Here is a 138,045-nt window from a genome sequence, read left to right on the forward strand (position 1 = left end):
TCTAGCTGCAGTGTGCGGGCTTCTGATCATGGTGCAGAGTGCGGGCTCACAGGCTTAGCTGCCACGAGGCATGTGGCATCTCTCCTGACCAGGGATTCAACCTGTGTGTCCCCGGCATCGGCAGGCAGATTCCGAACCACTGGACCACCTGGGAAGTTCCAGGAACCACTATTGCTTGCTGTCCTCCTCCATCCACGCCCATTGTTCGGAGCAGGAAACGGAAGCTTGGGAAATGTTAACTGCTAGCCCAAGGTCATCTAGCTGTGACTGCAGCCGAGCCAGGACAGCACCCGGCAAAGCTCTGCTCTGGGCCACTGAGCCACCCCACCTTGCTGCCACATAGGTGGAGAAAAAGAACCAGGAAGGCTCCGTGAACTCACCAGATGGAGTTGCCCAGAAGGAGGACGGGGCCCTGGGGGTCACACTGAGAGTAGGGGTGATGTTGAAAGGAGGGCACTCATTGATAAAGTCAGGACTCATCTAGTCTGTGTCCGTGTCCTGCCGCTTCTTCCACGTGACCTCCCAGGTCTCCACCCAGGGAACCCTCCTTCTGGGGCCGGGCGGTAGGGGTGGGGATCCATCCCTCAGCCAATTTGCTTGAGCTCCTGGGTGTCCCTTGGGGCTGCAGATCCACCTACGGCCACCAGAGGGCGGGCCAGCTCTGTGCCAAGTCCCGGGGACACAGCGCCCCGCAGAGAGCCCTGCCAGGTGTCCAGACCGGAATTAGATGAGCCCTTTCACTTTGCCCCGAGGGCCATCAGCCTGGGCTTCCCCAGTGCTCAGTGAGCAGAGTCCACCTGCAAGGCGGGAGACCCGGGTTTCATCCCAGGGTGGGGAAGACCCCCTGGAGGAGGAAAATGGCAACGCACTCCAGTATTCTTGCCTGAAAAATCCCATGGACAGAGGATCCTGGTGGGCTACTCATCCAAAAGGTCGCGAAGAGGTAGACAGCACTGAGCAACTAAGCAAGCGTACCCACATCAGCTTCCATCCCTTAGATCCCCAAACCTATAACTGCAGAAGTTCAGTTCCATCCAACAGGGTGTCTGATTCTACTGAGATAAAGACTTAAGGATCACCATCCAAACAGTAATGACAACAGCTGCCACCGCTGACAGTCGCAGAACCTCGTTTCACTAAGCTCTTTCTCATACCTTGACTTGCGGGAGACTTACTGGTAAGCTGAAGCATAACTGTGAGTGGTATAATCCCATTGTACAGATGAGGAAACTGAGGCCCCAGAAAAAGGAAGGCATTCTCTTTGGGTCACCTAGAGGGCTCTGGTCTTCCGGAAGAGCTGTTTCCAATTTTCTGCCTGTCTGTAGGACAGGCTGGGGGTTGGGGGGGCGGCCGAAGGGAGGGGAGGAACAAGAGGTGGGAAAGCTATCCTGGGAAGATGGTATTTCCTGTAAATTGAGACCCCCCCCCCCCATCGCCCACCCACGCGCCATTCATCCACCCGACCTGTTCATTGAGCACCTGCTGGGGACGCAGAGATGGATGTGGCGAATTTCCTGCCCTCAAATAGCTGGCGGTCTAGTAGGGGAAAGTAGTGAGTCAGCAGATAATTATAGGCAACCGACGCCTGGATAGTGGGATACGTGAGCACAGGGAATGTTCGCCGACTGGGACACACCCAAGTTCGAGGTATCTCTCTGGGCTCCCAGGCCGGGATCATTGGCAGGGGCGCCCCCCTTCCTGCAAGTCATCCTGGGATGGGAGCTCCCCTCCCAGCTCTGGGACCTGCCAGTGTCGGGGGTCCGGGGTCCCCCCCCAACCACCCCCTCTCCAAGAGCGCCAGCCCCGGGACCGATGACAGCGCACACCTGAGTCAGCCCGCCGCCCACCCGCCCCTCTGCGTCTGTCTCCGCCTCGTGTGATATTTCGCTCCCGGGAGCCAGCCCCACCGCGCTCCGGAGGCAGCCCGGCAAACAAACCCAGCGACAGATTGTGCCGCGGCTCATTCCGGGGAAGGCCGCCAAATCCCACCCTGCTTCCCCCAACACTCCCTCCCCGCCGCCCCCTGCGGGCCCCCCTCCCGGGCGCGGGCGCTCCGCGGAGTGGGCCCCGGGAAGCGCAGGGACCCTGCTTTCTAGAGATGGGGGAGGGGGGGACAGGGGCCCCGGGGCCGTCCCTCTGCATTCCCACCCCACCCGAAGGCTGAGTCGCGGGGAGAGGGCATTTAGATGCTGGCAGCCGGGGAAGGGCAGGCAATGGAGCCGACTGGGGGGCGCCCGAGCGCCGAGGGGCAAGAGGGCTGGGAGCCCGCGACTGAACCCGGGTGGAAAGGGAGCTGAGAGACACGAGACCCAGAGATGGAGAGACAGGGGGTCACGAGGACCGGAGGCGAGCGACAGACACACGGACAGAAAGGCGGACGCGGAAAGGGAGCGAGAGGGAAAGGAGACCGGGAGGGTGGGAGGGGACGGAGACCGGGCCGTGAAATGTGAGTAAGAGTCGGGGGAGAAAGGAGAGGAATCGGACGCGAACGAGGGACGCGTGAGACTACGGACGGACCGACAGTGAATGGAAAGATGAGATCAGCATTTATAGAGCGCCGACTGTATGCCAGGCGCTAAGCTGTTCTTCTGGCCCGGGAGGGAGAGGAGGAGCCCGACAGAGCGCCGAGGGCATCTGTCGCTTTGCTCGCGGGCGGTGCCATCCGAGACGCCTGCGGGTCCTGCGCCGCCCGCCCCGGTCGTCGAACGCGCCGCACTCACATTCCCAGCCCGACCTGGGGCCCCGAAACGGCGACCCCGAGGGCCCCCCACCCGTCCCGTGCCGGGGCGCTCCCGAGCTCCGGGTGCCCTTCTCCCTGGAGCAGGTGAAGGCCGGGGTGAATCCCACCGCCGCCTTTATGAGAAAACGCTTCGGTGTCGGCCCCGCAGGGATCGCCCCGAACGAGGCCATGAGGGGCGCGAAGGGGTCCAGAAGAGGTCGGAATGCACCCCTCTGGAGAAGGAAGTCCGGGCGAGGGTTCCACCGCCCTCGTGGAGGAGACCGCGCGCACCCGAACTTGCCCCCGCTTGCGAGGGCATCAAGGGGTGTACACACGCCAGGACACACACACACCCCGGCCACCCCGGCCACAAGCTCGCCGGCCCCAGGCTCCCCATTCGCGCGGACCCGCGAGCGGGGGAACACCCGGCGGCTCATCGGTTCGCCCACTCAGGTGCCCGGGCCACCCCCCCCCGCCCCGCCCGTAAGAAAGGTCACGTGCCAGCCCTGTCACACCTGCACAAGCATCCTGGCTCGCGCGCGCTCACGTGGCCCGGAGCTTGCACCCACAAATTCTTGCTGACACGGTTCTTACACACAGGGCTCGGGGTCTGGGAACAGAAGCGAAGGGGAATCTCGGAGTTCTCCCAGAGGGAGGAGCGTCCGAGGCCTGCGCTTAGGGGCCCCGGGCTGAGCAAGACGGGGGGAGGTGACCCAGGAGCCCTTCGGGGGAGTTGGGTGCGGGCGGGAACTGGGCGAGTTCACGGGTTTCCCGAACACGACCGCACCCCCTCAGGCGGGGATTCCTCCACCAGCGGGGTGCTCGAACACAGCCCTCCGGGCCCCCCAGACAAGGGAGGGGGCCGGACTGCCGGGGGCCGGGAGCCGCTCCGCCTCTTGGCGGGCAGGCAAGGGTTAAGCCGGCGAGCCGGGAGGCGAGGGCGGAGCCAGTGAGCGCGGGGAGGAGGCGGTGGGAAGAGCCGCCTCGCCGTCCGCACTCTCTCTCGGCGAGCGGCCGGGGCGCGCGGACCGACGGACTGACGGACGGGCCCGCGCGCAGCCTGCGCTCCTGGGGGCGCGGGCCCCGGGCGTCGACGGCCAGCCCTAGCCCTCCGCGCCCAGCCGCGCCCCGCCGCGCCCCGTCGGAGCCGATGGCTGCTCCCGAGGCTCGCAGCCCGGGGGGCGCGGGGTAGAGCGCCGCGGCCCGGCCACGCCGCGCGGGGCCCTCCCGGAGCCCCGCGGGGTCCCCCGCCGTCCGTCCGGCGGGCTCGGGGAGCCCGTGGAGGCGCCCTCCCCACGCCGCCCCCTCCTCCGAGCGTCGCGACAAGATGCTGCCCGGGCTCGGGAGCCTGCTGCCAGGTAGGGACCCACGCGGGCGGAGGGGAGCCGGGCGCCCCGGCCCCCAGGGCGCGCGGGTGGGGCCGCCGTGCGGGTGGGGGGCGGCCTGGCGGGGTGGGGGGGAGCACGCAGCCCCGGGCCCCGCCCCCGGAGCCCGCCGGGCTGGGCCGGAGGCTCCTGAGCGAGGGGGCACCCGGGCCGGGGGCGGGGGGACGCTCCAGTCCCGCCGTCCCGGCCCTACCTGCTCCGGGCTATGCTGAGCACTCCAGGCGGCCGGGCAGCGCCGACTCAGCAACTTCTGGCTCCCGGTGCCTCAGCACTTTCCCGTCGCCAGGGGGACGGGGGTGAGGGCAGGGCGCTGTCTGGGAGGGGCGGGGGAGACCCCAGTGGCCCTCCCCGGTAGGAAAGCGCGGCGCGGGGGGGGGGGGGGGCGCTAGAAAGGGCCTCTCTCCACGGACAGGTGTGGCCGACCGACCAGGGTGTGGGCCAGGGACCGGGGGCTGGGCTGGGCTGGGAGGGGGCTGGCAGCGAGGGTCAGGCAAGCAGCAGCCAGAGATGGAGAGGGGTCCGCGGAGGGCGGCAGGGAGGGGGCGGATGAAAGGTTAGACGGGAAAGCTGGGAGGGAAAGGGGACCCCGGTGAGGACGGGGGGGGTGGGGCGGGGAGATGGGAGGCCGGGTCAGGGGCGAGGGGGGCAGACCGCTAGGGTCCGGGCCCGGCTCCTGGGGGTGGGAGGGACGAGAAGGCGCTGAGGACTGCGATCTCGGGATGCTGAGGGCGCGGGGAGTGAGCAGACAGCCCGCGAGCGGAGGAGGACGGGGCGGTGGACGGAGGTGCGGGGCCAGGGACAGGGACAGGGACCCGTGAGCTCCAGGCTTGGGTTTGGGAAGGCAGAGAGGAGAGAGGGGTCGGGGCTGATCAAGACGGGGCCGAGGGCTAGGAAGGGCCGAAAGGAAGGAGGCAGAGGAAGAGGAGAGAGAGACAAAGAGAGTTCTGGTGAGCACGTCCACGTGGGGAGCCCTCCATTTCCAAAGCGCCTGCCCGTCACACCGCTCCTCGCAGGGAGTGGCCGGCGGGCCAGCCCCCCCCGCCCCGGGCTCTGCGCTGCGGGCTGGGGGGGAGGCAGCTGTGAGGGGGATTTGGGGAAGACACGGGCGTGGGGTGGCAGCCTCCAGGGGTGGGCGCCCTGGCTGACCGCACGCTGCCATTTATATCTCTGGGCCCCTCTGGCCGTCGGAGGAGGAGGAGCCTGCCGTCTCCGCCACCACCGTGGCTGCTTATTTCGGGGTGTTACATTCTGGCAGAGTGAGAAGCTGTTTGCGGCGGCTCTAAACCTCCGTCACCCGCGCCAGTGCGTCCTGGGCCCTGCGTCACGCCATTGCCTCCCACCTCCTCTGCCCCTACCCCCTCAACATCTGCCCGCAGGCCCCAGCCCTTCCCCGCCTTTTTGGGTGTCAGAACCCCAGGCCTGGACTCCCTCCCCAGGGAGCATTTTCCCTGGGGCCACTCTTCCCTGCCTCCTCCTCCAGCTTCTTCTCTTGCAGCGATCTCTGGACCAAAAGGTGACTCCTGGGCTGAGAACTTTGGGAGCCTTGAGGCCCCAGGGCGATCGGCCCCGCGGTGAATGGATCATTTCTGGCTCTGGGCCCCTCTGCCTTCCTGGATCGGTGCCATGTCCCGATCTCTCTCTGTTCCCTCCCGGGTCAGTTCTGGCCGCATCTTCTGGACACAGGGCCTCTCTTCCCGCCTCCTGGATGGGGTGTCACCTCGGACAACCAGAGCCTGGAGCCCAGGGAGCTAAAGTTGCAGAAAGCCCGGGTTCCCCCCTCGCCTCAACCCTGGACAGGCAAACAGAACCGGCATCACTGCTGGCCCAGCCTTGTGCACCTGGGCTCAGTTTCCATCCTTGCTTTCCCCCAAGCCCAGCAACTCTCACACACAGGGTGGCTTCCGTGGCTGACGTGGGGTCTCCCAGAGAAAGGTCAGAGAGTCCCTTTAGACAGGGACTTGTCCCATCCAGGTTCCTCCTTGTACCAGCTGCACGACCCGAGGCAACTAATTTCACACTTGAGAGCCTCCCTGTCCTCACTTGCAAATGAGGGGCCGGAATCTTGATCTCACGGGGGTGATGCTATGTTGATTCTGTGCACAAAGATGTGTCCAAATGCGGTGGCTGGCACACAGTAGGTATTCAGTCACAGATGGTTTCTGCCCATCACTGCTCCACACTCCCCTGCAACTTGAGCATCACCTACCTACTGACTTCAGTGAAAAAGAAAAAAGAAAAGACAGGATGACATGAGCAGAGAGGATGGGAGGAGCTGTTGGAATGGGCTTTCCTTGGCCCAGGTAGTGGTAGGGGCGTCAGATGGAGCCTTGGAGAAAGGGGCTGAAGACAGACTGAGATTCGGGTGAGGGCCTAGGCCGCTTACTGATGGCGTGGCCACTGAGATAAGGGTCAGCCCCTGATGGCTGACGAGGTGTCCGCCATTCCTGCTCTGAGATTCTGTGCCTCTCGCCCCTGTGGTCACCAGGGATGCACGAGATGGGGCCTGGAGTGGACCTGTGGTCCTCGGGGAAGAAGGCGGGGCCTGAGGGGCGGGGATGGAGTGCTGGTGGGGAGAGGCAGGGGGCAGGGAGGGGGGTGGTGATCCGGAGACCCCAGGCAGGGGCTGCAGGGAGCAGAGGGGGGAGAAAGGCACCGCTCACCAGGCCCCGGGGGCAGAGAAGCCCAGAGCCCCTCAGCCTCCCCTGCGCCTGGCTTCCAGTGTGAGCCGCAGCCTGAATTATGGATGAGGCTCCTTGGGTTTCAGCTGCCTTGCATGCCGGCGGCCAGGGCCAGAAATGGCAACAGAGTCACTGTTAGGCGGCAGCTGTCACAGGGGCCCCCTGCCCAGGGCCCTGCATCAGAGAGGCCGCGGGGGCACCACTAGACCACGGGGAGGTGGGCCAGAATGATGGGGGTGTCGGGGGCCGGCAGGGGGGCAGGGAAATGTGGGCTAGAGGGTCTGATAGGGGCCCTGCCGAGCCCCCTGCCCCACCCCAGGCTGGAGGAGACCCTGGTGCCCTGGGGACTGGCTCTGACTCTGGAGCACTCTGGAACCAACCCCAGGTCCATCTCTCCTGGGGGTTCTCTGCTCTCTGTGTCCCCCTGTTCTCTGGGGGTTCTCCTGTTCCCTCTGCCTCTCCTGGGGGAACAGTCAACCAGGAGGCTGGGGAAAGAGCTCCATAATCCTGGGGGGACAGGGGGTGGGGTGGGGTGGCTGGCTGGCAGCTTTCTGAACACACACGCTGAGAAGTGTTGGATCAGCCGCAGGATTAAGAGCTCAGAGAGGGATTTGGCTTTCTCTGGTGTTGAGTCCTTGGGGAAGGGAGCCTGAGGGGGACCCCACCAGGAAGGAACGGCCCTGACTGGCCACAGGGACCCTCCACTCCAGTGCTCGCCCCACTCTGCTGTGTGACCTTGGCTGAGTCACTCGGCCTCTCAGATCCCCGGCCAGCAGGTCAGCAGAAACAGAACCCGGATGAGCCTGGAGGGCTGCCCAGCTCTGAGTGCCACTGTCCTGGGCCCCAAAGCTCAGCCCTCCTGAAACCCCCGGGGCTCCCACCCCTGCCTGGTGGGGCTGAGGGGTGAGAGACGCGCCCCTGCAGCCCACGTGGCTCCCAGAAACCCCGGGAGGAGAGAGTGATCGTGAAACGCCGCTCGGGGGAGGGGTGAGAAGGGCCAGCAGCTCGGAGGCGGTGTGAACGAATGGAACAGCGGCGGCTGTGTCACTGAGTATTACATCACACCCGGCCCACACACGCACGGGGCCCGGCACTCACACACTCAGGGGGCTGCGGGCACACGCCTGCACGCTCGTGGGGGGCCGGGCGCCGGGGACAACCGCGCCTTTGCTGTCTTCCAGGGAGGAGGCTTCGCCAAGCATTCCTGACATCCACTCCACACACACGGCCTGTGTGCCGCCTTGGGGTGTGCGCCGTCCCCATGTGTGCTGTGTGCACTCCGTGTGTGTGTGCTGTGTGTGCGTGCCATGTGCCATCCTGTGTGTGTGCACTCCGTGTGTGTGTGCCATGTGTGCACGTCGTGTGCCACGCCATGTGTGTGCCATGTGTGCGCACCGTGTGCCACGCCATGTGTGTGCCACCCCATGTGTGTGTGCTGAGTGCCACCCCGTGTGTGCCGTGTGCCACTCCGTGTGTGTGTGTGTGCCAAGTGCCACGCCGTGTGTGTGCCATGTGCCACGCCATGTACCGTGTGCCACCCCGTGTGTGTGCCGTGTGCCACACCGTGTGTGCCGTGTGCCACTCCGTGTGTGTGTGTGTGCCAAGTGCCACGCCATGTGTGTGCCATGTGCCACGCCATGTACCGTGTGCCACCCCGTGTGTGTGCCATGTGCCACACCGTGTGTGCCGTGTGCCATGCAGTGTGTGTGTGCCGTGTGCCATGCCGTGTGCGTGCTGTGTGCCACCCCGTGTGTGTGCCGTGTGCCATGCCGTGTGTGTGTGCCGTGTGCCACCCCGTGTGTGCGCCGTGTGCCACCCCATGTGTGTGTGCACCGTGTGCCACCCCATGTGCATGCCATGCGCCACCCCATGTGCCTGCCATGTGCCACGCTGTGTGTGTGTGTGCCTTGTGCACTCCATGTGGGCGCCATGTGCCACCCCGGACCCAGGAGTGCTACATGTACAGAGCACCTGGCTCACAGACGCATTCATGCCTCTGACACCGGGGGTCACCGGAAGGCAGGGACCCCCTCAGGCTCTCCCCCGCACCCCAGGGCCCAGGATCTCAGATCCTTGCGTCCAAGGGAGCGGGTCTTCAGCCTTCCCAGGCCTAGCACACTGCCTGGAGCAGAGGGTGCCCTTTCCCTGTGTGCCCAGATGATAAGCACCTGGCCTTTGGGGGCTGCAAAACCTGCTGGAAGAAAATCCCGAGTCGTCGGGAAGCCAGGATCAAGGGTAGAGGTCAAGGTGGCCCAGAACTTCCTCAGCTGCAGTGAGGGTCAGAAGGCCAGGGTCAGGAAGGGAGAGGGGCCCACTGCCCTGCTGGTGCTCGGGGGGCGTGGGGGTCCAGACGTGACTCTTTAGCCCCCAAGCCCCTGGGTCTGCCTCTCCATCTGAATCATAGCCAAGCTTCAAGAGTTACTTTGAAAAAAAAATAACAGTTTTTTTTAAGTGACTTTGAAGGAGAAAAGCCTGGGGTGTAAAGTGAGGTTCCTGGACTGTACCCCTCGGGGCGGTGATTCTGCCCAGGCAGGGCCCAGAAGCGGCTTTCCTTCCGGGACACCCCTTCCCCACTCTCCTGCAGGTTGCTGCTGGCCACAGGGAGAGACCCCCTGCCCCTGGTCCGTGAGAGCCCTTCCAGGGTGGAGAGGTGAGGGAGGAGGCCTGCGGTCACCAGGGGGCCAGAGGTCGTTAGACTCACAGAGGGTCTCGGTTTAGCTCCACCTGTTCCCAAATGGGGTCAGTTTTTCTTCCCAAGTGATACTGGCAATGATGTCTGGAGACCTTCCGGTTCTCGTAAGGGGGAGGAGTGTCACACATCTAATGCGGAGAGGACGGGGTGCTGCTAAAGCCCCATATAGCCGCTGTCCCCAGCCTTTTTGGCACCAGGGACGGTTTCATGGAAGACGGTTCTTACACGGACCAGGAGAGGGGGTGGTCTGGGGATGATCCAAGCATGTTAGGTTTGTCGTGCACTTAATTTCTGCTATTGTTACATCAGCTCCACCTCAGAACATCAGGCATCAGGTCCCGGGTGGGGACCCCTGCTGTACAGAACGTCATATGGGACTGCCCTCCACCCCCCACCCCCCGGACCACATAGCAGTATGGTCAACACTTGACATTTGGGCCGTTCTTGACAACCGGCCCAAGACCAGAGTCACCGTCAGACCCATCCCAGTGAAAACAGGAAGGAAAGTAGACCGCCACTCATCAGACAACTTTCAACCTATCAGTGTCCTCTGGGCTTTGATCTTAACGTACCAGGAGCCTCCAAAAGTGGAAGTGGCCAGGGCCTCCTGCAACTCTTGCACCCCGAATCCCAGCCTCCCCCAACCTAGGAAGGCAAGGCTCTTGGCCCAGGTGCGGTTAGGGGTAGGTGGGGGGTGGGGCGGGCCTGCGGCTGGCACACCCTGCCCCCGCACCCCACCCCACCCCACGGCAGCCTGCCCAGCGCCCCCCGTCTGCCCGCAGGTCCCCTTCGGGGTAGGTGGGTGGGGTCTGCTAAGCCCCCGGCAGCCCCCCCAGCGCCCGTCTGCCCGCAGGTCCCCCGGCCTGCGTCCTGCTGCTTCTTCTGGCCGCGGCCCCCGCCGCCGCCCGCTGCCCCATGCTCTGCACCTGCTACCCGGCGCCGCCCACCGTGAGCTGCCAGGCCAACAACTTCTCAGCGGTGCCGCGGGCCCTGCCGCCCGGCACGCAGCGCCTCTTCCTGCAGAACAACCTCATCAGCGCGCTTCGGCCCGGCTCCTTCGGGCCCAGCCTGCTCACCCTGTGGCTCTTCTCCAACAACCTCTCGGCCATCTACCCGGGCACCTTCCGCCACCTGCAGGCGCTCGAGGAGCTGGACCTGGGCGACAACCGGCACCTGCGCTCCCTGGAGCCTGACACCTTCCAGGGCCTGGAGCGGCTGCAGTCCCTGCACCTCTACCGCTGCCAGCTCAGCAGCCTGCCCGGCACCATCTTCCGCGGCCTGGTCAGCCTGCAGTACCTCTACCTCCAGGAGAACAGCCTGCTCCACCTACAGGTGAGCGCCGGCGCGCGCGGACACGAACACAGGCGTCCCCTCCTGCTCGCCTCTCTCCCCTGGACCCTCCCTACCTCGCGCCCGGCGCCTCCATTGCTCAGCATCTCCGTGTCTCACCCCTTCCCTCTGTGTCCCGGCCCCACCCTCCATCTCTCACCCCTTCCCTCCGTGTCTCACCCCCTCCCTCTGTGTCCTGGCCCTTCCCCCCGTGTCTCACCCCCACCCTCCGTGTCCTGGCCCCTCCCTCCGTGTCCTGGCCCCTCCCCCCGTGTCTGGCCCCCTCCCCCACACGTCTCGCCCCCTCCCTCCGTTTCTAAGCCCCTCCCCCGTGTCTAAGCCCCTCCCCCGTGTCTAAGCCCCTCCCTCCGTGTCCTGGCCCCTCCCCCCGTGTCTCACCCCTCCCTCCGTGTCCCGGCCCCTCCCTCTGTTTCTAAGCCCCTCCCTCCATTTCTCAGCATCTCCCTCCCTTCTGAAGGCTTCTGCTCCTCCCCTTGGTCCAGGGCTTTCCTTTGTCCCTTCCATCTTTCCCTGCTCCCCTACTCCCCCGTCTGACTCGCTGTCTGTCTGTGTCTCCCTCGCGGCCCCTCTCCATCTTGCTCACTGACTCTCCTCCCCCGTCTGTCTGCCTCTGCCTCTTCTGTCTGTCTCCCTTCACGCGCCCACTCCACGCACACCCCCCGCAAGTCTGTCTGGGTGGAGGTGTGTGTCTCTTCCCGTGATCTCTCCTTTCCCCCTTGCCTCCGGGAGACTCTGCCTTTTCGCGAGCAGTGCAGCCTGGAGGGGCATCGTGGCGGCTTTTCTCGCCCACCCGCACGCCCTCCCACGCCACGGGCAGGGGGACACGGAGGGCGGCGCCACTGCAGCTGGCACGCCGCAGGAGGCTCCTGCTCACTGGGTGCCAAGGCCAGGGGAAACCCTACCCGTCCTGGATCCCATCCCCCCAAACCTACTGTCTCAGCGCAATGGGAGGAGACAAGAAAGGGTAATGAGCTGTGAAGTTGCTGGGAAATGGATGCTCAGAAAAAGGGAGGAATAACAGTAATTGTTATTTATTATTATTATTATTGATCTAAATATTGTTCCCTGTTGTTCTTATGCTGACTGTCTGACAGTCAAGTCCTCCCACTGTTTCCCCAGGAAGCAATAACAGACCCTCCAAACCATCTAAGGAGAAAAGCCTCCCCTTTCAGTTTCAGGCCTCTGCATTTCCAACTGCAGCCCTCTCCCCACACCCACCTGGACGGCCCTTCTCCCTCTCCACCCCGGGCTGGGGCCTGACTGCTCAGCACTGTGCAGCATTTGATGCTGATAACGACAGTAACGATAGCAATAATAATCCAGCACTTACTGAGCACCCAGTAAGTGCTTGCTGGTGAAAAAAGGGCAGCGAGCAAAACGGAGGAGACCCCTGCCTTTGTGGAGAGCATTCTAGGGGTGGGGAGAGACGGGAAGTACAATAGTGCGCTGGAAACTATGTTGTGTTTTGTTCTCACTGCCTGTACTGTGCTTAGTTGCTTGGTCGTGTCTAACTCTTTGTGACCTCATGGACTGTAGCCCGCCAGACTCCTCTGTCCGTGGGAGTCTCCAGGCAAGAATACTGGAGTGGGTTGCCATGCCCTCCTCCAGGGAATATTCCCAGCCCAGGGACTGAACCCAGGTCTCCTGCACTGCAAGCATATTTATTGCATAATTACTGATAGTAATAGCCCACTAGTCTTCAGCCTAGTGGCTCAGTGGTAAAGAAAGCACCTGCCATTGCGGAAGACGTGGGTTCGATCCCTGGGTCGGGAGGATCCACTGGAAAAGGAAATGACAACCTACCCCAGTATTCTTGCCTGGGAAATCCTGTGGACAGAGGAGCCTGGCGGGCTACAGTCCATGGGGTCACAAAGAGTTGGATAGGACTTAGTGGCTAAACAACAAGCCATTAGCGGGCACACTAAGTGTCGGGTGCTGTGCTAAGGACTTTACAGGTATCAACCCTGTCATTTACAAGTGTGTGACATTTATAACCTCCCTGAGCCTCAGTTTTCCCATCTGTAAAATTGGAGTAGTCATAGCATCCATCTCCTAGGGATTTTAGAAGCGTTAAGTGCATGAATAATTTGTAAAGCACTTAAGATAGTGCTTGGCATACGGTAAGCATGCTATAAATGCTTGTTACGATACTATTTTAAAAAGAGAAACCCGCCTCATTGAATACTGGTCTCCATGAAATGGCTCATCTTGGGCCCTATCCTGAAGATATGGGTCAACTTCAAGGATTCTGCTGAGACCAGGGGTGGGTGCCGGAACACTCCTTTTTTTCCCTTCCTAACTTGGCTTTTCACGGTTTCCAAAGTGTGCGCAGTCACTTCATCTCATTTCTGCAGCCCTGTTGGGGGATTGTTCACACCTCCTTACAGATAAGGCAGCTGAGACCGAGGGTCCCAAAGACTTTGTCCCAAAGTCTTGTGAACACTGTCCCTGTGCCTGGGGACTTGCGTGATCTCAGCATCACAGGCCTCACAGCAAACGGGGAGCAGGGGCACAGAATGACGTTTCTGAGGCTGCACCACCAGGAAGACCCGGCAGCGCTTGAACCCTTGTGATCTGGTGACATTTCAGGCTGTTTTCATCACTCAGAACTCTCCATGGGGATCTGACCAGGTGTGGGGGGGTGGCACTCATAAGAACAGCAGAGTGGGCTTATTTCTGAAAGCGCATGCTTTAGAATCTGCCAGACCAAAGTTCAAATCCTGGCTCACGTGTGACTTTGGACAAATTACTCAACCTTTGTCCACGTCCATTTCCTCTCTGGCAATCATGATAGTACTTAATCATATCAATACTGATCTAAGAAGTTTTATAAGTATTAAAATGTAGGGAATTCCTTGGCAAGTCCAGTGCTTAACACTTAACACTACCCTTCAAAGGGCACAGGTTCGATCCTTGCTCAGGGAACTAAGATCCCGTGTGCCACGTGCCACAGCCAAATAAGAGAAAATAAAATTTAGCACAGGGCCACATCAATAAATAGGCACTATAATTTTTATTGCTGCTAATTATTACGTGCGACAACCACTATTACTGAGACCCTGACCTCCTTATCAACATATATCGGTTATGCCATGCAGGCTTTTAAAATTATCAAATCTTTGAATGATAAAATCTTTTTAACGATTAAAAAGAGCCATCCAGTTGCACTCCAGTAGGTTAGGGAATCTAGGGTCAGCAGACCTGAGTGCGCATCCTTGCTCTGTTTTTTTCTGACTTGATTTCAGCAAGTTGGTGCCCCCCCACTCTGAACCTCAGTTTTCCCAACTTTAAGATGGGACTAGTAAAAAGAATACCTTCCATCAACAGCTGTAACGAGTCAATGAACTCATATTTGTGAAGTCCTGTGCTGAATCAGTTTGATCATCACGGCCTGACCCGCCATCACGAATGGCAGCCGAGGCTGGGGGTCAGGAATGACCTGGGCAGGGGGCACCTTGAGGGGTGCTGGGCTCTTCTGAAATGGGGCGTGCCGGTTCTGTACGCCCCTGGCCTGAATGGCACGGGCGTCATGGGAAGGAAACGCCTGGCTCTTCACAGAAGGGAAGGAGGCAGCCTCTGCCTGTGAGCGGCCGGGAGAGACTAGCCCAGGAGATGCCACAGGCAGATAGGGTGCACTCGCGGGGGTGAGGTCCCCAGGGTGCAGGCGTGACCCGCGATGGTGCCAGGCCACCCGGGAGGGGCGCCCTGGTGGAGGGAAGAGGACCCCAGCAGCTCAGGAGGAGGGCGGTGGAGCTGGAAACGGGTCGGGGGTTCTCCCAGATGCCCCGCCCTGGGGCAAGCACCTTCCTCACAGCTAACTCACTGAGCACACGCCAGGCTGCGTCCTAGGTTCCAGGGTGTCAGACGTGACCAAGGACAGGGTCCCTGCTCTCCTGCAGCACCATTCCTACTGGAGAGGAACTGCATGATAGAGACACCGACCCTGTTTTGAATCCTTGGAGCAGCCTGCGTGGCACAAAAGAGCGGTGTTTCCATCAGGCAGATCTCATTTGCCCTGTGGCTTTGGGCAAGTTAACCGCTCTGAGCCTCAACGGACCCATCCGTGAAATAGGGACAATGCCCTAAACCCCAGGAGTCTGTCTGAGGATTAAAGAGGATGCTGCTTGAAAAGGGCTCCGCGTGCCCAGTCCACTGAAGTGAAGTGAAAGTCAGTCAGTCAGTCCAACTCTTTGTGACCCCACGGACTATACAGTCCGTGGAATTCTCCAGGCCAGAATACTGGAATGGGTAGCCTATTCCTTCTCCAGGGGGTCTTCCCAACCCAGGGATCGAACTGGGGTCTCCCGCATTGCAGGTGGATTCTTTACTCGCTGAGCCATCAGGGAAGCCCTATCCAGAGTAAGCATCGTTCCCCCCATTCAATGGCTAAGGACACCGAGGCTCGGAGAAGTTAAGGCGTCCCGTCCCAAGGCCACTGAACGCATGAGCAGCACAGCCTAGAATCACTCCAGGTCTGTCTCAGTGCAGAGGGCAGCTGTTCGGAGGCCTGGCTCCAGAGTTCACGTCCGCACGTCACTTCCTATTGGGTATTGCACCCTAGGCCAGTCACTTGCCTTTCTCCGAGCCTCCCTCCCCTAATCTCTGAAAGGGGGAGGATAATATTTTCTGCCTCACAGGGCTGTGAGGATCCGGTTACTACATGGGATCTGTGTAGCACAGAGCCTGGCACATGGTAAGCGCTCGGTTACTCAGCTGCTGACGCAAATGATGATGATACCCGGGGTAGATGGGTGAAGCCGTCCGTGGGGGTGCCTGGCACAGAGCAGACACTCAGCGCAGCTTTGTTGAATGAATGAGGTACATTCCAGCACTCTCTTGCTCATTAATATCAGATGAGGATGGATCTTAATGATCAATGACCTCAAGTTCCTTGTTTCACCGATGGGGGTAAAAAAAAAAAAAGAACTGAGGCTCAGAGAGGTGCCTGCAGTTGCCCAAGGTCACACAGCCCAGCAGCTGATTGGAGGCTGGAGCGGGGAGAGGCAAGGTTAAGAACAGGATGCTGACCGGGGAAGGGGGCAGGGACGCTGCGCTGAGATTCCAAATAGATGCAGAGAGCTGTGAACCGGCCGGGGTGGGGCGGGGGGGAGGGGGATGTTGTGAGGGAAATGTGGTTTTTCCGAAGTGGAAGAGGATGACTTTAGCAGCTGCTCTCTGCCCAGAGGGAGGGTGGTGGGGGAGGGCGAGGGCTGTGAAAGTCAAGAGCTTATTAATGCACAGAGAACCGTTTTCAGAGCGGGGAGGGGGAGGGCTGTATCTGAGAGCTGCAGCCTAGAAGTGGCAGTGGGATTTGGCAACAGCTTGGATGGGGTGGGGGTGGGGGGTGGACCCCCCCCCCCCACCCCCGCCCAGGCTGGGTCTCAGAAAGGGCAGGGGCAGGACTTTCGGGGGAGAAAGACAAACTGGATTCAGGGAATTCTGTAGTGGAAAACTGGGGCTGCGGGTCAAGGGTGCCTGAGGTCTCTGGGGTCGCCCTTCCGGACCTCCGGAAGCCTCCGAAGTGCCCATCACCTCCGCCCTCTGTACCCCTCCCTCCCATATCATTCCTTGGACCCGGCATCTCTGGGTGCATCTTACTCTTGCTGCCACTCCATTAAAAAGAGAAATGCTCATTAGGTGTTTGAGTGGAAGGCATTCAGCCCCCGCCCTGGGAGAGCCGAGAAGAGAAGGACAAGGACGCCAGGGCCCGCTGGACCAGACTCGAGGCCCCTGGAGGGAGACCTGAGCGGGGCGGGGGGCGGGGCGGCGGCAGGGAGCCTCAAGGTGGAGGGGGGCGGATCTCGGTGCGGCGAGAGGAGGGTTCTTGGCAGCCGCGGTTCCTGTATCGGAGAGGGCGGAAGCCAGATGGGAGGGGGCGAGACAACGCGGGAGCACAGGAAGGTGGAGGCGGGGGGGCGGGGAGTGGTGGGTGTTGGGAGTCAGCGCGCGCCCCCCGCCCGAGAGCCTGAGACCGGGCGCCCTGGGTGGGGGGTGCTGGGGGGTCGTCTCAGGGGTAGAGCCACTGCCAGGAACCGGGAATCCAGGGGGAGCTGGCTTGAGGGCGGAGGGTGCTCCTGTCCCCCAGAACCAGATCCCTTGTGTCTGCGAACCACAGTGGTGTCTTCCACAAGGTGGGGGGGACCTCAGGACTGGGCCTCTGGCCGCTTCTCTGGCGAGCCCTTCATCTGCCTGGGTATCAGTGCTCTCCTCTGTAAAAAAAACGGTAGGTTGGGCTGGTGCACCCAGAAGCAGTCACTCCCTAACCAGGTTGCCCATCACCAATACCTTGGTGAACTGGCTAAAATACAGAGCCCGGGCCCTTGCTGGCTCCCCTCCGAGGAGCCCACCCACCCCACCCTTCCCCTCCCAGAACCACAGTTCAGGGCCCGTCCAGCACTAATACGATCCGATTCAGAGACTCCTCAGCCTTGGGCAGGGGGCACAGCCCCTGTCCCTGTGGGGTGGAGCTGACACGGTCCTCTTAATGTCCCAGCCTAGTAGCAGAACCTCCAGGCTCCAGGAAGGTCCTCTGTTAAAGGACAGGGAATGGAACCTAATTGTAACTAAGACCCTACTGTCATAATGCTGTTCTTGTTTAATAGCTAAAGTCATACCCAGCAAGACCCCATGGACTGTAACCCACCAGGCTGGGATTCTCCAGGCAAGAATACTTGAAGGGCTGCCATTTCCTTCTCCAGGGGATCTTCCTGACCCAGGGATCGAACCCTTGTCTTCTGAGTTGGCAGGTGGATTCTTTATTACTGACCATATAGGAAGCCCCCATTCATAATAACCATCATTTATTGATGGTGGTCTGTGTGCCGACTGGGTACCACATGGTTACCGGATCTCATGTCACCCTCTCCCCCCAAAGTCTGCTGAAAGAGTTCTCTCGAGTTATACACACTGAGGAAACAGGCTAAATAACTTGCAGAAGGTAACGCAGCTGCAAAGAGGGCAAAGCTGCATTTAAACCCTGACTTTACCCATCTCATCCCCACGTGGATTGTCTTTTTTAAGGCTCAGAACAAACCCAGGAGGAGGTACACTCACCCCATTTTACGGATGAGGAGACAGATCGCTGGGCAAGTTCACAATAATGGCTAACTCAGGCAATGCCCACCCCATATATTAATACCTGTTGTTTCATTTAACCACATCTTACAGATGAAGCACTGAGTCACAGGGATACCAAGTGACTTGCTCAAGGGTCAGTTAATAGTAGGGCCAGGATTTGGAGTCAGGAAGTCAGTAAGATGTGCAGATGAAATGAAACGGGAAATGCTCAACCAAATCATAAGCTCTCGGCTCCAAGTGTGGCCCTCCCACCTGCAGCGTCTGCGTCACCTGGGAACTCGTGAAGACATGCAGCATCTCAGCGCTCGGGCCCCAGACCTGCTGAATCGGAAACTGGGGGGCGGGGCAGGGCTCCGGGATCAGCAGGGGGTTATGATGCACCCCAAAGTTCTAAGAACTACACTGCTTTCCCCGCACAAGTAGGTTAGAGGAGGCAGGATTCGAACCCAGGACTCTAGAAGGCGGACCCCTTCCTGGTCTGCCACGCTGCTCCCCGCCCTTCCCTAACGCCCTGCGAGGCCGTCTCATCTGTCTCATCTGTCTTCTCCCCCATGCCCGCCCCAGGATGACCTGTTCGCGGACCTGGCCAACCTGAGCCACCTCTTCCTGCACGGGAACCGCCTGCGGCTGCTCACGGAGCACGTGTTCCGCGGCCTGGGCAGCCTGGACCGGCTGCTGCTGCACGGGAACCGGCTGCAGGGCGTGCACCGCGCGGCCTTCCGCGGCCTCGGCCGCCTCACCATCCTCTACCTGTTCAACAACAGCCTGGCCTCGCTGCCCGGCGAGGCGCTGGCCGACCTGCCGGCTCTCGAGTTCCTGCGGCTCAACGCCAACCCCTGGGCGTGCGACTGCCGCGCGCGGCCGCTCTGGGCCTGGTTCCAGCGCGCGCGCGTGTCCAGCTCCGACGTGACGTGCGCCTCGCCACCCGAGCGCCGGGGCCGCGACCTGCGCGCGCTCCGCGAGGCCGACTTCCAGGCCTGCCCGCCTGCCGCGCCCACGCGGCCCGGGGGCCGCGCGCGCGCCAACAGCTCCTCCAACCACCTGTACGGGGTGGCCGAGGTCGGGGCGCCGCCGGCCGACCCCTCCACCCTCTACCGCGACCTGCCCGCCGAGGACGCGCGGGGGCGCCCGGGTGGCGACGCGCCCACCGAGGACGACTACTGGGGCGGCTACGGCGGCGAGGACCGGCGGGGCGAGCAGACGTGCCCCGGCGCCGCCTGCCAGGCGCCCCCGGACTCCCGCGGCCCCGCGCGCGCGCCCGGGCTCGCCGCCCCGCTGCTTTGCCTGTTGATCCTGGCGCCCCACCACCTCTGACCGCGGTGCTGAGACTGAAGCGGCCGGCGTCTCCCCGGCCCCCCCATCCCCGCCCCTCATCCTCCGTCTCCAGTCCCCACCGCGGGCTGGCGGCCTGCCTTCTCCTCCCAGCGCCTCGCATCCCCAGGGATCCGGCCACCTCTCCCCGCCTCCCGGGCCGCCGGCTGTTGGCAGCCCCCGAAGCGCACATCTGGTGGCCCAGCCACCCGAAGACATGGCCGGGGTTTTCTCCCCGTCTCCGGCCGTCAACCCGAGCCCATCCCGAGGCTGAGTGGGCACCCCGGGCCGCCGCGGACCCCGTCCCCCAGCGCCTATGGTGGACTCGAGAGGAGCTTTGTCTGCGGAGCAGCACCCACCAGCAGAGCCGTCTTAAGCTCTGGGAAGGACGCCACTCCCCGGAGCCCTTTGGAGGGACGTCAGGCCAGCCCCAGGCCTCTGCTTAATCCTCGCCCCCCGCCTCAACTTCCTGACACTGGAGAAATACTTTTCTCCTAAGTCTACCCTGGACACTTCTGAGGGTGCCTGGAGAGAACGTTCCTCTCCACCATGGCCCCTGCGTGGTGAAGATCAACAGACATTGTTTTGGGGGGGGGAAAGTTTATTAAAAAATTCTATTATTTTATCTCCTGTAAAGTTTATTGGCTCAGGATCTCCAAAGTGGGAGAAGGGCTTAGAACCATCACGCTTTCAGGAGCCGGGAGAGTTAGATAGCAAGCGAGAGCCACTCCATAGCATCCAAGTGCTTCCTGCCGTTGCCCCTTCAAGAAGAAACTGAAGGCGGAGGAAGGAGGGGGGTGACTGTGGAGTCCCCGGCAGGTCAGGGAAATCCGAGAGCCAGGAGTATGCTGACCACACCTCGCCTCCTCATCTGTCCAGGAGAAGCGGCTGCGGCCGACCCTGGATTGTCTGTGCCGGAGGAGCCAGGCCTGGGGAAGGCCTCCAGCCTGGCTAATGGTTCTCTCCCAGGTCCTGTTCCTTCAGGAAGGAAAAAGCAGCATCTCTCACTTTCCCCTGCAAAGAGGAGTGATAACATGGGCAGCGATGGCCACAGCCAGCCCAAACATGGCTTTGGGTAAACCTGAAAAAGACACCTCTTCCTTAGGGCAACACAGCTTCAGACCGCAGCAAACACTTTAGCAAACAGCAAAAGGCTGGAGTTCAGCTCACACTCGGCCCTTGTGCAGTGTGCAACCTGCACAGCTGGACACAGCAACCCTGTAGACCAATGGGTTCTTCCCGTTGGCTCCTGTGAGGCAGAAGACATCAGGGAGGAATCCGATCAGAGAAGCAGTTCTCCAAGCGGGTTAGTGGAGAAGCCGAGGGATTTTGGTGATCAGAGGGATGAAAATCCCAAGTGGGGGTGTCTTGCTCACTTGAGGTATGATGAGAAGCTTCATCTTTCCAGTGTGTGGAGGAGAGAGGCTATGGAAAGGGGAGAGCCTTGGCTGAGAAGGACTTGGGTGAGTCTCGTCTGCCAGAAGCAACTGGGGGAGACTTGGATGGTTTAAATTTAGGGTTAAGAGTGTAACTTGGAAGCTGGGGGATGAAAAGAGGATACTGTGGTGCCAGGGCTTAAGGATGCTGAGGGCTGTGGCCTTGGCCAGGGGTCCCAGAAGGCTGGTGGAGAGCGGAGGATGGAACGGGAAAGAGTTACTGTCTGTGGCCTGAAGCAGGCAGACTTTGGATAAAGGTGTGAGGTTGGGGTGCAATGGAGAGTGCTGAGTCTGGGGTCTCACAGGGGCGCCTGTCATACTGGCTTTGAGGAGGCTGATGAGTGGACTTAGGGGGCCAGCCTGCAAGAGCTCTGAAGGAAGAGGGACCGCTGGGGCCTGGGCAGGAAGGGGGAGGGGGAGGATGCTGGTAAATCAGAAGCAGGCTGTCCAGGTCACAGAATTATCATCGTGAAATATTCATGGGCCTTTGGTCCAGATGCTATTTCAGAACGGTGAAAGCGAGGGGGGGCTGTGAGCCTCGGGAGGAAGCCGACAGCAAGGCCACTTTCCCCCACCCCTGCCCCCACCCGCCCAGACAGACCCACAGATACCCATTACGTGCACACCCACGCTCACACGCTCTCTCACACACACTCGCACCAAAGGAGAGCAAGAGAGAGCACATGCAGGCACGCCAACACCCACGGGTCCCACAAACAGGCAGATGCACCCCAAATACCAACGGGTGTGCACAGCCACTCCCGTGAGTCCCTGCACAGAGACCACCCCGAGATCTCACACACCCAGACCCCAGCCTCCTCAGACAACCCAGATGGATAAGCCTGAGCCACATACCCTGAGACCGGAGGGCCTTGCAAGGCCATCTAGTCCACCCCCCAGGGATGCTCCGAGGGCGCAGTGCAGGCCCACTCAGAGAGGGGAGGGGGTTTGTGCAAGACTGCCCGGCCCCGAGAGGAACCTCCTGGATGCCCCCCACCGAGTGCCCACCGCCCCCCCCCCCAGCCCATGTTCTCTGGCTGCCCAACACCAGTGGCGGTGAGCTCCTCCGTTTCTTCCTTGAATCTCCCATCAGCTCACCCACCCAGTCCCCCCGCGGCCCCCGCCCAGCCCTTCCTTCCCATTCCTCCCCACCCCAGCTCCCTGCCTGATGCATCTCCCCATTACCTCATGCTTAGAATGTGGAAGAAAATAGCAGTAACCTCCTCTCCCGATTTCCTGCATTCGATCTCTTGCTGCCTCCCACTCTGCTGGCCCATGTTGGCCAGATCCATCAGACCAGAACTCGCATTATGCCATTCTGTTACTCAGGCACGTACCACGGGCTCCCTGTTCCCCTGCAAGTTAAAGATAAAACGTCTTAGCAAAGCCTTGGAGGCCCTGCAGCGTCCGGTCCTCGCTTTCTATCTTTTTCTCTCCTGCCCTCCCCCCACCCCCCCACCACATCGTCACTCCAGCTGGAAAGATTGCACCATGTGGGCCCTCCATTACCATGAATGTGAACTCCATAAATCCACTTTGCACCTCTCCCCTAAAGTTCGTCAGTCTTCCCCAGACGTGGGACCCTTGCCCCCTGCCTCAGATAACAGAGTCCAGAGCCCCTCCCCAAGGCCGAAGCTCCATCTTGCTGACCTTAGCCCTAGGGTTCTGTTCTCCTCCTTCAAAGCTGCTGGGAGAGGCTCAGGCTAGGGCTGGCTCCCACGAGGTGGCTGCCCCTTACCGGCCACCGTGGGTATCACAGTCAGGCGCAGGAACCCTAACCTGAGCGTGAGCATCTCTCTGCCTGGGGAGAGGCAGAGAAGGACACCAGATGACAAGGTCCATAAGCCCTTAAACCTCTAAGGTTCTTACACTCAGAGTGGGGGGAGGGCTGTCAGCCCTGCTTTTTGAGCTGCTGACTCCCGATGTTAGCTCCCAAATCCATGAGAGAACCCCTCTCCTATGAAAGGCAAAGACTTGCGGGGTGAGGGTGGGAGGAGGCTCCCAGAACCCTGTGGAAGTGGCATTTGCCCGTCAGGCTCTGAGAGGCCGCCAGGCGGGGGACAGTCCAGGTGGTAGGCCCAAGGTCCAGCTGGGGTCAGGTTTCTAGATGAATTTTTAATGCTTCCAGCCAGACCTATCAGATGTTCCCTTTTCATCTCTCCTGTCCCCACGGCCCCCGGGGGTGGGACAGGCAGGGCAGGCCTGGGGCACCTCCCGGCAGCCTCCTGAGAAAGGCTCTGGGAGACGTAGGGGTGTGAATGACCGAGTTACTTTCCCACTTGCGCCGTGACCTTGAGCAAGTCACTTAACCTCTCTGAGCATCCCTCGTATGGATTTGCATTTACAACCTGGGGGCGACAGCGCCTGCCTAAAGGGAGCTGTCGTGGGGAGTAAGTGCAAGGCCCTTGAAGGTCACCCATCTGTTTGCTGTTATCTTTCTCCAAGCCCTGCCCGCCTCCTCCGGTTTTTCTTTCAGTCCCAGGGGTGCTTTTGCCTCTTTCTTGGGGAGACGGGGACTCAGGCTCTGCCATTCCCTCCTAAGACCCAAACGGCCCATCCCAGGAGCCTTTGGCTTTCCTAGAAACTTCAGATGAGGTGGGGAAAGGGAAGGGAGATAGTGAGGCAAGGCTGGTGGCCTGACTGAGGGCGACACCCTGCTGCAGCAGAGGGCCCCAGCACAGAGAGAGGAAGGCTAAGGAAGGCCCAGCTCAGAGAGGGAGCAGCAGACACAGACTCTCTGCTTCCTCCTTCCTCCTCCCTCTCTGCGTCCGTCCTTCCTGGCACCTTCTTGTGCCCTGGAAGCCAAGGAGACCACACCGAGCAGGGGGGAGGGCAGGACCCTGCGGGGAAGTTGGGAGTGGCCGTTGAGGAAGGCTTGTGCAGGCTTCCCAGTCCTTGCCCAGTGTTTCTGAAACTGAAGGTGTTTCCCATCTGATTCCGGTGGGAAACAGCTAAGACGCAGGTTCCCAAGCCCCTCAGACCCACTGGACCAGTTTCTCCCTGAGCCCTGGAATCTGCATTTTAGCACGTGGGGGTGGGTTAGGAAGGTCTCTGAAGAAGGAGAAACAGCTCCCCGGAGGTGGGGTGGTCCCGAGGGGGGCAGACAGGAGAAAGCAAAGTGAGAAAAATTAGATCCTGGTGGAAGCCACGGGCAGGACTCTTGCGTGGACAGGGTGATGCCGCAGATGGGGGCGGAGAAGCATGCAGGAGACAGGCGGGGCGGGGCCGCGGCGAGGGTCGCGCCCGAGGTAAGCCGCCGGCGGGGACAGTCACTTGCACGCTGCCGCCCCCTTCGCGGGGAATCTGAGACCCCGACCGGAGATTGAGAGAGCCGCGTTCTTCTGGGGCGCAGGGTCGGGGGGCGGCCTCCTCTGCAGAAACCCGCGGGCCTCCGCGGCGGTCCCCATCACTGCCCTAGCGGGAGGGCGCCTCGGATTCCTCGCCCTCCAACCCCCACCCTGTGCCCTGCCCAGCCCCAACCCCAGCTCATCTGCGTGACGTTCCAATTAGCACGTTTTCCCCCAAAAGTCTCGCCCCGCGTCCCTCAGCCCCCTCGCCCCTCGGAGCGGGGGTGGGGACCCCCATTAACCCTTGCTTCCCGGCGGCCTAGACGCCGCCCGCTCTGGGGGTCCGGGGGTGAGGGGCGCGCCCCCGGGGGGACGGCGGGGTTTGCAGGGGGGGGGTTCAGGGGGGAGAAAGGGCAGGCACTTGCCCGCCCCCTCTTTCTGGGAAGAGGTGGGGAGGGGCGCTTCTCCCGGGAGACTTGGGGCGTCGAAATCCCGAGTTCCTCAGCCCCCGGCCCCCGCAGCCTCCTCCTCCCCGCCACGTACCCTCTCCCCCCCTCCCAGCCATCTGTTCCATTCGGCGGCGCCGCGACAAACAGGCTCCAGCTCGCGGCCGCCCCCGCCAGCCCCCTCCCCAAGCGCCCCCGCCCGGGGGACGCGGGGCGAGAAGACACCCCGCCCCAAGGAGGCCGAGATCCCCGCCTGAGTCCCCCACCCGAGCCCATGCCCTCTGGGCATGGGCGGGGGCGCGGTCGAGACCCCTCCTTCAGCCTCGAGGGTCGCTGGCTCCGTGGTAGGGGGGCACGGGGCTATCTTAGGGGAGGGGTCTGGAGATGCGACCCAGGAGAGGCGGACGAGCCGGCAGGGACTGTCGAGGGAGGGTGTGGGGTCCCCCGTGGCTCCCCCAACCCCGTCCCAGCCGCAGCCACGCAGCGCCGCCTGCGGAGCGCAGAGTCCGGGGCGCACAGCCGGGCTCCCTCCGCTCGCGCCTCTCCCGTTCATGTTTTGTGATCCGCTTCCACCGGACCGGACGGAAAGTCAAGGTCCCCGGGCACAGAGTGCAGCGAGACCCGGGCAAAGGCCACTGGGAGCCCGTCCAACCCGTTGGAGGATGCGGTCCAAATCTGGTTTCCTACTTTGGGAAAAAGACACCGTGGGAAGCCAGGAGCCTGGGCTGCGAGCAGCCAGGGATGCGCCGTGTGGCTTAGCCACGTCTCCAGATCCCGCTGGACATCCGTCAAATGGGGGAGTCGGTCTACTGAATCAGCTTCTAAAGAGAAGTGCAGACAAAGGGAGGGCTCCTCTGTGCTACTGTCCTCCAGGGCCATTATTTCGGGGTTCTCCTAGGTTTGGGGGGAGTAGGGTGGTACATAAGGCCTTTGTGGTTCCTCCCCGCCCTGAGAGGGCAGCAGAGAGCTGGGCTGACAATCTCAGAGCTTCCTTTCTAACGCTGATTGCCCCGGCAGTCCTGAGCTTGGCACTCAGCAGCCACAACGCCCAGCCCCACCACCTGCCAGCTCTGTGCCCCTGGGTCTCCGGGTCGTTTTCTAGAGAGAGGAAGGCTCAGACCCGGAGACGCCTCTACGGTGAGGACGCAGTTGAGGGGCCTGTGTAGCTGGAACAGGCAGAGCCTCGACACACAGGCCCCTCCCCTCTGTGAGTTTCAGGGTTGTGTCCCAGGCCAGAAAGAAGCAGGAGTGGAATAAATGAGGTGTCGCTTCCTGGACGGCCCCTTGCCCTCAAAGATGGTGCCTCCCTTGATGCAGGTAACTTTTAAAGCCTCCCTTTATTCCTGAAAGTAAATATTATTATAGAACAAGGTGAAGCTCGAAATTTGCATCGTTTTAAGATAAAACAGGACACCCCCCCCAAAAAAAAATGTTACTTTCAACAGATCTCCAGAGACGCCAGACAAGAAAGTTCAAGAGGCGCGCCTTAGCATTTTTCCCAAAGCCTCCTGCCTTGATCGTAGGTAGGAAGAAGGGCCAACCTCCCTGCCAGATGTACCCCAAACCCTGAGAAGTGGCGGGGGAGGAGCTGAGTGCAGGACCTCCACCCGCTCCAGGGCACGGCAGAGAACAAGGAGCTGAGACAGGCAGCTGGGGATGGACAGGCTGGCACCTTAAGTGCCCTAGTTAATGCCCAGCTGCGCCTGGGTGAGAAAGGGGGATGGAGGTGTGGGAAGACACCCCCACCCAGACACAGGCAGGCACACCGCAGCCGGTCTCTCAATTCCCTTTTTATTTCCTCTGAGATCTGCAGGCAGCAGCATCAGGGAGAGAACCCGCCCTTCAGCCCCCAGGAGGGGCTTCCCTCCCACGCAGAGGCCTCAGGACGTGGCCCATTTCCCCGGAGGAGAAGGGAGTCCCACACGCGATCGCGCACACCCTGGGCCCTGCACAGCTGAGGGGTCACCTGTTCGCTGACCCCACAGGCCCCCAGGAGCCACCAGCGGGCAGGCCCCTCGGACGAGGCCCAGAGGAAGTGCAGGGCCGCACCCCGGGCCCTCCAACCCCAGGTTCAAGAAGGTTCGATCCCGGCACGGGGGCCGTCTTCGGTCAATGGAGCGTGGCTTTGGGGATTTCTTTTTTGCTTTCTTTTTCACACGTTCCCACAAAAATAGAACTTCTCCCGTTATTTATAAATCCGTGGTCCCTGGTGCTCTGCGGAGGTCACAGGGAGAGTCAGTGCCTCTGTGCAGGCCGCGGCCGCCTGTGGTCCAGGCCCTGGGACTCGTGGGGCCTAGGCCGCCACCTTGGGGCTGCCGGGCGTCTTCAGGGGGGCCCCCCAGCGGGCGACATCTGCCCTCTGGAGCCGGGCGCGGTAGCAGAAGAGGTAAGATGGTAACAGGAACCCCAGGAGCGAGAAGAGCAGGAGGCCCAGATTCACCTGCAGGGTGGGGAGAAAGAGAAAAAAAGAGGCAAGCTGTCCACCCTCCTCACCCTCGGGGGCCGCTCAGCCTCCCTCAGGGAGAAGGCAGCCATCTGCACCCCGGGTCCTGTTCAGTGCAGTTCAGTTCAGTTCAGTCGCTCAGTCGTGTCCGACTCTGCGACCCCATGAACCGCAGCACGCCAGGCCTCCCTGTCCATCACCAACTCCAGGAGTTCACTCAGACTCATGTCCATCAAGTCAGTGATGCCATCCAGCCGTCTCATCCTCGGTCGTCCCCTTCTCCTCCTGCCCCCAATCCCTCCCAGCATCAGAGTCTTCTCCAATGAGTCAACTCTTCGCATGAGGTGGCCAAAGTACTGGAGTTTCAGCTTCAGCATCAGTCCTTCCAATGAGCACCCAGGACTGATCTCCTTTAGGGTGGACTGGTTCTGGGCCAGAAGATACACAGAGCGTGCCCTCGCTGTAGGCAGCTGCTCTCCGCCAGCGTCTCACGGGATGCCCATAGAGCTCCAGAGCCAGGTCTGAACCCCACCTGACGCCAGGGCCCAAATGACCTGGTGTTGGCTGGGAGCCTGGGCTTCTGAGGATGTGGGTGGTGGGGTCCCGTGGCAGGGTGGTGGCAGGCGAGCATGGGCGCCGTGTGCAGCGGGGGCAGGAGGCCCAGGAGGCCCTGTTCAGACCCCGCACACAGCCCACCCCGTTCCTCATGGGGTGGCTCACGGGCCAGTCACCTTGAGTCTACACCCCACCTCCTCTGGGCAGTGGTGGCCACGTTCAATAAAAATACACTAAGGACTGAGGCTGAAGCTGAAGCTCCAGTATTCTGGCCACCTGATGCGAAGAACCAACTTGCTGGAAAAGATCCTGATGCTGGGAAAGATTGAGGGCAGGAGGAGAAGGGGACGACAGAGGATGAGATGGTTGGATGGCATCACCAACTCGATGGACATGAGTTTGGGTAAACTCCAGGAGTTGGTGATGGACAGGGAGGCCTGGCGAGCTGCGGTCCATGGGGTCACAAAGAGTCTGACAGGACTGAGCAACTGAACTGCACTGATGTACTTATCAGCGCCTGGTGAGCACTCGGGACACAGTAGCTGTCGTGCTCTGGCGGGAGGGTTGAGGGGAGTGCGTGGCCCCCCGGGGCAGATGTCAGCTTTAGGGAGGTGGGATCAGTTCAATGCGAGAAAGAGCCTTTCCAACAAGACCAACGGCTGGTACCCCAGCACTGTGGGTGTTTGAGCTCAGAAGATTTGGAGGAGCCCCTTTCTAGGAGAGAAGGTCCCTGCCTTGGATCAGGCCTGGGCCAATCCCCAGGCCACCTGGGAGCTTATTACAGCGTCCTGGGCCCAGGCTGGGGTGTCTATAAGGAGGTTTGACCGACTGCCAGTTGGAAACCCCCAGATGAGAGACTGGCTGAAATGAGAATGAAAGATTCTGCCACTTGCGAGAGCCCCCCACCCCCAGCTCCTCAGCTGCACCCAGGCAGGGGGGTCCCATGGCCCCCATGCCCCCTTGCCGCTCACCCAGAAGGGCTCTCCTTTCAGGGGCCCCACCATGGCCATGAAGAGCGGCTGCTGCAGCAGGGCAAACACGGCACTTAGGAGGGACTGCAGGCCCGTCAGTGTCCCGAAGTGTTTGGACGGGTACCTGCCGAAGAGAAGGGGGCCCCGCGTGAGGGGCACGCGCCCCTCTCCAGCCCGGCCTGTGCCCTCCAGCCCTGGACATCACGCTCTGTCTGCCGGGCGAGGCAGAGGTTAAAAGTTCAGGCTCGGGGCGGGCCTGACAGTCCAGTGCTGAAGACTGCGCTGCCAATGCTGGAGGCGAGGGTCCATCCCTGGCTGGGGAGCTAACGTCCCAAGTGGCATGGCAAACACATTTAAAAAGCCTCAGGCTCTCTGCGTATGCCCTGGTCTCGAGGGTATATGCTGACTTGAAGGCTACAGAGCCGGTTCTACACCTACTGGCTTCCCTCGAAGCTCAGTTGGTGAAGACTCTGACTACTGTGCAGGAGACCAGGGTTCGATCCCCGGGTTGGGAAGATCCCTGGAGAAGGAAATGGCCACCCACTCCAGTATTCTTGCCTGGGAAAGCCTGTGGACAGAGGAGCCTGGCGGACTACAGTCCATGTGGTCACTAGAGTCGGACACGACTGAGCGACTAAACCACCACCAGCAGCTGTGTGATAATAGCAAGTAACTCAGCCTCTCTGAACTTCACCTCCTTCCCTAAAAACAGGGAGAGTGCTAACCTCACCGGGCTGTTTTTATTCTTTTGACGCATTACTTATTGAGCTCCTACCATGTGCCAGGCACTGTTCTAGGTGCGTGGAGAGAGCAAAGAAACAGAGCTGGAGGCGGCATTCTGGGTGGCTGGGTAGTAATCACAAAAGCAGCAAAGTAAACACATAGTGGGGACTTCCCTGGTGGTCCAGCGGTTAGGGTTCCTAGCTTCCACTTCAGGGGGACACAGGTTCGGTCCCTGGTCAGGGAATTAAGATCGGACGTGCCACTGGGCGGGGCAAAGTACCAAGAAAGCGCTGCGTGTCAGAAGGTGACACAGCTGAGGAACAAAGGCAAGCAGAGCAGGGGGTGCTTCTAGGGAGGTGGGGAAGGCTCAGAGGAGGCCCTGGGGGAAAGCCCCGAACAAGGCGCGGCAGCTGGCTTGTGGACGTCTGGGGGAAGAACGAGCCAGGAAGAGGGGTGCTGGAGAGGAGCGCACGAGGTTTCTGCAGCAGGAGACGGGGGTGAGCACGGTGGGGAAGGGAAGGGAGAGGGGGGGCCAGACCCTGCGGGGCCTCCTTATTTGTTCTAATATATTTCTCCATTTGGCTACAGCAGGTCTCCGTCTCGGTTCGCGGGATCTTGGCTGCATGCTTCACTGTGGCGCACAGACCCTCCAGTCGTGACAGGTGGGCTGAGCTGCTCCACAGCTTCTGGGACCTTAGTTCTCCGCCCTGGGATCGAACGCATATCCCCTGCACCACAAGGCAGATTCTTAACCACTGGATGCCCAGGCAGGACGCTTTGAGCCATAACAGAGCCTTTGGCTTTTTCTCTACGTGAGACGAGAGAGGCAGCCATGGAGAGATGGGAAGAGACCTATGTCCCAACGGGTGTCTCCAGCTCCTGCATTAGAAATACCGGAGGCGGCAAGGGCGGACTGGGGGAGACGGGCAATCGCTGGGAGGCGGCAGCAGCCACAATCCAGGACGGGCATGCCGTCGCCAGGGATGCTGCGACGGGCCGCATGTGGGTCTGTGGAGCGTGGAGCATGACCTGGGCTGTAAGCAATGAGCATGTGGAATCCAGGGTGACCCCGGCGGCCCCGGGGTCTGGATAAGGGAGGGGGTCAGCGTCTCACCCTGCACCCACCACGGAGTAAGCGCTCCACAGCCGTCACAGCGTTGCCCCCCCTCTTTCGCCATCACCCGTACAGCAGAGACACTCGGCATGGAAACCGGAAGCCACAGGGGAAGGGGAATGGGGTGCCAGGGGAGGGGGGTCGCCCCACATGAAGCAGGGACGTTATGAGGCAGAGACTGCGAGAAGAGTCCAGCAGGGCTGACGGGGGCAGAGGGGCCGCTCCGAGAAGGCGAGCGGGAGTTGTGGGGGGAGATGCAGGGCCAAACCAAGGATGTCAGCTGCCCCTAAGGGAGGACGCTCTGACGGTGGAGTCGTCCCAAGAGGGCTGCCTTTGAGGCAGGGAGCACCCCGTCACTAGGGAGCTGGGAGAGGGCCGTGAGCTGGACCACCCCCTGATCCTCACCCACCCTGCAGCTGCTGCTGCTGCTGCTGAGTCGCTCAGTCGTGTCCGACTCTGTGTGACCCTGTGAACCACCGGAGTCCCCAGGCTCCTCTATCCCTGGGATTCTCCAGGCTCGACTACTGGAGGGGGTTGCCATGTCCTCCTCCAGGGGATCTTCCCCATCCAGGGATCGAACCCAGGTCTCTCGCATTGCAGATGGATTCTTCACCAACTGAGAAACCAGGGAAGCCCAAGAATACTGGAGGGGGTTGTCATGCCCCCTCTGGAGGATCTTCCCCTCCCAGGGATCGAACCCGCATCTCTGACATCTCCAGCACTGGCAGGCAAGGTCTTCACCACGGAGCGCCACAGGCGCCAGCGTTCCAGGGGGGGAGGCTGCGGAGGGGTGCGCCAAGGGGAGCCCTCGGGAAGGCCATCCGCCCGGCTGACTCACACCGCGGCGTAGAGGCCTCCGCAGGCCGAGTGGTAGAAGCCGCGCACCATGGTGTGCAGGACGAAGGTCATAAACTGAAACGGAAGGGAGAGAGGGCAGAGGTGAGGGGCGTGGGGGCGGAGCGGGGAGGGGGTGGAGGTGAGGGGGGTGGAGGTGGGGGGGGAGGGGGGCGTGCGGAGACGGGAGGGGTCGGAAGTGAGGGGGTGGAGGTGGGGGGTGGAGGGGTGGGGGGGTTGAGTTTGGGGGGGTGGGGGGTGGAGGTGGGGGGGTGGGGGTGGGGGGTTGAGTTTGGGGGGGTGGGGGGTGGAGGTGGGGGGGGGATTCGGAGAGGGGAGGGGGGTGCGGAGAGGGGAGGGGCGGAGCTGGGGGGGTGGGGGGGTGGAGGCAGGAGGGGCGTGCGGAGAGGCGGGGAGGAGGACAGCCCACCCGATCTCCTGGAGACACCTCCTGGAGAACCGGGCAAATAGACCCAGAGGATGAGGACCCAGCCGCAGCCTCCGGAGGCTGGTGCCGGGGAGACCACCGTGAGGCAGGGAGCGTGGGGCGCGTGGAAGTTGGTACCTGGAGGTGTAGGTTGTTGATGAGGCAGGTGATGCCAAAACCCACGAGCAGCAGGTTGGTCAGGGTGAAGGCGTTGATGGCGTTGGTGAGCTTCTGGATCTCAAGGTAGCGTGGTCTGACGGACTTGGTGGCCGCCCCGTCCCTGTGCAGGACAGGCTGTCACTGGCCCCAACCTCCTCAGCGGCCGCCCTCCCATTTCAGGGCACCAGGAGAGGGAGAAAGTCTCTCTTCCAGCCACGTGCTCCTCAAAGCATGGCTCCTCCAGCACCATCTGGTATGCCTGCGTGCCTGCTCAGTCCTGTCTGACTCTCTGTGACCCCTTGGACTGTACCCCGCCAGGCTCCTCTATCCATGGGATTCTCCAGGCAAGAAAACTGGAGTGGGTTGCCATGCCCTCCTCCAGGGGACCTTTCCCACCAGGGATCAAACCCAGGTCTCTGGCTTTGCAGGTGGGCTCTTTACTGTCTGAGCCACAAGTTCGATGGGATGACAATGAGAAATATGCCACCTTGAAGACGGCCCTCACCCACCCATGCTGGCACCCCGCTCGTGGACTTCCAGCCTCCAGAACCGTAAGAAATAAATTTCCACCGACCCCAAGCTACTCTGTCTGCTATTTTGTTACACCCGTCTGAACAGACTCAAAAAGACTCTGAGCCAAAACCATCCAGCTAAGTCATTCCCAGATTCTTGTCTCTCAGAAACGATGAGATAATAAATATTATTTAAAGATGCAACGTTTGAGAGTAATTTGTTACACAGCAGTAGATATCTAATATACCAGATCTATTTCTTCCTAACCTTAAGAAGGCTCCAGAGTGTGCTCATCATGACAAAGGTTCTGGAACCTCCTACTAAAAGCTGTGTGATCTCGAGTCAGTTCCTGAACCTTTCTCCGTCTCAACTCCTCTGTGAAGTGAGCATAATAATGTGTGTACCTAGCTCAGGGAGCCAGCGCAAGATTAAATAGGACAGTGCAGGTGCCTGGTGCACAGGCAGCATTTACTGCCAGCTATGCTCATCATCAAGGCAGCTGCGTCCCCTCCTGGTCTCAGTTTCCTCATCTGTAAAATGGGCACGAGCCCCTCCTCTCCTGGGTTCCTCGGGAGACTGGAATAAGACACTGGGTGTGAAAGCACAGAGCTGTCCCCACCCCAGGGCAGGTCACCTGGTAGTGGGGCCGTCCACGCAGTCCTTGATCCGCCAGTCCATGACGTAGCCAATGAGAGGGCAGGTGAGAAGGCACAACAGCTGCAAGGCCCCAAAGACAGAGGAGTAGAACTCCACTGGGAGGGCGGGAGGGGAGCGGGGTCAGGGGCTGGCAGGCGGGGAGCTGGCAGCCCAGCCTCAGCAGAGCGGGGATGCCAAGATCTCCCCCTCTGACCCCCAGATTCTCAGGTCCCCCACACAGCCAGGCCGCATGACCCGAGGATGGGTCACCCGTCGATAGGGAGAGCAGGGGTCTGGGCCCAAGCTTGTGTCCCCCTACCTGTCTCTGTGGCCCTCTGCTTTAGGTCGTCCGTCTCTGTTGGGCGGGGGTGGGGGGGAGGAAGCCAGGGTGAGGGGAGCTCGGCCAGCGTGCCCCACACACCCCCAGCCCCCCGGGGGCTCAGCAGCACCTCACCATGCTCCTGGCCGCCCGTCACCAGGTACTCCAGCATCTTGTTCATGGCAGCCATGTAGAAGATGACGCGCAGCTGGGTCACGCCCATGGTGAGGAGGCTCCACAGGAAAATGGGGGAGCAGAGGCTCCTACGCAGGGGCACAGACTCTGGGGGGACAGCGGGGGCGCCCCTGAGCCCCAGGACTCCAGTGTGCCACGTCCCAGGGGGTGCCGTTCTGGTGGGCACTGCCGCAGTGACCTCGGAGAGGGGCTGCCTTAGCCTCTCTGGCCTCCGAGGCGCCCAGCTCTGTAACTATCTCACTAAGAGGCTTTTTTTTTTTCTGGCCACGCTGCGTGGCTTGTGGGATCTCAGCTCCCTGACCAGGGTTCGAACCCCAGACCTAAGCACTGGACCACCAGGGAATTCCCTCACCAGAACACTCTCAGGTGGCCTCCAGGTGCGTACCCCAGGCTTAGCCTGGCAGTAACTCTGGCCACTGTTTACTAGGCACCCGCCGTGTGCTGCACCCCGGACACGCGCCATCCCACGTCACGAAACTGTGCTGTGCTTGGTTGCTCAGTCGTGTCCAACTCTTTGCAACCCCACAGACTGTAGCCCGCCAGGCTCCTGTCCGTGGGATTCTCCAGGCAAGAATACTGGAGTGGGTTGCCATGCTCTCCTCCAGGGGGTCTTTCCAACCCAGGGACTGAAGCCAGGGCTCCCGTGCGGCAGGCAGCTTCTGTACTACAGCCCAGTGTGCAGCACACGGACAGATGGGGACTGCAGCTCAGCACAGCCAGGGACCTGCCCAAAGTCCCAGGGCTGGGAGCCGCAGGTCAGAGGGACTCAGCCCAAGCCCATAACAGCTCGGCCTGGGGGACCCATCAGTGGGGACCACCTCAGAACCTCACAGCATGCCTCAGTTTACAGAGAGCTCACGTTCCTCCCCGCGTTCAATCCTCCCAACTAACTTCCCTGTGAGGTGGCTGTTCTCAGTTCAGTCGCTCAGTCGTCTCAGACTCTTTGCGACCCCGTGGACTGCAGCACGCCAGGCCTCCCTGTCCATCACCAACTCCCGGAGTTTACTCAAACTCATGTCCATTGAGTCGGTGATGCCATCCAACCATCTCATGCTCTGCCGTCCCCTTCTCCCGCCTTCAATCATTCCCAGCATCAAGGTGTTCTTAGTGCTAGCTTAAGGGACGGGGAAGGTGAGAGTGGGGTTAAGCGACCCACCCAAGTCACGTGGCCTGGAACCGAGGAGCTGGACTCAGACCCCCATCTCGGGACTCCCATCCGTCCTCCCCGCACCCCGCGGCTGACGCCCCGCCAAGCGGCCGGGCGGGAGGCAGGCGCAGCTCCCCGACGCGGCCAGCAGGGGCGCCAACCAACCGGGTCGCGCGGACCCAGCCTAGAGGCCGGCTCCCCCGGCGGCGTCTGACGCAAGTGGCTTGGAGGTTGCAGGCAGCCCCGCGGAAAGAAAACCTCTCCCACAGGCCTGGAAGGGACCTGCCCCATTCCGGAAGCGGCCGCCGGATTCCAGGAATCCGGCCGAGGACCCGTGAACCCGAGCATCCCGGAGTTCTCTGAGCTTCGACTTTGCCCCCGTTCTAGAAACGGGAGGCGGGCCCACCTGTCCGGCAGGGGGGCGGGGGGGCGGTGTTGTGAGAACTCAGGAGGGAAAATGAGCGCCCAGGCAAGGGTGCTCACTCCCCGTGAGGCCCCGGCCTCTCCACCCACCGAGGCCGTCCCGGGACCAGACACTCACTCTCAGCAGAGCTCTCTGCGCCGCCACGCACGTCCTGGGATGAGATAAAGAGGACCCCCTCCTCCAGGCTGGGGGCCTTCTGGCTCAGCCGCTGGCCCACCGTGCTCACGTAGGAGTAGAAGCGGTCCCCGGTCACCCTGTGGTCCAGGGCCAGCTCTCTGAGCTTGGTCTTCTCCCTGCCGGGAGCCGGGGAAGCAGTTCGTGGGAAGCAGCCCCACGGAGCCCTACCTCTGCAGCCTGCCTCTGGGGGGTGCTGTCCTGGGTGTGCCAAGTCCCCTGTACCCAGCGCTGACGTGCTCCCCAGCGCAGGGCTTGTGTCTGGCGCAGCTGGGAGCCCAGGGCCGGGCTCAGCACCCGCTAAGTGAAGGGTGGATGAAGCCGCTTTCCACTTAGGCTGTTGCCTTGGAGGCTGCCCTAAGGACCCAGATTCTGGCAAGAGACCGGGCAGAGGGAAGGATGGATTAGGAGTCTGAGATTCACATATACACACTGCTCTACCTCAACATAAAACAGAGAACCAGCAGAGACCCACTGCCTAGTACCCAATATTTTATAACAAGCTAGCAGGGAAGAGAATCAGAAAAAGAATACATGTATATCTGAATTACCCTGCTGTACACCTGAAACCAACACAACATTGTAAATCAACTGTACTTCAATAAACAGATTTTTTAAACAGAACTCAGGCTCTGAAGTTCTATCTTCCTTTTGGCTACACCATGCAGCTTGTGGGATCTTGGTTCTAGGACCGTGGATTGAACTCAGGCCCTTGGAAATGAAGGCATGGAGTCCAGGGGAATCCCAGGTTCTGGAGTCCTGATCCCAACCTTAGAGTCACCGTGTGGCCCCCAACCCCGCCCCGCTCCAATGGTGTGACTCCGGGAAAGTGACTGCGTGCCCCTGCGCCTGTTAGGAATGGAGTTAATATCAGAACCCACGTCCTGAGTCTGAGAATGACCACCGGGCACAGGGCCTGGCACACAGAGGACGCTCGATCAGTATCAGCTGCTTGACTGGCACCCGAGGTGCTTGGTTGCGGAGCATCACCCCAGTGCCCTGGGGAACTGACAGGGGCAGTGTGTGGGTGTGTGTGTGTGAACTGACGGGGCGGGGTGTGTGTGTGTGTAAGTCGACGTTCAGGTTGCCCCACAAGGGCTGGGACATTACTCCGCTGCAAACCCCTTTTCTGGGTCCCGTGGCGTGCGTCCCTGCCACTTTGACCCCATCCTGCAGCCTGGACAGAAGGACAGCACTCCCCATGTCCAGCTGCCAGCGTCATGCCCCGGCCACGCAGAACACCTGCAGGGGGTCAGATCGGGCTTGAGGTCCAGGTGAGAAAGCAGAGCTTGGAAAGCTCAGGTAGTCCGCCGAGCTCGCTTTCCCTGACTCCGAGCTGCTCCTAGCATCGCGCCACCACACTTGGCTTCCAGGTCTGCAGGTGGGGTCCCCTCCCATCTCCCCCTCCCCCCACCGCCACGGTTGCTCACTTGTAGTTGACTTCCTCAGGGGAGGGAAAGGCCTCCCTGGGCCAGTTGAAGGCGCAGTTCAGAAAGATGAGGCAGGCCAGGCCCGACCAGGCGAACATAATGGCCATGAAGGACACACCGGCATTGTAGATCAGCTGTGGGGGAGCAGGGAGGCCCGTGGCGGAAGCTGCCGGGCCCCAGCCCTCCCCCTCCAGCCAGAGCCGTAACCTGGGCCCTAGAGGCCTCTGGGGAGGTCTTTTCGAGCCCACCCCATGTGCCCAATTCGCAGATGAAAACACCAAGGCCAGACGCTAAGACCAGACCTAGAAGCCCCACCGCCCCCTCTCCTTTTCATCCCCACCCCTCCCAAGAGCGACGTGATTCCCAGCAGGTGCTGAAGAGGCTGGCCACAAGCGCAACATGCCTTTGGAATCTCAATTTTTATCTTAAGAAGATACACCAGTGTTGCCTTTGACTCCACACACGTTCTCGTTTTCACACATAAGTCGTTTCATTTCATGGACAAGAGAGGAGGGCGGAAGCTCCCAGCCGTGTTTGTCCTGCCCCTTCCTGCCGCCCTCCCTGGGGGAAAGACAAAACCTCCACCGGAGAAGTCTAAGCTCAGCTCTCACAGGTGTGGCGGCCCGGGAGGCAGGGAAGCGGGATGCTGTGCAGCCTCAGGGCCAGCAGGCTCTGTCCTGACATATTCTGTGCCCACGGGTCAGCCCCACCGGTGAGGCAGCGGCTAAGGGCAGAGCTGTCCTGCCTGCCACCCTCTGCCCGGGAGGACCACTGTCTGTGCTGGTCCCAGGCCCCTGCTCCGGGAAAACCGCTCCTCCTGGGCTCCGGCTTCAGGGCCCTTTTCTCCCAGGGAGCAGGACAGAGCCTCAAAGGGCCACACCCCAAGGGTCTGGCTCTTCAGATCTCTCTGCCTTAGTGGAGGGAAGGGAGACCTCCCCACCTCCAGGCCTGGTCCTGCCTGAACAACTGTCAGCCACCCCATAAGTGTGCACTGCACCGCCACTGGGACGGATGCTGAGCAGAAAGTGAAGGTGCTCAGTGGTGTCAGACTCCTTGTGACCCCATGGACTGCAGCACACCAGACCTCCCTGTTCATCACCAACTCCCGGAGTTTACTCAAACTCACGTCCACTGAGTTGGTGATGCCATCCAACGATGGCATCTTGCCTGTTCACGCGATGTCAGTCCCGGTGTGCCAGCTACTGCCCTGTCCTATGGTGCTTTTCTAGCTGCTCCACTGTAAGATTAAAAGTGGTTTTCTTTCTTTTTTGTGTGTGCTTGTTTTTTAATGTGGTATTTGTATGAGAAGTATCATAAACCTATTACACACCTATTACATTACTATACAAATAGTATCAATCCTATTTCACATACAGCCAGTATTAGTTGGGTATGGAGGCTAACTTTGTTGGCCTTGCAAACAAATAGGATTTACACACGTGCTCTTGGAATGGAACTCAGTCCTTTGCAGGGGACTTCCTGTAATAAATTAACTGCCCAGACCAGACTCTGAAGAGCATGCTTTGACCCAGCTGAGAAGGTGATTTGATATGAGAGGCAGGAAGGAGGCCCCAGGTTTGCCCAGAGTGAGAACGCAGGCCTTCTGGCTCTAGGTGGACCTGTCTTACAGCTGGCCTCGCCTGGACTAGCTTGGCGACCTCAGGACCCAAATCGCCCAGCCTCTCCAGGACAGGGAAAGGAGATGTGGCGTGAAAAGTGGGGTGACGTCCAAGAGCCCAGGGCCTGGAAGGCATGTAAAGGGGTTGTTTTTGATTCTGCAGGTGAAAGCGAGCAGGTGGGTGAGCTAGCTCTCCATCTAAGATCATTCTGGAAATCATGCGGATGATCGCTCAGAGAGAGAAAACACCAGAGGCCGGGAGACCAGCTGAGAAAGCACTGGCCTGGGAGGCAGCATGAAGGCCTAGACTCAGACGACGGGAAAGGAAAGGATAACAGAGACCCGCTGGTCCGCAGCAGCACCGGGCTCTTCCTACAAGGCCCCGGGGCTTGTCCCTGTGGAGGCGGGAGCTGACCTCCGCCTGGCAGGAGATGGGTCACCAGACATACCAGCCACCAGGCACCCAGTTCTTGTGTCAAGGCAGAAAGAAGACCAAGCAACCTCACGGACCACCACCCACTCCCCGAGCAGCCTCATACCTTGATTCCTGGGTATGTGATGGCAGAAGAGGCGTAGGAGCCGATCATGAGGGCCATGAACGTGGAGCGCAGGTTCCCAAACATGTTGGGCAGCTGAGAGAGGAGATGGGTGCCCGTGAGCAGGGGAGACCCTGACACCCACCCAGGGCTCCCCTTGCCCTGCTTGGAAAAGCTTGGAAGCTTCTAATCCCGGCAGTCCTCAAAGCGAGCTCCAGGAACATGTGCCCCAGAGTCACAACAGAAAAGTTCTAAGGGAAAATCAATGAGGGAAACCGCTGTAACCCCACTCCCACACACAGCACGTGTGCTAAGTCACTCAGTCGTGTCCGACTGTTTGCGATCCTATGGACTGCAGCCCACCAGGCTCCTCTGTTCTTGGGACTCTCCAAGCAAGAATACTGAAGCGAGTTACCATGCCCTCCTTCCAGGAATCTTCCCGACTCAGGGATCAAACCCGTGTGGCCTGTGTCTCCTGCATTGGCAGGCGGGTTCTCTACCACTGAGCCACCTGGGAAGCCCCCTCCCCTGCCACCCTGCACACACACACACACAGAAGTGCCTGCAAAGAGAAATTCTGTTTAACCCCAGGGTTTCCCAAGTTAGGGACTTATGGAGTCCCTTAATCATGACTTGCCTGTTAATAAGCCATGGTTAGGTATTTAAGAAATACCAGTCTAGAGCAACTCCTTTGATAGCTGAGCACTGGGACTCAGACAGGGAAAGAAATGTACTTAAGTTCACGGAGCTCATTAGGGACTTTCTCCCCAGTTCTGGCCATACGAGCTCTATCCCAGACCCCAAGGCTGAGACTACCAGGAGGGTGCCTTTTAACCTTCTCAGTAGCCCCAAAGGCCACAGTCCATGGTTTCAGCTGAGCCAGGACAGGTAACAGGAGGGCTTGGGAGTGGAGGATGGGAGTAAGGGAGGGGATAGGGCCAGGGCCAGGCCTGTGTCCAGAAGAGGAAGCTCGGACACACAAAGCAAGCCCAGAATTCCCACCGGTAGAGAACTGGTCGTGCTTTTTCCAGTAAGCGGCCTGAGGTGACCTCTAAAAATGGGGCATTATTCTCTTGATCCAGAAAACCCCACAAAATCATGCAAATCAGGAAGTTCAGATCTGCAATTCACTTTAAGAACACTCGTGAAACTGCCCAGGCCATTAAGGGTATGCACATCTGAAAACCCCCCAAGTATCTGAAGGATGTCACTTTAAAGAAGCAACGTGTGCCATTCTGTCGTTGCAATGGTGGAGTTGGTAGGTGTCCATGGGCCAAACGGTGGGGCTGGACTCAGGGTCGGTGGTCCCACGAGAGTGCTGAATTTGTACTGCACATGCTCAAAAATGCAGAGAGCAATGCTGAACTGCAGGGCTTAGGTGTAGATTTTCTGGTCACTGAGCACATCCAGGTGAACAAAGCCCCAAGGATGTAGCAAACGACTTAACAGAGCTCATGGTCGGATCAACCCATACACAAGCTCTCCTTGCCACACTGAGAAGATCCTTACTGAAAAAGAATAGATGGTTCCTAAGAAGCCTGCACAGAAGGAAAAAATATCCCAGGAGAAACTGAAAAAAAAAAAAAAAAAAGCCAAAAGCTTATGGCCTGGGGAATAAATGCCACAAAAAATAAAAGCAAATAATAGTTTTTTTAAAAAAGGAGAACGACTGGTCTTCTGTTTACTGGCCTGAGCCAGGCCCTGGAAGGAGGGGAAAGCACAGTCGGTATCCCCCACTCCGACCCCTACTCCTCACTGCCAGTCCACAGAGCCCCCAGCTGGAAGAGTCTTAGATGCCATACAGGGCTAAAACCCTCTCCGCAGAGGGGAAAACGGAGGCTCAGAAGGGATCTGAAACAGCTCTGGAGAGGAAGGGGAATAAACACAGAGACCTCCACGCGGCTGGGAAACAGAGGCGGGGCCGGGATGACCCTACTCGGGCAGGGGTTTCCCCGGCAGCCTGGCTCTACAAGGCACGCTTGCCAAGGACGCCAAGGAAAGCGCCGGGGCCGGGCGAGTGGCCGGGGCCGCGGCGCTCCTCAGTCGTGCACTCCCACCCGCCTCCCGCCAGAGTCCGAGCGCTGTCTCCGCCCAGCACTGCCTGGGCCGGCCTAGCTAAGCCGACGCTGCACTGGAATTCAGGCCGGGATCCGAGCGGCAGAGCCAGCTCGGAGACCCGGGTAGGAACCCGGCCCTACCATTGGCTGGAGATTACTAACGACGGGGCGGGGGCGTGGCCGGATCCGGCCCTACCATTGGCTGGAGAATTACTAACAGCGGGGCGGGGTGGGGCGGGGCCAGAGCCGGGCCCTAGCATTGGCTGGAGATTACTAACGGCGGGCCGGGGGCGTGGCGTCCCCGGGCCCCGGGCAGGGTTCGAGGTCAGGCCCCAAGGGCAGGGGAGGGGAGGGTTTCGGGGGCCCGAGCCAAGCTGTACGAAATGGAAGAGGGGCTGCGGAGCGCGGCGGGGAGGAGGGAACCCGCTTCCTCAGGAAGTTGTGAAATGTCCTGGGCTGGAATTAAAGGCAGCTGCTGGGTGCGGTGAAATTCAGCCAGAACACCCAGTCTGGCAGTCAGGCCCTCTCCTCTAAGACAAACAGCCCGGGGCAGCCCAGTCTGCAGCCCCTCCCAGCACCACGGACGCTACCCATAAGCCTCCATCCCTTCTGCTCACACACACACACACACACACACACACACACACACACACACACACACTCAGAGTGACGTATGCCAAGCTCCCCCATACGAGGCCGAGCCAGGCAAAAGGGCCCTCTGAAAGTCAAGCACCGTCAAGCGTCGGCAATTTTGCATGGTTCAGTCTAACACACCGACAAACACATTAACCTACCTCGGACCGCACTGTACATACACCACGCGGCAAACACACACCCTCAGTCTCAAGCTGCGGGCCCCTCTCACTTCCGCATCACCAGGTTTATTCTTTCCAGCATTCAGGACAGCATGCATCAGTTTACTTGTTTTTAGGGTTGTCTGTTCCCCAACCCCTGAACATAAAGTTCCAGAAAGGGGAAATTATCAATTCTGTCTGTGCCATGGCCCCAGTGCCTAGGATGGAGTTCGACAGATGTATGGGCTTGGAAAACACACATACACACACTCCCAGAATCCACACTGACAGCCTCATCTACACACACAGCCTCACACCTACCTTTCTCTGACACACACACACACACACACACACACACACACACACGCCTTTGATCTGCGTCCCTCTCCACCTTCACCCTTGCTAGCCCCTACCGCCCACCCCACTCCTGGGTGCCTTGCTGCCAAGTCAGGGCCTGTCATACTCACTGTGAGTGAAGAGAAGGTTAGGCAGATGCCACCGAAACCGTTCATGGACAGTGCCAGGAATATCAGTGGAGACAGAACTGGGAAGGGGAGAGAGACGGATGAGGGCCTCTGGGGAGCTGGGGGAGGCTAAAAGCAGGAGCTGGGGCGCCATCCACCTTCATCCCACCCATTTTCTTCCTGTGGGGGCACAAGATGCCAGACGTCTCACCTTTGGTGTCCCAAGAGGCCAGGGCCATGAGGGAGCAGGAAGCAGCGAAGCAGGCACTACGGAGAAGCAGGGAAAGGGGAGCGGTTGCTTCCTGCCCCCTGCAGCACCAGCCCACCCTCAAGCCCCCCGCAGCCCAACCACCTCACCTGCCCATCAGCCGCGTGGGCCGGGGGCCGAAGCGGTCCATGAGGACCCCCAGCGGCAGGGTGGTGGCGCTGAGCACAAAGGAGCCGATGGTGAAGCCCAGGTTGAGCATCTCTTCCTGCTGGTTGCAGCTGGGCCACCCGTGCGGCTCGTCCTGGGTGGTGTTGGTGGTGTTCTCAGCTGAGGAGGGGAGAGGAGAGGCAGCACGTGACTGCGAGAGCCATCCCAGGAGCGCGTGCTGGGATCAGGGGTCCGGCCCTCCAGTGCCCGGGCCTCTGCTTGCCTGCTGACCGAGGGACTTTGGAATCATACCTACTGTGATGGGGAAGGGGCTCCATAAATGGCAGCGACAGCTATTGGGCTTTCCTGGTGGCTCAGTGGTAAAGAATCTGCCTGCCAATGAAGGAGACTTGGGTTTGATCTCTGGGTCAGGAAGATCCCCTGGAATAGGGACAGGCTACTGCTCCAATATTCTTGCCTGGAGAATTCCATGGACAGAGGAGCCTGGTGGGCTACAGTCCACGCAGTTGCAAAGAGTCAAACATGACTGAGTAGGCATGCATGCGGTTTATCACCCGGGGGGGTCATACATCCAACCTGAGGCCTCGACTAGCTCCAGCAGGATAACACACATCAAAGTTACTGCACTGAAATATTCACTCAGTGTCCAAGGTTAGGGGGTGGCAGATCCTCAACAGGAAGCCCCCATGAGTCTGGGACAGCTTCAGGGGGTGACGTGCGAATGATGTAACAAGAATTCCCTTGACACTTAGAGGATCCTTTCCCGTAAGTGCATTCTGATAAAATGATAGCTCGCGTTTTTAGATTAATTAGCTTGGCTGTGCTGGGTCTTAGTTGCGGCATGCTGGCTCCAGTTCCCTGACTAGGGACTGAACCTGGGCCCCCTGCAATAGGAGCATAGAGTCTTAGCCACTGGACCTCCGGGAAAGTCCTCCAAGAGCTAATATTTGTGAGCATTTAACCATGCTCTAGGCATATTCTCAACGGTCACTGTATTAACTCATGACAGTCCCAGCAGTTAGCTAAGAAAGTTATCTCCACTCTCCAGATGAGGAAACCAAGATACAGAATTTGGAGCATGGCACTGCCCTACAGGACAGTGGCATCCCCCAGGTAAGATGCCACCTGGGAGCTGTGACAGATTAGTGAGAAAGGCTGATGGGGAGGGAAAGAAGGGGTTTTCACTTCATTCAACGCTCAGTGAACCGTGAGGCTGGGACTCTCCCCTCCGTCCTATTTTCACTTAGGCATCGTGGCCAAGGGCAAAGTCAGGGTGTGCCTGGAGGGCAGACAGACCAGGGTCTGAATTCCCACCCCAACCCCCACTGGCTGTGCAACCTTGGGCAAGTTAACTTCCCCTCTCTGACGCGCGGGCCCCTTGCCTGAAACAGGGAGTGAAGAACGGCTAACCAAGGCTCCTTAGGAGATTCAGTTGGAGAAGGGGCGCAAAGAGCTCCATACACGGCCTGGCCCCGAGAAGATGCCCCCGGAACCGCTGATGAAGGGGTCAGTGGTGGTCCACGATCTGGGAGCCTCTCCTCCATGTGCTGGAGACCCCACAGTGAATGAGACAGCTCTCAGCTCTCACGGGGTCTGTACCAGATAATAGTCAAGAGGTTGCTGACATGCAGAAAGTCCCCGACACACGAACCTCAAGTTGCAAACGTGCGTTCCATAAATCTCAGGCACGAACGACCTTGCAGCTCGCCCTCTGTCTCCTACTGCTGATGACCCTTCAGCTCCACCATCTCCCACCATTTCTTCCTCCTCCAGTCGGTAGCTTTTCTTGCCTGTTCCCTCGATGCCAGCCCCTGTGTGCCAGCTGTTCTTCTGTAGTACTGCACTTTTCAAGCGCTGTGCTGTGCTAAGTCACTTCCAGCCGTGTTCAGCTCTTTGCAACCCTATGGAATGTGGCCCACCAGGATTTTCCAGACAAGACTACTGGAATGGATTGCCATGCCCTCCTCCAGGGGATCTTCCTGACCCAGAGATCGAACCCACGTCTCTCATGCCTCCTGCACTGGCAGACAGGTTCTTTACCACTGGTGCCACCTGTACTGCAAACATTCAAAATATTTTCTATTTTGTGTTTGTTTTTTATGTATTATTTGTGTGAAAAGTATTACAAACCTATTACACACAGTACTACATAGCCGACTGTGTTGGTTGGGTACCTAGGCTAAGTTTTTGGACCTACTAACAAATAGACTTAAGAACATGCTCTCTTAATACATGCTCTACTTAATAGACTTAATAGACTTTAGAACGTGCTCTCAGAACAGAACTCGGTGGTATGTAGGGGGTTACTGTAAAGAGCAACAGGTGCTGCTGCTGCTAAGTTGCTTCAGTCGTGTCTGACTCTGTACGACCCCACAGACTGTAGCCCCCCCAGGCTCCTCCGTTCACGGGCTTCTCCCGGCAAGCACACTGGAGCGGGTGGCCGTTCCCTTCCCCGGGGATCTTCTCGGCCCCGGGGCTGAGCCCGCCTCTCCACGTCTCCTGCATCCGCACCAGCTCGTCACCATTAGCACCACCTGGGAAGCCCCTGGGTTCGGGCCAGCCCCGTAATTTAGTGATCGTCATTGTCACTGTCTACTCCTCCGCTGGGCTGCTCTGCGCCTGCCCCTTCCGCCTCCACACACCTCAGTGACATCTGCTACACGAGAGCAGTGTGGTCGGACAGCAGGTAACACAGGAAGAAATGCAAGGATAATTTAGACCAGAGGCTGCAAAGAGGTGGCCAGCAAGGAACCCTACAGGTACTGTGCTTGGCTTGCAAATTTTAATTGGGTGCCATTTACTTTTAGCGGCAACCGGATCTTGGTGACGACATGTGGGATGTAGCTCTCTGACCAGTCATTGAACCTGACGCCCCTGCACTGGAGGTGTGGCGGCGTCTGAGCCACTGGACAACTAGGGAAGTCCCCGGGTGCCAGTTTAAAATCAGGAGCTATCATCTAAAAATCCCAAAGTCTGGCTTTTCTTTATCATGTCAGAAGATCTGGCCACTGCTGGAGGTGAGTGGCGGCCACTCCTTCTCGTCAGGGCCTGCCCTCCCTAAGTCACCTCTCTACAAGCTCTCCACCATTCACCATCCTGTAGCTGCCCTGATTGGCCTAATTATTATTACGGTTTTCATTGAAGTATACTTGACATAATATATCAGTTTCACGTGTACAACACAGTAATTTGACATTTACATATACTGCAGAACGATCATGACAATGTCTAGTTACCATCCGCCACCACACAAAGCTAATGTACTATTAGTAGCTGTATTCCCCTGCTGGATATTAACACCCAATTGTCATTAACTGCCAGGCCTCTGAGTCTGCAGCCCCTGAATTAGACACAGGCCTCCTAAGTCTTTCACAATCAAATGATACTTTCTCTCACTAGCTCTCAGCTAATCAACGTTGTGCCAGGCTTTTCCATATAGTATATCATTTAATCTTCATAACCCTAAGAAGTGAGTGCAGTGACCCTCACAGATAGATGGTGAAGCTCTGAGAAACAAAGCAAGTCACACAGCTTCTTACAGGCAGGCCAAGTTCCAGCTCAAGACATTCTCCAAAGTCAACACTTCCTGGTTGCTCCACTGGGCTGCTCTCTCCCAAACAGAGCAACTTAGTAAGTTTCCAAAGCCAACGCTTGTGCTTGGCAAGGACACGTGTTCTTCCATGGGCGGAGAATTCTAGCCCAGTAGATAGCAAATAACTGAAGGTCCACTAATGCATTCAACTCTCTGGTTTCAGTCGGTCCGCCTCTTGTGAGTTTGACTCACAGGAGCTAGCTCCTGGATGGATAAAGCCAGACCTTTCTTTTTATAATGTACTTTTTTATGGCAGTATAATTGAGTTAGTTTCTGCTGTATAACAAAGTGAATCAGCTATACATATACATATATCCACGCTTATGTTTAGCCTTTTCCCATATAGGTCATTACAGAGTATTGAGTTGAGTTCCCTGCTCCTTGTTAGTTATCTATTTTATATATAGTATTGTGTATAAATCGATTCCAATCTCCAATTTACCCCCTGCCAACCCTTTCACCCTGGTAATGGTGAGTTTGTTTTCTATAGATATGACTCTATTTCTGTTTTGTAAATGAGTTTGTTTATACCACTGTTTTAGATTAAGCCAGACTTCTGAACCAAGAGGGGAGCCAGCCCAGGATGCAAAGACCTCTTAGACCTCTGTCTGTGTCGGTTACAACAGGAGAGGTCTCTGAAATCTAATTTCCCCCATTTTATAGCCAAGTGAAGCATGAGGTGTGGTGAAAGAAACGTATGCAGGAAGTTAATGCTCGAGTCGGGTTCTGAAGTCAGAGGAAACTGTTTCCCAAGTGTGGTATGCACGGCATGTGTGCACTCAAGCTGGGTTTACAGGCGCCACTGGCTCTTGAGCCACAGGGGGCTGGGGCCTCAACCCATCCTCTGTGAGGACACCTGCCTGCAATTGAGTCAGCCCGACCTGCTCGGGGTCCCTCCGTATCTGCGTTTCTGCAGCTGCAGATTCAACCCACCAGGAAGTGTGCAACCTCGTATGATTTACTAGTGAAAACAATCCTGAGCAGTTCAAACCTGTGTTGTTCAAGGGTTAACTGTACCTGATTCACAGTTGTTAGTTATTTGAAAGTGTATCTTTTTTATAGTTATTAGTTATTCGAAAGTATATCAAACACATACATGTACATACGTATACATATGTAAACACATATCCCTTCATGGATCACAGCCTCGTCCTGGGAAAGGGGCTTGTGTAACTCAGGGCAGCTACGAGCCATGCCATGCAGGGCCACCCAAGGCAGGCCGGCAACCTGATGCCAAGAGTCGACTCATCAGAAAAGACCCTGATGCTGGGAAAGACTGAGCGCGGGAGAAGGGGGCGACAGAGATGAGATGGTTGGATGGCATCACCGACTCGATGGACATGAGTTTGAGCAAGCTCCAGGAGACAGCGAAGGACAGACCTGGCAGTCTACCAGGTCACAAAGAGTCAGACACGACTTGGTGACTGCACAACAGCAAAAAGACACAAATGTACGATGTGCATCTGTGAGTAGCATCAAGCCCAAGGCTCCAAGAGCATCACACTCTAAACTGAGGCTTTTTTAGGGGGCTTCCTGGGTGGTCCAGTGGTGGCAACTCTGCTCTTCCAGCACAGGGAGTGTGGGTTCCATCCCTGGTTGGGGAACTAGGATCCCACATGCAGCGTGGCCAAAAGTAAATGAATAAAATGAGGCTTTTTAGTATTACGTATAGCTGATTCACTTCGCTGTACATCGGAAACTAACACAACCTTGTTAAGCAACTATATATACTCCAACAAAAAATAATTTAACAAAGGAAAAGAAAATGAGGCTTTTAAAACTTTGTTTTTCTTTGTTTTCATGAGGCTTTTTAAGTGGACTGATGTAAAAGGAAATAGGAAGTAAATAATGGTACCTATGGCACACAGAAATGTAGAATCAGGCCGGTGAACTGCACATGAGCGGTCTGGGAAACACTGGGGAAGGGGATGGTTGCTTCTGGCTCCACTAGCTGTGCAGCTGAAACCCTGAGGCTCTGTTATCCCATCTGTGAAATGGGTTCAGCGGTTGCAGCTGTAGGAGAGGAGGGCTGTATGAACTGCTGCGCGCACACACAATACTCACAGAAAGATCCCATTCTCTTTGTCTCCCGGGTCTGTGAGCCCTTCCTCACCGTCACCCCTCCCCCCAGCCCCAAGATTCACCATCCTGCAGCTGACACAGCCACAGTCCCAAGCACCCACAGGTCTGGGCTCTGGCTGGCTGTCTTGTCTGTAACAGGACTCCCACAGGAGGACTCTTGGGCTAAAGGCCACGGGAAAAGGTTCTGGGGTCCGAGCTGAGGCTGAACACTCACTCTGCTCCTTATCTGTTCACTGTGTGACCTGGGGCAAGTTACTTACCATCTCTGAGCTTCAGCTTTCTCCTCTTTGTTTTTAATATTTATTTTGTGCTTGTGTGCTCAGTCATGTCCGACTCTTTGGGACCCCGTGGACTATATATAGCCCTCCAGGCTCCATTTCATCTGGCTGTGCCAGGTCTTAGCTGTGGCATAAGAGGTATTTAGCGGCAGCATTAGTTGCAGTATTTGAGATCTAGTTCCCCGACCAGGGGTTGAACCCAGACTCCCTGCTTTGGAAGCACGGAGTCTGAGCCGCTGGACCACCAGAGAAGTTCCAGCTTGCTCTGCTACAAACGCAGAGCTGTCGTGAGGCCTCACAACATCGTGCGAGCTCTAAAGATCTCACCAGCAAACAGTCAGTGCTTGGTGAGCGCCGGCTGCTGTTTATATTGTGGCATTTATGCGGCATATGCAGTTGTGTGGCATCAACTGAGTCGCCTCTGCCTACCTTCTGAGTAACAGAGGCCCCTTTAGCTGCGATGCCCCTACGGTGGGTGAGCCATCCACCAAAGCTGAGAAGAAAGAAAGGGGTGGTCAGGGCACCCCAAAGCCAATGCTAATAAGTGCCTTGAAAATGAACTCAACATCTGTTAAACAGCATCACTGGTCCTCACGTCATTTCCCTGAAGCAAGAGGGATAAGGGCTGTGCACTCCACTGTACAGAATTAGACGTAGAGGTCCAGAGAGGCTACGGAACTCGCCTAGGGTCACACAGAAAATGCTGGGAGAGCTGGGCGCAGAACAAAATAAGAAAGCACGCCTGGCGTCTGAAATGTGTATGCTGGCTCTCATTTCACTTTCCCAGCAGCCTCAAGAGGTAGGGACTGTCGGTCCTACTTTATACACAGGGTAATGCAGATATTTGTGGGCTTCCCGGGCGGCTCAGCAGTAAAGAATCTGCCTGCGATGCAGGAGACGTGGATTCGATCCCTGGGTCGGGAAGATCCCCTGGAGAAGGAAATGGCAACCCACTCCAGGATTCTTCCCTGGGAAATCCCACGGACAGAGGAGCCTGGTGGGCTACGGTCCATGGGGTCAAAAAAGAGGGGGACGTGACGCAGCGATTCAACAACAACATTAAGAAAGGTGAGTAACTGGCTGCAGTCACCCAAGCAGCGCAGAGCAGCACGGCAGCCACGCTGTCTCCTCCCACTCACAGTGGGGACGCAGAGTCCCGGCCCAAGTCTGTGTTCTTGGGACCCTGTCGAGGGAAGCTTCAGAAAGCAGAAAGCAGGTGCGCTGGGCAGAGCAGCAGGTGTGGCAGCCCCCAGGAGCCAGACGTCTGGAGGCTGAAGTCCTCTGAGTGAAAGAGAGCCCTGCTGCGCCCGCTTATCAGAGTGCTCATAAAGTTCTGAAACAAGCAGGGCTCACTCTGGCCACCGCTGGTGACCCCAAGGAACCAGGCTCCAACACACGCTCACGTCTGGGCAACCGGGAACACCGGACGGCGACCGGACACCGCCCACAAAAGTAAGTTCAACTGGCTTAGAACTCTAAATGCATCAGCTAAAACTGTAAACCTCCTAGAAGAAAGCACAGATGGGAATCTTTGTGATCTTAGATGAGGCGATGGTTTCTTAAACATGACACCAAAGCACAGATGTCAAAAGAAAAGATAGCTTGGACTTCACCAGTATTAAAACCTTTCATGCTCCAGACCAAATTTATGGTTACCATAAACCAGATTTCAGGTTACCAAAGGGGAATGGGGGAGCGAGGAGAGGGAGAGATTAAGAGTGTGGGATTAGCAGCTACAAACTGTTATCTACAAAACAGATAAACAACAAGGACCTACTGCATAGCACAGGGAACTATATATTGAATATCCTGTAATAAGCCATCATGGAAAAAATATGAAAAATAATTATATATATGCGTGTGTATGTATTAACCGATAAAACTGCATCACTTTGCTGTACACCAGAAAAGAACAAAGCACTATAAATCAGCTCTACTTCAGTTAGACAAAAAAAAGTTCTGTGCTCCGAAGAACGCTATAAAGAACGTGAAAAGAGGGCTTCTCTGGTGAGTCAAGGGTAAAGAATCTGCCTGCCAACGCAGAAGGCACGCGTTCGATCCCTGGGCATGGAAGATCCCACCTGCGAGGAGCCCGAGGCCGGTGTGCGCGGTGACTATGGAGGCCGTGCTCCAAAGCCCAGGAGCCCACACACCCCAGAGCCGGTGCCCTGCAACATCCCTAGGGAAGCTCCTATATCTGGTAAGGGCCTTGTACCTAGAATACAAGGAACTCTTATAACTCAGGAATAAATATAACCCACTTCAAAAATGGGGAGCGGACCTAAATGGATGTCTCCAAGAAAAGATACATTAGTGGCCGAGAAGTACATGAGAAAGATGCTCAAGCGTCATCAGCCGCTGCTGCTGCTAAATCGCTTCAGTCGAGTCCGACTCTGTGTGACCCCATAGATGGCAGCCCACCAGGCTCCCCTGTCCCTGGGATTTTCCAGGCAAGAGCACTGGAGTGGGGTGCCATTGCCTTCTCCGTAGCCGCTAGGGAAATGCACATCAAAACCACAGAGAGATAGCAACGTCCACAATAAACCAGATGAGAAATAACAAACATTGTCTGGGATATGGAGCAGCTGGAACTCGTGCACTGCCAATAGGAACGGAAAACGGCAAGCAGCCTGCAGTTCCCCAAATGTTAGAGTTACCCTATGGCCCAGCAACTCCAGACGGAAGGAAAGCACATGTCCACCCAGGACTTACGCATGAGTGTTCACAGGAGCATCGCCATAACAGCCCCCAAATGGAAACAACCCAATGTCTAGCAACTGTGGTAGGGAGAAATAAAACGTGGTGGCAAAGGACTTGGAAAAGAACCACGTCTTGATACCTTTGCCAACACGAAAGAACCTTGAAAACATCACGCTAACAGGAGCTAAAAAGCCTCCTGATGAAAGTGAAAGAGGAGAGCGAAAAAGTTGGCTTAAAGCTCAACATTCAGAAAACTAACATCATGGCATCTGGTCCCATCACTTCATGGGAAATAGATGGGGAAACAGTGGAAACAGTGTCAGACTTTATTTTGGGGGGCTCCAAAATCACTGGAGATGGTGACTGCAGCCATGAAATTAAAAGACGCTTACTCCTTGGAAGGAAAGTTATGACCAACCTAGATAGCAAATTTAAAAGCAGAGACATTACCTTGTCAACAAAGCTCCGTCTAGTCAAGGCTATGGTTTTTCCAGTAGTCATGTATGGATGTGAGAGTTGGACTGTGAAGAAAGCTGAGCGCTGAAGAATTGATGCTTTTGAAGTGTGGTGTTGGAGAAGACTCTTGAGAGTCCCTTGGACTGCAAGGAGATCCAACCAGTCCATTCTGAAGGAGATCAGTCCTGGGATTTCTTTGGAAGGAATGATGCTAAAGCTGAAGCTCCAGTATTTTGGCCACCTCATGCGAAGAGTTGACTCATTGGAAAAGATTCTGACGCTGGGAGGGATTGGGGGCAGGAGGAGAAGGGGACGACCGAGGATGAGATGGCTGGATGGCATCACGGACTCGATGGACATGAGTCTGAGTGAACTCCGGGAGATGGTGATGGACAGGGAGGCCTGGCGTGCTGCGATTCATGGGGTCGCAAAGAGTCGGACACGACTGAGCGACTGAACTGGACTGAAATGAACCCTAACACAAGATCACCTGTTGTAAGATGCGATTTACATGCAACGTTCAGAATAAGCAAGTCTGTGTCTGTCATAGCAAACCTGCAACGGAGCGGAGATGAGGGTGCCTCGTCCTGGGGGTGAAAGCAGAGGCAGGGAGGAGTGGGCACTGCTGTCGGGCCCAGGGCGACTTTAGGGGCAAAGAAAATATCCGAGAGTGGTTGCGGCGATGCTGGAGCAGCTCCGAATAAATTAGAAACCACTAACGTGCATCCTTTTCCTCTCCTGGCCATGCTGGGTCCTCGCGGCTGCACGCGGGCCTCCTCTGGCTGCAGTGGACAGGGGCTGCTCTGGACGCGGTGGACAGGGCCTCCTCTGGCTGCGGTGGACAGGGGCTGCTCTGGACGCGGTGGACAGGGGCCTGCTCTGGCTGCGGTGGACAGGGGCCTCCTCTGGCTGCGGTGGACAGGGGCCTGCTCTGGCTGCGGTGGACAGGGGCCTGCTCTGGCTGCGGTGGACAGGGGCCTCCTCTGGCTGCGGTGGACAGGGGCCTCCTCTGGCTGCGGTGGACAGGGGCTGCTCTGGCTGCGGTGGACAGGGGCCTGCTCTGGCTGCGGTGGACAGGGGCCTCCTCTGGCTGCGGTGGACAGGGGCTACTCTGGCTGCGGTGGACAGGGGCTGCTCTGGCTGCGGTGGACAGGGGCTGCTCTGGACGCGGTGGACAGGGCCTCCTCTGGCTGCGGTGGACAGGGGCTGCTCTGGCTGCGGTGGACAGGGGCCTCCTCTGGCTGCGGTGGACAGGGGCTGCTCTGGCTGCGGTGGACAGGGGCTACTCTGGCTGCGGTGGACAGGGGCTGCTCTGGCGGCCGTGCAGGCTTCTCTCTGCGGTGGCTTCTCTTCTGGGGAGCAGAGGCTCTAGAGTGTGCGGGCTTCAGCAGCTGCAGCCTGCGGGCTCATCTGCCCTACGGTATGCAGGATCTTCCTGGACCAAGGATGGAACCTATGTCCCCTGCATTGGTAGATGGATTCTTAACCACTGGGCCACCCAGGAAGCCCCAACTTGTGTACTTTCACTGGGTGAATTGTAAGCTATGAGACTTCTATCTTAATCAACCTCTATCCATATTTTTGCTGGACAATGGGCAGCAAAAGGGAAGGAGTTTTGCAGGTGACAGAAATATTCTAAATATTGAATATGGTGATGGTTCCTAACGTGCGTAAATTTGTCCAACCTCATCAGAATGTTTGATATAAATTAATCTTCAATAAAGTTGATTAAAAAAAAAAAAAAAACACGTGCAGAGGGCTGGAAGAAGCCACTGGACAGGCAGAGACAGGCATTAAGGCCAGGAGGCAGCAAAGGGCAGGTCTCCCCGGTATCCAGGGCAAACAGCTCAGCACAGACGGGGACTCCTAGTCTCCCCTGGCACAGGGATGCCCCGGCCCTCTGCCTGATTCTCCCAGCCACCCTAGGATGTCCAGCACGCCACCCCAAGCCAGCGCCTCCTGACCCAGCCCGCCCCTCCTAACCAGCTGCCAGCTTGAATCCCCACTTCCTCAGGCCCCCATCAGGCTGTGCACGCCCACGCATCCTGCACCCAACCTGCTGCTTACGGATTAGTCGGGCAGGGGGTTGGAGCTGAGAGGGTGCAGAAATCAAGGGAGCCCCAGCTCCACCCCCACGAAGGCAACGGTTTTCTCTCACAGCCAAGGCAGGCTGCAGGGACCAGAGTCAGGAGCTGCAAGAAGCCAGGAAGGACACTCACACGGATCACGTACTGTTCCCTCTCACTGCATAGACACTGCCCTTCTTCCACTTTGCAGAGCAGGCGTCTAAAGCTCAATGGTTTAGCCTGTGTTCGTGCTCTCTACAGTCATGCCCGACTCTATGCGACCCCATGGACTGTGGCCCGCCAAGCTCCTCTGTCCTCGGGATTCTCCAGGCAAGAATACTGGAGTGGGTCGCCATGCCCTCCTCCAGGGGATCTTCCCAACCAGGTATCAAACCCTCGCCTCTTATGTGTCCTGCATTGGCAGGCGGGCTCTTGACCACTAGTGCCACCCAGGAAGCGCTCAGCGCTTTAGAGACCTTGCCAATGTCAGCCAGCTCCTGGGATTCTAACCCAAGCTGGCCCTCTTCCAAAGCCAGTTCCTCAGCCAGGCATTTGGAGGAAGAGGATAAGCAGGCCACGGCCAAACTCCATCCACATCCCTCCAGCTCCTTGGGCTGAGCCTGTCAGCTCAGCGCCCTCCTTCCCAAAAAAGAAAGATCCCCGTGTCAGACGGGAGGAGAAACTCAACTCCCAGGCAGCAGGTGGGGCAACTCCTTGTCTCTGGGCACTTGAAGACAGCCAGGGTTCCCAAGATTGCTAGAATTGTCACTCCAGCCTTCAGGGCCCCTCATACAAAGCCCAGGTGACCAAAATGGGAAACAGAGATCCCCATGAGCTGGGGCCCTAGAGGAAATGAGGCTACTAACTTTGTATAAGAGGTGACTTGAGGCCTCCAAGGGCCTGGAAAAGGAGGCACACCAACCCCCCCCCCACCACCTTGACGATCAAATCCAGCTTGAAGACCCACCTTTGCCTCCTTCAGCCTGACAATAGCCCCAGCAAGAAAACCCTCACTCAGCTAGCAGCTGCAGCGCCTCTTGCCCTAGGCCTGAGATTGCCAAAGGCTCCCACCCAGAACCTGGCTGCCGGCAGGACGCTTGGGTTTCAGTGCAAAGGGAATTCGGTTAGTGGGTTCTTCTCTAGAGAAAGTTTGGAGGGGATGTGGGGGTGCCCAAGCCCCTGGGGGAGCTCGGTCTCCAGCCTCCAACGGCGCCCCCCCCACCCCCTCCCCGTGTGCCGCCCCGCTGGTCCCTCCTCGGGGTACCTGAGCACACGCTGGAGTAGAAGCCCTCGTTCTTGAGCATGATCAGCAGGGAGCTCCAGCCCAGGAGCACGGCAGAGAAGAAGAGGTTCTCCAGCACCGCGGTGCACGCCATCCACCAGCGCCGCCGGTACGCCTGCTCCAGCGTGGGGGCCATCCCGGTGGCCAGCCTGCCGGGGCACAGGGGACTGAGCCAAGCACCCAGGGGACCCCGAGAAGCACTCTTTATCGTGGGGGCTCTAGAGATCCCCCTTGAGCCCGCCCGCTACGAGGGGACGCCCTTCACGGTGGCCCCCATCGCGTCCTGGGCTTCCCAGCGGGTCCCGCTGGGCTGGCTCTGGGCGCACGGGCAGCGCCGAAGGCGCTGGGGTCCCCCCCGCCCCCCGGGTCACTATCAGGGACCGAAAGGTCCTGTCTGCGCGCCACGGAGTCCTGGCGCGCCTCCAGGCTTCTCCACCGAGGCCCAGGCACGCGGTGCCCGGCTCCGGGCGTCCAAACCCGCGCTTCCCGGAGTCCCCAGAGGTCAGCCAGGGGCAGGGCGCGCTCTGAAGCCGCCGCCGGCCGCCAGCCAGCCTCCAGCTCCAGGAAGGAACCCCCGAGGCGAGCAGGATGAGGAAGGGGAAGTCCGATGGCAGCCCCTGGACACCCCCCTGCCTCCCTCCGTCTTCCCGTGGCCCCGGGGAGACCACTCCTCTCCCCCGGGGCCGGGCTCCCGCGGGCCCTGCCCCTTCCCGCGCCGGGCGACCCAAGTGCCCGCGGGCTCTCGCTCCCGGCCGGCAGCTGCCACGTGGAAGGCACCCCAGGCGGGCCCTCCGCGCCCCCTGCGCCCCCCGCTCACCCGAGGCGCCCGCCCGTCCTCTCCTGTCCGGGGAGGGGGCTCGGGTTCCCGCAGGAAGTCCGGCGGCCGCTGACTCAATAAGGGCCTGGGCGGCGGAGGGGCTGGCGGGCGGGCGTGTTTACCAGAGGCAGACCAGCCGCCCGCGCTCCCCCCGCCCTGCCCCCGCCCCAGCCTCGGGCACGGCCGCCGCCGCGGGAGGGGACAGCACGCGGGCGGCGCCGGGGCGGAGAGCGGCCGGGACTGGGGGAAGGAGAGCCCGAGGAAATCGCAGGGGAGAGGGGCGGGCCGGGCCGCAAGAGCCCGGCCCAGTGGGGGCGTGGAGAGGCGCGAGTGCCTGCCCCCGGGAGCCTCAGTATTCCCATCTGTGAAATGGGCCTGGGCCTTCGGGCGCGTCCGCAGGTCCGCACGGCCTCCGACGCGAGTGTGGCTCAGAGCGGAGGGAGGGCCGCCGGAGAGGGCGCAGAGGGCCAGACCGAAGGGGCGGGAGCCGCGCGCTCAGGTGACAGGGTTTCTTGGGGCGCCTGGAAGAACCGGCAGGAGCCACCCGGGGACCCCCGGCGCTCGGGGACCCCCCAGCCCAGCCCCGCCGGCCGCTCACCTCTGACACGGGCAGACGCGCCTCGCGTGGCCGCGGACCCGTCGGCGTCTGGTGTCCGGTGCCCGGCGTCCGGCGGGCCCAGCTCGGGACCGTCCCGGCGCTGGCGGCCTCGGAGGTTCCGCCTGGGGCTCTCACCGCCCCTGTTCCATTGGAGGAGGTCGGGGGACACGACGCCTCCGGGCGGCTCCCAGTCCGCGCGGCGAGGCTAGGACGAGGTGAATCGACGAACGAGCCAACAGCTGCATTGACGCCCGTCCGGGGCTGCGCCCCGAGCTGGGGGCGGGGGTTCCCTGCCCAAAGCCTGCCCCTAGGTCGAGTTTCACCAGCACGTGACTCGATCCCGAACACCCAGACACCCTCCCCGGCACACGGCCCTGCGCCTAAAAGGTCCACCCATCTCCCTGCCCCTAGCCTCTGCCCCGGCCCCCCAGGAGAACCAGGCAGCCCTCTCTGCATCCTCGGCCACATCAAAGAACAACTCGGCTGGAGCGCGCTGACCGCGATCCCGGCGCGGGGGCGGGGCGGGGGCGGGGCGGGGGCGGGGCGGGGGCGGGGGCGGGGGCGGGTGGGGTTTTGAACTGTGCAGTTGGGGAGCGGAGTTTTCCGAGAGAGACAGAGTGACACGGATTTCCTTGCAGAGGTAGTCAGATTGAGCTCTGAGAGTGGACGTGAACACTGCCCCGGGCTACCTTGAGCCAGTTGCTTGGCCTCTCTGAACCTCCCTTTCCTTCTCTAAGTTGTGGTAACAACAGCACCTACCTTACAGTGGTACCTATGGGAGGACTGCTGGAGAGCTGGGGGCTGGAATTGGGGGTTCTGAGGCAGGCAAAATGCTCGTCGCGGCAGCTCTTGGCACAAAGCAAGCATAATCAGACTTCACTGCGGCTGTTACTGGTGCCACTGTCATTATTATTATAGAAGATGTGGTGAGGGGAGCCCTCCAGACAGTCCCTGGACCTCCCTGAGCATCAGTTTCCTCCTCTGTAAAACAGAGGGTGAACTGTGGTGTGGACTCACGGGACGAGGGTGAGGGCCCATCAGTACAGGTGTGAGTTTATTGCGGTGTCTGAAGAGTGATGTTGATGCTGTTCGCAAAGCTCTTTGGCCGTGTGAGCAACTGCCCAGGACATTCCAGGCCCCAGACAAGAAGGACTCTCTGAACAGCTGAGCCACTTCGCCATGAGAGGAACTCACATTTGCTGAGTGGCTAACGTATGCTGGGCACTTTCCCGGCAAAGTGTTTGTCGGTTGCTCAGTCGTGTCCAACTCTTTGCGACCCGATGGACTGTAGCCCTCCAGGCTCCTCTGTCCATGGGATTCTCCAGGTAAGGATACTGGAGTGGGTATCTCTTCCCTTCTCCAGGGGGTCTTCCTGACCCAGGGATCAAACCAGGGTCTACCACATTGCAGAAAGACTCTTTACTGTCTGAGCCTCCAGGGAAGCCCATATTTTTCCAAGCAAAAGTTACCATTAAATCCTCAAAACATCACAGGCTCATTTAAACCTCGGAGCTTGTCACAGAGGGGCAGGCCTGGGGGCTAGCAGCTGGAAAACAGTAGGTCTAAACGGGATGGAAAGTCAGGGCTGGCTGGCTTTGAAGGGTGGTCCTTCCCATACCTCCAGGTCGGGAGGAAACAGCGAAAGCAGAAGCTTAGCAGCTGGAGAGGCGCCAGGACTTCTCTGTGGCAGGGGTGCAGTGGGTGTCAGGCACTGAGGGTTTTGCCTCTCAAAACGCACGACTGGCTCCCAGAACTTCCAGATCAAGGTCAAACTCCTTAGCTTCGCACCAGGGGCTCTAGAATAAGGACCCCGTGACCCAAGGTGGTCCTGGACAGGTCGCTTCGAGAAAGTAATAAAATGTTATGAGACCACTCCCTGTGAACAGGCCTGTGTGAACACACAGACACACACATCTACATGCAAATTCCAGGGGTTTTGTGGACCCAGCTCCACAGACTCGGGGGGTCCACGGCTCCCCTGTGGCTGTTAATGCTTGCCTTTCTCTCCAGCCCATATTTGCATCTTTTCACCTGGGGACCTGTCAGCTGCGTGGGGACCCGTCGGCTGCGCAGGGACCCGTCGGCTGCGCGGGGACCCGTCGGCTGCGCGGGGACCCGTCGGCTGCGTGGGGACCCGTCGGCTGCGTGGGGACCCGTCGGTTGTGTGGAGACCTGTTGGCTGTGCGGGGACCCGTCAGCTGTGTGGAGACCCATTGGCTGCGTGGGGACCTGTCAGCTGTATGGAGACCCGTCGGCTGTGTGGGGACGAGGGTCTGGTCTGCTGTGTTCACTGCGGTGTCTCCAGCGCCAGAACAACCCCTGGCAGCTAAGAGCACTCGGGAAGAACCTGTGGAATGAAGTGTGAAGCTGCTGCTTCCACATCGCCTTCCCTTTGCGCCTGCGATTCCTTCTTGTGGGAAAGACAGATTCCCTCCTTCATGTCCTCCTTCGCAACTCTTCTCCAGTTTCCCCTTTTGGCTGGAAGCTCTGATCTCCTAGGCTGGGTTAGAGGTGCTCCCCCACCCCCCACTGGCCTGCTCAATGCTATTCTTTCCTGAGATGAAATGCCCACCCTGATCTAGAATCAGCAGTATCTTGCCTGCTCCCTCCCCAGGAGCTAGAAGTCCCTGGAGGGCAGGCACAGTGGGAACCACGTTGTGGCTGGTTTGTATTATGCCTACAACCCATCCCAGGACCTGACCTATAACAGCCGCTGGTAAATGTCTGTCCAATAACAGGAAGAGCAGAGTGAGAAAGGGAGCTGGAGAGGATGGCTGGGGTCAGTTTAGAAGGACCTCTGCCAGGCCAAGAATTTCCCACTTTGTGAAATCAGTCAGTTCAGTTCAGTTCAGTCGCTCAGTCGTGTCTGACTCTTTTGCGACTTCAAGGACTGCAGCACGCCAGGCCTCCCTGTCCATCAGCAACTCCCGGAGTTCACTCAGATTCATGTCCATCCAGTTGGTGATGCCATCCAACCATCTCATCCTCTGTCATCCCCTTCTCCTCCTGCCTTCAGTCTTTCCCAGCATCAGGGGCTTTTCCAATTAGCCAGTTCATCGAATCAGGTGGCCAAAGTATTGGAGTTTCAGCTTCAGCATCAGTCTTTCCAATGAATATTCAGGACTGATTTCCTTTAGGATGGACTGGTTGGATCTCCTTGCAGTCCAAGCGACTCTCAAGAGTCTTCTTCAACATCACAGTTCAAAAGCACCAATATTTCGGTGCCCAGCTTTCTTTATAGTCCAACTCTCACATCCATACGTGACTACTGGAAAAACCATAGCTTCGACTAGATGGACCTTTGTTGGTGAAGTAACGTCTCTGCTTTTTAACATGCTTTCTAGGTTGGTCATAACTTTTCTTCCAAGGGGCAAGAGTCTTAATTTCATGGCTGCAGTCACCATCTGCAGTGATTTTGATGCCCCCCAAAATAAAGTCTGCCACTGTTTCCACTGTTTCTGCATCTATTTGCCATGAAGTGATGGGACTGGATGCCATGATCTTCGTTTTCTGAATGTTGAGCTTTAAGCCAACTTTTTCACTCTCCTCTTTCACTTTCATCAACAGGCTCTTTAGTTCTTCTTCACCATAAGGGTGTCATAAGGGTGGTGTCATCTGCATATCTGAGGTTACTGATATTTCTCCTGGCAATCTTGATTCCAGCTTGTGCTTCCTCCAGCCCAGCGTTTCTCATGATGTACTCTACATATAAGTTAAATAAGCAGGGTGACAATATACAGCCTTAACGTACTCCTTTTCCTATCTGGAACCGGACTGTTGTTCCATGTCCAGTTCTCACTGTGGCCTCTTGACCTGCATACAGATTTCTCAAGAGGCAGGTCAGGTGGTCTGGTATTCCCATCTCTTGAAAATTCTCCACAGTTTGTTATGATCCACACAAAGGCTTTGGCATAGTCAATAAAGCAGAAATAGATGTTTTCTGGAACTCTCTTGCTTTTTCGATGATCCAGTGGATGTTGGCAATTTGATCTCTGGTTCCTCTGCCTTTTCTAAAACCAGCTTGAACATCTGGAAGTTCCCGGTTCATGTACTGTTGAAGCCTGGCTTGGAGAATTTTGAGCATTACTTTACTAGCATGTGAGATGAGTGCAATTGTGCGGTAGTTTGAACATTCTTTGGCATTCCCTTTCTTTGGGATTGGAATGAAAACTGACCTTTTCCAGTCCTGTGGCCACTGCTGAGTTTTCCAAATTTGCTGGCATATTGAGTGCAGCACTTTAACAGCATCACCTTTCAGGATTTGAAATAGCTCAACTGGAATTCCATCCCTTCCACTAGCTTTGTTCATAGTGTTGCTTCCTAAGGCCCACTTGACTTCACATTCCAGGATGTCTGGCTCTAGGTGAGTGATCACACCATCGTGATTATCTGGGTAATGAAGATCTTTTTTGTACAGTTCTTCCGTGCATTCTTGCCATCTCTTCTTAATCTCTTCTGCTTCATACCATTTTTGTCCTTTTTTGTGCTCATCTTTGCATGAAATGTTCTCTTAGTATCTCTAATTTTTTGAAGAGATGTTTCCCATTCTATTGTTTTCCTCTATTTCTTTGCACTGATCGCTGAGGAAGGCTTTCTTATCTCTCCTTGTTATTCTTTGGAACTTTGCATTCAAATTGGTGTATCTTTCCTTTTCTCCTTTGCCTTTCTCATCTGTTCTTTTCATAGCTATTTGAGGCCTCCTCAGACAACCATTTCACCTTTTTGCATTTCTTTTTCTTGGGGATGGTCTTGCTCCCTGTCTCCTATATAATGTCATGAACCTCCGTCCATAGTTCTTCAGGCATGTTATCAGATCTAATCCCTTGAATCTATTTCTCACTTCCACTGTATAATCATAAGGGATTTGATTTAGGTCATACCTGAATGGTCTAGTGGTTTTCCCTACTTTTTTCGATTTAAGTCTGAATTTGGTAATAAGGAGTTCATGATCTGAGCCACAGTCAGCTCCCGGTCTTGTTTTTCCTGCCTGTATAGAGCTTCTCCATCTTTGGCTGCAAATAATATAATCAGTCTGATTTCGGTGTGGCCCATCTGGTGAGGTCCGTGTGCAGTCTTCTCTTGTGAGAAGTCTTACTTTGTGAGCTAGGTGATGGGAACGCCCAGATTCTGTTTGCTTTTAGTTTAGTTTGTATGTTTTTTAAGGAAGGAGATAGATACGGTCGGGTTTCTGTGTTTAAGGAGTGGAAAGAAGAGGGACTTGAGAACAGGTAAGAAGCCACTGTGATGGTTCAGAGAATAATAATTTAAAAAATAGGGCTCCTCTGGTGGTCCAGGGGTCGAGATCCTGCCTGCCCACACGGGAGACACAGGTCCGATCGCTGGTCCGGGAAGACCCCTCTTGCCAAGGAGGAACTAGGCCCTTGGGCCACAGCTGCTGAAGCCCGCATGCCCAGAGCCGCTGCTCTGAGACAAGAGGGGCCAGTGCGACGAGAAGCCCTTACACAGCCGGGGAGTAGCCGCTGCTCGCCTCAGCCGGAGAAGGCCCGCTCACAGCCGTGGAGACCCAGTGCAGCCACAAATCGGTAACTACAGTTTGAAAAGAGAGGGACTTTAAGGCAGCGGCACCCACTCCAGTGCTGTTGCCTGGAGAATCCCATGGGCGGAAGAGCCTGGTGGGCCACAGTCCATGGGGTCGCTAAGACTTGGCACGACTGAGCAGCTTCACTTTCACTTTTCACTTTCATGCACTGGAGAAGGAAATGGCACCCCACTCCAGTGTTCTTGCCTGGAGAATCCCAGGGACGGGGGAGCCCGGTCGGCTGCAGTCCATGGGGTCGCACAGGGTTGGACACGACTGAAGCGACTCAGCAGCAGCAGCAGCAGCAGGGGCACATGATAATGGCAGGTAGGGTCCTAGTTCCCAGACCAGGAATTAACCCTCGGCCCCTGCAGTGGAAACCTGGAGTCTTAACCACGGGGACCCCCTGGAAAGTCTCAGAGAAGAGACCAGAGACTCACCCCCGTATCAGAGTCATAGGGTTCACCCGCCCCCATAGTAACCCCCGTCTAGACTCTGACCCAGAGCGGAGGACAACTGGGCTGTTGCCTTGCGTGTCCTGTGAGCTGCTGGCCCACCAGCCTCCCCCTGGGGTGTCAGGACTGCATTCCTGGTCGCAGCCTGGCTCCCCTTCTCGCCCTGCAGCTGGTCATGTGTGCGGATCTGCCCGAGGCACTCGCAGTGCCAAGCCTCCCTCTTCCAGGAGGTAACAGTCTCCAGCTCACAGCGGAGAGATGATTTATTCAGCCCCACAAATAGTCACGGTCAACCTTTGCACGAGGAATGTAAATAAAACGGTGCAGCGACTTCGGAAAAACGGCTTGGCCAAGCATCAAGTAATTCCAGAGTCAGCGCTGAAACCCAGCATTTCCTCTCTTAGGTATATACTGCAGAGAACTGAGAACATTCACTTCAGTTCAGTCGCTCAGTCGTGTCTGACTCTTTGTGACCCCGTGGACTGCAGCACACCAGGCCTCCCTATCACCAACTCCTGGAGTTTACTCAAACTCATGTCCATCCAGTTGGTGATACCATCCAACCATCTCATCCTTTGTCATCCACTTCTCCTCCTGCCTTTACTCTTTCCCAGCCTCAGGGACTTTTCCAATGAGTCAGTTCTTCCCATCAGGTGGCCAAAGTATTGGACTTTCAGCTTCAACGTCAGTCCTTCCAGTGAACACTCAGGACTGATTTCCTTTAGGATGGACTGGTTGGATCTCTTTGCAGTCCAAGAGACTCTCAAGAGTTTCTCCAACACCATAGTTCAAAAGCATCAATTCTTTGGCTCTCAGCTTTCTTTATTGTCCAACTCTCACATCCATACATGACTACTGGAAAAACCATAGCTTTGACTAGACGGGCCTTTGTTGACAAAGTAATGTCTCTGCTTTTTAATATGCTGTCTAGGTTGGTCATAGCTTTTCTTCCAAGGAGTAAGCTTCTTTTAATTTCATGACTGCAATCACCATCTGTAGTGATTTTAGAACCCAAAACCATTATGTGGACACAAAAACTTAGACACAAATGTTCATAGCCCTGTTATCCATAAAAGCCAAGAAATGCAAACTACTCAGTTGTCCAGGAATAAATGGACAAATAAAAATGTGTGTCACAGGAATCCCTGGGGGTTCAGTGGTTACCACACGCCTTGCTGAGGGCCTGGGTTTGATCCTTGGTTGGGGAACTAAGATCCCACAAGCCCTGCATGGTGACCAAAACTAAACTAAAATAAAAAATGCGTAAGTAATGTTCAACGTATTATTCTTGGTCATAAAAATGTCCCGATATATGCTACCACATGGACGAAAGTTGAAAACATCACGCTGAAGGGAAGAAGCCAGATGCAAGACATCACATACTGTAGGACTGCGCGCATCCGAAATGTGGAAAACGGGCAGATACATGGAGACTGAAGGTTAGCCGTCAAAAACCAACAACGACTGAAAGTAACAACAAGGGGAGGGAGAAATGGGAGGAGGGTGAAGAAAACGTGCGATTAAATAGCGGTGATGATTGTAGAGCTTTGTGAATGTACTAACATTTGCTGAACTGAAGCCTTCAAAAGAGTGGGTTTTCTCATCATGTGAATTAAGTCTCAGTTTAAAATAATGGTTTTTTTTTTAATACTTTCACAAGCATCAGGCACTAGGGAATTGGAGGGTGAATAAGACACAGAGACTCTCTTCAGAGAACACAAAGTCCCGTGGAGGGGAGGCATGGAGGATTCAATTATCACGTTGGATTACTCTCTCGGTCGGGTCCGACTGTGTCCCCGTGGACTGTAGCCCACCAGGCTCCTCTGTCCATGGGATTCTCCAGGCAAGCATACTGGAGTGGGTTGCCATTTCCTTCTCCAAGGGATCTTCCCGACCCAGGGGTCAAACCGAGGTCTCCCGCATTGCGGGCAGACGCTCTAACCTCTGAGCCACCAGGGAAGCCCCCCAGTTATCACACAGCAAGCGCAATTGCATCTGAGGAAGCGCCACGCGGGGCAGAGGCTCTGTGCTGCCGCGAGTCACCCGGGAGGGGCGGTGATCCGGACCAGAGGGCAGCACGGAGTCCCCGAAGCGGCTGCGGCGCCAAGATCGGACTGCAGCGGACTTCCCGCGTCTGATTTAGCAGCGCCGAAAGGGAGGACCGGCCTCCCAGGCGGCTCAGCGGTGAAGAAGCCACGTGCCAATGCAGGAGACGCGGGTTGGACCCCCGGGTTGGGAAGATTCCCCTGGAGAAGGAAATGGCAACCCACTCCAGTATGCTTGCCTGGAGAATCCCAAGGACAGAGGAGCCTGGGGCGGGCTACAGTCCGTGGGGTCGCGAAGAGTCAGACGCGACTGAGCGACTGAACAAGAGCAAGAGGAGGACGCAGCGCCGAGGAGGACGCCCGGGCCACTGCGGGAGCTGACGGTGCGCCCGGACCGAAGCGCGCGCAGACGGAGGTGGGCTGTGGTGACAGGGTGCAGCTGGAAAGGAAAGACAGGCCAGCTGTACAGACGATGAGTGCTCAGTGACGACGGAAAGTGACCCTCCTCCCCGCTCCCTCGCTCTTCCTCCCTTGCTACCTGGGTCTGTAAAAGCGCCACCTTGCACAGTGGTTTAAGCCCAAACTGGAGTTATCTGGTCTCTGCTCCCAGCTCCGCCTTCCACAGGTGAGCCTGTGGTTCCATCTCTGGCGCTTGACTTCCGGCAGTCCAGTGGCTAAGACCGCGCACTTCCACTGCAGGGGCGTGGGCGCGCTCCTTGGTCATGAGTGACATGGCCAAAATGTTTTTTAAAAAAGAGAGAGAGATCTCTTCTCCATCGACTACTGTCCCGCAAGCCTGGGTCTCATCAGATGTGACCTGGACTCCTGCAGCCTTTTCACCCTGGCCTTCCGGATTCCTGCCACTCATACATGCAAGTCCGCCCTCCAGGGAGAATTACAGGCCGTTCCCCGTGGTGGTTTCCCGCGCCTGTTGAGCAAGCGTCCAGGCTCCCAGCAGCGCCCCCTGGCCCATCTGGGCCCTCCTGCCGCCCCCTTCCCCCTCTGCCACCTCCCCTCTCTGTGTTTGCACCTGGGTGACCTGTCATCCGTCAACACCCTGTGTTCTCCCACCTGGTCTATCTACTGATCCTCCAGACTTTGACTTAACCATCACTTCCTACAGGAAGGCTCTTTGACTCCAACAATAAGTCCCTCTGCTATATGACTCATGAGATATCTGAGCCGCCCTTTGACACATCTTATCACAGTGCATGTCTCTTCTGATGGGCTGTGTGGGCTGGCGGGCAGGGACCAGCGCCCACCGCCCCCACCACTAACACTAACCTGCCACTTAGCACAGAAACCACCCCCCTCCCCCACCCCCCGTACCCCCGGCAAATTCCTACCCAACCTTCAGGTGTCTCTCACCCGTGTCGCTTTCAGGGTGACCGTCTTCTCTGAGCACTCGGACCTGGGGTGGGGGGCTCATCCCTTTACGTAGCACTCCTCACAATTATAAGAGGAACAGATTTTATGGAACTGCTCTGATAATGGGCCAATGGCTAAGACTCCACGCTTCCAACGCAGGGGGCCCAGGGTTCAATCCCTGGTCAGGGAACTAGACCCCACAGGATGCCAGCAGGACTCTACACACCGCGAGGGAAAGATCCTGCGTGTTGCAGCTAAGACCTGGTGCAGCTCAATTACTTTTTTAAAGTGGCTGATTTTAATATCTGTCTCTCCCCAGATACTTTAATTTCTGTCTTGCTTCTCTTTGCCCCAGCATTCAAACTGATGCTTGTCACGAGATTTCCCTCAGGTCAGCCCACAAGAATTTGTATGAAACTTCCTGAAATTGCATAAGAAACTCCACGTGTGCATACAATTTTCCGAAGAACCAGTCTGTGGCTTTTGTTGGGAGTTTCAGAGTGCTCCAAGAGCTGAAAGGTTAAGAACTTTCTCCCTTCTTTCCTTCAAAATAGCATGCTGCTGCTGCTAAGTCGCTTTGGTCGTGTCCGACTCTGTGTGACCCCATAGACGGCAGCATGACGTCTATGTAAAACCATTGCCCTAGAATGTAAACTCCAGGTTGGCAAGGATCTTTATCTGTCCTGTTCCGTGGTGTACCCCAAATGCCTGGAATGGTGCCTCAGTCCTTCCAGGTGTAGGTGTAGAATGACCGAGCATATTCTCTGACAACCATTAACGGTTGTGAGAACTATTAGTGGTTGTTAACTCTTGCTGTGTAACAAATGACCCCAGAAAATAATGGCTTAAAGCGGCCTTTATTATCTCAGCTTCTCTAGGCTGGGAGTCAGGGTGCAGGTCCATTCTGTCCTCTGCTTCAGGGGCTCTCACAGGGCTGCAAAGTGCCAGCCAGGGCCGCCGTCATCCGACAGCTCGACTGGGGAAGGATCTGCATCCCAGCTCACTCGGGCGGGTGCTGGCAGGATTCAGTTCCGCGCTGACTGTGCGCTGGAGGCTGCCCCGAGGTCCCCACCATGCGAGTCTCTTCCTAGGGCAGCTGACAACATGGAAGCTCGCCTCCTGAGGGTTTGCAAGCAAGAGGAGAAGGGGAGGACAGAGAGGAGGGCGGGGGGCGAGAGGAACTCTACAAGGACGGCCATTACGATCTTTCGTGCCTGGACCTTGGACGCAGTTTTCATCACCTTCGCTGTGTTCTGCTCGACAGATGCAAGCCTCTACCAGGAGGAGTGAACACTGTGTTTAAAACGGATGAGCAATAAGGACCTACTGTGCAGCGGTGGAACTCCGCCCAGTGTTATGCGGCAGCCTGGACGGGAGGGGTATTTAGGGGAGAATGGGTACGTGTATATGTAGGGCTAAGCCCCTTTGCCGTTCACTGAAATTCGCATACTGTTAACCAGCTATGTTGCTCAGTTGCTAAACCACATCTGGTTCTTTTGCAACCCCATGGACTGCAGCCCACCAGGCTCCTCTGTCCATGGGATTTCCCAGGCAAGAAGGCTGGAGTGGGTTGCCATGTCCTTCTCCAGGGGATCTTCCCAATCCAGGGATCAAACTCACATCTCCTGCATAGGCAGGCGGATTCTTAATCAGCTATACTCCAATGCAAAATAAAAAGTTTAAAAAAGGAAAAAACAAATCCAACAATCGAAAGCCTCTCTGGAGGTTGGGTGCACAGTGGAAGGAGATCATACAGGGGGTGAACAGCCGTGAGCAGAGTGGGTGGCTGGTTAGGAGCCACCTTGGAGACCGCCCGCTCCCGGACAGGACGATGTGTTTTCTCATCCAGTGTCCGGCTCGGCTGAAAACCCAGGGAGCGCACGGTGCAGCGCAAAGGCCTCCAGGGCAAGCAGCTGCCGAGGAGGGGAGACACGGGCGCGGGAAGGCTCGCTGGGCGGCAGAAGCCCTGCCCATCCTCCAGCAGACCCCAGCCGCACAGGAAAGGAGGCGGACGTGTCAGCTCTTCTAACCTTTCAAAAGAAGCCGAAGCCCTGGTTTTTCACGAGACGCTCCTCGCTTTGTAAACCTGACAGTCTAGCGAGCACGCATGAGGATTGAGTTTTTGACCCTTCTCTTCGTCTGAGAAGGCGGGCCTCACCTATCCCACCACCCTTCACAGGTCTGTCCACCTCTCCACGCCTCCCCTCCCGCCCCACACTGTTCACTGAAGGCAGCGTGCGTGCCAGCTCATTCAGTTGTGTCCCACTCTTTGCGACCCCATGGACTGCAGCCCGCCAGGCTCCTCTGTCCGTGGGATTCTCCAGGCAGGGATACTGGAGAGGGTTGCCATTCCCTCCTCCAGGGGCTTGAACCCACATCTCTTACTGGGATTCCTTACCTCTAGCATCACTTGGGAAGCCCTCACTGAAGGAAGGCAGGGACCTAGCTAATTCACTCTGCACACTTTTCTATAGCTCTCTACACGTGGCAAGGCAACAGTAGATACTGTTGAATGAAATATGACTTTGCTGACATACACTGCATTAAGGAAGACTCCCCAAGTCCACCCTCACCTCCACCCTAGAGTGGGTAAAAGTGGGCTCTGAATTAGCTACAGTCCTGCCACTTGCTTGTTCTAGGACCCTTAGCAAGTTAGTTTTTGGAGCCTCAGCTTCTTCATCTATGAGAACCACAGTACCTGCTTCAGAGCTGTTAGCAGATCCTAATGAAATAATAATACACTCACTAGCACAATGCGGCAACAATAGGTTGTTGTTTTAATTTCTTGCTCTTTCTGGCTGCGCTGGCTCTTCGTCGCCCTGTCGCCCCCTGCAGGCACTCTCCGGCCGCGGCCGGCGGGGGCTCCTCTCTGCTCGCAGCGCGTGGGCGTCTCCTCACAGTGGCTCCGTGAGGGCTCTCGGCGCCCCATGGCATGGGGGATCTTCCTGGACCAGGGATCGAACTAGCGGCCCCCGCGTTGCAAGGTGGACGCTAAACCTCTGGACCCCCAGGGAAGCCCTCAACGGGTACTTGTACTCGAATCCGCACACACAGACACACACACACACCCATTTTCTTCTGGACCCTTGGCATGCCTCCCCTGAATCCTCGTCATCCATCTACCGCCATCCACCCGGCTGGCAGCTGGAGGGAACCTGTAAAATGCAGACCTGTCGTTTTCACCGCCAGGGTTCACCTCCTTCCAGTTTGCTGATGCCCTTCGGAGAACACCCAGCCTTTTAACACAGCTCTTCAGGCTTCCCTGGTGGCTCAGAGGTTAAAGCGTCTGCCTGCAATGCAGGAGACCCAGGTTCAATCCCTGGGTCGGGAAGATCCCTTGGAGAAGGAAATGGCAACCTGGCAACGCACAATGGCAACCTGGCAACGCACTCCAGTATTGCTTTGAGAATCCCATGGATGGAGGAGCCTGGTGTTCTACAGCCCACGGGGTCACAAAGAGTCCGACACCACTGAGCGACTCCACTTTCACTTTCAGGCTTTGGAGCTGCGCTGGCCGGGCCTCGGACAGAGCTCTTCACCACCCACCTCCCATCCCATCCCACTCCAACATGAGCTTATCTGTAGCTGGAACCTCTTCTCTCCACCCCGACCGCCCCTGCTTCTAATATACGTTTCAGCGATGCACCCTGGGAACTCCCGACACTCCTGCTAGACCTGAAGGCAGGCACAGTCTGTTTTCCTCACCACTGAGCGGACCGGCCCCGGCGGGCGGACTCCCGTGGGCGGACGGCGCCACCTGCTGGCCCACACCGCCACTGCAGCACCTGGACGGGGGCTCTCAGCCCACCCTGGAGGTGATTTTTTAACTTTTCTGGGGCTGTTATCCATGTCTCCTTACACCCAAGTTAACAATTTTTTTTAAAAGTTAACATTATGAGTATTTAACATGGGAAAGGGAGGCACTTCCCCAAGTGACTTAGTTATTATTAACACATGTAATCTTCACAACTCGATGAACTGGCATTATCACTTGATAGACAGGGTAACTGAGCTGGTTGCTGGCCGTGAAGAACCTGCCTGCCAGTGCAGGAGATGGAAGAGATGAAGGTGCGATCCCTGGATCGCACGATCCCTGGAAAAAGGGCATAGCAACCCACTCGTCTCCTTGCCTGGAGAAGCCCGTGGACAGAGGAGCCTGGTGAGCTGCCGTCCATGGGGTCGCCAAGAGCCGGACATGGCTGAGCGTGCACTCAGTTGAGGCAGAGCGGTCAGATGCCTCCCCAGGAGCACACAGGCTGGAACTTTCACCCCAGGCGGTCTGACCTGAACCTGTTTTTTCCCGGATGCTCCATGCAGTTTGTGGGATACTAGTTATCCAACCAGGAAACGAACCTGGGCCCTTAGCAGTGAAAGTGACGCGGCCCAACCACTGGGCGGCCAGGGAATCCCTGAGCCTGTCCTCTGTAAGCCTGACACGTGCTGCCGCTATTTGTCCTGCGCGCCCAGGGGCCTGGTGAGGTTACATGCCGGACGCCAGCCTCTGCTACCACAGCGGCATTGGGGTCACCGAAGCTCCCGGTGCAGAAAGCCGCCCTTTCTGAGCTGCAGTTCTCCAAGGGCACCGTCAGGACAGGAGTCGCTGCGGCCTCTCCTCTGCGAGGCAGCACGTGCGGCAGTCCGTCCTGGCCTCCAGGCTACCGCTCCTCTCCTGTGACCCAGAAACCACCACCTCTTGGAGGCCCCGTTTCCTAAGAGGGCCTCTAGCCTGCTGGGTGGATCAGACCGCAAGATCCCACCAAGGGTGAGGAGTGTGGTCCCCAGGGTGGACTCAGATGGACCTCGGATGGCTAACAGCGGTTATCACTCAGGCCCTCCCCTGGATCACACACCGTGCGTGACGTTGGGTCCCTTCACAGGTTCCGCTATGGCCGTTTAGCACCAAGACGTTGTGGCTACTTAAGTTCCATCTCCTTCCCACCCGCTCCTCTAAATAATTTCTTTTCCATCATTTGGGAAAATGATGTGCCGGCCTGCACTTTAGTTGTTAAACATAAGAAGCTGGGCTTCCCTGCTGGTACACTGGCGAAGCAGCCACCTGCCGGTGCAGGAGACGCGGGCTTGATCCCTGATCTGGCAAGATTACACCTGCTGTGGAGCAACTGGGACCATGAGCTGCAGCTGCTGAAGCCCCCGTGCCCACAGCCTGCACTCCACGAGAACCCCACATGCCGCAGCCAGAGAAAGCCCGCTCCCAGCAACGAAGACCCAGCGCATCCAAACCAAAGTGTATGCTCGCTACAAAAACAGAAGTATCTCGGGAACCTTCTCTGGCCCAGTCATACTATAAGTGGTTTATTCACGTGAACTCTTGTTACCTTCCCCCAGCCCTATGACCGTCCACTTTGCAGATGAGGAAGCCAAGCACGGTGAAGTCAGGCTCACGCAGCAAGCGGCTGACGGGGACTGCCCGCTTAAGCCACAGGACCGGTCTCTGCTTTAAACACGTCAGACTCCCTCTGCTGGTAGAGGCTGTGCCTGCTGCCTTCACTCCCAAGTGCCAGGCACACTGCTTTGCACACCGTGGGTGTCAACAAATTTGTTTTAATATATAATATATATATACACACACAGTCACAGGGCCCGCCTGGGAAAGGGCTCCATCATATTCCAGCTCCTGGAGACTCTCCAGAAGGAGTCCAGGCCGGGCAGTCTTTACAGATGCCCAACGTGGGGCACCTTCAGTAGGCGGGTGGAGGGTGGGGTGCACCTCAGGGTGTGCCGCCGCGCCTCACACAGGCCCAGAACTCTGCTGCGCCCGCTTCATCAGCTCCTCATCCTGCATGGACAGCTCTGTCAGCTTCTTGCCCATCCGCTCATGGATGTCCAGGTACTTGGAGACACAGCGGTCCAGGCACACGGACTCGCCCTTGGACAGCTCTGCTTCCTTGTAGTGGGGAGGCACGCACTTCCGGTGGCAGGCGCTGGTCATTCTAGAAAGAAGGGTAAGGCCGGATCAGCAGCCTGCTGTGGCAAACCAGGAACTCGCGACCACTCCTGCCTTGCTACCCTGATCTCACCTGCCAGGAAGGCAGTGTAAACCCCCAGCCTGCGCCTCCGCCGTCCAGGGAGGCCCTTGTCTGGCCCATGGTCACCCCGTGTTTCTGACTCATCAGACAGGAACCATTAGGTGAGTACTGGCTACGTTCCAGACATCATGCTAAGTGCGTGACGTGGATTCCGCCATGCAGTCCTCAGGATGACTCCATGCAGTCGGCACGATCGTTACCCCCTTTTTACAGATGAGGGAGTGAAGGAACAGGGAGAGCCTCAGGATGACATAAAGCTGGGCTACGAGCCCAGGGGGCCTGACTGGGGGCTCCCAGGGGGCGCAGTGGTAAAGAACCCACCTGCCAACGGAGGAGACCTAAGAGACGTGGGTTCGATCCCTGGGTGGGGAATATCACCTGGAAGAGGGCATGGCAAGCCACTCCAGTATCCCTGCCTCGAGAATCCCACAGACAGAGGAGCCTGGTGGGCTATAGTGCATGAGGTCGCAGAGTCGGACGCGACCAAAGCAACTCACACGCTCGCATGGAGCCTGACTCCACAGCTCACTCTAGAAAATCATTCTCACAGACAGCCTCCAAGACAAACCCAACTAATCGAAGGAGGATACCAGACAGTTTTAGCCAATAAAAATAGCAAATAGGGGAGGGGGATTCAGGATTGGGAGCTTGTATACACCCATGGTGGATTCATGTCAATGCATGGCAAAACCAATACAGTATTGTAAAGTAAAATAAAGTAAAAATAAAATTAAAAAAATAAATAAATAAAAAAATATAAAATATATAAAAAAAATTTTTTTAAGCAAATAATTGTTGACTGCCTACTTGTGTTGGGCTTGATAAGTCTTATATTTTAACATTTAATATTTATAATGTCTTTATGAGGAAGGTACTATTCAGTTCAGTCGCTCAGTCGTGTCCGACTCTTTGCGACCCCATGAATCGCAGCACGCCCAGGCCTCCCTGTCCATCACCAACTCCCGGAGTTCACTCAGACTCACGTCCATCGAGTCAGTGATGCCATCCAGCCATCTCATCCTCTGTCACCCCTTTCTCCTCCTACCCCCAATCCCTCCCAGCATCAAAGTCTTTTCTAATGAGTCAACCCTTCGCATGAGGTGGCCAAAGTACTGGAGTTTCAGCTTTAGCATCATTCCTTCCAAAGAAATCCCAGGGTTGATTTCCTTCAGAATGGACTGGTTGGATCTCCTTGCAGTCCAAGGGACTCTCAAGAGTCTTCTCCAACATTACGCACCCCATTTTATAGCTGGGATAACCACCAGTCTGCAAGTCCAAGTAACTTGCCCAAGGCCAGAGTAGTAGTGGTTGATGTGGCTGTGATTTGTTCCCAAATCTGCCCAATGACTCGTTAGGAGTCAGACTGAAGTCCTGGTCCTGGCACTGCTACCACCGAGCTGTGGACCCTGAGAAAGCTGCTGAACCTCTACAAGCCTCAATGTCCTCACCTTAAAAATGGGACAAGGGAACTCAGTGGAGAGTATAAAAAGATAATGCCTACAAAGTGCTCAACACTGCTAAATGGGTTATGCCGGATCTGTCAAAAGGCAACTGCTCCGCTGTCCCCAGAACCCAACCAGAGCCTGGTTTCTCTTCCTGCACAGCTCCTCCATCATCAATTCCATCCCAATCCCAATGTCCAAGTCATTCTAGTGAGTCCACATTGCGGCTGCATTAGCCCTTAACCATGGAGGTGGGTGGAGAAGGAAACGCAACCCACTCCAGTCTTACCTGGGAAATCCCATGACAGAGGAACCTGGCCGGCTACAGTCCAAGGGGTGGGAAAGAGTCAGACACGACTCAGCCACTGGGCATGCATGCATGCTTGCATGGGGGTGGAGGTGGGTGCTGGGAAGTATGGACCTCAGTTTATCCTAAATTGAGACGAAGATTTTTCGGAAGTCGCGCACCTCTGCCCTTGGAGAGGATGACTTGGGAGCAGTCTCTTAGACGTGAGCAGCAGGACCGGCCTTACCTGTTGTACATGTCGGCCATCATCTCTACCTCCAGCTCTGCGGCCAGCTGCTGGGCCCTGAGGGGGTCCATCTCAGCCCTGCGCCCCGGAAGAGATCTCCAGCGGGCCTCCTAGTTCCTGGGTTTGGGGGTGGGGGTAGACATCACGGTCAGCACCCAGCCCGCCCAGCCGCTTTCCCGTCCAGGGGCTGCAGGACGTGGAGGAATCGCAAGGGCATCCGACCAGGAGGGGCCGCTGACCTCGGCAAGCTCAAGCACTCAGCGTCAGACGTGGGAACCGAGGCCCCGCCCAAGGTCGCAGAGCCGGCGACGGCAGGCCTGCAGAGCGGGTCCCGGCGCCCTGACGCCCAGCCCCTCAAGGTGGCGTCTCTCCGGGAGAAGAAGCGGGGGTCCGGGACGGGGCCCCGAACGGCCTGCACGAACGCGCGGGGCCCTGCGGATCCGATGCGACGCGGCCCTGCGGGGCCGGGCCCGGGGCCACAACCCTGGAGCGGCGGCGCCGTCGTCGGGGTCGCCGCGCGATCCGAGTCTCTCCCCGAGGCCCGGGCCTCCCCCTCACGCCCCCAGGGCCCCCGGCCTCGGGCACACGCCACAAACTCACCGTGCGCGAGGCTGCGGCAGGGCGGAAGCACGTGGGGCGCGGCAGGCGGGAAGTCCCGCCTCCCTTCCGCTCAGGCCGCGCTTCCGGCGTGAAGGCCCCCGCCGCAGGCGGCGCCGGGAAATCCGCCACCATAGAGAGGGAGCGGCTGGCTCCGGCCGAAGGCGAGGGAGTCCTCCAGGTGCTAGAGAGGACTGCAGGGTACCACAGAGGCTGCGGCGGGGCGTAGAGCGCCCGCAGCAGGTAGCGTTAGGGTCCCTAGCGGGGATGGCGGAGCGGCTTGAGTTTATGGGTTCTGTCGGAGCGGGCAGGGGTACCGAGCTCGGTGAACCTCACCCTCCGCGGAGGTCGGAGTGCAGGTCTGGTGCAGAGAAGGAAGGACGTCCTCAAACTGCAGCTCTTAGATGCATGTAACCCCACCTGGGCCGCCTAAAATCACCCCAGTGTCCAGGGCCCACTTCGCACCAAATAAATCAGAATCCCTGGGGCTAGGACCCAGGCATCAGTAAGTCGTGGGAGTGTGTAATTTCCTCGGTTCTGTCTCGTCACAGCAAGAATTTGAAGCGACAGAGGTTAAAACCCTTGGATAGCTCCGTGTTACAGCGCTGTTGTATTTAGAAAATAAAGCCAACCCAAACGGCGGGAAAAGGGGGGAGAGAGCGCCCTGGCCCTTGGGCCCCTGTTTGTGTGTGTTTTTCCTCCCCTGGGCCTGCCCTGTGTAAATTGGGCTCACCAGGAGTGCTGTTGGTGCTACCTGAGGTCCTCTGGTCCTCGAACCTTCCTTTGTTCTATTTTCTTGGGCTTTTCCATTCCTTGTCTTTTAGCCACCACCATCCTGGGCTCCTTTTTCCTATTCTAACTACTTAACAGGTCCATTGTAGAATTCCCCTGCGATTCCCCTGTGCAGGCAGGTTTGAGAGCCAGAGTTCAAGAGGGCTTTCCGATGAATACAGCTGTGAGGAGATCCCTGAATTGTCTCTGGGGTTGCAGAGACCAGCGAGGCGCCTTCTTATAGAAAGAGGAGTCCAGTATACAGTATGTTTTATTCAGTTTCTGTTAGACCCCCCCCCCCCCCCCCCAATCACAGACAACTACCCAATCTGATCACACAGACCACAGCCTTGTCTAAATGAAACTAAGCCATGCCCTGTGGGGCCACCCAAGACGGATGGGTCATGGTGGAGAGGTCTGACAGAATGTGGTCCACTGAAGAAGGGAATGGCAAACCACTTCAGTATTCTTGCCTTGAGAACCCCATGAACCGTATGAAAAGACAAAAAGAGGACACTGAAAGATGAACTCTCAAGGTCAGTAGGTACCCAGTATGCTACTGGAGATCAGTGGAGAAATAACTCCAGAGAGAATGAAGAGATGGAGCCAAAGCAAAAGCAACACCCAATTGTGGATAGGACTGGTTATAGAAGTAAGGTTTGATGCTGTAAAGGGCAATATTGCATAAGAACCTGGAATGTTATGTCCATGAATCAAGGCAAATTGGAAGTGGTCAAACAGATGACAAGAGTGAACGTCAACATTTTAGGAATCAGCGAACTTAAATGGACTGGAATAGGTGAATTTAACTCAGATGACCATGATATCTACTACTGTGGGCAGGAATCCCTTAGAAGAAATGGAGTAGCCATCATAGTCAACAAAAGAGTCCAAAATGCAGTACTTAGATGCAATCTCAAAAACGACAGAATGATCTCTGTTCGTTTCCAAGGCAAACAATTCAATATCACAGTAATCCAAGTCTATGCCTCAAAAAGTAACACTGAAGAAGCTGGAGTTAAACAGTTCTATGAAGACCTACAAGACCTTCTAGAGCTAACACCCACAAAAGATGTCGTTTTCATTATAGGGGACTGGAATGCAAAAGTAGGAAGTTAAGAATCACCTGGAATAACAGGCAAATTTGTCCTTGGAGTACAGAATGAAGCAGGGCAAAGGCTAATAGACTTTTGCCAAGAGAATGCACTGGTTATAGCAAACACCCTCTTCCAACAACACAAGAGAAGACTCTACACATGGACATCACCAGATGGTTGACACCAAAATCAGATTGATTATATTCTTTGCAGCCAAAAATGGAGAAGCTCTATACAGTCAGCAAAAACAAGACCAGGAGCTGACTGTGGCTCAGATCATGAACTCCTTATTGCCAAATTCAGACTTAAATTGAAGAAAGTGGAGAAAACCACTAGACCATTCAGGTATGACCTAAATCAAATCCCTTATGATTATACAGTGGAAGTGAGAAATAGATTTAAGGGCCTAGATCTGATAGATAGAGTGCCTGATGAACTATGGACGGAGGCTCATGACATTGTACAGGAGACAGGAATCAAGACCATCCCCAAGAAGAAGAAATGCAAAAAAGCAAAATGGCTGTCTGAGAAGGCCTTCCAAATAGCTGTGAAAAGAAGGAAAGCAAAAAGCAAAGAAGAAAAGGAAAGATATACCCATTTGAATGCAGAGTTCCAAAGAATAGCAAGGAGAGATAAGAAAGCCTTCCTCAGCAATCAATGCAAAGAAACAGAGGAAAACAATAGAATGGGAAAGACTAGAGATCGCTTCAAGAAAATTAGAGATACCAAGGGAACATTTCATGCAAAGATGGGCTCGATAAAGGACAGAAATGGTATGGACCTAACAGAAGGAGAAGATATTAAGAAGAGGTGGCAAGAATACACAGAAGAACTATACAAAAAAGATCTTCACGACCCAGATAACCACGATGGTGTGATCACTCACCTAGAGCCAGACATCCTGGAATTCGAAGTCAAGTGGGCCTTAGGAAGCATCACTACGAACAAAGCTAGTGGAGGTGATGAATTCCAGTTGAGCTATTTCAAATCCTAAAAGATGATGCTGTGAAAGTGCTGCACCAATATGCCAGCAAATTTGGAAAACACAGCAGTGGCCACAGGACTGGAAAAGGTCAGTTTTCATTCCAATCCCAAAGAAAGGCAATGACAAAGAATGCTCAAACTACCGCACAACTGCACTCATCTCATACGCTAGTAAAGTAATGCTTAAAATTTTCCAAGCCAGGCTTCAGCAATACGTGAACCGTGAACTTCCAGAGGTTTAAGCTGGTTTTAGAAAAGGCAGAGGAACCAGAGATCAAATTGCCAACATCCGCTGGATCGTGGAAAAAGCAAGAGAGTTCCAGGAAAACATCTCTTTCTGCTTTATTGACTGTGCCAAAGCCTTTGACTGTGTGGATCACAATAAACTGTGGAAAATTCTTCAAGAGATGGGAATACCAGACCACATGATCTGCCTCTTGAGAAATCTGTATGCAGGTCAGGAAGCAACAGTTAGAACTGGACATGGAAAAACAGACTGGTTCCAAATAGGAAAAGGAGTACATCAAGGCTGTATATTATCACCCTGCTTATTTAACTTATGTGCAGAGAACATCATGAGAAACGCTGGGCTGGAGGAAGCACAAGCTGGAATCGAGATTGCCAGGGGAAATATCCATGACCTCAGATATGCAGATGACACCGTCCTTATGGCAGAAAATGAAGAACTAAAAAGCCTCTTGATGAAAGTGAAAGAGGAGAGTGGAAAAGTTGGCTTAAAGCTCAACATTCAGAAAACGAAGATCATGGCATCCTGTCCCATCACTTCATGGCAAATAGAGGGGGAAACAGTGGAAACAGTGTCAGACTTTATTTTTCTTGGCTCCAAAATCCCTGCAGATGGTGACTGCAGCCATGAAATTAAAAGACACTTACTCTTTGGAAGGAAAGTTATGACCAACCTAGATAGCATATTCAAAAGCAGAGACATTACTTTGCCAACAAAGGTCTGTCTAGTCAAGGCTATGATTTTTCCAGTGGGTATGTATGGATGTGAGAGTTGGACTATAAAGAAAGCTGAGCGCTAAAGAATTGATGCTTTTGAACTGTGGTATTGGAGAAGACTCTTGAGAGTCCCTTGGACTGCAAGGAGATCCAACCAGTCCATCCTAAAGGAGATCAGTCCTGGGTGTTCATCGGAAGCACTGATGTTGAAGCTGAAACTCAAATACTTTGGCCACCTGATGGGAAGAGCTGACTCATTGGAAAAGACCCTGATACTGGGCAAGATTGAGGGCAGGAGCAGAAGGGGACGAAGGAGGATGAAATGGTTGGATGGCATCACCAACTCAAAGAACATGGGTTTGGGTGGACTCTGGGAGTTGGTGACAGACAGGGAGGCCCGGCGTGCTGTGGTTCATGGGGTCGCAAAGAGTCGGACATGACTGAGCGATTGAACTGAACTGAACTAGCTGCCCCGAGCCATCTCTCCATAAAGATGGTTAGGCAGCCATTGCGGCTGTCAGCAGAGCCATGCTAGCATGTCTGGGTGAAGAAGAAGGGCATTTGTGAGTGTGTGTGAGTGTGAAGGGTGTTTGTGAGTGTGTGAGTGTGAAGGGCGTTTGTGAGTGTGTGAGTGTGAAGGGCGTTTGTGAGTGTGTGAGTGTGAAGGGCGTTTGTGAGTGTGTGAGTGTGAAGGGTATTAGTTGCTCAGTCATGTCCAATTCTTGGCTACCCCATGGACTGTAGCCCATCAGGCTCCTCTGTCCATGGGGATTCTCCAGGTAAGAATACTGGAGTACATTGTCATGCCCTCCTTTAGGGGATCTTCCCAACCTAGGGTGAAACCCAGGTCTCCCACCCTGCAGGCAGATTCTTTACCATCTGATCCAGCAGGGAAACACAAGAGTACTGGAGTGGGTAGTGGGTAGACTATGTGCTCTCCAGGGGATCTTCCCAACCCGGGGTCAAATCCAGGGCTCGTGCATTGCAGCAGACTCAGTGTCTGAGCCGCCAGGGAACCAGAGGGTGTGCTTCTCTGCACACCTGTCTCCTGCTCCCCACCCCCCTCCCCCACCCGAAGAAAAAGCCCACCTCAATCCTGGATTTTTCAAGGGACGTCCCAGTAAACGAAATTTAAGGATGCAAGTTAATGATGCAAGGGTGCACTGCCCCCAGGAGAAGGTGGGCCAGACACTTTATACGGTTGGTCACGGTGTACTTCCCTGGGAAAGCCACGATTCTAAATATTGGGTCTCATTACAGCAGTGCTGTAAGGACTCAACCCCTGTGCCAAACCCTGTGCCCTGACACTTAAAGATTGAGGGACAGGACTTCCCTGGAGGCACAGTGGATAAGAATCTGCCTGCCACCGCAGATAGCTCGGGTTCAATTCCTGGTCCAGGAAGATTCCATATGCCTTGGAGCAGACAAGCCCTGAGCCAGGACTATAGAGCCTGAACACCTACAGCAGGTGCTCTCCAGCAAGAGAAGCCACGCAATGAAACCCGCACACCGCGATGGGCAGGAGCCTCCCCACTCTGCAGCTGGAGAGAGCCGCATGCAGCAGCGAAGACCCAGGCAACCAAACATGAACAGATTCTTTAAACAGAGGTACAAAATTCAGACAGTGAAGTGGTAACATGCAGGATCCTAAGCTTAATTTTTAAACAGATATTCATTTTTATAACCATTACCCAGATCAAGATAGAAAATACTTCTGGCACCCTAAAAAGTTATCTCATGTCTCTTCCCAGTCGATTATCTCCTCTCCTGCAGTGAACCTCTATTCTGACTCCTATCAGCATCAGTTAGTTCTGCCTACTCTTGAACTTCATGTAAGTGAAATTATGCATTATTTTCTGTTTGTGCCTCACCTCTTTAGCTCAGCGTAGCATCAGTGAGATTTCAGCCATACCGTCGTGCGTATCTCTTAGCACTTTTCTTTATTGTTGTCCAGTGTTTGACTGTATAAATCAGCCATAATGCATTTATCTGTGCTCCTGTTGATGAACTTGTGGGTTGTTTCCAGTTTGGGCTATTATGATAATACTGCAATGTACATTATTGTACATATGTTATCCCGGTTTTTGCTTTTGAAAACATTATAAATATATGGAATATTAAGAAATTACATGGAAAAGGAGATGGGTTCTTGCAAGAAGAATCTGCTTCCTAGATGGGATTTTTAAAATTAGATTTCATGAATGATTGTGTAACTGTATGATTCCATTTAAATCACATTCTGAAAATGACAAAACTATAGCGATGAGAGAAAGGATTAATGAGGTTGCCTAGGGTCAGAGTTGGTGGCGAGAGGGAGGGAAGCGTGTCTAAGGGAGTAACACACGGCAGATCTTTGTGGGTGAAATGGTTCCGTGTCCTGATTGTGGGTGGAGGTTTTATACAAATCTAAGCTGTCATAATACCATACAAGCCATCATATCAAGGCCAACTTCCTTGTTTTGATATTGCATATAGTTATGTAAGATTCAGCTTTCAGTGGATAAATCTTAAGCAAAATGTAACCTTCAGTTCCCTTTCTGTACTACTTATGTAACTTCCTATAAACCTATAATTATTTCAAAATAAAGTTTTAAAAATCATTACAAAACAAACAGAAAAAATAACGCATCTAATCCATGACAGTTGCTCAGTAACGATAAAGTGTTGTTTTCTTTTTGGAGTTTCATTTATTTGGGCAAAGTTTAAAAGTACGGAAAACGCTTCCTGCGGGAGCCGCCGGGTTGAGAGGAGCGTGGCCTTCTCTCCCCACCATGGCGTGTGCTCGTCCACTGACCCCAGTGTGCTCCGAAAAGGTGGGGGTCCTCTGGCAGAAATGTCACTTTGCCTGCTGTGTTCAAGGCTCCCACAAGACCAGATAGTGTGAACTTGGTTCACACCAACTTGCGCAAAAGCAACAGACAGCCCTCTGCTGCCAGTGGGTCAGCAGGTCATCAAACCGGTGCCGAGTCTCGGGGTACCGGCAGAGCTGTGGCTCGAATTCCCAGGGTTCCAGGAGACGGGACTCCCCGTTCTGGCCAGGGTGCTTCTGGAAATATGTGTCGTGGGGGCCGCCTGTTTGCGCCAACCAGGACCTGACGACACTGGCGCCGCAGAGCCAGTGTAGCGCAGCAGTGATGAGCCATCTCCTCTGCGCCAGCTGCCTTGGCCTCGCCACCGCTGGCCATGCCCAGAGGTCATCGTGCAGAGGAAGCTCCCGAACTTCCTTTGGTGGCTGAAGATAAAGTTGAAGGCTACAAGAAGACCAAGCAGGCTGTTTTGCTTCTGAAGAAACGGAAGGCCTGGAATGATATAAAAAAGGTCTATCCCTCTCAGCGACTGAGAGCTGGCAAAGGCAAAATGAGAAACCGTCGCCGTATCCAGCGCAGGGGACCCAGCCTCATCTATAACGAAGACAATGGTATCATCAGGGCCTTCAGAAACATCCCTGGAATTACTCTGCTTAATGGAAGCAAGCTGAACATTTTGAAACTTGCTCCTGGAGGTCATGTGGGGCGTTTCTGCATTCGGGCTGAAAGCACTCTCGGAAAGTCAGATGAGCTGTGTGGCACTCAGCATCAAGCAGCCTCCCTGAAGAGTAACTACAACCTCCCCATGCACAAGATGCTCAATGCAGACCTCAGCAGACTCGAAAAGCCCAGAAATCCAAAGAGCACTCTGAGCACCACCCAAGAAGATTCATTGCAGGGTCCTGAGAAAGAATGCACTGGAAAACCTGAGGCTCGCTTTGAAGCTGAACCCACACGCCAAGACCATGCGCCGGAATGCCATTCTTCGACAGGCCAAGAACCGCAAAGTCCGCCTGGATAAGGCAGCGGCAGCGCTGGAAGCCAAATCAGATGAGAAGGAGGCTCGGGGCAAGAAGCCTGCAGTGGGAAGAAAGGCCGCAGGGCACCAAGAAACCAGCAGCTGAGAAGCAGCCCGCGGGAAGGAAGGCCGCCCCAGAGGAAAAGGAGGCTGCTGCGCACACGTACACTGGCTTACTCCGTAAGTGCCAGCTCATTTTGGGTAGCTGATTTTGAATAAAGACCTGAACAGACAGGCAAGGAGAAACATGAAAAATAAGTAAGTAAAAGTCCAGAAGAGTGGCGAGCACGGTGTACTGAATTTTCAGATACGAATCACCCATCACCAGGACTTGACAGTTGTCAGCATTTAGCCGTATTTTCTCCATCGAACTGTGTCTCTAACAGATGAAATCTTTTTTCCACAATGCAGCTTTCAGGCCCTTAAAGTTATAGACGTCTTCACGCTAAGTACGGCTGGCAATGAACAACATTGCACCATTCAACCGCTGGTGCCCAAATCGGGCTCTCAGATCATGCCAGGCAGAAGCCCCCAAGTGTTCATTCCATATTTAAGCTAACTAAAGTATTTCTTATCTAATGCCTATCTGGTGAGCACCCCCTCTGACCCAGGCAATTTGCTGGGCCCCGGGCATATAGCCTTGAGCAGGAAGGTAGAGCCTACCTACTGGAGCTTAGAGTCCAGAGAGAAACTCCAGCGACACATGAATAAAGTGACTTTGGAGTTCAAGAAATATACAAGAAGGAAATAAACTACGCGGAGATGACGGAGAGGAACTCAAGGTCACGGGAGGCCTCCAGGAGGAAATGAAATTTGAGAACAGAAGACAGTCTTGCAAAGAGCAGGGGGGAAAGGTGGTAGTCCTGAGTACAGAAAGCAATCGATTTATTGAAGGAATTAAGGAGGCCAGGACGGCTGAAGTGGGGGGGACGGTGGGGGTGGGTGGCGGGGTGGGGGGATTTCCAGCTTTGTAAGTCACAGCCCCCCTCACCCATTCTCCGAAAGCAGTTCCCTTCTTAGACCACAGGACCCCTGGAGAAGGTAAAGAAAGATGTTCTGTTTTTCGGAGCAAAAATCTCAATTCAGCACAAAAATTTGCTCCGAGCCTACTGTGTCCCGGTCACTTCGGCTCAAAATAGAGCTCGGTTTGTATCAGCGGGACTCGCAAGCCGTCAGCTTGGACCCTCTCCCTTCTCTCTGCCCCTCCCCCACCCCACCCATCGGGGGCCCCCGAGACAGGTCCCGATGGCAGCTGTCCACTCACCCCTCCCTCACCAACCTCCCGCAGCTGCTTTAGTCCGAGGGCGGGTAAAGGGACTGTTTAACAGAGCGTGGAGGGCAGGGAGGTGCAGGACCTGGGCTCTGGGTGGGCAGGGGAGGCCGGACAGCTGGCGACCATGCTCCACAGGGGCCTTGGGGGCCACCCAGGCCGGGCGAGGACACGGGGAAGGAATCGGGCCCAGGGTGGATGCGGGCCCGGGCAGGCGGGAGGGCCCGGCAGTGATTGAAAGGTGCCACCTGTCAGCGCTCCACGGGAAACCCGAGCCTCCCCGTCCAGGGGGAGTGTTGTACCAACAGGGTAGTAAACAATGCTAGTCCGTGGCCCCGCGCCCTTGCAGTGGAGGGGTTGGGGGAAAGGTGGGGGGAAGGTGGGGGCTAGAAGCCCGGGGGCTTAAAGACAGCCCGGGAGAGACACCGCTCAGCTCGAGGAAGGAGACGGCTCCAGGACCCCAGACAGAGACCCTGCAGGTAGGCGAAGCCCTGCGCCCCTTTCCAAGCAGCCCCTCCGTCTGCCGACCCCTCTGCCCACCTCCAAGCGCAGGAGCCTCTGAGCAGCAGCCCCGGTTGGAGAAACCCTCTCTGACTCTCTCCATCACTATGCCAACTCTTTTGCGCTCCCGTCTCTTCTGTCCTGATGGGCAGAGAGGGCCTCGGAGACTTCCGAGTCCAGCTGGGGTGGGAGGCGGCATCTCTGAGCAGCTGAGGGGGCATCTCCGAGGGATGTGGCTGGCTGGAGGACCACCGGAAGACAGACCGAGCGGCAGAGGTTGTGGAGGTGTCAGCAGAGCCTCCCAGCACCGTCTCCACTACGTGGGGCTTGGAACTCGGGCTCCCGGCTGCTTTGCCTTCCCGTCTGCCAAGGCAAACAGGAAGAGACGGAAGCTGCCCCAGCGGGCACAAAGCCGGGGCAGAATGAAGGCCTCCCGGGCAGGGCAGGCGGACGGAGGCTACCGCGCGCTTGGAAGCGAGAGCCGACCTCCTCAGCCACATCTGACGGCCCTCCTGGGGCCCCCCTCACCCTGGCCGAGCACCTTCCACGGGACCCTGGCTGAGGAGCCAAGGGGGGCAGCATCTCCGGCAGAAGCTCTGGGATGGTCGTCAGGAGACCAGGGTTCTACATACAGTTTGGCCATTTAATTGTCCTAAGCACCACTATAGTCAAGGGATTTCCACTCCTCGATCCTCAAATCCCTCCATCTGTAAAACGGGGCCAATAACGCCTATTCCGAGGGGTTAGAGTGAGGAAGCGGGGAGGTATAGGAGGGCGCCCGCGGTGCAAGCTGCAGAATTGTTAGTGCTGGAGTGTGTGTGTGTGTTAGTCATGCCTGACGCTTTGTGACCCCGTGGACTGTAGCCCACCAGGCTCCTCTGTCCATGGGATTTTCCAGGCAAGAATACTGGAGTGGGTTGCTGTTCCCTTCTCCAGGGGATCTTCCTGACCCAGGGATCAAACCCAGGTCTCCTGCCCCGCAGGCAGATTCCTTTCCATCTGAGCCACAGGGAAGCCACTGCTGGGGTGGGTGGTGTTATCCCAGCAGCTCAGTGTTCTGTGTTTCTGCACTTCTTGGCTATTTCCGACAGGCCTGAGGGTAGAGCTGAGGTGAGAAACACGCAGGATGGCTGAGGGGTGTGTGTGTGTGTGTGTGTGTGTGTGTGTGTACACGCCTGCCCTTCCCCTCCACAGTGCTGTGTGTGTGACATGTGGATGTAGGGTAAGACGGCTGCAGGGCTCAGCTATGCCTTAGCTTATCACTGCCACACTTTGAGGCATAAAAACGGCTCATCATCTTACCGGTGTTCAGTTCTTTTGCCTTGTCTTACCAACTAAATGCCCTCCTGGCTGAGTCAGGACCTTAATCTGGCCCAGGGCAGGGCAGGAGCCAACCTACGCCACACAAGCTGATGTATGCCGAGTCCTCCTTCCGTGCCAGGAGCACCCCCATTTATGCTCTATGCATTGGCTTTCTTAACCCTCCACCATCCCTATGAGCTGAGACCTATTTTTATCTCCAGAACTCAAAACCCAGGCAGGGTAACAAGCTTGCTCAAGGTCGCAGTGGGAGCTGGGAATCCCCTCACAGGAAGCTGAAGAATCAGTGATGTTCACCACCTTCCAAACGAGCGCAAGGCAGGGATGGGGCGTGTGGACCATCTAGGCCCGTGTTCACTGTAGTTTCTCTGCTGGAGGTGGCATTGCTCAAGAGGGCGGTAGAGGCGCCCCAGCGTTGCTGTTCAGCCGTTCAGTCGTGTCCATCTCTCTGCAACCCCGTGGACTGCAGCACGCCAGGCCTCCCTGTCCTTCACCATCTCCCGGAGTTTACTCAAAATCATGTCCATTGAGTCAGTGATGCCATCCAACCATCTCATCCTCTGTCATCCCCTTCTCCTCCCGCCCCTCAGTCTTCCCCAGTATCAGGGTCTTTTCCAATGAGTCAGCTCTTCACATCAGGTGGCCAAAGTATTGGAGCTTCAGCTTGAGCATCAGTCCTTCCAATGAACAGCCAGGACTGATTTCCTTTAGGATGGACTGGTTGGATCTCCTTGCAGTCCAAGGGACTCTCAAACGTCTTCTCCAACACCACAGTTCAAAAGCATCAGTTCCTCGGTACTCAGCCTTCTTTGTGGTTCAACTCTCACATCTGTACCAGGGAAGCCTGTGGAAACTAGGGCCTCCTAAGACATTAATAGGGCTTCCCAGGTGGTGCCAGTGGTGAAGAACCCGCCTGCCCACGCAGGAGACGAAAGAGACTCGGGGCAGAGACTACCTCAGGGTAGATAAAGAAAAATGGAAAGAAAGCTCGAAAAAGAAAACCCAAGGCCAAATATGTTTGGAGAAAAATGAGTTAAAGGAAGCTAAACAAAGTTAAGATTTCTTTACCATGGGGTATCTGGACTCTAAGTGCTAACGAAGCTGTAAGACTCTAAAACGGTTAAGAGTAGGCTGTTTCTGGAACAATCTTAGCCAGTGAACACCCTCCTGTACCCGACGCATCCTTCATTAATGTCTTGTTCTCTCACTCGGTCGTGTCCGACTCTGTGACCCCATGGACTGCAGCCCACCAGGCTCCTCCGCCTATGGAATTTTCCAGGCAAGAATACTGCAGTGGGGTGCCAGTTCCTTCTCCAGGGGATCTTCCAGACCCAGGGATCGAACCCGAGTCTCTTTTGCCTCCTGCCTGGGCAGGCGGGTTCTTTACCACTGGCACCACCTGGAAAGCCCTATTAATGTCTTAGGAGGCCCTAGTTTTCCACAGGCTTCCCTGGTAGCTCAGGGGGTAAAGAATCCACCCATAATGCCGCAGACCCCAGTTCAATTTCCTGCATCAGGAAGATCCCCTGGAGGAGAGAATGGCTGCCCACTCCAGTATTCTTGGGCTTCCCTGGTGGCTCAGCTGGTGAAGAATCCTCCTGTAAGGTGGGAGACCTGGGTTTGACCCCTGGGTTGGGAGGATTCCCTGGAGAAGGGTTAGGCTACCCACTCCAGTATTCTTGAGCTTCCCTGGTGGCTCAGCTGGTAAAGAGTCCGCCTGCAATGCGGGAGACCTGGGTTGGGAAGATCCCCTGGAGGAGGGCGTGGCAACCCACTCCAGTATTTTTGCCTGGAGAATCCCCACGGACAGGAGCCTGGTGGGTTACAGTCCATGGGGTTGCAAAGAGTCAGACACGACTGAGCGACTGAGCAGAGCACGGTTTTCCACAGAACACAGTTTGCCAACTTGGTCCAGACCAGCCCCGTCTGTGTTGGAAGTGAAGACTCTCCAGAGAAGCAAGGAGCCTCACTCCGGTCCCAGGCTCGGGGCTGAGGTCAGGGCAAGCTCCTAGCTCCCTGCCGATGGGCATTCCATCTCCCGGCTTTATTGATTTCCCTCCAGCTTTAATTCACTGCCAGAGCTGTGAACGATGGGCTGTAACGGGAGCGATGGAATTGAAGGGCAGCGTGAGCATCTTTGAAAATCCCAGCCCGCTTCCTGGGGAAACTGTGGGAGACTGAACCAGGGACCCCCAGGACCCGAATGGCTAGCAGGAACAGGGCCCTGGCCCTCGTATGCCTGTCTTCCTGCCTCTGTCCCAACTGCCCAGGTGCCGGGGTACTGTACCCAGAGTGACGGCCCTGCAGGGGGCAGGAGGTATTTTTAGCCAGTGACAGCAACATCTGCTTCTTTTACTGCCTGAGTCATGCCCTGAACATTATTCGGGGATTATTTTCTCGTAAACAGACCCCCCCAAGAAGGGCAGAAGGAGCTGGCTCTGTCCCCCCACCCAGCTATTTTCGTAGCTGGGACAGCACAACCATCCCTCAGTGTCAGTGGGGAAGCAGTCCCAGCCTCTCTGGTGGACACTAAGATCTGCAGATGCTCTTGTCTCTCACATGAAACGGGGCAGCGTCTGCTTATAACCTACATGGTCCTTCCTGATACTGTAAGTCAGCTCGAGATTGCTTGTAATACCCAGTACAATGAAAATGTTATGTAAACAATTGTTAATGACAGTGTAAATGCTACATAAGTAGCTGGAGCGGCTGCAGATTCAAGTTTTGCCTTTTGGAATTTTCTGGATTTTTTTTCCAAATATTTTCCATCTGAGGTTGATTCAATCCACTGAGCCCGAGGACATGAAGGCTGACTGTATATACAGTGCTTGAGGAGGAAACCTCACATTGAAGCAGCACGCACTCCGTTTCCTCCCACCCCCGGCAGCTGGAGGATCAGACTTCCCTGCGGAGGTTAATCAGGGAGAGCACATATCTGTTCTTCACCAAAGGGAACTCTGCCAGGCCCAGGGCCAGCTCTTCAGAGACTCACACATAGCCTGGCAGAGACCCAGACCCCATGCAGGCCCAGGGCTCCCCAAATCTCAGGCATCCTTACGCCATCTCTGCGGCTTAGGTATCTTATATCCTGCTTTCCTGAACATCTTCCTTCGAATTAGCTGATTTTAACTTCAATAAATGCATTTATAAAAGAAACTTTATATCACTATTGGAAATGGAAACTCCACGTCACTGGCCAGAAATAGATCGTAACTGTAAAAATAAATCCAACTGGAATCAAAGCAGTCTTATTTGATTCTATCTAGAGACTCCTGTCTGCTTTGGGCTCTGAGCCTGCGGGCCCTGCGGACAGCTACCTCCATCAACAGAGAGGAGGAACGACCGTCCAGGGATGCGAGTGTCAAACTGTAACCACCTCACTGACTTATTCCAAGAGGGGCCAAATCATTGAAAAGGCATTATGTGACTGTTTTTTTTCTAAGTGTTTTTGTTTATTTATTTGCCTTTAGCTGTGCCTGGTCTCTGCTGCTGTGCCCAGGCTTCCTCTAGTGGCAGCGAGTGGGGGTACCCTTCCCTGCGGTGCCCACAGCTTCTCTTGTGATGGCTCTGGGGCCCCAGAGTGTGGGCTGGGTAGTCGTGGTCCAAGGGCTTAACTGCCCCTCCGCATGTGGAATCTTCTCCTACCAGGCATCAACCCGTGTCCCCTGCATTGGCAGGCGGATTCTTAACCACTGGACCACCAAGTCCTGACCCAGTGTTCTTTAAAGCCCAAGTCACAACCTGCAGAGGACCGTTCCGTGGACATCAAGTAAACAGAGCTGGCCCAACACCCCGTTTCGGGGGAAGTGGTGCCCTCCGCCTTCATTTAACCAGGCGGAAAGAGGGTGTTGGTGTCTCATGTCCAAGCAATGGGGGCCCCGGGACTGAAGTGCAGGCGTCTGGACTCCAGGGCCTTCACCTGGAGAGAGGGGGCATGACCGGGTGTGTCTGTCTTCTCTTTCCAGAGATGGAGCAGAAGGCGGGGAAGGCCTCTGAGGACGGGGCCACTGTCCCCCCAGCCGCGGACGCTCCGGAGACCGCGGGAGGTGGCGGCTCTGCAGAGGACGAGGCCGCAGGCCCCGCTGAGAGTGCCGCCAGAGCAGGGCCGGCAGCGGCGGGACAGCAGGAGCGGGCCCCGGCTGAGGACGGCGCCTCCGCTGAATGCCCGGCAGACGGGCTGGGTGAGGCCGAGGCGGAATCCCAAGGCGAGGCTGAGCTTCAGCAGGAAGACCGGGGGCAGGGAGCGACCACCGCGGCCCCTCGGAAGACCGCCAGGAAAGAGCAGGCCGACTCTGAGCCCGCGGGGGCTGCAGCGGACGGGGAGGGCGCGTCGGCCGCTGGGAAGCGGAGCGCTGATGAGAAAGCGGCCAGGCCCGGGTCTAGGGAGACAGTCGACGTGAGCGGAGAGGCCCGGGCTGAGCCGAAGCAGGCTTCCGGGGCGCAGGAGGCCGAGGCTGGAGGCGGGGAGGCCGAAGGGCCGGGCGAGGCCGCCGCGGCCCCTCAGGAGGAGGGCGGCCAGACGGAGGAGCCCCAGGCTGAAGCCCAGGAGGAGGCCGGTGCGCCAGCGGCCCAGCTGGACTCTCCGAAGGCCGCCGTGGCGGACGCGGCCAAGCCCGAGCCACAGGAGGAGGCGACGGAGGGGGTGGTGAGTGAGGGAGCGGAGAGGAGGGAGGGGGCCCCACGGCGGTCCAGAGCCCCCCCAAGCAAGCCCCTGTCCCGCTTTACTCCTCGGGGAAAGTCCAAGGGCCTGGGTGGGGGCAGGTGGGGGAAGCCGTGCTGGGCCCGGGCTGCCTTCCAGATCTTTCTGAAGCCTCGGGCAGGCACGAGCCCACCCAGTGCGCGTTCGTTCCAGGAGCCAGGCGGTCCTGATGACGAGCAGGACCAGGGTGCAGGGGCAGAGGCTGAGGACGGGGCCGGGGGGCCTCCCAGCTCCCCGGAGGGATGGCCCGAGAGCCCCACGGAGGAGGGCGGCAGCGCCAGCCCAGGTGAGGGGGCGCCTGGAACCCACCTGCTGCAGGGCCTGCCCAGGGGGGTGTGGGGGGGGGGCGTGGCCAGGAGCCCACCTGCTGCAGGGCTCACTGAGGGGCGTGCGGGGGCCCTCAGGAGCCCACCTGCTGCAGGGCTCACTGGGGGGCATGTGGGGCCCTCAGGAGCCCACCTGCTGCAGGGGCCACCCTGGGGGGCATGGGGGGGAGGGGCCAGGAGCCCACCTGCTGTAGGGCCTGCCTGGGGGGCCGCGCCGCAGTCGCCCCGCTTCCCTCCTTCCTGTTCCTCTCCCTCAGAGGGGCTGAGCCCAGACACTGCCGCTTCTGAAGAACCCGGTCCTTCAGCCAGGTAATGTCAAACGCTGGAGCCCCAGCTCCCCTCCACACCACAACCTGCTCCCTTCAAAGCCTGGTGTCCCCTGAGACTGGGCCTCCAGCATCTAGTCTCGAGATATGCCAGGAATATTGCTGCCCCCTAGCTCAGGGCAACCCACTCCAGTGTTCTTGCCTGGAGAATCCCGGGGACGGGGGAGCCTGGTGGACTGCCATCTATGGGGTCGCACAGAGTCAGACACGACTGAAGCGACTTAGCAGCAGTAGCAGCACCTCAGGGCAGAGCCTGGGAAGTGAGAAGAGCTGGAGCGGAGAGCAAAGGGCAGTGGAGCATCCCTGGTTGGCCTCCCACCCAGTGCTGAAGAAGCCTCCTCTCCAGCACCCCTAGGACTCTTCATGGGAGCCCCCAGTCTTGTCTATCTCCGCAGTCTCAGCATCACCAGTCGTGTGTGAGCAGAAAGCCTGAGTCTGGACAGCGACGCTGCCACTTGCTGTCTTAGTTGCTAGGTTGGTCCTGTCTGACTCTTTGGGACTCCATGGACTGTAGCCCACCAGGCGCCTTTGTCCATGGGATTTCCAAGGAAAGAGTACTGGAGTGGGTTTGCCATCTCCTCTTCCAGGGGATCTTCCCGACCCAGGGATGGCACTCAAGTCTCCTGCCTTGGCAGCCGGTTTTTTTTTTTTTTTTTTTTTAACCGCTGAGCCCCCGGGGAAGCCCCACTGTCTGCCCGTGGCTGTATCGCTTCCGCCTTCTCCCCTGGGAAGTGGACACAGTCAGGGTACCTGCCTCAAAGGCTTCTCGTGAGGCTCAGATGACGTCTGTGTATAAAACACTCAGCCTGACGCCTGGGGCCTGAAAGGTGCTGGGTAACACGAGAGCCTTCCTCTTGCCAGGACACAAATTTTGTCTTTAAAAAAGCCTGCCTTTATTTTGAGCTGAAAGTCACCTCCATGTGACCTTCTTAGGGAAAGGTGCCTGGTGAGTGTTCACATTCCCCTTCTTACAGAGGCCTTAGACCCACCTTGTCAGGTACCTATGCCACTATACAGATGAGGAAGCTGGGGCTCAGAGAAGTGACGTGACAGTCCCAAGTTGTTGTTCAGTCACCAAGTCGCACCTAACTCTTTGTGACCCCATGGAAATCAGCACGCCAGGCCTCCCTGTCCATCACCAACTCGTGGAGTTTTCTCAAACTCATGTCCATTGAGTCGGTGATGCCATCCAGCCATCTCATCGTCTGCCGTCCCCTTCTCCTCCTGCCCTCAATCTTTCCCAGCAGCAGGGTCTTTTCCAATGAGTCAGCTCTTCGCATCAGGTGGCCAAAGTATTGGAGTTTCAGCTTCAGCATCAGTCCTCCCAGTGAATATCCAGGGTTGATTTCCTTTAGGATGGACTGGTTTGACAGTCCCATGGCAAGTAAGTCACATGGCAAATAAGAGGCCTAGGCAGGATTGGAACTCAGGTCAGACTTCAGATGTGCGCTAGTTCTAACCTACGCAGTCAGACTGGACTTCACTCTTCCTTCCCAGCGCCTCCCAGTGCTGGGCCTCGAGGCACGTGTGTGAGGCGGGACAGTAGCTCTGTAGCCTCTTGGGCCGGCAGGGACCACTGCCCAGCCAACCTCTTCCCTGCAGAGGCGCGTCCCAGCCCCCCTCACGCTCCTCTGACCATTTCCAAGCAGTGACTCTTCGCCCAGCGATGTGCCCCAGAGCCCCACGGAGCCCCCTCCTTCAGAGGAGAAGAAGAAAGAGAAGGCTCCAGAGCGCAGAGTGTCCGCTCCTACCCGGCCCCGGGGACCCCGAGCTCAGAACCGCAAGGCCATCGTGGACAAGTTCGGGGGGTAGGATTTGGGCAAGGGGCTGGCGGGGCTGAATTGGTGGAAGGGTGGGGCGGGGGAGCAGCCCCAGCCCCAGAGGGACATCTGATGGGTACCCCCCCCCCCGGGAGGACTGCCGTCTGATGGGACCCCCCTTCCCGCCCCGGCGCACAGGGCGGCCGCGGGCCCCACGGCCCTGTTCCGGAACACCAAGGCGGCGGGCGCGGCGGTGGGCGGCGTTCGGAACATGCTGCTGGAGTGGTGCCGCGCCATGACCAGGAACTATGAGGTGCGGGGGCTCCGGCGGGGCTGGGCGCGGGCGACAGTGCCTGGGGGGTCCGGGGGTGCCGGGCGCAGGCCCCTGACGCGGCTCCCGGCCGCCCCGCAGCACGTGGACATCCAGAACTTCTCCTCGAGCTGGGGCAGCGGCATGGCCTTCTGCGCGCTCATCCACAAGTTTTTCCCCGACGCCTTTGACTATGCGGCGCTGGACCCCGCGCAGCGCCGCCACAACTTCACGCTGGCCTTCTCCACCGCAGAGTAAGCCGGGCTGGGGGCGCCGAGCGGCGGGGACCGGGCCGGGGCCCGAGAGGGACGGTCAGGCCGAGCCCGTGGCCACAGCTCCTTGAATCCGACAGAGTTCCTATTCTATTTTATATTATTTTAGTTTTTGGCCCTTCCCCGTTGCATGTGGAATCTTAGTTCCTCACCCAGGGATCAAACCTTCACTCTTGGCGTTGGAGGCACAGAGTCTCAATCACTGGCCCACCAGGAAAGTCCCGTGACTCACACTCTAAAGAGAGAGACAGCAAATACACATACATGCGGAATAAAATGTGAGGGGACAGGCAGACAAAATGCAGGCCGGTGAGAGATAAAGGAGGGGAAGACTGGGAGTTTGCAGAGATCTGGGGCCAGATTCTGACCCTGACTTTTGTTAGCTGTGTGATCTTGGGTAGTCTCCTTTACCTCTCTGAGCCTCTATAGTCTGACCTTTAAAATGGGCATGACATTCGGCAGGGCTGTGATGAGAATTAATAATTAAAGTCCCTATCACAGTGCCTAACCCACGGCAAACATTTCAAAAACAAAAATCCTAGCTGCTGTTCCTGTACTGAAATGAAAGATATCACAATTGATACACATTTTAAAAATTAATTTATTTTTGGCTGCACGGACTTTCTCCAGTTGCGATGAGCAGCAACGACTCTTCTTCATGTGGCGCTCAAGCTTCTCTTGTCCAGACTCTAGGCTCTTGGGCTTCAGCAGTTGTGGCTGGCCCACAGACTTAGTTGCCCGGAGGTATGTGGAATCACCCCAGACCAGGGACTGACCCCATGGTCCCTGCCCTGGTGGGCGGATTCCCAACCACAGGACTGCCAGGGAAGCCCCTGTGATGATACTCGTTATCCGCTGTGGGACCCGGAGGGAGATTTATTGCTGAGGTTCACACAGCTGGGTGCTGGGGCCGCAGAGGGATGGGAAAGGGGTGGACTAGACAGACAGGAGGGGCGTGAGAAGCAGCAGGGCCCAGGGAAGACCCTGAGAGGTGAACGCAAGGCTGCCAGGCGGTGGGGAGCGGAGGCATTCTCCCCACCAAAGCCTCAAAGCCGGACTGGGCCAAAGGCTTCCACCTCTACCCCCAGAGAGACCGGCCGGTCCCACGATGGCCTTGAGGCTCTCCAGGGGCTCATGCCTGGCTCACGCATCCTTTCCTGCCTGGGGGAGGCTTCTGAGCCACCCGGTCTGGGCAGAGGGTGTCATCCACAAGGACAGCTCTGAGGCCTGGGAAGGGACAGCTGAGGGCACTTCTGCAGGCCCAGAGAAGGGAGCAAGTCACTGGGGATGCTGGCAGCATCTTGGTCCGGGAGGCCGAGCCCTCTGAGCGAGTTCAGGCCTGGCCACCAACCCGTGGGGAAGCCTGGGGCAGCCATCCTCCCCTCTCTGGGTCTCCGTGTTCCCATCGGCAAAACCAGTTGGCTGACACTGACCGGTGCTTCTCAGATGGGTCCCCCACCCCACCGGCAGCTTCTTCAAACGAAACAGTAAGTGGATGCCCAACACAGTCAACAGATGTCAGGGTGGCTTTTGTAGGCTGGGAGGGGCTCCCGGGGCACCCCAGATCAGCGTCCAACCCCCCTCCTAGGATGGTCCTGAAGCATGTCTCCTGGGCCCTCAGGCACTGGATGCCTTTGTAGGCTGGGAGGGGCTCCCGGAGCACCCCAGATCAGCATCCAACCCCCCTCCTAAGATGGTCCTGAAGCATGTCTCCTGGGCCCTCGGTCACCAAGGATGCCATCTGAAAACTCCCAGACTTGGTGTTCCAGAAGCGCTTCCCAAGTGGCTCAGTGATTTTTTAAAAAAAACCTGCCTGCCAATGCAGGAGACACCAAAAGACCCGGGTTCAGTCCCTGGGTCGGGAAGATCTCCTGGAGGTGGTGGTTTAGTCTCTAAGTCATGTCAGACTCTTGAGACCCATGGACTATAGCCCGCCAAGCTCCTCTGTCCACGGGATTTTCCAGGCAAGAATACTGGAGTGGATTGTGGTTTCCTTCTCCAGGGGATCTTCTCAACCCAGGGACTGAATCCGGGCCTCCTGCACTGCAGGCAGATTCTTTACTGAAATGGCATCCAGCTCCAGTGTTCTTGCCTGGAGAATCCCATGGACAGAGGAGCCTGGCGGGCTACAGTCCGTGGGGTCACAAAGAGCCAGACTCGACGGAGTACACGTGCACACATGCGGAGTTGGTGCTCCGGAAAGCCCCTTCCGGTTTCACAGTATCCTGCCCTGGGGTGGGGGCAGTGCCCTGGGGTGGGGGTGAAGGGGTCGGGAGCCCCGTGTCCTGCTCTGAGCTCGGAAGCACCTTTAAGGGCCATGACAAGCCACGTGAACCAAGCGTGATCAGATGCCAGGCATCCTGCTAAACGCTTTCCTTGGATTGTCTGATTTGACCATCACAACGATGCTTGTGTGGCTCCCAGCAGGGAGTTACGGGAGGTTGGAGCAGGAGGGCAGTGGCCAACCCGGCCCTGGAAAGGGAAACTCCTGGCTGGGGGTGTGAGCTCTTGGTCACCATCAGAAGGGTGTGTGGCTTGGCCCTGACCAGGCGTCCCTGGCCTGTGGCCACAGGTCATTGTCCTGCAGCTGCCAGGCTGTGCGTGTGTGGCCGTGCCATCAGGGATGCAGGATCTTAGTTCTCTGCCCACGGGAGACCGGGGATCACACGCGCACCCCTGCCAGTGGGGGCTCCAAGCCCTGACCACTGGACCACGCGGGAAGTCCCCCTCCCTCACTCTCTGACCCTCGGCAGCTGACGGAACATCTCCTAGGGCTGGGTATGAAGATGAAGAGTGCAAAGTAAGGGGCCCCAGCGCTGGGCCCCTGGGGGCTTGATTAGTGAGCTGCTGGAGGAGCCCGCCCCGGCTCCCCAGGCCCAGTGGGAATGAAGCGTCCACCTCTCCTGGGTGGAAACCGCACCTCGACCCACACCCAGAAGCTGACAGCACGGCGTCAGTTGCGGGGAGCTTGTCCCGGGCCTCGAAGCCCTTCAGTCCGTGCTCCTCACCTGCCCCCAGGTCCATCTGGCTTGGCTGTTAGTCCAGCTGACTCAGCTCTGAGAGGATGCCCTCCGGGACCCTGGTGGCCCGCTCGCTGGCACCCTGTGCAGTTGGGCGTCCGGCCAGGTGTGTCCGGCAGGCCCGCAGTGGAGTCCCAGCTGAACTGCTCGCTTTGGGCAAACCACCAAGATGCTGAGAGTCTCCGGCTCCCCTTCTGCCGGTTGAACACAGAGGACTGGAGTGAATGAGAGCATTCAGGAGAAGGCATTCAGAAGCTCCCTGCTGGCCTAGTGGCTCGGATTCCAGGCTTTGACTGCCCTGGGCTGGGCCGGGTCAGTCCCTGTCAGGGAGCTGAGATCCTGTAAGCTGTGCAGCGTGGCCAAAAAAAAAAAAGAGGGGAGAGGGAAACACTTGATAAGGCTCCCGGCACGTGGTGGCAAGGCCCCAACAGTGCTTAGATCAGATGGTTGGCCTTGGCGAGGCCAGGAGTAGCCCGTGCTCCCAAAGAGCAGCTGGGAAGTTAGGGAAACAGGACTTGCTGCTAAGTTCCATGCAATTGCTCAAGCACTCCTGCCTCAGGACATTTGCACCTGCTGTTTTCTGGAACCCCCTTCTTGCAAACATGTACCCGATGTACTTTCCTGAGCTTAAAATTACTCTTTAAGAGAACTTCTATTAAAAATCCCTTAGGGGAACTCTGGGCTTCCCTGGTGGCTCAGATGGTAAAGAGTCTGCCTGCAGTGTGGGAGACCTGGGTTCGATCCCTGGATCGGGAAGATCCCCTGGAGAAGGAAATGGCAACCCACTCCAGTATTCTTGTCTGGAAAATCCCGTGGATGGAGGAGCCTGGTCAGCTACAGCCCATGGGGTCGGAAAGATTTGGACACGACTGAGCGACTTGTTTCTCTCTCTCTTTTCGGGGAACTCCCTGGTCCAGTGGTTAGGACTCTGCGCGCTCACTGCCGAGGGCCCAGGTTCAGTTCTCGGTGAGGGAACTAAAATCCCAGAAGCTGTGAGGCACTGACAATAAATAAATAAATAAATGCCACCACCAACATAGTACAAAAGCAAATCCCCCTGAACACAAACATGTCCTGTCCTTCCCTGCCTTATTTTTCTCTGTAGCATCTCTCGTCCTCTGACGTACCGTCAATTTCTGTTTGACGACTGCCTGTGTTCTGCCACGAGAACGTTGATGAGAATGGGGGGTTCTTATTCTGTTCAGTGTTGAACTCCCCGGAAGAACGCCTAGCACGTGGCGCCCCTCCGTGCATGCACAGAGCCTGGCTGAGGCGGAGAGTTGAGGCTGCAAAGCCCACACTGCAGCCAGGATTAGCGTTCTGTGTTGTTCACTCCTCCTGCGGGGCCTGTCCTTCCAGAGGACGGACACAGGTGCACACAGACGGGTGGATTACCGCGGAACCCCAGACCGGAGGGCCCCGCTCCCACGTGACGACACGTGGGGCAGAAACACACAGGTTTTGGAACCAAGCCATGCTGAGTCTGAGTCTTGACTCCGCTGGGCCTCAGCTGTCTCACCTGTACAATGGGATAGTTGTGCCAGACGAAGTCCCAGCGCTGCCGCACACAGTCCTGCGGGCTTCATCCTTGGGGGGCTGCCCCACCCCGTCCCTTAGACCCCCACCTCTTTCCCTGTCGGCTCTCTGAACCCCACCTCTCACCCCTCCCCGTCTGCCCCTCAGGAAACTGGCCGACTGCGCGCAGCTGCTGGAGGTGGACGACATGGTGCGGCTGGCGGTGCCCGACTCCAAGTGCGTCTACACCTACATCCAGGAGCTGTACCGCAGCCTCGTGCAGAAGGGGCTGGTGAAGACCAAGAAGAAATGAGGGGCTGGCCGGTGCTGGCCCGGAGGCCCCCTTCAGCTCCACGGAGGCGGCGGCCCCAGTCTTAACTGCATTAAAGGCTCTTTTGTAAAATCCCGTCTGGCTCCCCGGGGCTCCCTCCCTACCCCGCCGGGGACCTCTCTCACTCTGGGATAAGCAGCCCCGGCTGCCCGCTTTCCTCACCTGAGGTGAGTTTCTCAACAACCGTGACAGGCATCTGTGCCAAGAAGCTGTGTGTCCCTGGGCAGTGAGCAAAGCTCTCTGAGCTTCAGCTCGCCATCTGAACGGGGATAATAGCAGCTCAAAATCCCGCAGGTGCTGTGAAGGTTAAATGGGATTACGTAGACAGTATCACTGGCCCAGTGGTCATGATTTTGAGCAAACTCTGGGAGACAGTGGGGGACGGAGGAGCCTGGCGTGCTGCAGTCCATGGGGTCAAAGAGAGTCAGACGGGACTTAGCAATCTAGCGACTAACAACGACAACAAAGGACAAAAGGCCTGGCCTGGGGCCTGCCACATATACGTTCCCTAAGGAGGCCTGGCGTGCTGCGATTCATGGGGTCGCAGAGCGTCGGACACGACTGAGCGACTGAACTGAACTGAAGCAGTGGCCCAAAGTAACGACATCCTCACGTTTCCAGCCACGGGTGGCACTTTCCCACGTTTTCCCCTCTTTCCACACTTCTCCTACATTAGGGGATTCCAGGACAGGGACTGGAGGAGAAGATTCTCTAGAACCCTCACTCAGACTCGGTTCGTGGGGCCTGGAGGTGATTTCTTTGACCCTAAGATACTCCATGTTCTGTCTCTGAAGGGCCAGTGGTTGAGGATTTCCCTGGCAGTCCAGTAGTTAAGAACCCACACTTCTACTGCAGGGGGCATGCATTCAATCCCAAGTCAGGGGACTAATATCCTGCATGCTGTGTGGTGCAGCCAAAAAAGGAAAAAAAAAATGCCAGTGGCTTTGGAAGCTCCTCCAGAAGCTCCTCCTTTGTGCCAAGATAATCCCTGAACTCTGGCTGAGGTTTTGTTTCTGTTTTCCACTGCTCACTAGAGATGAGCCCTAGAGCTGAGTACGCTGCTGCAGCTGCTTGCTTAGTTATTTCTGTCGCGCCCGACTCAGTGCGACCCCGTGGACTGCAGCCCGCCAGGCTCCTCTGTCCATGGGATTCTCCAGGCAAGGATACTGGAGTGGGTTGCCATGCCCTCCTCCAGCGAGACCTCCTGCCTTGCAGGCAGATTCTTTACCGCTGAGCCACCAGGGAAGCCCAGAGCTGACTCTAATTTCCTAACAATCCTGTCTGGCTTTATCAGCCGTTGGGAGCATGTGCGCTGATGAGAGCGGCTCAGGAGAAACACAGAAATGAAAGCCGCCAGCTCGGCACTGTGGCAGAGGTGCGGACTCCGCCCAGGTCAGCGGAGGGGATGTGGCAACCCACTGGAGGGCTCGGTTAGCCTTGGTTGCCTGCTGTATAAAACAGGGGGCGTTACTCCTGTGGGTGGGTCGACGACCCCTCTGGCTGAGGGTGGCCGGGTCCCTCACAGCCAGCTTTCCCCACAGTGCTTGGGGTCACACAAGGATCCGTGCCCCGCGAGCCCTCCGTTGATCCGGAAGCAAGCATCTTTCATTCGACTGCAGCTAAACAAGCCTCCTCCTGATAAACCACTTGCCCCCTCAGTGAACGCTCAGGGGTGGACCCTTGCGTTGAACAGCTGAGCAAACTCACGGTCTCCATGGCTCCCCCTGGACTCAAGCTGGAAGGGAAACCCCTCCCGGCGTAAAGCCTGACGCTAGGAACCGGCCACCAAACCGGACAGCAGTGGTTTAAAAACCATGGAGTCGGGGTTCCCCTGGTAGCCCAGGGTTAAGACTCCGCCTTGCAGTGCAAGTTCGATCCCTCGTCGGGGAAGACTGCACAGGCCGCGGGGCAACTAAGCCCACGTGCGACAACTACCGAGCCCATGAGCTGCAGCTGCTGAGTCCGTGAGCCTGGAGTCCACGCTCGGCAAGAGGGGACGTGCGATGGGAAGCCCGGGGCTGCAACGAGCGAGGAGCTCCCCTTTGCTGAGACTCCAGGAACTGCAACTAGCGTGTCTGCGCCCCCTTGCCGAGACTCCAGGAAACCCAGCAGTGACGGTCCCAGCTCGGCCAAAAAACGAAATACATAAGTAAATCTTTAAAAACAAAATGAAAGACCGTACAGTCAGATTTCTGGGGTGGAGAGGAGATTCTTCACTTTATGATTCATCAGTGGAAACAGAAAGGTTTTGCACCTAAATCCATACAGGTCTACGATGCAACCGCTCCATCCCCAGAGCACTTGGTTTTAAGAGTCCCTCCTCCCCCTGGCCCCCTCCTGGTATGCATCCCACCTGACCTGCTGCCCCCAAGCAGGGCTCTGTGGGGGGCGGGCATTCGGGTTGGCTGCTTATCTGGCTGGGAAGGTGGCCTGAGTCTCTAAGATGGACCAACCGGTGGGACCAGGAACCCCATCACGGAGCACTGGAGAGCTGGATTTTGAGTCTGCAAACCTAAATGCCTCTGGCTCTGGGGCAGGCTGGGGAAAGCACATCTGTGGCCAGTGGGTCCACACTCGTAACGGCAGTCCCCTCCCTGTAAACACACACACACACACACACACACACCCCCACACCCACACACACCCACACCCATACACACACACACAGCCTAAGAAGGAAATCTTGGAAGGCACGAGCAAGTGCAAAATCGCAAAGAGGCTCTGGCCCCCCGCCCATGAGGGGCGTCCATCCATCACACAGAAAGCAGGCGGGTCAGAAGCCGGGTTAGGAGGGCCGGTCCACTCCAAACTGGAGGGTGAACTCTTGGGCCGTCCGGTCAAACAGCTCTGGGTCCTGCGTCAGCTGCTCCGCGAGCTCTAGCCGAACGGGCTCTCCCGGCTCCGGCTGATTCACCAGCACGTTGAGGGCCTCCAGGACTGGGGAGAGAAGTCAGATCAGGACATCAGGAGGGAGAGAAAAAACTACTGGGAAGGAAGCGATGCTGCCCACTCCCTGATCCTCCCGGAACCCACACCAACCCACACCTTAGGACGGCTCTACTAGGATTTGCTCTTTACGAGCAAATCAGATGCCACTCAGGGTCCCCAATGACGGCGTCCGAAGCGCTCACGAGCAGTTATCTCAGCGGTTTCCAACCTGCGTTCCACGGTGTCACAGAAGCTGTTCACATGGTGCCCCAAGGGTCGCGAGGGTTGGTGAAATCAATGCAGTGTCTGAGTTCTGTTCCCTTTTCAGCCAGAACTCTGCTTTTGTTGCGTCTGACTCTCTGAGACCCTGAGGACTGCAGCACGCAGCCTCCTCTGTCTTCCACTATCTCCTGGAGTTTGCTCAAATTCATGTCCACGGAGGTGGTAACAGGACTCCAAAACTTTTTATTTGGGGAAAAAAGGGTTCCGAGGCTCAAGACTGGAAACCACTCCTGCCTTGTGGCTTGAAATCTTTCACGGGTGACTTTGGGAACCGGGAAGGCAGTGCCCCACTTTGTGCCCGTAGCCATGCACACAAGCGTGTGGCCCTGGGCTCGGGGCGCTCTGCAGAGCTCTGGTGCTCACCAAGGACCATGCCTCTGCCTCTCCCCAGCACTCGTTTCCAGGGTTAAGAACTCCCGAGCTGATCCAGAGGTGGGATATTTTTAAAGAGCATGTATTTATTTATTTGGCCTCCCTGGGTCTTCATTCTGGATCTTCAGTTGCAGCCTGTGGGATCTAGTCCCCTGATCAGGGGTCAAATCGAGGCCCCCGCATTGGGGGTGTGGAGTCTTAGCCACTAGACCACCAGGGAAGCCTCCAGGAAAGGACTGATCACATACTGATTACGTCCACGCCTAGGGCCACAGTGCCTGACATGTCGCTGCAGCCATGTGTGGTCATCTTGATTTAAATTAATTGAAATTCATGACAATTAGGAAAGCAGTTCATAGTCACAACAGCCACACTTCAAGTGCTTGAAAGCTACATGGGGCCAGTGTCTGTGGCACTGGACAGGGCCGCTATAGACCGACTCCATCACTGAAGAAAGTTCTGCTGAGCCGCGCGGTTCAGAGCCGGCCAAGGGAGGCCTCGAATCCCAGCTCTGCCGTCTGCCAGCTCAGGTAAGAGCTCAGCTCTCACAGGCCCGTGTCCTGATGGGGCCGATGAGAGCACTATTTCAAGGGGCTTCTGGGCGACTGAATGAGGCTGGTGTGTTAAAAATGGCTGATTGCCCTGGGTTAGAAAGTTCAGGTTCTCAGTGGTGCAGGGACGTATGTGAGACCAAGTCCTCAAGGGCCATCAGCTCTGTTTTTGTATTCCTGAATTATGATTAATCCAGTATAATTCCAATTTGTCATCCATGGGATGTATACCAAAAATACCATATGGAAGAAAAAAGTGACTTTCTATGCTGGAGAGGGTGGGTGGAAGAGAAAACCCTCCTACTTTGTTGGTGGGATATGTAAATTGGTGAAGCCACTATGGAGACCAGTATGAGGTTCCTTAAAAAAATAAAAGTAGAGTTGCCGAACGATCCAGCAATCGCACCCGAGCACATACCCAGAGAAAACGCTAATTCAAAAAGCTACACACACCCCAACGTCCGCAGCAGCACTGCTTACAACAGACAAGACATGAGTGCGACCTAAATGCCCATCGACAGACAAGTGGGTAAAGAAGACGTGGTAGACACGCACAGGGCAATAGTATTCAGCCACAAACAACAGTGAAAGGACGCCATCTGCAGCAACGTACGGATGGACCTGGAGATCACCGTATCAAGTGAAGGAAGTCAGGCAGAGAAGGACAGATACCGTATGGTATCCCTTACATGTGGAATCGTAAAAAGATACACGTGAACTCACTTACAAAGCAGAAACACTCACAGACCTAGGGGAAGCAGGAGAGCAGGGCGACACCAGGAGCTAGAGGTGAGGAGATACGAACTGCTGCACATAAAGACAGTCAGCAAGGCCCTGCTGTGTCGCCCAGGGAACCACTCAGCACCTGTGACAGACGCAGTGGGAAAGAGTGTGGAAGGAACACACATTCATGCGGATCCCCGGATCACTTTGCTGTGTGCCATAAACCCACACGACACTGTAAATGAACCGTGAAAGTAAAGTGAAGTCGCTCAGTCGTGTCCGACTCTTTGCGACCCCCTTTGCGACTATATTAGCCTGCCAGGCTCCTCTGTCCATGGGGTTTTCCAGGCAACAATACAGGAGTGGGTAGCCACTTCCTTCCCTCAACATTAACCATGCTTGTTAAAAAAATAGTGAACTAAAAAGACACCGTGTGAAGCTTTCAGCGCAGTCTCAGAGTGCCTGCTGAAGCGACGTACGTCATCACTAGGCCCGCCCTGCGGCTGTGCTTACAGCACCAGACCTTGCGTCCACCACCAGTCCCATCCGCAGCTGGGGACTGTTTCTGCTTTGGCTCTGGCCCTTCGCTCTTTCCGGAGTTATTTCCCCACTGACCTCCAGTTCATGCTGGGCACCTCCCCACCTGGGACGTTCCTCTTTCAGTGCCCTATCTTTTCGCCTTTTCATACTGTTCATGGGGTTCTCAAGGCAAGAATACTGAAGTGGTTTGCCATTCCCTTCTCCAGTGGCCCACATCCTATCAGACCTCTTCACCATGACCCTTCCGTCTTGGGTGGCCTCACACGGCATGGCTTAGTTTCATTGAGTCAAACAAGGGAATTGAGTGAATTCAGTCACTCGCTCACGTCTGACTCTTTGCAGCCCCATGGACTACAGGCTCCTCCGTCCATGGAATTTTCCAAGCAAGGATCGTGGAGTGGGCGGCCATTCCCTTCTCCAGGGGTCTTCCTGACCCAGGGATCAGACCCGGGTCTCCTGCGCTGCGGGCAGACTCTTTACTGTCTGAGCCCCCAGCGAAGCCCCAGTAGCTTCTTGCCTGGGAAACTCCACGGACAGAGGAGCCTGGGGGCTACAGTCCCTGGGGTCACAAAGTCCGGCGTAACTTAGCGACTGAATGACAGTAAACAGGAGCCACCGACACGAAAGTGGCCCCGTGACCCCTCCCCCCGCCCCGACTCGGTCCGGGGCCCCGTCCAGGCGGGACCCAGCCCACCTTGGCAGGTCTTAGTGCTGGCTTTCCAGTTCTTCTTGTTGATGAGGGGCAGGCACACCCTCCCGTCCCTGTCCACGTTGGGGTGGTAGATCCTGGTGGTGAATTTCACCGTGGGGGGCTGGAACGGGTACTCCCTCGGGAAGCTGATGCACAGCCTGAAGGCCTTGAGGTTGTAGGGTGGCCTCTCCTGTTCGAGAGAAGGAGTCACGCTCTGGGCAGAGGCACAGCTGCCCTCCTACCCCCAGGACCCGGGCCTGGCTTCCCCCTCCCCGCCCCGCCCCAGCGTCCCAGGCTTCCTCTGCTCCACTCCGAGGAAGGACCGCGAATGCGGACACAGATGGCATGTGCACTCACGTAGCAACTGGACTGTGGGTCAGAGCCCCCTGGCCTGGCACTCCCACGAGTCAGATCCTGGCTTCTGCTGTGCGCCCGAGGGCCAGCTGCCTCCCACCCCTAAGCCTCAGTTTCCTCCCTTGAAAAATGGGTGCAGTTTGACTGGAGACATCCTCAGGACCACCTTAGCTTCTTTTTATTATATCAGTAATTAACATCTTTCCAGTTTTATTGAAAAATAACTGATACACATCACTAAGCTTAAGGCGTCGAGCTTGATGGTTAGATTCACATATGCTGTGAAAGAATTACCACAATAGGTTCAGCTGACACCCATCTTCTCATATAAAAAAACGAAGAAAGAATAAGGAAAAAAAAATTTCTCCTCGTGGTGAGAGCTTTTAGGATTTACTTTCCTGACCATTTTTCTAGGACTTGTCTGGTGGCCCAGTGGTTAGGAATCCGCCTGCAGACATGGGTTCGATCCCTGGTCCAGAAAGATCCCATATGTCCCAGAGCAACTAAGCCCATGATAGTGAAGTTGCTCAGTCGTCTCTGACTGTGTGATCCCATGAACTGTAGCCCACCAGGCTCCTCCATCCATGGGATTTCCGGGGCAAGAATGGGTTGCCATTTCCTTCTCCAGAGGATCTTCCTGACCCAGGGATCGAACCTGGGTCTCCCGAATTGCAGGCAGACGCTTTACCGTCTGAGCCACCAGGGAAGTCAACTAAGCTTGGGCGCCACAAGTACTGGGTCTGTGCCCTAGAGCCCGGGAGTGCGTATACCGAAGCCGCCTTGCCCGAGAGCCATGCTGCACAAGAGAAGCCGCTGCAGCAAGAAGCCGGAACGCTGCAACCGAGAGTAGCCGGCGCTCACTGCGACTAGGGGAAAGCCTCTGCAGCGACAGAGACCCAGCAGAGCAAAAAACAGCTAAGGCAGTGCATACTATTATGGGTATTTTACCATCTTAAAACAACAATTCGGAACCGGAGTGCCTAAGCGTTGCCAGGAGCCAGCAGAAGACCTGCTGCTGCTGCTGCTGCTGCTGCTGCTGCTGCTGCTGCTGCTGCTGCTGCTAAGTCGCTCAGTCGTGTCCAACTCTGTGCGACCCCAGAGACGGCAGCCAACCAGGCTCCCCCGTCCCTGGGATTCTCCAGGCAAGAACACTGGAGTGGGTTGCCATTTCCTTCTCCAATGCACAGAAGTGAAAAGTGAAAGTGAAGTCGCCCAGTCACGTCCGACTCTTAGCGACCCCATGGACCGCAGCCTTCCAGGCTCCTCCGTCCATTGGATCTTTAGCAACTGGAAGGCTTTCCTGCACCCGTTCTGTGCTGCCTGCTGCTAAGGGCTTGACACACATTAGCCCATGCAGCAGGGTGTAGGGGTTACGTGGGCTTCAGGCCACGTGGCTGGAGTGTGAGCCGTCGCTCTGTCAACCCCATGCCTGTGCGACCTTAGGCGAGCAGCCGAACATCTCTGTGCTCTCCTTACAGAAAGAGTCACAGCCTCCTCCACAGGGCTTGCCCGACAATTAAATGAGTCGATTCACTTTTCTTTTAAGGTAGTGAAGAGTGCACCAGCTTTTTTTTTTTTTTACTATTTATTTATGCATTTGGCTGCACTGAGTCTTAGTTGCAACATGCAGAATCTAGTTCCCTGACCAGGAATGGAACCCAGGTGCCCTGCGCTGGGAGCACAGAGTCTTGGCCACCGGGCCCCCAGGGAAGTCCTGTGCTAATTCACGTCAGGGATCTAGAATATGGCCAGGCACATGGCAAGCACTCCTTATGTGTCAGCTATTAGGGTACGTACTTTGAGAACTCATTGTATTAGCATCAGGATTTCCAGATGAAACAAGTTCAGTGCACACAAGTGACCTGCCCAGGGTCACAGCAACAGTGCCCGATGGGGACTCAGCACGGTCGACTGGACTGTTCCACACGGGAGCAGTAACCCACACCCCTAGTGGGGGGACCCCAGGGCTCGGATGAGCCCAGCACAGCACACAGGGGCCTCCAGGCTGCTGCGAAAGCTCCAAACCCTTTCAGAACCTTCGTGGCAGAGAAGGCAGGAGAATGACTGTCAGGACGACACACGTGGGACTTCCCCGGCGGCCTGGAGGCTAAGACTCCGTGGTCCCAGCGCAGGGGCCCGCGTTCGCTCCCCGGTCAGGGAGCCGGATCCCACAGGCCGCAACTAAGACCCGGCACAGCCAAATAAATAAGCCTTTTGAAAAAAGAATGACATACACGAGTTCGGAGTCAAGGTTTTAAGAAATTTCCTCTTCCTGAGCAGAAGGCAGAAAGGAAGCTGTGGTAGTCATGGGTGTGTCCGAGCAAATGCTGGGCAGATAAAGAACATGTGTTCTCGATACCGTGCAGAGGCTGGGGCTGGGGCACAGACCCAAGACCAGGGGTGAGGCCTCAGCAAAGGGGGGGCTCTAGGGCTTCAGCAGTTGTGGCAGGTGGGCTCCGGCACTGTGGGCCCAGGCTCTGGACCACAGGCTCAACGCTTGGTTGCTACGGGTGTGTGGGATCTTCCCGGGTCGGGGATTGAACCCATGTCTCCCGCACTGGCAGGTGGATTCTTTACCACTTAGTCAACAAGGAAGCCTTTTGTTGTTGTTTCTGATGCTCTTTGTCTGCCGAAGCTTCCATGACGGACTCGGTAGCTACTGGCTTGAAGAAGGGGTCTCTGACTAAGCGCAAAAGCCTCTTAGCCTCTTCATCAGTTGGCCTGGACCTCAGAAGCAATCAATGTAGACAGAGACACCTCCCGCTGCCAACGATCATCTCCAGTGAAAAAAGGGCTCTATGACTTCCCTGATGGGCTAGTGGCTAGGACTCCACCTGCCAGGGCAGGGCACACAGGTTCCTCGCTGGCCCGGGAAGACCCCACATGCTGTGGGGCAGCTAAGGCAGTGTGCCGGTTAGCGAGCCCGTGCTCCGAAACGAGAGAAGCCACCCCAGTGAGAAGCCTCGGCACCCAACTAGAGATTGGGGCCCAGTCGCCGCAGCTAGAGAGAGCCCGCGTGCAGCAGCGAAGTCCCGGTGCAGCCAAAACCAAGAAGAAAGGACTCTCAGGCAGGAAAGTCCTTGCCCAGTCTAGCCCTCGCTGCCCCGGCCCCTGCCCTAAGTGGTCCAGTCCCAGCAGGGCCCGCAGACGCTCACAGGCAGCAGCAGCGCGTGCCACACCAGCACGTTGTCCTCCTCGCTGCACAGGTGCCGCAGGTACTTGGGAAGCTCCTTCTGCAAGTCTTCCAGCTCCTGCAGGGGCACAGAGCGGGCAGCTGGCCAAGCCTCCCCTGCCCCGGCACCCTCCCCCCCGCCCCCCACAGCAGACCGTCCCCAGTTCCAAGCAGGACAGAAGCCGGCATTCACTGCGCACTCAGTGTGTCCGGCCCAGTGCTCAGGGCCTTAAGTGAATCGCCGGGTCTTTAGCTTCACTCCAGCTCTGTAGGTACCAGGTGGAGGATGATGCAAATCACCAGGTCTAGATATTATAACCTGGGAGTAAACCTCTTAGGGCTCAGTGGTAAAGAATCAGCCTTGGAATGCAAGGGACACCAGTTCGATCCCTGGGTGGGAAAGGTCCTCTGGAGAAAGAAATGGCCACCTGCTCCACTATTCTTGCCTGGAGAATCCCATGGACAGAGGAGCCTAGCAGGATACAGTCCACGGGGTCGCAAAGAGTCGGACACGACTGAGCGACTAAATAACAGCAACGCAGCTCTCTGAGGAGCCCTTCCTGCAGAAACCGAGGCGCTTCACGTCTGCCCTCTGGTTCTCCTCCTGGGGAGCCACGACGCCCTGCCTCCCTCCACCCACTGGTGAGCAGGATGGCGACGCGCCCTCACCGTGCCCGGGGCGGGGTGGGGGCGGCAGAGACGTCAGCCTGCCCCTGTCAGAGCAGGCCTGGGGAGGGGTACCGCTCAGGCAGACCGCACCCGAGGAGAATGCCACACGGCGAGCAGGGAAACCAGAGGACGAGCAACAACTCGCCTGCCCAGGAAGGCGGCCCGTCCCCTGAGCACCACTGAGCTCTCCCAACAGCGTCTTCCACGGACCCGCCACTAGGGCACGGGCCCCTCGAGAGCTTCACTGGAGTGGTGGAAGGAAGATGCTGTGATTCTGTGAATAAAGTGTGGACACATCATAGGAGGGGAAAGGAAACGGTGGTCGCTGAGTCGTGAAAGACGCCGGGATTCTTGGCCTCCGGAGGAGACGAGTTCAATCCCGGGCCTGTGACGAGGCTTGGTTGCGCAGAGCTTTTGTGTCATGAAGTTTTATTAAAGCATAAAGAGATAGAGAAAGCTTCTGACATAGACATCAGAAGAGGGCAGAAAGAGTGCCACCCTGCTAGCCTTTAGCAGCACGTTATATACCATCAGCAGGCTGCTAACTGGGGACAGGAGATGTCTCAAACCTCAGAGCAGCACCAGGCCCCTCACCCGCAGCATGCCTTCTGAGATGACCCTGGCGCCAGATGAGTCATCCTGGGCCATAAAGCGATTGACATGAATCCTGAAGAAAGACAGGTTTCAAGGAAATACATAGTTTCATTAACATCGATGAGGAGAACACTGTATGAGTAAGACATACAGGTTTGTTGAGCCCTTAATCGGTCTGAGTCTTAAGCTGAACCGACTTGAAGAAAGACAGAGTCCTGGGTAAATGCATAGCTCATTAACATAGCTTAAGACAAACATTTCCATAAGAAAAGGTGCTGGTAAACTCTAGGTTTGCGAGAAGTTAACTTCAGGTGGAGCCAGAATTTTAAGAAAAACCTCCTTTTAAATTTAGAGAAGGGAAAATATAGAGAAAAATATAGAGAAGGGAAAAAAAATCTCACACTTGTTTGTTTCCTCCTGCCGCTTAAGAGAGAGCTAAAAAATGCCTGACACTTGCAGCCTGTCTCCTCCGTTTGGAGACCCCTGGCCTTCCTGCCTGTTACCCTCTCAAAAGGAGAAGAGAGGAGAGGGCAGGGGAGGGGAGCAGGAGGGCGTCACACGGGTGACCCTAAGCTGGGCCCTGCAGCATGAACAGGAGTCCGCCATGCAGGGAGCTGGCGAAGCCCCAGGGCAGAGGGCCCAGTTAGAGCAGATGTGTACAGCGTGTCCCGTGCAAAGTTCACAGTTGTTACGGGAAAAGGATTCCACGGTCAAGCACATTGGGAAACACTAGGGTAAACCCTGCAGGACTTTCCAAAGCCTTTAACACTCTGCTGCCCAAGTGTGCAGCACATCTCAAATTTAGTATTAGACCAAGGAACCCCGCTCTCCATTTGGGGTTCTTTTCGTGAGACAACAGACCTTTTTAAAAATGTATTTTCGTTTCTTTAAAAAAACTATTTTAAATTGAAGTATAGTTGCTGGGCAATATTATATGTTATGATATAGTGATTCACAATTTCTAAAGGTTACACTCTGTCTATAGTTATTATAAAATATTGGCTATATTCCCCATATTGTACAGTATATGCATCCTTGGGGCTTATCTTATACCTAATAGTTTGTACCTCTCACCCCCTACTCAATGCTGCCCCTCCCTTCTCCCTCTCTCCTCAGCAATACACCTTAAAAAAAAAAAAAAAGATAAAAAGACATTTAGGGAATTCTCTGGCTGCCCAGTGCTTACGACTCCACGCCTTTGCAGAGTGTGATCCCTGGCGGGGGAACTAAGCTCCTATAAGCCACATGACACAGCCAAAATATTAGTAAATGTATTTAAAAAGAGACAGTCAAGGGCCAGTCATATTTTCCTGAAACACTCAGTTCCGTTCAGTTCAGTTCAGTCACTCAGTCGTGTCCGACTCTTTGCGACCCCATGAACTGCAGTATGCCAGGCTTCTGGGTGTAAACCAGAAGTTCTCAACCAGGGCGTTCCTTTATCTACCCGCCCCCAGCACTTTTGGCAATGTCTAGACCCAGAAAAACATCTATTTCTGCTTTATTGATTATGCCAAAGCCTTTGACTGTGTGGATCACAGCAAACTGTGGAAAATTCTGAAAGAGATGGGAATATCAGACCACCTGACCTGCCTCTTGGGAAGCCTATATGCAGGTCAGGAAGCAACAGTTAGAACTGAACATGGAATAACAGACTGGTTCCAAATAGGAAAAGGAGTATGTCAAGGCTGTATATTGTCACCCTGCTTATTTAACTTCTATGCAGAGTACATCATGAGAAACGCTGGGCTGGAGGAAGCACAAGCCTGGAGAAATATCAATAACCTCAGATATGCAGATGACCCCACCCTTATGGCAGAAAGTGAAGAGGAACTAAAAAGCCTCCTGATGAAAGTGAAAGAGGAGAGTGAAAAAGTTGGCCTAAAGCTCAACATTCAGAAAACAAAGATCATGGCATCTGGTCCCATCACTTTATGGGAAATTGGTGGGGAAACAGTGTCAGACTTTATTTTTGGGGGCTCCAAAATCACTGCAGATGATGACTGCAGCCGTGAAATTAAAACACGCTTACTCCTTGAAAGAACAGTTATGACCAACCTAGATAGCATATTCAAAAGCAGAGACATTACTTTGAGGACTAAGGTCCGTCTAGTCAAGGCTATGGTTTTTCCAGTGGTCATGTATGGATGTGAGAGTTGGACTGTGAAGAAAGCTGAGGGCTGAAGAATTGATGCTTTTGAACTGTGGTGTTGGAGAAGACTATTGAGAGTCCTTTGGACTGCAAGGAGATCCAACCAGTCCTGGGATTTCTTGGAAGGACTGATGCTAAAGCTGAAACTCCAGTACTTTGGCCACCTCATGCGAAGAGTTGACTCGATGGAAAAGATTCTGATGCTGGCAGGGATCGGGGGCAGGAGGAGAAGGGGACGACAGAGGATGAGATGGCTGGATGGCATCACGGACTCGATGGACGTGAGTCTGAGTGAACTCTGGGACTTGGTGATGGACAGGGAGGCCTGGCGTGCTGCGGTTCATGGGGTCAGAGAGAGCCGGACACAACTGAGCGACTGAGCTGGGCTGAGACCCATTTCTGGCTACCACATGTGGAGGAGTGCTGCTCCATCCAGTGGGTAGAGACCAGGGCTGTGATAAACATCCTCGAGAAAATGATCCAACCTCAAATATCAGTGGCGACAAAGTTGTGAAACTCTGGCATAAACAAAGGCAGAGAGAAAGGTCCCCAAAGACGGTCCACAGCTGAGGGAACCCTTCACACTGTGCCCCTGCTAAACTTTCTCTGAGCCCCAAAATACAAGCACACCCTTATCCCCTGTTTCTTATCTTTCTACACTCCACCTCTGTTCATGCCAGCAAAGGGCCCAGAGTCTATGACCCCTCATTGATCTGTTACCCCAAACTAGAAGCATCTGCTGCTACCAGTTCCAGGATCGTCTGTGACTCCTGAGCAAGAAGGGAGCCCCACGCTCCACAGAAAAGCCCTGGAAGAGACATTTTCTCAACTTTACCAAAACTGAAGGAACTTGGACTTTACCTGTCATACATGAGTTCTGCCAAGACTTTTGCAAAGCCTGGAGATGTTGAAACCCACAGCTGTTTCCCGAGGCCTGCTCAGAAGTCATCTGACTCAGAGGAACAGAAAATGAAAGTAGAGAAGCCACTGAAAGAACCTCTGGGTTGGAGCCTCACCAATCCAGGCTCAAATCTCAGCCCCACCACTGCCTGCCAGGTGACCCAGGACAATCAATTTAGTCTTTGTGAGCCTCAACTTCCCCATCTGTAAAATGGGGTAGAGGACTCATCTCACAGGGTTGCTGAAACGACCGCTGTAAACTAGCGGCCATTTAATGGTGCCGGGGCGGGGGGGGGGGGGGGGGGGGGGGTGGGGACAAATGCTGGCTCCCAGCTTTCCTGCTTGGTGGGAAAAACTCTCTGCCTCATTTTGCGCCCAACCTCCAGAGTTCAGTCCTTCTGGGCTGAGCCTTCTCTCGGGCCCCAACCTGTGATCATTTCGTTCCCAGAGGCTGAGGGTAGCACCTCCTGTTCACCCTCCTCATGCCTGCACACAGGAGGGGCACCTTCTGAGAGACTCACAGCCTCACCCACCTCCCCAGAATTGCTCCACCGTCAGGGAGATTCTTTACCATCTGAGCCGCCAGGGAATACTCCCCCACCTTCCCCAACTATCTCCGATCCCAGCCACACCCCAGTCCCCCAAACACCTTGGGTTTTCCCACCTCCTGGGGAAAATCCGTCCCTCGCCATCCTTCCCGATCTCACTTCAAAATTGTGTCCCCGATCAGAATGAAGATAGACTTTTCTCATTTTCTCTGCCTCCCTACTTCCTAGAGCAGGAACCAGCGTATGGGAGGCATTCAACATCTGTAGGCCAAATGAACTCACACCATCTACTCCAGGTAACCTTCTGGGTTCGCCCTGGCAGCTTTTCTTCCGGAGAAAACCCTGAGAACTTTGCTCACAACTCTTACTCAGCATCCCATACTTCCTGGGACTTTTTTTTTTTTTCCGAGCGCGGCGGGCGGGGCGGGGCGGGCTGGGCGCTGGGGTGTCGCTGCACGACTTGAGGGATCTTCGTTCCCCGACTGGGGATCCAACTGTGCCCCCGCCAGTGGAAGTCCTAACCACTGGACCACCAGGGACGTCCCCCTTCTCGGGGCTCTAATGTGGGCACCAGAGCACGGGGGTCCTGGTTATCTCTGTTTAAAAGGCAGCTGCCACCACTGCCAACAGAGCGCCTGGCTCCAGGAAGACGCCAGGAACCAACCGATCCTTCCCGCACCTGAACCTGAAAGCCGCTCAGTCGTGTCCGACTCTTTGCGACCCCATGGGCTATACAGTCCACGGGATTCTCCAGGCCAGAAGACTGGAGTGGGTAGCCTTTCCCTCCTCCAGGGGATCTTCCCAACCCAGGAGTCGAACGCAGGTCTCCCGCTTTGCTGGCGGACTCTTTCCCAGCTGAGCCACCGGGGAAGCCCGCACCCGGGACTCAGAGTTTCTGGCCGAGAAATGAAACTGAAACCGATTCGGGGGAGGCGGCTCACGCCCCAGCACAGCTCAGGGAGCCGGCGACACCCCCGGCCATGTCCTCCCACCCCCCGAAACTGCAGACCCTCTCGCAGCCGCACCGGTCCTCGGGGAGGGGGCAGGGCCGCAGGGACTCAGCGGGCCTGGGTCCCCCAAACGCGCTCGGGGAGCAGAGGGCGGGACGCGGGGAGCGGGGCCCGGGCAGGCGCGCGGAGCCGCGCGGGAGGGGTTACCTTCGCCACCCGCTTGCTCGCCGTCATCTTGGGACCGAGAGCGGGGCTCCGGGGGACGAGCCAGACGCGGGAGCGGCCTGCGGGCTCGGCGCGCCGCGCGCCTGGGCCGCGCCCCCACGGGCCCCGCCCGCGCTCCGCTCCGCCCGCCGCGGCCACCGAGGACGGGGGCGCGCGCGGGCCCCGATGGGCTCCGGAGCCTGGGAGCTCGAGGGCTTTCTTGTCCGGAGCCCGGCGGGCCTGGGAGCGCGCGGCATCGCGGGGCGCCGGGCACCCGGCAGCGAGCACTCGGGGGGCGCGGGGCCGGGGCCCGCCCATCCGGGGTCTCCGGCAGCCCTGACGCCCGAGGCCGCGCCGGGGGCTCCAACCCCGTCTTCAGCCCCCGCTGCTCCAGACGCGCGCGCCCCGAGTAAACACGCGATGCTCGCCGTGCACGCGCGGCTCTGGGACCGGCCGCCTGGGGTCCACACCGTCAGACCGGCGCCCTGAGCCCCTCCAGCGGATTCCCGGAGTCCGCCCCGGCCCTCCCCGCCCCCGCCCCGGGCAAACCATTAACCCTCTCTGGCCCCGTGTCCCCACTCTACAAATGGCTGGGAGACCCCGGAGACGATGTCGGCCCCCAGGCCCCTCCCCTGGGAGCATGGGGTCCTTTGTGCTGTCCGGCACTGGGTGGGGAAGGCAAAGACGCCTCCCCCACGTGACCGCTGGGTACAGAGCACCCCGAGGGGCGCCCTCAGACCCATTCTCTAGCTTCCGGGGTCTGGTGGGCCTTTCAGTCCTTTACTAGGTTTAGTATTTGGTAGTCATGTATGGAGAAGGCAATGGCAACCCACTCCAGTACTTTTGCCTGGAGAATCCCACGGACAGAGGAGCCTGGTGGGCTACAGTCCATGGGGTCACACAGAGTCGGACACAACTGAGCGACTAAGGACGCTCACAAGCACCTATTACACGCAGATCTGGGAGACAGTTGGGTGGTGGCACCCCAGCATAGACTTGGGTCCTCCCTTATCTTACCATCCGTCCAGTACACACTGCAGGCCTACTGTGTGCCCCAGAACGCAGGCAGGGATCTCTGCCCTTGTGCAAGGGCAGGGCCTCTTTCCCCCAGCATGAAGGGGAGGCCCTCGTGGGCTTGAAGCCCGGGAGCACTGGGCAGCATCTGGGGAGTAATCGCCTAGTAACGATGAGACTGGGTAAACCTGTTTCCCTTACCCTCATCTCCTTCAGCACAGAGGAGGAGGAAAACCAGAAAACATTCTGGGCACATATTTTGAGTTCTGAATTCACTGCCTCACTTATTGTTTATCTAGGTGTCTTGATACCAAACAACTTCTTTGCTGGTGTGTAGGATGTGTTTGCAGAATGATTTATTCTCTGTTTCATTGAATTCAATGAGTTTTAACTGGGAATCTTCTTGTTTTCTTTCTTTCTCTCTCTCTCTTTTTTTTTCTTACGTAGTTCCCTGAGCAGGGATCAAACCGAGCCCACAACAGTGAAAGCACGGTCTTACCCACTGGACTGCCAGGGAATTCCCAAACAGGGCGTCTTTTCTCTGTCAGAATGAATGGGACACCATCCACAAGCTCTTAGCATAGGTAGAAATGAAGAACTGAGGCCTTTGAGCCCATCTCTGGTTGTTCATCTCAGTTAATAAGCATTTACTAGGGAGCGCCAGGCAGTGACCACAGCGAGAACGTGGGGTCCTTCTACTTGAGAAGTTTTCGGCTGTTGAGATGGAGAAAGAATACAGTCCCTGCATTTTTAATGCAAAGTGATAAGCATTAGGCTACAGGCAATCGTCTGATGCTATGGGAGCATGCAGGAGGGTCGCTGGATCCAGCCTCAGAGAGGGGCAATGGTTTCCTGGAAGAGACAAAGTGAATTACAAGTGAATTGCAGACATTAGCCTGTGAAATTACTCAGCCCATAAAAACTAACCACACCAGGTTTCAGGGCCTCTCTCTTCTGAGATAGCTCCCACTCTATCTGCGGAGTGTGTTGCTCTCTAAATAAATCCACTTCCTACCTATCACCTTGTCTCTCCCAAAATTCTCTCTGCGATGAGACATCGAGCGCTGCATTAAGTCTTGAAGTCAAGGTGTGTGATCTCAGCTCAAAGACCATGGGTTCAAGTCCAAGTCTGAGTCACAAGGTTTCAGAAGAACCGTTTTTACTTTTCTCTCATGTAGTTGGCTTGCATTCGTTTCTTCCACAAAATTTATTCAGTGCCTGCTTCTGTGAGGCCTGTGCTGAGCTCTCTGCAGGACATGGAGAGGGCTGAGGTCAACCTCTGTCTTTACCATTGAATCAGAGACGCGTGTCTGTACAGAGAGCGAAAGGTTGCAGGAGAAAGGCCTCTAAGTCACCTCTCTGTGGAATCTAAACAAACAAACCGAGAACCAAGCGCATAGATATAGAGAAGAGGTGGGCTGGGAGAGGTGAGGGGTGGGAGGTGGGGGAAGTAGGTACCAACTTCCATTATAAGTAAGTCTTGCAGAAGTAATGTACAGCCTAGTGACTAATAGTTAATGATACTGCATTTTACATTTGAAAGTTGCTTAAAGAGTAGATGCTGTTGTTCAGTCGCTCAGTCGTGTCCGACTCTTTGTGACCCCACGGACTGCAGCACGCCATCGCCAACTCCCGGAGTTTACTCAAACTCACGGCCATTGAGTCGGTGATGCCATCCAACCCTCTGGCCCTGTGTTGCTCCTTTCTCCTCCTGCCTTCAATCTTTCCCAGCATCAGGGTCTTTTCCAATGAGTTGGCTCTTCGCATCAGGTGGCCGAAGTATTAGAGCTTCAGCTTCAGCATCAGTCCTTCCTATGAATATTCAGGGTTGACTTCCTTCAGGATGGACTGACTCCTTGCTGTCCGAGGGACTCTCAAGAGTCTTCTCCAGCACCACAATTCATTTCTTCGGTGCTCAGCCTTCTTTGTGGTCCAGCTTTCACATCCATACATGACTACTGGAAAAAACACAGCTTTGACTAGACACACTTTTGTCGGCAAAGTAATGTCTCTGCTTTTTAATAAGCTGTCTAGGTTGGCCATAGCTTTTCTTCCAAGGAGCAAGCGTCTTTTAATTTCATGGCTGCAGTCACCATCTGCAGTGATTTTGGAGCCCAAGAAAGTAAAGGCTGTCACTGTTTCCACTGTTTCCCCTGTTTATTTGCCATGAAGATATGGGACCAGATGGCATGAATGTTGAGCTTTAAACCAACTTTTTCACTCTCCTCTTTCACTTTTATCAAGAGGCTTTTTAGTTCCTCTTCACTTTCTGCCACAAGGGCGGTGTCATCTGCGTATCTGAGGTCATTGATATTTCCCCCGGCAATCTTGATTCCAGCTTGTGCTTCCTCCAGCCCAGCGTTTCTCATGATGTACTCTACATATAAGTTAAATAAGCAGGGTGACAATATACAGCCTTGACGTACTCCTTTTCCTATTTGGAACCAGTCTGTTGTTCCATGTCTGGTTCTAACTGTTGCTTCTTGACCTGTAGAGGTTTCTCAGGAGACGGGCACGGTGGTCTTGTATTCCCATCTATTTAAGAATTTTCCGCGGTTTGTTGTGATCCACTTAAAGGCTTTAGTGTAGTCAATGAAGCAGAAATAGATGTTTTTCTGGAATTCCCTTGCTTCATCTATGATCCAACAGATGTTGGCATTTTGATCTCTGGTTCTTCTGCCTTTTCCAAATCCAGCTTGTACATCTGGAATTTCTCAGTTTATGTACTGTGGAAGCCTAATTTGGAAGATTTTGAGCATTACCTTGCTAGCATGCAAAAGGAGCACAATTATACAGTAGTCTGAGCATTCTTTGGCAGTGCTCTGCTTTGGGATTAGAATGAAAACTGACCTTTTCCAGTTCTGTGGCCACTGCTGAGTTTTCCAAATTTGCTGGCGTATTGAGTGCAGCACTTTAACAGCATCATCCTTTAGGATTTTAAATTGCTCAGCTGGAATTCTGTCACCTCCACTAGCTTTGTTCACAGTAATGCTTTCTAAGGCCCGCTTGACTTCACACGTCTGGATATCTGACTCTAGGTGAGTGACCACACCATCATGGTTATCTGGGTCTTTGAGACCTTTTTTGTATAGTTCTTCTGTGTATTCTTGCCACCTCTTCTTAATCTCTCCTGCTTCTGTTAGGTCCTTACTGTTTCTGTCCTTTATCATGCATGAATTGGCATCTAAGAAGATCTCTTTCTTTCTTGAAGAGAGGGCTTTCCCATTGCAGTGTTTTGCTCTCTTTGGTCTTCTTTGATATAAATGAGAATATACTCAAGGGACTTCCCTTTGGTCCAGTTCTTAAGAATCCTGCTTGCAATGTTGGGGACTTGGGTTCGATCTCTGATCAGGGAACTAAGACCCCACAAGCTGCACCAACTCAGAGCATGCACCACAGCTGCTGAGCTGGAGCGCTCCGGGGCCCGTTTGCCACAGCTAGAGAGTCCATGTTGGGCAACAAAGCGTCCCACATGATGCAATGAAGATCCTGCGAACTGAAAAAAAAAGAATATAATCAAGACTGGATTTGTTATTGTATTTATTTTTTCTTTTGATTTAAAAAAAATTATCAGAGTATAGCTGATTCACAAAGTTGCATTAGTTTCTTCTGTACAGCAAAGTGTATCAATTATCCATATACATATATCCACTATTTTTAAGATTCTTTTCCAATATAGGTTATTACAGAATATTGAGAAGAGATCCCCGTGCTATACAGTAGGCCCTTATTAATTATATGTTTTATGTACAGTAGTGTGTGTAGGTCGATCTCAAGCTCCCAATTTATCCACCCCCCCAACCCAGCTTCCCCCCTTGGGAACCATAAGTTTGTTTCCTACATCCGTGATTCTATTTCTGTTTTTTCCTTCTGATTTTAAAAGAAATTAAAATTAAAGCCTTTTCACAGGCTCCTGAAAGTATCCTGGGCTCAAGGTCCTGTGTCTGGCTGGCCCTGATTCATTCTGTCTTTGGTGAGGGCTACTGAGTTCCCATGTACAGAGGCAAAGTCAAATCTCCTTTTTATATGCGTGTATTCAAGGAAGCAAAATGAGTCCCTCAGTCAGCTCAGGCTGCCATAACAAAATGCCCTCTTCTAGGTGGCTTAAACAATATAAATTAATTTTCTCACCGTTCTGGAGGCTGGAAGTTCGAGATCAGGCTGCCAGCATAGGAGATGCTTGGGGAGGTTCCTCTCCTCTGTGTCCTTAGCGGGAGGAGGTGTGTGTGTGTCTCTCTCTCTGCCTCTTCTTAGAAGGCCTTTATCTTATTGAACTAAGACCTCCCCCTTAGGGCCTCACTGAACTTTTTTCTGGCCTCGAGACATGTGGGATCTTAGTTTCCTGAGCAGGAATCAAACTCGAGCCCCCTGCATTAGAAGCAAAGTGTCTTAACCACTGCACAGCCAGGGGAGTCCCTCACTGAACTTATTGTTGCTGTTTAGTCACTAAGCAACCCCACGGACTGTAGCCCACCAGGCTCCTCTGTCTGTGGGATTTTCCAGGCAAGAATGCTGGACTGGGTCATGGAACTTTACTTACCTCCTAAAGATTATCTCCAGATTCAGCCACACTGGGGGTTAGGGCTTCAACATATGAATTTGGAGGGCACACGGGGGAGAAACAACTCGGTCCACAGCAAATATGGAAGTACATACTAGTGCAGCAGTGAGAATATAGCGAAAAAATATGTCCACTGCTTTACAGATGAGAGGTCTGAGAATAAACCTTGTGGGCCAGGACTGGCATTCCTAAGCCTTCTCAATCCTTCAGGACAGTTCGTGGCAAGGCACCTGGTGGCTCAGCTGGGAAAGAGTCCCCCTGCAACGAGGGGGACCTGGGTTCAACCCCTGGGTTGGGAAGATGCCCTGGAGAAGGGAAAGGCTACCCACTCCAGTATTCTGGCCTGGAGAATTCCATGGACTGTATGGCCTGTAGCCTACTAGGCTTCTCCGTCCATGGGATTTCCTGGAATAGGATGATCCCTAAGGTTTAGACATTCAGCACAGGAGTTGGGGGCTTACCCCACAGCCTGTTCTGCCCAAGCCCTTGGGACTGGGGAGTCTGCTATGCAGAGGACCCTACAAGGAAATTACATCCAAAATGGGTTTTGTTTCCATCAGAACACTGCTTTAAAAACTATTCTGAAAGGCCAACAAAAGACAAAGCCTCTTGAAATCCAGCTGGCAGCCCCTTGTTAAGAATAATAATAATAATAATAAAGCAATGAGGGGGCTTTGAAGAAAAGTGAATTAGCATTCTGGCCCTACCTGACTGGTCACCCAGGGAACCACATCCTGATCCGGGGACACTTCCAGAGCTACCCCCCAGGGTTTTGTCCGCTCTTCTTTCTCCATTTCAGTCCACAAGAGAAGAGGCAAGGGCAGAGTCCAGAGACCTAACGGGAGACGCAGAACCCAGCCATGGCGCCAGCTTTCTGGGTCAGCTCTCTGGATGGCAATTAGAACTGACGGTGGGAGATGAAACCGTCATCTTTGAAATGCAGACAGGACCAGAGGCCTTTGAGCTGGGAGCGTTTGCCACCAGTCCGAGCTGCTCTGTGGTCTGAAGCCTGGCCGGAAAGGCCCTGCGGAGCTTCTGACGGAATGAAAAGACGCAGCCAGATTTGGATCCTCAACAAACACCAGTAAGACCTGGATGAGGTGAAGGGATGACGGAATGCGTTTGGGTTGGCTAGGAAGCATCAGTCTAGCCCTATCTGTGACATTAAATTTTTTGTTTTTTTACCAAAAGGTCATTTTATTGTAGCCCACATGTAAACGGATGCGATTCATGTTAATGTTTAAATGTCTACGTGTTCGGCAAGGGAGGAAAATGAGAGTAAATCAGGGCTTGCGGTCACAAGCAAAGCATGAGTGGTGTGTATCGGGGTTGTGCGTGCGCACTTAGGCATGTCCGAGTCTTTGCGACCCCCTGGACTTGTAGCCCACCAGGCTCCTCTGTCCATGGAGTTTCACAGGTCCAGATACTGGAGTGGGTTGCCATTTCCTTCTCCAGGAGGTACTGCCGAGGCTGGGGTAGGATAGAGATTACGCCTTGGCCTTGAATTGTTACAGCGCCTGGTGCAGCCGTTTCTCTGGAATTTGGGGGAGGGCGTGCTCTCCCCACTCCACCCCTACCTCCATGTAATGTCTTTGCCTCTCCCCTCTCAGCCGTATCAGTTCTTGCGAGGAGGCAACAGGCTTCGCCAGCCTCCCTAAGTAGCAGCTGCCAAAAGTGCCTCTTGGGTGTGTGTGGGAGGATGTAACCGCTAGACGCCGTCGTGGGCCACTTTCCTCTCTGTCCTTGATGGCCAGTGTCCAGCCACCTTGCTCATCCAGTCATTCAAGGAACATCTGGTGAGTTTCTTCTGTGCACCAGCGGGTGAAAGGAAATCGCGTGGACCAGGAATGGAATCAGAGCTTCTCACAGGTGGGGGAGAAGTCCGATTCTGAACCATGAGAATGTACCACATTAGCCCCCAGCCGCAGCAGAAGTTAGCAGCAGTCACCAGTGCGCCATTGGCGTGCTTTAACGCTCATTCTTCCTGTTTATGGGTGGTTGTCTTCCTTTAACGCACGTGAGGATGGGGAGGGATCAGAAAGATGGAATTGTTAAGGACCAGCAGGTGGAATCCCCTGGTCAATGGGGAAAAAAACGCACAATGTGAGTTGCGAGTTAAGCTTTTTAACTTACTTTTCTTTCTTTCTTTATTTGGCTGTATCAGATGGCATGGGGACTCTCTAGGCGTGGCTTAATTGCCCCAGGGCGTGCGGGGTCTTCGTTCCCGACCAGGGATTGAACCTGGGTCCCCTGCATCGCAAGGAGAATTCAAAGAGAATTCTTAAGTCACTGGACCACCAGGGAAATCCCATGAGTTCAGTTTTATTCCGGAAAAAATGAGGACTATAGCCTGAAAGATGGAATTTCATACAGAAACTGCTCTGAAGAGGTAGGTGTTGACAGAAAAAAAAAAAACAAAAAACCACAGCCTAAAAGTTGAGAGGTATGTTTTATTCAGCAGACATTCTGAGGACTTCAAGCCTGGAGACAAGACTCTCAGATCACTCTGAGGGACCGCTTCGAAGAGGCAAGGGGGAGATAGGAAGGGTATACAGGAGTTTTTGTGACAAAGACCAGATATTTGGGACATCAAAAGGTTATTGTTAATTAAAGGAAATGAGATATCTCCAACTAATTTAGTGCTTTTCTATGTATGAAAGAAAGTGAAAGTGAAATCTCTCAGTCGTGTCCGACTCTTTGTGACCCCGTGGACTGTAGCCCACCAGGCTCCTCCATTCATGGGATTTCCCAGGCAAGAGTACTGGAGTGGGTTGCCATTTCCTTCTCCAGGGGATCTTCCCGACCCAGGGACTGAAGCCGGGTCTCCCGCGTTGTAGGCAGACGCTTTGCCATCTGAGCCACCAGGGAAGCCGTTTCTGTGTTTGGAAAGATGCACAATCTGGGCCCACAGAAGTCATTCCTTTGAAGCGCACCCGGCTACCTGGGGCCAGTACCCTGCGTTTTCTCCCTGAGCCTCCTCAGGGTGCACTCTCAGGTGTGGGGGCTACTGGCAGGACCCTGAGCTCCCTCAGGGCTCACGGTTCAGGTAGCTCTAACGATGGGGTCACGGCTGCCACATCCTTTGTTTCCTGATATTTTTAACTCACAGAGGGAAAGCCAGTATTCTCCGTGATTTCGGTGAAGGGAGCATTGCCGTCAAGCACACACTTTGCCAAAGGCTTGCTCCTGGCCACGAAGAGCAGAGGTTCCCCCCACCTTTTTTTTTCTTTTGTTAATTGGAGTATAACGGCTTTACCGCGTGGTGTTAGTGAGTCGGCCATGTGTGCACACATGTCCCCCCTTCTTGAGCCGCCCCCCCCCCCCCCCCGCTCTCGGTGATCACGGGGCCCCAGCTGAGCGCCTGTGTTGCGCGCAGCTCCCCGCCAGCTCTGTTTTGCACACGGTGGCGTGTGTATCGATGCTGCTCTCGAAATTCGCCCCGCCCTCTCCTTCCCCGCTGTGTCCCCGTGTCCACCCTCTACATCTGCGTCTCTGTTCCCGCCCTGCAAACAGGCTCAGCAGCACCGTTTTCCTAGATTTCCTATATATGTTAATATGCAATATGTTTTTCTCTTGAGTATGTCAGACTCTAGGTTCATCCCCTTTGCTACAGATGGCCCAATTTCACTTTTTATGGCTGAATAATATTCCATTATGTACATGTACCACCAGACGCCACCTTTAATGATTTCAGCGCTTTTCTGAATAGGAGGAGATGCAGGAATAACTAGGCTCATAAAATCTTCTCCTGAAAACATTAAACTATCTGAAAGCCTGTGCTGCCAGTTTTTCCCAGAGCACAGAGTGCCTCATTCCTGACCTCCTCCCTGAACCCCTTTCAGGGGGTGTTGAAAGCCAGTGGCCCAGCGGCTATGCCTCCATCCTTGTGGAGGCCAGTGCCAGGTGAATTTGTAGTTGGCATCCTCTCCCTGGGTGGGGAACATTTCCACGAGACAGTGACCCAGTTCTTCTCCCAGACAGACACACACACACACACGAAGCTGTCCCTGATGGTTACACATGATCCCTCGAGGTTCTCAGCAGCTCATCAAGTTGCCACGAGCAGTCCCCACGCTCAGGACGTCTGCCTTTTCACTCAGGCAAGACACATCCAGTACAGTGAAAACCAATACAACACTGTAAAACAGGTTTCCTCCAGTTAGAAAGTAAATTAAAAAAATAACTGTCCCTCGTGATAAATGCAGTGAGAAAACCAGAGGACACGGTGGTAGAGAACAACAGCGAAGCTTGTCAGGAAGCCCACTCTGAGGAGAAGGATCCAAAGGCTTGCGGGGGGCGCTCCGCAGAAAGAGAGAGGCAGTGGAAGCTCCCCCAGCAAAGCCGAGGGGTCCCGAGGAGAGGTGAGCCTGCTGTCCGCCAACCCAGCCCCTCCGCGGGCGAGAGACAATCTAACACGACCGGGGTTCTGTCTAAGCAGTTCCGCTTTCTTGCCACAAACTCTTGGTTTATATACGCAAGCAAGGGGGTTTTGCGAGGGACTTTCTATAGTTGCACCAATCACGTTAAAGGTCAAATTGTAATATGCCATAGTTGCACCAATCTCAGTAAAGGTCAAGTCATCACGTGCCTTCATTATAACAGGAGTCTATAGTGATCACGTGCTGTCCACGTGAGCGGAAATCAAGAGAGCCAATCAAAAGTTTTGACAAACAACTTAGGCCGCGCCCTCATCTCTTCCGCCAGGCGCCATCTTAGCTCTAAACTGCAAAGCTAGCCCTTCTTTTTTAAGGTTGCCCGTTTAGGGCCGCACGAAGGCTCACACGCAGGACTTCCCTAGTGGTCCAGTGCCGAAGTCTCTGAGCTCCCAATGCAGGGTGCCTCCCAAGGAACTAGATCCCACCTGCTGCAACTAAGACCCAGTGCAGCCAAATAAATAGATAAAATATTTAAAAGAATAATTATAAAGGCTCAGATCCGAAGGATGAACCAGCCGCGCAGAAAGTCAGTGAAGGAAAAGTCCTGTCCCGGGAACAGAAAGGACAGAGGCAGCAAGAGTGCACGTTCTAGAAGGCGGGGACTCGATGGGATGGGGGAGCTGAGCAATACCAGGGGAGACTGGACAGGAAGGCAGAAGTCAGCTGGGCCCAGCCTCTCATGCTAGACAGGCTAGAGAGCTGACATCTTATTATGAGTGCAGAAAGAAAGTCGTTCGTGTGACTTCCCATCAAAATGGTCTTCTGTGGAAGATCAACTGCTGTTTTTTACAATTCTGGCTGCCAACTGCAGAATGCATGGAAGAGGCAGCGTGGAAGCATGGAAACCAGTTAGGAAGCTATTCAGTGGTCCAGGTGACGAAGGACTGTCGGGGGACTGGGGTCATGCCCCAGAGGAGAGAGGTGAGTGGATTCAGGATACGTTCTGGAGATGTTACTGCAAGGCTTGCTGATGGACTGGATGGAGGCAAAGCTCCAGACCCTCTGGGTGAGAGGTTAGTCAGTCTCCTTCCACCTTCCAGCCTTATACAGAGAGCCCGAGGTGGAGGTCAAGGGTTCAAATTAGGATAGAAATTTTTTTAAATATTTATTTATTTGGCTGCACCTGACCTTGGCTGAGGCATGCAGGGTCAAACTTGGAACATCTGCACTGGGTATGCAGAATCTCATATATATACGGTGTGGGTTGTATGTGTGTGTTCTGGATGTTTTGACAGACAAGGAGAGAGAGAGAAGTTTATTTTAAGGAACTGATTCACGTGATTATGGAGGCTTTGTGAGTCGTAAACCTGATGGGGTAGGCTGGCAGGCTGGACTCAGGAAAGAGTCGTTGTTAAGAGTCCACAGGCTGTCTGCTGGCAGAATTTCTCCTTGTTTAGGGGCAGTCAGTCTTTGTTCAATTAAGACCATCAGCTGATTGGATGAGGCCCGTCCACATTATAAGGGGTGATCTATTCTACTCAGAGTCCACTGATTTATTTATTTTTTTTTAATAAATAAATAGCCTTTTATTTATTTTTTTTAATGTCCCAGTTCACTTTCTTTTTTTTTTTTTTTTTCCTTTATTTTACTTTACAGTACTGTATTGGTTTTGCCATACATTGACATGAATCCACCACGGGTGTACATGCGTTCCCAAACATGAACCCCCCTCCCATCTCCCTCCCCATAACGTCTCTCTGGGTCATCACCGTGCACCAGCCCCAAGCATGCTGTATCCTGCGTCGGACGTAGACTGGCGATTCAATTCTTACATGATAGTATACGTGTTACAATGCCATTCTCCCAAATCATCCCACCCTCTCCCTTTCCCTCTGAGTCCAAAAGTCCGTTATACACATCTGTGTCTTTTTTGCTGTCTTGCATACAGGGTCATCATTGCCATCTTTCTAAATTCCATATATATGTGTTAGTATACTGTATTGGTGTTTTTCTTTCTGGCTTACTTCACTCTGTATAATTGGCTCCAGTTTCATCCATCTCATCAGAACTGATTCAAATGTATTCTTTTTAACAGCTGAGTAATACTCCATTGTGTATATGTACCACAGCTTTCTTATCCATTCATCTGCTGATGGACATCTAGGTTGTTTCCATGTCCTGGCTATTATAAACAGTGCTGCGATGAACATTGGGGTACATGTGTCTCTTTCAGTTCTGGTTTCCTCGGTGTGTACGCCCAGCAGTGGGATTGCTGGGTCATAAGGTAGTTCTATTTGCAACTTTTTAAGGAATCTCCACACTGTTCTCCATAGTGGCTGTACTAGTTTGCATTCCCACCAACAGTGTAGGAGGGTTCCCTTTTCTCCACACCCTCTCCAGCATTTATTGCTTGAAGATTTTTGGATCGCAGACATTCAAAAATTGATTTAAATATTAATATCTTATGAAAAAAATGCTCCAGAGAAATATCAAAACTTCCAGAATAATGTTCAACCAAATACCTGGGCACGATGGCCCAGTCCATTTTATTCATAAAGTTCACCATCCCAAGGTCTAACACAACAGTTTGATAAATTGCTAAGAGAGTTTAAACCGCAAACTGACTTTGGAAGTGGTAGAGAAAATGAAGGTGCTCACACCGTCTGACTCAGCAATGACCGTCCTGGGGACAGACCCTAGAGAAACTGGCCACATACACAGGTATATTCATGGCTGCCTCGTACAGAGCTGGAAACAAGTGCCCATCCGTGCTAGAGCCGACGACACTGTGGTGTGTTCACACAGCGGAACGCTACAGGACAACAGAAATGGACGAACCATAGCTACATGCCACGATATGGACAGATCATAAAAGCACACTGCTAGTGAGGGCACGCGGATGCTCAAGAACGCACACTGCGTGATTTTATTTATATAAGTTTCCAAAATGGGCAAAATTAACGATGTTGTTTAACGGCAGTGACATAGGAGGCAAGTACATAAAGAAAAGTAAGGAAGCGATGACTGCAGCGTTCCAACTGCGGCTTCCTGTAGGGAAATGGACTTGTGATTAAGAGGCGACCAGAGGATGCTTATAGCGTGACGATAATAACCTAGTTTTTGAGCAGGGTGGTGGCTACATGGATGTGAACTCTAACATTTGTTGAACTGAACATTTATTTTGTGTAATTTTCTCTGTGAATCACTAGTTTTTTAATGTTACAAAGACACTGGGCAGCCATTGCAGGTTTCTTTTGCGTTATGTGTTCATCATAAAATGAAATTAGGGGCTTCCTCGATGGCCCAGTGGTGAAGGCTCCATGCCTCCAATGCAAGAGATGTGGGTTCAATCCCTGGCTGGGGAACGAAGGTCCCACAGGCCGGGAGGTGAGATCAAAATATAAAAGTAAATAAAATTAAAAGTCTAGATGGGCTTGCAAGGATGCTTGACTCAAGAATAAACCCCTTTTGATGCAAAACCCCATTCATGAGCACCCAATTTATGACCAAGCTAACGGGAAACAAAAATGACGGCTGTTTCTGGAACTTATGGGAAGGTAGTCATCAGCACTCAAAAGCTACCTTTTCAAATACATTTTGTGACCTGTCTTACCTAATCCTCAAAATAACTCTGTAGGGGAGACAGTGCAACCTCCATATCAATCAGATTCTGAAACTATGACTCCTCAGAGAGGTTAACACCCCCCACCTCCCCAAGACAGTCAATAAGTAGAAAAGTAAGGACTTCCCCTGTGGTCCAGTGGCTAAGACTCTGGACTCCCAATGCAGGGGGCAGGGGTTCAACCCCTGATCAGGGAACTGGGTCCCACATTCGAATTCAAAGTTCACACGCGGCAACTAAGAATCCTGTGTGCTACTGTTAACACCCAGCACAGTCAAATAAATTAATGTTTTTTAACAAATAATTTTTTAAGTAGAAAAACAGGATTTGAATCCGAGTCAGGGTAACTCAAAGATACATCTGCTTTCCCTTCTGCCCTGCATCTGATTACAGAGCCTCGGGTGGGAATGTGTAGCCCCTCTTCTATCTGAAAAACTCCCATTTGCAGCAGGTAAATATTTGTACGATGAGATGCTTGCAAGGCTTGTAGAGAAAGGTAATTACATGCTAGAGGATAGAGCGGAGAAGAGTCCTCAGCAGGGCTAGCGAAGTAGGCTTCACATCCACTTCGGGCGGCACCGGGATGTTGGCTCCCTGCCCCCCTTGTCAGGCAGGGATGGATGAGGGCTGGGCAAGCGGGCTGGCCCCTGGGGCTGGGGCAGGCGCAGGCGCTGTCATGCCCAGGGCGGCAGGCAGGAGCAGCGGGTCAAAAGCAGAAATCCCGGTCCGGGAGGAACCGGATTCACAGCTGAGTAAACTGTCCAGACCTGGATTTTCTACCCAAAAAGGAGACACAGAGAGTTGGAACCAAAGGTTAGAGGCATAAATGTGGCAGAGAAGCCAGGCAAGCTGCTGAGTAAGGGGAGTAAAAGCAGACGGGCCAGAGGGGGCCTCCTGGAACCGCAGTGCAGGGACGGGCCCGGCTGGTGTTCAGTCGCCAGGTCATGTCTGACCCCTTTTGACCCCACGGACAGCAGCACGCCAGGCTCCTCTGTCCTTCACCATCTCCCAGAGTCTGCTCAAACTCATGTCCATTGAGTCAGTGATCCCATCCAACCGTCTCATCCTCTGTTGTCCCCTTCTCCTCCTGCCCTCAATCTTTCCCAGCATCAGGGTCTTTTCCAGTGAGTCAGTGATTCACATCAGGTGGCCAAAGTATTGGAGCTTCAGCTTCAGCATCAGTCCTTCCAGTGAATGTTCAGGACTGATCTCCTTTAGGATAGACTGGTTGGATCTCCTTGCAGTCCAAGGGACTCTCAAGAGTCTTCTACAGCACCACAGTTTAAAAGCATCAGTTCTTCGGTGCTCAACCTGGGAATCAACCCAAATGTCTCTCCGTGTGAGATCAAAGAAAGTTAGTGATCAGTTCAGTTCAGTAGCTCAGCTGTGTCCGACTCTGTGACCCCATGAATCACAGCACACCAGGCCTCCCTGTCCATCACCAACTCCTGGAGTTCACCCAAACTTGCGTCCATCGAGTTGGTGATGCCATCCAACCGTCTCATCCTCTGTCACCCCCTTCTCCTGCCCCCAGTCCCTCCCAGCATCAGAGTTTTCCAATGAGTCAACTCTTTGCATGAGGTGGCCAAAGTACTGGAGTTTCAGCTTTAGCATCAGTCCTTCCAATGAACACCCAGGACTGATGTCCTTTAGGATGGACTGGTGGGACCTCCTTGCAGTCCAAGGGACTCTCAAGAGTCTTCTCCAACACCACAGTTCAAAAGCATCAATTCTTCGGCACTCAGCTATCTTCACATTCCAACTCTCACATCCATACATGACCACTGGAAAAACCATAGCCTTGACTAGACGGACCTTTCTTTGTTGGCAAAGTAATGTCTTTGCTTTTGAATATGCTATCTACGTTGGTCATAACTTTCCTTCCAAGGAATAAGTGTCTTTTAATTTCATGGCTGCAATCACCATCTGCAGTGATTTTGGAGCCCCCCAAAATAAAGTCTGCCACTGTTTCCCCATCTTTCCCATGAAGTGATGGGACCAGATGCCATGATCTTTGTTTTCTGAATGTTGAGCTTCAAGTCAACTTTTTCACTCTCCTCTTTCACTTTCATCAAGAGGCTCTTTAGCTCCTCTTCACTTTCTGTCATAAGGGTGGTGTCATCTACATATCTGAGGTTATTGATATTTCTCCCAGCAATCTTGATTCCAGCTTGCGCTTCCTCCAGCCCAGTGTTTCTCATGATGTACTCTGCATATAAGTTAAATAAGCAGGGTGACAATATACAGCCTTGACGTACTCCTTTTCCTATTTGGAACCAGTCTGTTGTTCCATGTTCAGTTCTAACTGTTGCTTCCTGACCTGCATACAGGTTTCTCAAGAGGCAGGTCAGGTGCTCTGGTATTCCCTTTTCTTGAAGAATTTTCCACAGTTTATTGTGATCCACACAGTCAAAGGCTTTGGCATAGTCAATCAAGCAGAAATAGATGTTTTCTGGAATTCTCTTCCTTTTTCCATGATCCAGCAGATGGCAATTTGATCTCTGGTTCCTTTCCCTTTTCTAAAACCACCTTGAACATCTGGAAGTTCATGGTTCACGTATTGCTGAAGCCTGGCTTGGAGAATTTTGAGCTTTACTTTACTAGCATGTGAGATGAGTGCAATTGTGCGGTAGTTTGAGCACTTTGGCATTGCCTTTCTTTGGGATTGGAATGAAAACTGACCTTTTCCAGTCCTGTGGCCACTGCTGAGTTTTCCAAATTTGCTGGCATATTGAGTGCAGCACTTTCACAGCATCATCTTTCAGGATTTGAAATAGCTCAACTGGAATTCCATCACTTCTACTAGCTTTGTTCGTAGTGATGCTTTCTAAGGCCCACTTGACTTCACATTCCAGGATGTCTGGCTCTAGGTGAGTGACCACACCATCGTGATTATCTGGGTCGTGAAGATCTTTTTTGTACAGTTCTGTGTATTCTTGCCACCTCTTCTTAAAATCTTCTGCTTCTGTTAGGTCCATACCATTTCTGTCATTTATCAAGCCCATCTTTGCATGAAATGTTCCCTTGGTATCTCTAATTTTCTTGAAGAGATCTCTAGTCTTTCCCATTCTGTTCTTTTCCTCTATTCCTTTGCATTGATTGCTGAGGAAGGCTTTCTTCTCTCTCCTTGCTATTCTTTGGAACTCTGCATTCAGATGCTTATATCTTTCCTTTTCTCATTTGCTTTTCACTTCTCTTCTTTTCACAGCTACTTGTAAGGCTTCCTCAGAGAGCCATTTTGCTTTTCTGCATTTCTTTTCCATGGGGATGGTCTTGCTCCCTGTCTCCTGTACAGTGTCCCGAACCTCCATCCATAGTTGGTGATACACGCACACAGAGGAACACTAGGCAGCCGTAAGGAAGAATGAGGTACTGCCTGCAACGACGTGAAACAGTGTCTGTGACGCTCAGATGAGGAAAGAAATTACGGAAGAGCAATAATGACGTGTGTGAGAGGCAGACGTAACTTCACATTTACAGAGTCTCTAAGAATACACTTGGAACTGTTGCCCGAAGCAGTATCTGGAATAGCTTTTCATTTTATAAATGTCTGGATTGTTTGAAAATTTTTACAAAGTACACATGTGACATTGTAGTGGTAATTTTGAAAACACAGCATAAAATTTCCTTGAAAGTGAAAGTGTTACTTGCTCAGTCATCTCAGACTCTTTGCAACTCATGAACTGTAGCCTGCCAGGACGGAGACTTCCTCTGTCCCTGGAATTCTCCAGCAATCCTGGAGTGGGTAGCCACTGCCTTCTCCGACCCAGGAACTGGATCTGGGCCTCCTGCTCTGCAGGTGGATTCTTTACCGTCTGAACCACCAGGGAAGCCCATAAAATTTCCTTAGAAAGAAAGAAATGAGTCCATTTAGAACACCCATCAGGAGTCACAGTACATTTTTGTTCCAACCAGAAAAGCTTTATTTTCCTTGACCTTCCAGGGTCTTCAAATAGGTTGTGAGTCAGGGTTTGGCGTGTGCTTCTCAATAATTATTTGGACCTAATCCAAGTCTTTGTCTTCCATTCCCAGCTATGTCCTCCCAGTTGACTGACGGAAGATGAAAATAGAGGGTTTTATTTTATTTTATTGTGATAACACTTAACATGAGGTCTAGTCTCTTAAATTTTTTTAAAATGCACATTGGTGTGGACTGTAAGTACAATGTTGTACAGCAGATCTCCAGAGCTTGTTTACCTTTTTTTTGGCTGTGGCTTGTGGGATTTTAATTTCCTGACAAAGGGTTGGTCCTGCACGATCAGCAGTGAAAACATGGCGTTGCCCCGACTGGACCACCGGGGAACTCCCAAGGGCTGTTTTTCTTACCTAACTGAAGTTTTATGCCTATGGATCAGTAATTCTCCATCCCCATCTCCCATCCAACTCTGGTAACTACCGTTCCAGTCTCTGATGTCATGGATCTGACTGCTCGAGGTGTCGCGCAAGTGGAATCAGGCAATACTTGTCTATGTCTGGCTTCTTTCACTCAGCGTCGTGTCCTCCAAGCCCATTCCTGTCGTCTCGTGTTATAGAATGTCCTTCTTTTTCACGGCTGAACATTTCTCCATTGTATGTCCACACCACATTCCCTGGGAAGTGGAGCAGAAAAGAGCCCACAGGGGACAGCTTGGTGAGAGGATGTACAGGAGTTCTGGCTGCAGGACCCTCCCCCGGCCGTCACCCGCGGCGGCCAGCCCTGGCCTTCCTGAGAAGACTGCAGGAACTCAGAGACAGGCTCCGCCAGCGCTCCGCCGTCCTCACAAAGCACCAGCCCCACACCAGGGAGAGCTGCGGGTAGGGGCCGGGCGGCCCCGGTGCCGCTGTGGATGTTTCTCCCAGCCCTTCCCCTCCAGAAAAAAAAAAAAGAAAATTAAAAAAGGAAAGCTAAGACACAGCCCTCAGAAGGGCAGAAACATGATTCCCACACAGATATACAGCGAGACCATTAATGAGGCAACAATCAGAGGGACAGAGCAGGTTCAAAGAATGATGCAACACGCTGGTGTGTGTGTGTGTGTGTGCGCGCGCGCGTGCGTGTGTGCGCATGTGCGTGTGTGTGTGTGCGCGCGCGTGTGTGCGTGCGCACGTGCGCGCGCGCGCGTGTGCGTGTGCGTGTGTGTGCGTGTGTGGTCGATTAGGCGGTGTGTTGCTGCACATACATAAGAGAGATGGTTGGATTAAGTCACACATGTCCTAGGTAAAGCCGTGCCTCTGGTCTACCTGGCAGGGCTAATGAAGAGACGTTTCCACCTCACTCGCTTCTCTGGCAGACAGAAAAGATTTGCATCTTATCCTTTTGTGGCAGGTCAACATCTGACATTACAGACCCTGGGCCCTGATCCACAGTAAATAAGAAATGAGGGACTTCCCTGGTGGTCCAGGGGTTAAGACTCTGGGCTCCCAATGCAGGGGACCTGGGTTCAATCCCTGATCAGGGAACTAGATCCCACAGGCTGCAATTAAGACCTAGTGCAACCAGATAAATAAAAGTAAAGTAAAAAAAAAAAGAAACCAAATCTTGTTCTCCTGGGATGGTGCTCCTTACCCAGGATTCTGAAGAGAGGACTGCGACTCACGCCCAGGACATTCCTTGTGCGTAATCACTCGAGCTCTCTGCGTCTGCACTGATGCTCGTGTGCCCTCTGTGCGTGAAACAAGGAAACGGTCATCCGAGCTATTCTCTGTGTTCTGAGAGTCTGGAGACCCTGAGTCTCCTGCCCTAATCCCAGCTTTTGGGTAATTCTTCTTCCGAGGAGACACTGCAGGCATGTAGGTTGTGAGAAAGCCTTCACCCATAGCAGTTGGTACCTGCGGGTGGACCAGAGATGGAAAAAAGATGATAAAAGGCTTTACAGAAAGAGCTTCCGTGCGAACTTGAATCTACCCAACGCCAGGAACCCCACAGGGAGGAGAAGCCATGCACACACGAAGGGGAAGGGCCTCCTGTGAGCTTATCCCTCCTCGCCCATTGGAAGGGAAGGTTCCCATGACAGAGAAACCCTGCGCTTGCTGAGCCACAGAAGCCCGAGAGTCCTGGAGTGGGGAGCCGTTTCCTCCAGCGGATCTTCCCAACCCAGGGATCGAACCCAGATCTCCCGCATTGCGAGTGGATTCTTTACCAGCCGAGCCACAAGGGAAGCCCGAGAATACTGGAGTGGGTAGCCTATGCCTTCTCCAGCAGATCTCCCCGACCCGGGAATCGAATCAGGATCACCTTCATTGCAGGCGGATTCTTCACCAACTGAGCTGTGAGGGAAGCCATCTGATTGCCCTCACTAAGGCAAACACCCTGATTAAGTCAACCTCAGGCCATTCACAGTGGAAAAGGGCTTCAGCTTGGTTCCCAGTTTCACCGGGCAAGACAGTAGCCACAAAGCAGAGACACCCTTTAAATGTCCAGAAAAGATGCTTTGGCCAAGAGCTGAGAAGTTCGAGGAGCTTGCGAAGACCTCTGCGCCGGTCCTTGTCTGCCCTGAGACCTGGTGCGCAGAGCTCCACGGTCCTGCCGCCGGACACGGGATGCTCACTCTGCTGCCAGCTTCAGACCGGCTCATGGTCTGTGCCAGGAATCCACAGGGGCTAACGCCGCGTCTGGAGCTCAGACAGACGGGGGCCACATCCTGGCCCTGTCACTAGCCGTGTGATGCCAGGTGAACCGAGTGACTTCCTGTCGAGTCTCCTTTTTTAAATTAATTGGCTGATTCTTGGTAGCTCTGGGTCTTGGTTGCTGTGCTCAGGCTTTCTCGAGTTGCAGCGAGCGAGGACCACCCCTCATTGTGGTGCATGGATTTCTCACCGCGGTGGCTTTTCCGGCTCTGGGGCACAGGCTCTGGGCACACAGACTTCAGTACCCGCAGCTTGGAGGCGGGGGCGGTGGGGCAGGCCTCAGCAATTGGGGCGCACAGGCCTAGCTGCTCCGAGGCACGTGGACTCTTCCCAGACTGGGGATAGAACCCGGGTCCCCTGCATTGGCAGCTGGGTTCTTATCCACCACACCACCCAGGAAGTCAGAGTGTCATTTTATAAAATTCGTTTCAGATGGAATTAATGTTAGCACCCATGTCGTAGATGTCACGAGCATTAATGAAAGGATGAAGGAGGTGGCTTTCCACCAGCTTCTCTTTGTTCAGCTGTCTCCTGCATCCAGGTGGCCCCAGCTCGCGCCCGGGGGCTGGAGGAGTACCACTGTCTGTACAGCTGTTGGCAGCCACGGCACGATGTGGAGGGACTTCCCCCCGACTTGGGAGGCTCCCCCGTGGCCCCAAGGAATGAGGACCTGCGAAGCCAGTACCGTCTTTGTGAGTCTTGCCCACGGATGCCCCCAGGAGCCCATAAATGTTCTCTTGTCCTTGTTCCTGGTCAGCCTGTTGGAACAGCAGCTCTGGTGCTAGCAGCCAACTTTCCACAATGTGCCAAACAGGTCAGGCCTGGCAGTGACCCGACCACAGAGCATCAGAGCTGTATCAGGCCATCAGAGACCACCGTGTTTTGCGGAGGTAGGGTTGCCAGATTTAGCAAGTAAGATGAGAATGTCTAGCTAAATCTGAGCTTCAGATAAACGTCCACACACACACACACACACACACACACACACACACACACACACACACACACATTGTTTTTAATGTAAGTAGGTCCTGACATTGCATGGGACATATTTTCAAAGAAACTTTTCTTTGTTTATCTGAAATTCAAATTTAATTGAGCTTCTTCCTGTACTTTACCTGGGAACCCTGAGAGGGAAGCTAGGTGTGGAGAGGGAAAGCAACTTGCTCGGTTCACACACAAGCCAGGTCTCAGAGCAGGGTCTGTTGGCCCCCAGTCTCCGGCCTCCCACCCCTCAACACAGATACCCAGCTTTCTGGGCTATTGTTTTTTCTTTCTGGTTGTGGTTTTGCTTTCCCCAGGTTTCTATTTTTCACTTGAGGCAAATGCTTGCTGGACTGGGTGTCCCAGATTCCGTGCGTGTTACAGAAGGGTAGAACCACGGACTCCAGGTCTCCAGGAAAATAAGGGGGGACAGCCGCAGAGGAGAGCAGGGGTGAAGGCAGGACCTCAGGAGGTCCAGTCCAGGCTTTATCTTCAAGAGAAGGCTTGCCAAGTGAGCCAGACGTTTAAGTGCTGCGCGGCTCTTAGCTATTACATCAAACGGGCACCACTGGGCCTCTTTCCAGAGCGTTCCTTTAGGGATCCAGCCCAACGAGCAGTTCCAGGAAGGCAGCTTGCTGGTAAGCTGCAAGTCCGGGACATTTGGGGTCTGGGACGGCTCCATCACGGCCGGTGCGGAGGGAGCAGGGCGCCTGGCTGTGCCCAGCTGAGATCTGCACCCCAGCTTCCCCAGCCTGGATCTCCAGGGACTTTGAGCTGAAATTCCAGGAGGGGGCTGGACCAAGTGGTCCGGCCCAGCCTGATTTACGGGAAACCACAGCAGCACTCTATCCGCCTTAATTTGTAACTGAACAGTGTCCCGGGCCAACCAATAGCTACCACCGAGCCCCCACTCATCGCAGCCTCCCTAACCCTGGGGGACTAGCTGCTGAGTCGCCCCGGGGCAGGGCAGCGATCGGAACTTGGGAGCAGGTTTGTGCTGGCGGATGGGGGTTTGGGGAGGAAGGCGGTCTCCGGTCCTCACTTCCCTCGCTCCCGCAGGGCCCCCTTGTCTCTGCGGTCTCTGGGCGTCGCCGCTGCCCCTCCCCTCCCCTCCCCCGGACCCCTCCGACCCTCCTCCCTCCCCGCCCCGGCCTCATTGTTGAGCTGCAGCGGGACCCTCTAGATGGAGCAGGTGGGCGAGCCCCCGGGCCTGGGAGGGGGCTGGGACGAGGGGCCAGCCGAGCCGGGAAAGGGACGCGGTCTGGGAACAACAAAACAGGGGGAGGCGCCGGGAGGAGGCAGCTCGGGCGGGAGGCGGTGGGGGGCTTTGAATGGGGGCGGGCCCCGGGAGGTTGGGCGGGCCCCGGGAGGTTGGGCGGGCCCCGGGAGGGCCCCTAGGCCCCAAGGCTCGGAGCTGGCACCCGAAGCTGGCTGGCCCTGCAGGTCCGGGCTGACGTCGCCTCCCAGATGGCCTCCAGGCTGACCCCGCTGACCCTCCTGCTGCTGCTGCTGCTGGCTGGGGTGAGTGACCCCTGCGCGGGCCAGGCGGGAGCAGGGCTGAGGTTAACCCTTCAGGCTCCGGGGAATTCGGAGAGCTCCTCGTGGGATCGGCACCGGGGGTCCTCCCACCAGAGTTGAGTACACAGCTTGGAAAGAGCAGGGACTCAGACCCACCTGGGGTTTAATCCTGCCTGGCCCCCCACCCCCGTACCTGCTGTGGTGGCCCAGAGCCTGGCACTTGGGTGAGCTGACCAGCCCTGATGCGCCAAGGGGAGAATAAAGCAGAAAGGCAAAGGAGATGGGCAGCATTTTGAAACTAAAAAGCAAGAGCTCCTCGTGGAAACCTGAGCTGCGGGGTGAGGGTGGGAAGGCTCCCTCCAGTGGTGCCGGAGGTCAGGGGTAAGGGGTGAGCCAGGGAGAAAGGGGGGTGCATTCAGTGGGCATGTGCGGAAGTTGACTTTAGCATTGCCCGTTGAGATAGATCAGATGATGTGGTGGTGATCAAGGCATCTGGAAGCAGAGACCCAAGCCTGACCCCTAGTTTTTCCTCCAGCTTCTCTTAAGACCCTGTGCTAGTTGCTGAATTTGTCTCAGCATTGGTTTCTTTTATCAGTTAAATGGGATAATGTAGGCTTTCTCTGAAGCAATCCATGGTGGGGCTCTAGGGCAGGCCCCTGTCCTACCAAGCTTTGCCAGGAACAATTATCTGATATCGCACCTTCAATGGCTTGGTGGCTCAGTGGTAAAGAATCCAGCTGCCAATGCAGGAGACACAGGTTCGATCTCTGGGTCGGGAAGATCCCCTGGAGAAGGAAATGGCAACCCACTCCAGTGTTCTTGCCTGGGAAATCCCATGGACAGAGGAGCCTGGTGAGCTACAGCCCATGGGGTCGCAAAGAGTCGGACAGACATAGCAACCAAACAACACATCCCACCTTCTCTTTGAGTGTTTGTGTTTAAAGGGGACTGTGCCTCATAATGAAAGAAAGAAAGAAAGTCTCTTGAACCACAGGACAGAATCGCCTCAGATATGATCGTCGGCCCAGACAGCTTACAAGAAGGGGAAAGTGAAGGAGACAGCCAGAAAGGAGGTATTCTCGACAGCGAGTCCCTTCAAGGCAACGAGGACTCTCCCGCCTTGCCGATGGCTAACCTGACTGTCGCCGAGCCGCTGTCACCAAGCCGTCCAGCTGTCACTGAGCCCTTCAGCCAGCCCGCCCCCGAACCAGTCCAGTCGACCAGCCAGCCCGCTGCTGAGCCCTTCTGCCCGGCACCAGTCACCTCCTGCCCTGACTCGGAGATGAGCTCAGCAGAGGCGGTGCTGGGGGAGGCTTTGACAGACTTCTCCCTGAGGCTCTACCATGACTTCTCAGTGTTGAAGAAGAAGGAGACCAACTTCATCTTTTCCCCCTTCAGCATCGCCAGCCTCCTCACCCAAATCCTGCTTGGTAAGAACCCGAGTTCTCTCCAGCTCCTGTGTTTGACGTTCCCTTGAGGTGGGGTCCCTGAGAGCTCAGTTGGTAAAGAATCCCCCCACAATGCAGAAGACCCTGGTTCGATTCCCGGGTTGGGATGATCTGCTGGACAAGGGATAGGCTACCCACTCCAGTATTCTGGCCTGGAGAATTCAGTCCAAGGAGTTACAAAGAGTCAGACAGGACTGAGTGACTTTCACTTTCACTCACTGAGGCGGGGTAGGTATCTGGATATAGACGCAGCTATGCCAAAGGACGGGGAAGGCGATGACACCCACTCCAGTGCTCTTGCCTGGAAATTCCCATGGACGGAAAAGCCTGGTAGGCTACAGTCCATGGGGTCGCGAAGAGTCGGACACGACTGAGTGACCTCACTTTCACTTTTCACTTTCACGCACTGGAGAAGGAAATGGCAACCCACTCCAGTGTTCTTGGCCGGAGAATCCCAGGGACGGGGGAGCCTGGTGGGCTGCCATCTATGGGGTTGCATAGAGTTGGACACGACTGAAGCGACTTAGCAGCAGCAGCAGCATGCCAAAGGAAGGAAGCTGTAAAAATGGGCTACATTGGGGGTGGGGGAGGGGAATCTTTTTATTCTAGAACTCACATTTAATCTTCCATTTAACAATGATTTAATAGGCACTACTTATAATAAAGGGCTTTCCAGGTGGCTCAGTGGTAAAGAATCTGCCTGCAGTGCAGGAGACATGGGTTCAATCCCTGGGTCAGGAAGGGCCCCTGGAGGAGGAAATGGCAGCCCGCTCCCGTATCCTCGCCTGGAGAATTCCATGGACAGAGGAACC

At 55.6% G+C, this 138,045-nt stretch overlaps 6 protein-coding genes, 1 non-coding gene and 1 pseudogene across 16 annotated transcripts in view; 5 read left to right on the plus strand and 3 right to left on the minus strand.

The window, feature by feature from the left end:
- The first annotated feature begins 4,019 nt into the window (after window positions 1–4,019).
- On the plus strand, window positions 4,020–19,215 carry RTN4RL2 (reticulon 4 receptor like 2). The gene is made up of 3 exons (XM_052653188.1): window positions 4,020–4,077; window positions 10,328–10,806; window positions 18,466–19,215. The coding sequence occupies exons 1-3, from the start codon at window positions 4,047–4,049 to the stop codon at window positions 19,213–19,215; spliced, it is 1,260 nt and encodes a 419-aa protein (XP_052509148.1). The 5' UTR covers window positions 4,020–4,046.
- Window positions 19,216–26,157: 6,942 nt separating this feature from the next.
- SLC43A1 (solute carrier family 43 member 1) lies at window positions 26,158–56,360 on the minus strand. 7 transcript variants are annotated; one of them, XM_052652306.1, is made up of 15 exons: window positions 55,564–55,737; window positions 54,729–54,895; window positions 42,272–42,449; window positions 42,126–42,181; window positions 41,918–41,994; window positions 38,603–38,695; window positions 36,446–36,579; window positions 34,959–35,134; window positions 33,211–33,357; window positions 33,076–33,111; window positions 32,755–32,872; window positions 31,587–31,728; window positions 31,026–31,099; window positions 28,351–28,474; window positions 26,158–26,821 (listed from the first exon to the last, which is right to left on the minus strand). In XM_052652306.1, the coding sequence occupies exons 2-15, from the start codon at window positions 54,880–54,882 to the stop codon at window positions 26,675–26,677; spliced, it is 1,656 nt and encodes a 551-aa protein (XP_052508266.1). In that variant the 5' UTR covers window positions 54,883–54,895; window positions 55,564–55,737; the 3' UTR covers window positions 26,158–26,674. The 7 variants fall into 7 exon arrangements, with proteins under 7 accessions (XP_052508266.1, XP_052508265.1, XP_052508264.1 ...); XM_052652305.1 differs by lacking the exons at window positions 31,026–31,099; window positions 55,564–55,737 and adding an exon at window positions 56,162–56,360; XM_052652304.1 differs by lacking the exon at window positions 31,026–31,099.
- Window positions 56,361–68,827: 12,467 nt separating this feature from the next.
- TRNAC-GCA (transfer RNA cysteine (anticodon GCA)) lies at window positions 68,828–68,899 on the plus strand. Its single transcript has one exon. It is a non-coding gene; the product is annotated as a tRNA-Cys (tRNA).
- Window positions 68,900–71,114: 2,215 nt separating this feature from the next.
- TIMM10 (translocase of inner mitochondrial membrane 10) lies at window positions 71,115–74,260 on the minus strand. Of its 3 annotated transcripts, none has more exons than XM_052652928.1 (3): window positions 74,191–74,260; window positions 73,591–73,707; window positions 71,115–71,519 (listed from the first exon to the last, which is right to left on the minus strand). In XM_052652928.1, exons 2-3 carry the CDS (start codon window positions 73,659–73,661, stop codon window positions 71,318–71,320), a joined length of 273 nt encoding a protein of 90 aa, XP_052508888.1. In that variant the 5' UTR covers window positions 73,662–73,707; window positions 74,191–74,260; the 3' UTR covers window positions 71,115–71,317. The 3 variants fall into 3 exon arrangements, with proteins under 3 accessions (XP_052508888.1, XP_052508890.1, XP_052508889.1); XM_052652930.1 differs by lacking the exon at window positions 74,191–74,260 and adding an exon at window positions 73,830–74,184; XM_052652929.1 differs by lacking the exon at window positions 74,191–74,260 and having other exon boundaries at window positions 73,591–73,820.
- Window positions 74,261–80,773: 6,513 nt separating this feature from the next.
- On the plus strand, window positions 80,774–82,036 carry LOC128059987 (60S ribosomal protein L4-like; annotated as a pseudogene).
- A 1,409-nt stretch (window positions 82,037–83,445) lies between these two features.
- SMTNL1 (smoothelin like 1) lies at window positions 83,446–97,552 on the plus strand. Of its 2 annotated transcripts, none has more exons than XM_052653015.1 (8): window positions 83,446–83,576; window positions 88,884–89,563; window positions 89,771–89,903; window positions 90,201–90,252; window positions 91,916–92,077; window positions 92,228–92,342; window positions 92,442–92,593; window positions 97,315–97,552. In XM_052653015.1, exons 2-8 carry the CDS (start codon window positions 88,886–88,888, stop codon window positions 97,457–97,459), a joined length of 1,437 nt encoding a protein of 478 aa, XP_052508975.1. In that variant the 5' UTR covers window positions 83,446–83,576; window positions 88,884–88,885; the 3' UTR covers window positions 97,460–97,552. The 2 variants fall into 2 exon arrangements, with proteins under 2 accessions (XP_052508975.1, XP_052508976.1); XM_052653016.1 differs by having other exon boundaries at window positions 91,919–92,077.
- Window positions 97,553–99,667: 2,115 nt separating this feature from the next.
- On the minus strand, window positions 99,668–113,209 carry UBE2L6 (ubiquitin conjugating enzyme E2 L6). The gene is made up of 4 exons (XM_052653017.1): window positions 113,108–113,209; window positions 107,074–107,169; window positions 103,568–103,754; window positions 99,668–100,414 (listed from the first exon to the last, which is right to left on the minus strand). Exons 1-4 carry the CDS (start codon window positions 113,132–113,134, stop codon window positions 100,263–100,265), a joined length of 462 nt encoding a protein of 153 aa, XP_052508977.1. The 5' UTR covers window positions 113,135–113,209; the 3' UTR covers window positions 99,668–100,262.
- Window positions 113,210–135,386: 22,177 nt separating this feature from the next.
- SERPING1 (serpin family G member 1) overlaps window positions 135,387–138,045 on the plus strand; it is a 14,187-nt gene continuing 11,528 nt past the window's right edge. Inside the window, exons 1-3 of the mRNA XM_052652853.1 lie at window positions 135,387–135,459; window positions 135,711–135,788; window positions 136,780–137,215. Of these exons, the coding sequence (XP_052508813.1) occupies window positions 135,451–135,459; window positions 135,711–135,788; window positions 136,780–137,215 (523 nt within the window). The 5' untranslated portion in view covers window positions 135,387–135,450. The remainder of the gene's footprint in view (window positions 135,460–135,710; window positions 135,789–136,779; window positions 137,216–138,045) is intronic.

The sequence above is a fragment of the Budorcas taxicolor genome, chromosome 15 (assembly GCF_023091745.1).
Source record: "Budorcas taxicolor isolate Tak-1 chromosome 15, Takin1.1, whole genome shotgun sequence".
NCBI classification, from domain to species: Eukaryota; Metazoa; Chordata; class Mammalia; order Artiodactyla; family Bovidae; genus Budorcas; species Budorcas taxicolor.

Coding starts and splice junctions, on each gene's coding strand:
- TIMM10 (XM_052652928.1), bottom strand. CDS start 73,661: ATGGACCCCCTCAGGGCCCAGCAGCTGGCCGCAGAGCTGGAGGTAGAG. Junction 71,520..73,590: donor ATGGCCGACATGTACAACAG/GTAAGGCCGGTC, acceptor CCTTCTTTCTAG/AATGACCAGCGCCTGCCACC.
- SLC43A1 (XM_052652305.1), bottom strand. CDS start 54,882: ATGGCCCCCACGCTGGAGCAGGCGTACCGGCGGCGCTGGTGGATGGCG. Junction 38,696..41,917: donor TAACCTTCTCTTCACTCACA/GTGAGTATGACA, acceptor CTCCTCTCTCAG/CTGCCCAACATGTTTGGGAA. Junction 31,729..32,754: donor GTGGACGGCCCCACTACCAG/GTGACCTGCCCT, acceptor TGTCCTGCACAG/GGACGGGGCGGCCACCAAGT.
- SMTNL1 (XM_052653015.1), top strand. CDS start 88,886: ATGGAGCAGAAGGCGGGGAAGGCCTCTGAGGACGGGGCCACTGTCCCC. Junction 92,343..92,441: donor CCATGACCAGGAACTATGAG/GTGCGGGGGCTC, acceptor GCCGCCCCGCAG/CACGTGGACATCCAGAACTT. Junction 92,594..97,314: donor CTGGCCTTCTCCACCGCAGA/GTAAGCCGGGCT, acceptor TCTGCCCCTCAG/GAAACTGGCCGACTGCGCGC.
- RTN4RL2 (XM_052653188.1), top strand. CDS start 4,047: ATGCTGCCCGGGCTCGGGAGCCTGCTGCCAG. Junction 4,078..10,327: donor GCTCGGGAGCCTGCTGCCAG/GTAGGGACCCAC, acceptor GTCTGCCCGCAG/GTCCCCCGGCCTGCGTCCTG. Junction 10,807..18,465: donor ACAGCCTGCTCCACCTACAG/GTGAGCGCCGGC, acceptor TGCCCGCCCCAG/GATGACCTGTTCGCGGACCT.
- UBE2L6 (XM_052653017.1), bottom strand. CDS start 113,134: ATGACGGCGAGCAAGCGGGTGGCGAAG. Junction 107,170..113,107: donor CGAGCAAGCGGGTGGCGAAG/GTAACCCCTCCC, acceptor GTGCCCCTGCAG/GAGCTGGAAGACTTGCAGAA. Junction 100,415..103,567: donor CAGCACTAAGACCTGCCAAG/GTGGGCTGGGTC, acceptor TTCTCTCCCCAG/TCCTGGAGGCCCTCAACGTG.